This window comes from Xyrauchen texanus, chromosome 42, assembly GCF_025860055.1.
Source record: "Xyrauchen texanus isolate HMW12.3.18 chromosome 42, RBS_HiC_50CHRs, whole genome shotgun sequence".
Lineage (NCBI taxonomy): Eukaryota > Metazoa > Chordata > Actinopteri > Cypriniformes > Catostomidae > Xyrauchen > Xyrauchen texanus.
The window spans coordinates 22251462-22395640 of record NC_068317.1 but is presented as its reverse complement, the minus strand read 5'-3'; the positions used below and the strand labels follow the sequence as shown (position 1 = coordinate 22395640).

General features: G+C 38.1%; 5 protein-coding genes, 1 non-coding gene and 3 pseudogenes across 9 annotated transcripts; 3 read left to right on the top strand and 6 right to left on the bottom strand.

The window, feature by feature from the left end:
* The window catches only part of LOC127635019 (DNA polymerase alpha catalytic subunit-like), a 63963-nt pseudogene extending 34830 nt beyond the window's left edge, over nt 1–29133 (bottom strand).
* Nucleotides 29134–35714: 6581 nt separating this feature from the next.
* Nucleotides 35715–35804, bottom strand: trnar-ucu (transfer RNA arginine (anticodon UCU)). Its single transcript is given in 2 exon segments — nt 35715–35750; nt 35768–35804. It is a non-coding gene; the product is annotated as a tRNA-Arg (tRNA).
* A 253-nt stretch (nt 35805–36057) lies between these two features.
* On the top strand, nt 36058–37406 carry LOC127635295 (ribosome biogenesis regulatory protein homolog; annotated as a pseudogene).
* Nucleotides 37407–49410: 12004 nt separating this feature from the next.
* mybl1 (v-myb avian myeloblastosis viral oncogene homolog-like 1) lies at nt 49411–65884 on the bottom strand. The gene is made up of 15 exons (XM_052114928.1): nt 65751–65884; nt 62964–63063; nt 62714–62785; nt 62272–62364; nt 60476–60696; nt 60158–60344; nt 59984–60061; nt 57604–57834; nt 56333–56707; nt 56092–56231; nt 55890–56004; nt 55422–55532; nt 55176–55289; nt 54840–55019; nt 49411–51547 (listed from the first exon to the last, which is right to left on the bottom strand). Exons 1-15 carry the CDS (start codon nt 65771–65773, stop codon nt 51422–51424), a joined length of 2166 nt encoding a protein of 721 aa, XP_051970888.1. The 5' UTR covers nt 65774–65884; the 3' UTR covers nt 49411–51421.
* Nucleotides 65885–67773: 1889 nt separating this feature from the next.
* LOC127634924 (serine/threonine-protein kinase Sgk3-like) lies at nt 67774–86576 on the top strand. 3 transcript variants are annotated; one of them, XM_052114684.1, is made up of 18 exons: nt 67774–68000; nt 70275–70471; nt 70557–70640; nt 70943–71015; nt 71740–71815; nt 72177–72252; nt 72471–72520; nt 72801–72858; nt 73143–73226; nt 73378–73509; nt 73999–74111; nt 74984–75020; nt 75412–75498; nt 75761–75856; nt 75967–76122; nt 76352–76441; nt 76920–80559; nt 81201–85532. In XM_052114684.1, exons 2-17 carry the CDS (start codon nt 70394–70396, stop codon nt 77088–77090), a joined length of 1461 nt encoding a protein of 486 aa, XP_051970644.1. In that variant the 5' UTR covers nt 67774–68000; nt 70275–70393; the 3' UTR covers nt 77091–80559; nt 81201–85532. The 3 variants fall into 3 exon arrangements, with proteins under 3 accessions (XP_051970644.1, XP_051970646.1, XP_051970645.1); XM_052114686.1 differs by lacking the exon at nt 67774–68000 and having other exon boundaries at nt 70382–70471; nt 81201–85534; XM_052114685.1 differs by lacking the exons at nt 67774–68000; nt 70275–70471 and having other exon boundaries at nt 70566–70640; nt 72471–72524; nt 81201–86576.
* Nucleotides 86577–93548: 6972 nt separating this feature from the next.
* Nucleotides 93549–97297, bottom strand: LOC127635018 (transcription factor 24-like). Its single transcript, XM_052114819.1, has 3 exons — nt 97216–97297; nt 94401–94834; nt 93549–94074 (listed from the first exon to the last, which is right to left on the bottom strand). Exons 1-3 carry the CDS (start codon nt 97295–97297, stop codon nt 93973–93975), a joined length of 618 nt encoding a protein of 205 aa, XP_051970779.1. The 3' UTR covers nt 93549–93972.
* Nucleotides 97132–104839, bottom strand: LOC127635344 (protein phosphatase 1 regulatory subunit 42-like). Of its 2 annotated transcripts, XM_052115306.1 has the most exons (10): nt 104705–104839; nt 104379–104429; nt 101950–102124; nt 101654–101820; nt 101349–101487; nt 100714–100830; nt 99053–99170; nt 98666–98788; nt 98183–98312; nt 97132–97410 (listed from the first exon to the last, which is right to left on the bottom strand). In XM_052115306.1, the coding sequence occupies exons 3-10, from the start codon at nt 102079–102081 to the stop codon at nt 97368–97370; spliced, it is 969 nt and encodes a 322-aa protein (XP_051971266.1). In that variant the 5' UTR covers nt 102082–102124; nt 104379–104429; nt 104705–104839; the 3' UTR covers nt 97132–97367. The 2 variants fall into 2 exon arrangements, with proteins under 2 accessions (XP_051971266.1, XP_051971267.1); XM_052115307.1 differs by lacking the exon at nt 104379–104429 and having other exon boundaries at nt 104705–104743.
* Nucleotides 104840–107874: 3035 nt separating this feature from the next.
* Nucleotides 107875–112005, bottom strand: LOC127635119 (COP9 signalosome complex subunit 5-like). The gene is made up of 8 exons (XM_052114913.1): nt 111680–112005; nt 111328–111562; nt 110985–111113; nt 110544–110609; nt 110309–110394; nt 110023–110134; nt 109068–109216; nt 107875–108192 (listed from the first exon to the last, which is right to left on the bottom strand). Exons 1-8 carry the CDS (start codon nt 111814–111816, stop codon nt 108102–108104), a joined length of 1005 nt encoding a protein of 334 aa, XP_051970873.1. The 5' UTR covers nt 111817–112005; the 3' UTR covers nt 107875–108101.
* A 1195-nt stretch (nt 112006–113200) lies between these two features.
* Nucleotides 113201–143136, top strand: LOC127635017 (GPI ethanolamine phosphate transferase 1-like; annotated as a pseudogene).
* Nucleotides 143137–144179: the final 1043 nt, after the last annotated feature.

Sequence of the window (144179 nt, the reverse complement as noted above, 5' to 3'; positions counted from 1 at the left end):
ATTTTCAGAACCGTATAGGCTAGAATAAAATTCTAAAGCTATTACGAATCAATTAGTACCTCTAAATCATAAAGGTTACTAGAATTTCCATTTCAACAACAAACATTTTCTACCACTTCAATTTATTTGAAAAACATCCTTTTTCAAACTCGTCCTTAGGCCATTTGTCCGATTCGCATAAAACTTGGTATACATCATCTACAGACCCTCCTGACAAAAAGTTGTTAAAAGAATGTCAAATCATTCAGAAGATATAATCAAATGTTTTGGGGCATGGCCTAAAATGACTAATATCTTGTGAGAGCAATTTTCAAACTTAAATCTTTTACACTTGGACACGAGAACACTGAGTAATATGTCAAGTTTCATTAGTTTTTTTTTTTATGCTAGGGAGTGCTATAACTTAGGAAAATCCTACTCTTGCAAATGTGCTCACAGCAGTTGAAATGTCACACCAAAAAAGCAGTGTCCACAGCATCCGCAGGATCTTTGTCAAATTTGATTATTTTAATAATAAACACCAGGACAGTCTGATGACACATGCTAAATAAAAAAAACATTTGTCAGCAACACATCAAAATGATTAGTTTATTCAACTATGTGAATTACAGATGCGGGATGTTGTACCAGTTTTGTCCACCAGAGAATTCCCTGCTTTAACATGCAGTCCGTCTACATTTGCGCATGCAAAAGGTTTGGATTGCTAACGTCTCCTAGCCTTGTTTATTTGTTAAGGAAATGTCTGTTTTTCTTTATCTGGTGCAGCAGTGCGTGAGTAATATTCATCACTATTTTAAATGCATTTTAGAGAATGTTAATGTTTAACTTAATTGATTTTATCTCAGAAATTATTAAATGGATATAAGTATGTAATACTTGTAATGCTTATAGACTTGACTGATTTCTCAGTTATTTATCATCAAAGGTGTTTATTCATCTTCACAAGTTTATTATTTGTTATCTGTAAACAAAAAGCTTAGTTAGCGCTTCAGTATTATGACAGGCGCACCTGCAGTTCTCCGTGCAGAGCGCAGGTCTGTAATCGTCACCACATGTCAGCGAGAGACTTGCTTTAATGTGACTGCATTTTGAGCTTATATAATGTAATGTTTATAAGTGTTAGCCTGTATGTGATGACACTTGACCATAACTTACTCATGCTCAAAATAAAAACATCACAGTTAAAACATTTGTCAAATTCACAACAACACAGCATAATGCAGCATTTGCTAACAATAATAAAATGTGCTATAAATGTTCCTTGTCGATCCATTCAGCTGTAAGCAGGGGTTGCATTAACCGAAAATTCTCTGTCATTTACCGATTTTTTGAAAGACTGAAAGAAAATTTCAAGGGAAGTCAAAAATATAATTAAGCCTATCCACTGTCATGTATATGCCATTTTTAATGGATGCTACCACCCTGAATGTAGAACTTAAAAAATGAAAACAAGTATGATGGATAAAAATAGACCATGGCGGAAATTTTACAACTCAGTCAGTCAAAGTGACAGATAAATATTTTTCAAGAGCAACCTCTGGCCGTAACTACACAAACATCATCTCAGCATTTACTGTATCAGCAGCATGGACTGGAATCATGCTGATCTAGTGTCAAATGGCCTGCACCAGAGAACAAATAGTTGCTTATTTTCCAAAGTTTCGAGACTGGGCCACAGGGCAGTATTCCAGCATGTTAACGACCCCAAACACACCTCCAAGTCGACCACTGCCTTGATAAAGAAGCTGAGGGTGAAGGTGATGGACTGGCCAAACATGTCTCCAGACCTAAACCCTATTGAGCATCTGTGGGGCATCCTCAAACGGAAGGTAGAGGAGCACAAGGTCTCTAACATCCACCAGCTCCGTGATGTCGTCATGGAGGAGTGGAAGAGGACTCCAGTGGCAATCTATGAAGCTCTGGTGAACTCCATGACCAACAGGGTTAAAGCAGTGCTGGAAAATAATGGTGGCCACACAAAATATTGACACTTTGGGCCCAATTTGGACATTTTCACTTAGGGAGTGTACTCACTTTTGTTGCCAGTGGTTTAGACTTTAATGGCTGTGTGCTGAGTTATTTTTGAGGGGACAGCAAATTTACACTGTTATACAAGCTGTACACTCACTATACATTGTAGCAAAGTGTCATTTCTTCACTGTTGTCACATGAAAAGATATAATCAAATATTTACAAAAATGTGAGGGGTGTACTCACTTTTGTGAGATACTGTATGTACATCTAAACATTACATATGCAGAACATTGCAAGCGGTCACACACTACCGCCACAATTTCAATTTCAAAATAAAAGCCCCAGGTGAAGGTGAGGTAAAAAAAAAAAAATAAGAAAATACATTACTATATAAAACAAATCTAATCCTCAAATCAATGTTGATAATTCAGTATTAAATTATAAAAAATAAACTTGACTGGGTCCCACAGTAATATTTTAGTATTATGCAATGTTCTACTGAGTTCCATAAATTCATTTTACACACCTTGTTCATTCCCAAAAATGTTTAACTAAAAATATATGAAGTTAAATAATGCTTTTTATCAGGCTACCAAGTATCACTAACTGTTTCCATCCAAGGGTTTTTTTGTGACAAAAGGTATATGGCATCAAAAAGCTCACCGATATAGCTGATGGAAATACAAGGAAACTTTGAAAACTTTTAAATATTTAAAAACTAACCCTCTTTACCTTGGACCATTTGCTGAGCTTCTTCAGAAAATTTTAATAGCATTGTGATAATGTGGGATATCTGTGGGATATCCCACATTAATGTGGGAGGCGAAAGGTACACAATTAGTGATACACACATTTTTGTATGGAAATGGCTTAACGGCAAATTTCTTTTGCGATAAACCAAAATTATGAGAAAGTGGTTTATAAGGCATGACGTAATCACGCACACCCTTTTTATTGATAAAAGGCCATTTGAACAGAAACAAGCAGAAGATGGAAAATTTTGCTAATTTCTTTTAAGCATTTTACGATAACAAAACAGCACGAGAAGTGGATGGAAACTAGGACACTGTATATAAAATTTAAATATAAAAGTCCATATCAATTAAAGTGATTAGATCTCATTCTCCCTTGTGTTCATTTAGTGAAAAACTGGGGAAACATGCCTTCATTATTATTTTGCCATTTCAAAGGAAATGCATAATTTCCAAGATTGAATGTGGTCAATAGCCTGAAAAATGTAGATAATTTTTAAAGCCATTGTGCCAACACTAGTTTACGGCACTTCTTTAAAATCTATTTTGTTCAAGTAATTTAACAACATTTATTCTTTACAGTATTATTGCTTTGCTGGATTGTCATATTAGTTTTGTACTGTACTACTATTTATTATGCTGATTTCTGATGTTCTCACAGAAACAACACACAAACCAAACATGCACAGTCTTTACTTCACAATATACTTTTGGAATATACTCTGGAGTAGCTGCCATTCTTTCTAATAGAAGAATTGGACAAATTGGTTTACAAGCAGTCCATTTTTGTAAAAAAAAAAAAAAAAACAACAAAAAAACATCAGTATAATACAGTGTATACACACACACACACACACACACACACACACACACACACACACACACACACACACACACAGGTATAAAATACCAATTTGGCCATAATGACCATCGTTATGTTTGGAGAAAAAAATAGTGAGGCTTGCAAGCCAAAGAGCACCATCCCAACTGTGAAGCATGGGGGTGGCAGCATCATGTTGTTGGGGTGCTTTGCTGCAGGCGGGACTGGTGCGCTTCACAAAATAGATGGCATCATGAGGAAGGAAATCTATGTGTATATATTGAAGCAACATCTCAAGACTTCAGCCAGGAAGTTAAAGCTCATCACAAATGGGTCTTCCAAATCGACAATGACCCCAAGTATACCTCCAAAGTTGTGGCAAAATGGTTTAAAGACAACAAAGTCAAGGTATAGGAGTGGCCTATAATGGACTATGGTTCGAAAGAGTGTAAGCTTGACTTGCTTAAGAACGCTTTTCATTTTATTTACTTTTGTTGACCTTGCTTAACCCAGAATGCTCTTCTTGATGTGCTGAATTGGGAACCTGCGAAATAAGCAATAGGCCTGTGGGAGTTAAAAAATTGTTTATAGAGAAGTTGCAAACCTTATAGTCAACATACATTTTTTATTTGTAGTAAAGTATAAATTAAAGTGACGAACGAGGAAATCGAAAGGGAGTGTGAAGAGACCGTGAGAATTAGCAAATATTCCTATTGGAATGGGTCACATCCCCAGAAAGCACCAGGATGTGCTACGCAAACATGGTAGTGCAGCAAATGGTGAGCTAGTAGGCTACACTACCATTCAATATTAAATATATTGACAAGTAGATAGTGAGAAGTTAGGTATCCTGTTGTTTTGCAATCACGTCAGTGCATCTGCCAGCTAGATGCAGGCCCGGTTCTGCAGGGTTGTGAACGTTAGAGTAACCTCCATTGAAGATATAAGCTTGAAAATAACCCTAACCCTATCTATCTAAGCCGTTGTAAACCCTTACAAAATAAACAGCAAGATTTTATATACTAAAACACAATGCAATCACATAATTTCAGATGTGTACGTTATTAAGCTATATTTCACCCAGAGGTCCACCTCAGCCCATGTGGGCAAAGGGGCAGTTCCTCGGGCCAATGTAGCCACCCCCCTGTATGTGCCCGGAAACAAGTTTACTACAGAAACATTTCATGTCAGAGTGGGATTTGAGCAAACTTTTTTTTACCAGTGAGTGGTAATTGAGCGGAGCGTTCGCTTGTGCCGTGAGCAGAGGCACAGGTAAGGAGCGGGTTATTGAGCGAAGTGTCACAGCGCTTCGCTCACATGCTCTGGATCAAACCCATTCTTTGGTGACTTCAAATATCCTGGGGTTTATCCCCCTGTAATTTGCACTGTGTGAATAGTGTTTATATGACAGGATTCTGATTAATACAGGTACATGGCATCTAATTCTGAATTTTAGAAACTTTAATTTTGGCTTACTGCAATCGTTTACATGACACATTCATATCAGTAATAAGAATATGCCCAAATTCAGATTTATATAGGAATGTTTTTGTGCATGTAATGTGGTCACTGTCCTATTCGCCCCTGTTCATTTAATCATAATTTTCTCAATAAAATGCCAAAAAGCCTACAAAAAATTATAAAAAAAAAGGTTGTGACTTGTAAGTGGGTTTGTGGGATAGGCACTGACATGTAGACAGAGAGAGACACTGTCCATAACTGAAGTGTCAGAATAACAGTGACTGTTTACTCAGGGTGTCCTGCCTTATGCATATACGCCATGCCGCTGTGCAGGCATGCAGGGTGACCTCTATGGGAGAGCGACTCAGACAGGTGGGGGGGTCTGCAGAGGAATAAGGGGTGCTAATCTGAGGCCTCAAAGAGACAGGGACACACTGCAGACTGTCAACAGCAATCGAGCAAGACACCAGGATTCATGCCCCCGCACACATTCGAGCCAAGCCCAAGTCCCAAGAGGGACAAGGCTATTTCAGAGCGCGGGAAGCTCCACTCCTTGAAACTGGAGCAGGACTTAAGCATGCTTTATGAGGTGTAACATGCCTCCCTGAGGGAAGCAGGAGGTCAGATCGGAGTAATAACAGAATAGCTGTCGCCATTAACCAGCAACGCCAAGGTCAACCCAAAATGCACAGAAAGACACACCTAATTACACAGGATTAAAGACTTTATTTGTGGTTTGATGAGTTTTGTCTCATATTCAAAGAAGATTTTCACATTTTCCAAAAATGAGTCTACAATGCTGAAGTGTTTGAGTTTCTTTGCCAGGGCAGTGCTATTGTTGGGGTGTTCTGAGTGGTTTTAGCGAAACGCTATGCATTTGCAAGGGTTGTTGATTATAGGCCAAAGTCAAAAGAGCCAGTTTCTAAAGGCCCCTGCATACTTCATATGAACTCAAAGAACAAACTGGTGTGATGTCATTTAGAACAAAATCTGGCCAAAAGGGTGTTTGAGATCGTTTGGTGGTTTGTAACAGCTTGCTGGGTGAACTATTAGGAAAATTTCATACAGACTGCAAAACACCTTCTTAATGCCATTGGTCCATATCATTCGTAGATGTAACCTGGAGCTCCACCTACATTGAGGCTGACAGCTAATTCAGTTTAAGTTGTTCAGCCAGTCAAGATTATTTAGCATGAACACACCAGCGTGCAGAGTTATTAGCAAGCTGGTGCAAACTTGCCTACATCTGTACGATCGTTATCATCAGTTTCATCATAAATTACAATAACATAGGATAACTGGCACTTATTATGGTCGCGTATAGCACTAGTGCTTAAGCACATGAATGCACAAAGTAAACATTACAAATTATACATTATCCACTGAATATATACTACTTTAAATCATCATCTTGTAGTTAAACAACTTATTTTACTGATCTCGTGTGAATTCTACTCAGAATTACGCATGGAGTCATTGATAACACATTTTAATGTCATTAGTTTTCTTTTACATGTAGTCTTGAGTGTGCTCATATTTAAATGTACCTCTGAACACCTCCCACAGCAGCGTGGCCGGTGTCTGAATGTTAATCCCAAAGTATACGTCGCTTTTGATGCGAAAACTCAGTGTCTGCATACAGCCGAATGCAAGTCTGTCAAACTATACTCCATATGATTGTGCGCACGTACAGAATTTTCAAGAATATAAGCCTATAAGTTTTTTTGCATCATCTGAAAGGTGCTGCGACTTCTAATCTGAAGCGACATATTCATAATTTATTAGGTTGGCTTGGAAAAGTGTAAATATATATATATATATATATATATATATATATATATATATATATACACACACACACACACACACACACACACACACACACACACAAAGCAGCCCAGCAAAGGATGAACGCCCTGTGTTATAAACAGTGACATGTAAGACTAGTCTTGCATATTTAGTTCACCCCAAAATGGGCCAATAGTATTTGCAAACTGTCACTTAACTTCTGCTGCTTAACTTCACAGAGTAAGGATCATTATGAAATTAATATTAGCCACAGAAGAGATGCAGATTTTGCAATCAATACTGGCCCAAAGACTACCTAATTATGAATTTTGCGTGAACTTTGAAAATTGTGTCAACTATTCTCTAACCTTGCAGGTAGTCTACGGCAGTCTTTACTGGGTGTTTTTAGGGTATATTTGCATTAATTCACATACGATTGCAGTGTTTCCTATGAGATTTTGTGAGACTATGGGGGATGGACCCTCTAGGGCAGTGGTTCTCACCCAGGGGGCGCGAGTAGGCTACGATGGAAGGGAAAAAAAAACTGGGAAAAAATTTTTTTTGGGCACATTTTTTTTATCACTAAACTACTGTCATAAAAAGTTATAGTTTTGTATATACATAACTCCTGAATAAAAATTAAAATGTGTTTGGACTGATTTAAAAAAAAAAGTTTTGAACAAATTTGATTGGTTTGTCGATAGTGAGCGCAAATGCAGGTGATAAGCGGTTTCATTAAGCGAGTCAATGAGTCGTTCATTCAAACGGCCGATTCACCAAGAATGAGACAGATGTTTGTGAATGGGTCATTGAATCTTTGACTCAACCGATTCGTTCACAACACTGAATCATTCAAAACACGATTGAGTATTGCTGTGAGATGCGCTATGGCTATGCTGTGATCTTTGTTTGGATTCATCGGATCTATTTTCGCTGCTAAAATAGACCAAAACAGTCATTATTTCATCTAAAATGTAAGTGACTTAATATTATTAACTTGTTTGTTGAACTGTCATGTGAAATCAGTGTCACATTTTCAATCGTGAGGTGATGGTAAATTAAGTGATGGTCAAGTGTCAGCTCTCTTGGTCGTCAGGTCGTGTGATGTATGTTGCTGAACGGTATTCAAATGTTATAAATATAAAAACACCACATTTTGAAATTTAACTGCAGAATGTCAATTTAGTTTATTTGTGTGTGCTGCGCTCATAGACTTTAGAAAACTGCGCTCATTTGTTTGATTTCAACCTGTCTTTGCAAAGCCGTGAAACTCATATTTTCCTCCTTGGAGACAAAGTGCACGCCTTCACACAAAAACTAGACCTCTGGCATGGCCGCATCAGTCGAGGGAACTGCGCCATGTTCCCCAGCCTTGCAGACTTTATCACTGATGCAGGCACGTCACACGATTTCTCCTCCCTATTTCAATCAGCGTCTGAGCACCTGTCAGCAATGAGAAAACAATTTGCGACGTACTTTAAAGAGGATTATCGCTCTTTTGCGTGGGTTCGAGATCCGTTTGTGTGCACAGCAAACGAGCTATCAATTGATATGCAGGAACAGCTTATTGAGCTGAAGAGTGACAGTAGACTGAAGGAACTCTTTAGCTCCTGCCCTCTTTCGTCATTCTGGGCAGCATTGATGCAGGAATAGCCTGAACTCTGTGACGTTGCCTTGAAGATTCTCCTTCCTTTCGCATCGACATATTTGTGTGAGGCAGGATTCTCAAAAATGACTGCACTCAAAACGAAATACCGCAATCGTGCACAAATCGAGGATGATTTGAGGCTATGTTTATCAAACATTGAGCCAAGAATTGAGGATCTTTGCAAGGCAAAGCAGCCTCAGGTCTCATATTAACATCACCTACCAGCAAGCTTCTGTAAAAATGCAGATGATGCCAACTATTAGGCTTAGTAATAATAAAACTAATAAAGCATAAATTAATATCAGAGGTCTGGTGCCAATTCCCAATTATAGCAACAGCCTAGTAATGATAATAGGCCTACTGATGATGATAATAATAATAATAATAATAATAACAATAATAACAATAATAACAATAATAACGCATGTAACCTCAAATAATTATATAGCAATAGCCTAGTAATGATAATAGGCCTACTGATGATGATAATAATAACAACAATAAAGCATGTAACCTCATATACACTCACCTAAAGGATTATTAGGAACACCTGTTCAATTTCTCATTAATGCAATTATCTAATCAACCAATCACATGGCAGTTGCTTCAATGCATTTAGGGGTGTGGTCCTGTTCAAGACAATCTCCTGAACTCCAAACTGAATGTCAGAATGGGAAAGAAAGGTGATTTAAGCAATTTTGAGCGTGGAATGGTTGTTGGTGCCAGACGGGCCGGTCTGAGTATTTCACAATCTGCTCAGTTACTGGGATTTTCACGCACAACCATTTCTAGGGTTTACAAAGAATGGTGTGAAAAGGGAAAAACATCCAGTATGCGGCAGTCCTGTGGGCGAAAATGCCTTGTTGATGCTAGAGGTCAGAGGAGAATGGGCCGACTGATTCAAGCTGATAGAAGAGCACCTTTGCCTGAAAATAACCACTCGTTACAACCGAGGTATGCAGCAAAGCATTTGTGAAGCCACAACACGCACAACCTTGAGGCGGATGGGCTACAACAGCAGAAGACCCCACCGGGTACCACTCATCTCCACTACAAATAGGAAAAAGAGGCTACAATTTGCAAGAGCTCACCAAAATTGGACAGTTGAAGACTGGAAATATGTTGCCTGGTCTGATGAGTCTCGATTTCTGTTGAGACATTCAGATGGTAGAGTCAGAATTTGGCGTAAACAGAATGAGAACATGGATCCATCATGCCTTGTTACCACCTTGCAGGCTGGTGGTGGTGGTGTAATGGTGTGGGGGATGTTTTCTTGGCACACTTTAGGCCCCTTAGTGCCAATTGGGCATTGTTTAAATGCCACGGCCTACCTGAGCATTGTTTCTGACCATGTCCATCCCTTTATGGCCACCATGTACCCATCCTCTGATGGCTATGAGAAAACAATTTGCGACGTACTTGCGATGGCTTCCAGCAGGATAATGCACCATGTCACAAAGCTCGAATAATTTCAAATTGGTTTCTTGAACATGACAATGAGTTCAGTGTACTAAAATGGCCCCCACAGTCACCAGCTCTCAACCCAATAGAGCATCTTTGGGATGTGGTGGAACGGGAGCTTCGTGCCCTGGATGTGCATCCCACAAATCTCCATCAACTGCAAGATGCTATCCTATCAATATGGGCCAACATTTCTAAAGAATGCTTTCAGCACCTTGCTGAATCAATGCCACGTAGAATTAAGGCAGTTCTGAAGGCGAAAGGGGGCCAAACACAGTATTAGTATGGTGTTCCTAATAATCCTTTAGGTGAGTGTATATATATATATATATTTTTTTTTTTTTTTTTCACACAATATAGTATATTGTCATTTTTATTTGATTTTGCTTTATAATTTTAAATCACATTTTAGATTTTTTAAAATGTACAAATTTCACATTCTATACATTTTTATGTCATGAAATTGCATTTTTACTAATGAGACATGCTGTTGTCACTGTTTAAAAATGTAATACATATTATTAACAAAACAATTCACAAGGTGGAAACCTAATAATGAAAATTAATTGTCAAACAAATAATTGCGATTATGAGGATTAATTGCCTGTTTTAGGTGTTTCACGAATATGACTATTAATTAGCATACAAACTCACTATTATATTAGATTGTATTGTGCAATAGTAAAATATTTATGCCTTAAATTCTTCACTTTCACACATTATTTAAGGCTCTCTGATTAACTCACAAGCCCTTATTTCTAAAGGAAGACTTTGAGATTGTGTTTCTTGCATTTGATCATCTCCACAGAAATAGAGCAGGACACCTCCTCTGTCTCACTGCTGCACTGCGTGAATAAACCCCATTTACATTACATGGCCATTAATTGAAACTGGAGTTTTTGCGTTAACAAAATTAATACGTTTATACCTTGTTTATTTTTCACGGGAGTTCAGCGAAAGTCTCTGTAGATGACGTGCGCATAAGAACGCTTGAGAAGTGATTCATCTTCACAACTGAATGACAAGTGCTTTTTCATCAGTATGCAGGGAAAGACGAGGCTGAATCCAGCTTCAACTGTTTGTATTCAGTAAAAGGGACTCAGTGTTTGAAATTACACAACTCTATCACTGTCGAGTGAAATGTTCATTTCATTATTGAAAGTGCGGTATCATATTTATTACATTACTTGTTGCCAGTGGCTAATAACAGACGTTTTTTGGTCGCACAGTGAGTAATTTACCCACATATGTGAATGATTTATTTGCAATGTAGAGGGCTGAGTTAACGTTACATACCTCAAAGATTTGTCATCATCCTCGACCAAATAACGGACGGAATACCCCAGTGTATTTATCTGCGAGTGCGTGAGTTTACAGTAACGGGTGAGGAACTGACTGCCGTGCAAGAGAGAGCGCAAAACACAGCCTTTTATTTTATGTCATTATGAGACTGAGAAGAAAATATTTTCGGTTCATTATGAGACCTTGGCAGGGCAAATTAGACTAGTAAATTAATGGGAAAATTGCGATTGGATTATGTGCTGGACTGTCATGTTTTTTTGGCTAATGAAGGACACTACTGAATAATGCACATCAGAGGGGATTTAGAAGTGGGTATACGCAATGCAGACTTATAAAGAAGTGGGTATACGGCATATACCTGCGTATACTCTGCACTACATCCCTGTATATACACACACTGTACAGTGCAGAATTTCATTAATTTTGTGTTTATTCCATGGTCACAAGAACACCAAGAGTATGTGATTTTGCTGGTGTGTTTTTTGTAGTTATGGCCTGTTCACATTTCCAATTTTTTGGTGCATTTATTTGTTCCATGTGATCTTTCGAATGGTAACAATGCATGTGTAATGCAGAGTTTAGGCCTGATTTTCACTCCCCGACAATTTTCTGGAGATCGCCGACAAAAGCCAGAAATCAAAGACAAATCACAGCTCGCTCCCATGAGCGACGAAAGAAATGTATGAATTATTAAAGACGCGATCTGAGAGAAGTGCCGACACGATGTCATCGAGATATCTAGCATATTAAATATCTGGACTAAATATGTGTTTTGACTGAATACAACTGCAGCGTTGACCTACAGCCAATGACAGAGCAAGAAAAGGGGCATGGAGTCCTGATATACCTGCAAAAGAACATCAACTAGCATGGTTGCGATATCAAGAAAGTCTCATTGGACTGAAGAAATGGAGGAAAAATTTGTGGAACATTGGCAGGAACTGATGATGTTTCATCTGAACTGTACCAAACTGGGTGGAGAAAGAGAAGAGTTGGAGAGAAATTGCCAATTCTCTTGGACAGTCAGGTAAGCAAATAGGTAGATTTGTCAGTAAGAGGTACTTTTTAATAATGTAACCAATAAAATATATGATGCCTTTACACATTATTTTAAGGCGATTAAAACCCATACGCATCATATTCTGAAATTCATAACATATGATCATGCATTTGTTTTCGTCTCACGCATCACTTCTCACGTGTACTATGCCTGGACTCCAAATTACATTTCACAACTGAGTCATCGGGGACTCATCAATAGTGAAATGTTTTGTAATGTGTTCACCCCTGTCGCCGATTCCTCGTGTCATTTGAAAACCCTACGCTTTCCATGACAAGACGGACAGTTGTGTAATATGAACAGTACCACAAACCGACTTTGAAAGTTGTGTAGGAGGCAAGAGGTGCTATTCACATTGGGTCTGACAAATCGCCCAACGACAATCCTAAGAACTATTTTATGGAGTGCGGTCAAATTCTTTTTTTTTCGGACTGTGATGAAAACGGACTGTTGTAGTTCAAACAGAAGTCTGCTTATAATGTTTTGTCTCAATGTACATTATTTAATATGTAACCATAACACTGTGCCCGTTACATTCTCATGGCATTATAAATAGCAGCTTGGTTTGGCAATTTTTTTGCACTAAGCTCCTAGCAAAATCCCATAAAAATACTCTTTACATGCAATATTTTACTGTAGTAGACAAACAAATTGCAGAACTACACCGCTGATTTTATTGCAAGGATAATGTAACAAAGTATTGCAATAATTTAATAAAGAAAAGACCGTGAGCCAGTGTTTTCTTATAAAACATGATGCATAATATAAAAAATAATATACCTGTTATTCTTAAATGTACATTATTCCACATGCATTTATTTCACTGTACCTTGCGTTACATTATCCAGGCACTATAAAAAGAGAAGTTGGGTTCGGGAGTCTGTTTGGAATATACTCGTAGCAAAATACAAGTGCAAATAAATATCCAACAGCACTCTTTACTCATCTCACTCGTATAAAAAAAAAAAAAAACACAGATAAGGCCTATATACGCCTCAAAATCCATTAACACCATGGGAGAGCATAATGAAACCATTTGCTTGAAAAAAATGGTCTCAGACGCGGAGGCAGCTGGGATTTGTCCTCTGCCACCCAGATTGAGGCGAGTCACTACGCCATCACGAGGACTTAGTGTGTACATTGTTAATTGGCTGTCAATATCTAACAGCTGAAGGTGCACAGGAGACTGGAATTAATGTTTGTAGAACAGCAACAGCGTCACCACTGTACAGGGGTGAAATAGTTTTTCACTTAATTTTTAAATGGACTGAATAGGCCTTCCGGATTTGGCAAGAAAAAACCTTTAGTCCTAAATTTTTCCAAAATTAAGAATAAATTAGTGCTTTTTGTGTGAAAACGTTTGTACACAGATTTCACGCACAAATGCGTTCCAATGCACATTGAGTAAATGAGACCCAGTATACATTTTAACATTATTTTGTAATGACAAAACAGCATACTAACCATATCTGTGATTATATCTGAATCTATAAACTTTGGGATCATGACAACCTTGCTAAGACCTGTGATCCCAGTAAGTGATTTTAAATCACACTAAAATCATTTTAACCAGTGTTTAATGTTTACATCTTCTGGGTACACAGAACTGTGTATTTTAACATTTATGGACTGGCCCAATTCATTTACATTGTAAGTGCCTTTCTGTGATCGTTATTTTGTATTTTGTTGTAAAAAGGTGCTGTCTGTAATTTTTTCCCCATTAAAAACGTTTTACTTAAGAAATGTGATGAGATGAGGCTGCCATTTTAGAATCACATGACCAGCTGAATACTACTCGCTTAATCTCTGTAACCATCTTGTTATTACACTTTCACTCTTGGATTAAATTAATCATGGCTGATTGTAAATAGTGTATTTCTTCATTGGCATCTGTAACTGAAATATATTTATTTTGAATGATGCTACATCCACACCACTAAATGTCACCAAGTCCAAGATGACACGAGCAAAAATTTACTGAGTGCACCTTTAAATCAATGAGGAACAAATAAAAAATATTTTTTGTGGAAAATAACATTTAAACGAATACATTATTCCACAAATGAGGTTGATTGAGCTTAACTTTTACTGAACCGGAACATTACTTTAATGACGAATTGTGGCACAGCGACTTTGCAAAAGTCTGGGATATCTGTACTCATCTGGCTCTCCAGTACAGTACCCTTAGGGCTCACACTTAAGTTGCACCACCATCTGTGTGTTTGATCTTGAGCAGGTGTGAGTTTATTTTAAAAGGCAGCCATAACGTTACAGCCACTTAGTAACGCAACTGTACACTATTACACAGTTCATTTAACTCCAAGTTAACGCTGACAAAGTCAGATATTAACTGAGAGCAGGAGAAAGGGAGGGAGAAGAAAAGAAGCTTTAAAGTGATGAGTTAAATTGCACTTATATAGTTTTCCATAGCCCATGTATGTCCACGTGTTATGACAACAAAGACAGGTTGAGGGTGGGGTGTTGAAAGCAGCTGAATGACAAGTCATTTGACCATGGCACATAAATGATTGGGGTGGGGGGGGCTCGTTTTAAATGCATGCCAACAAACACATCTGAGAGTAAACATACAGAGGGCACAGAGCCCCTGATGTCTGGTGACTGTTTCAGTCACATCCTGTAAGCAAATCTACACCATCAAACAAAAACTACACTTCCAAATGTATCAACACAACTACTGAAATCCAGAACACCCAACACATGAAAATAGAGCCTGCCCGGCCTGAACAGTATGTACTTCAAATAATAATAATAAATAATACACATGCATAGGTAGCATTTATCATTGACGACGTCAATGGACTGCCCACAGTTCGCTCTCAATGACAATCTGATGTCACATGGCATATACAGTGAAAGTGATCAGCTCATAATCAATGTTCCCAAAAAGCGCATCAGTCTGCTTCTGGAAGTTAAAAATCACATAATTTTTTTAAATTATTTTTATGAAAAATTTTAAAGACAGAGCTACCATGAGCTCAGAGATTTTTAATATCATTGGTATATGCTGTTGATGAAGCCATCAGTCGTCCCATTATCCCAAAACTTTGACAGCAATGCAGGAAAAACCCTGGCTTTATAAGTCGGTCATTCAGACCCTTCCTGTCAAAGTGGAAAGTTCCTCACTAGAATAAGATGAGAAATGTATAAAACTGATAATCAGATGTCTGGCAATATGAAAGACAGCACTATCTCTACAGTTCTGTAAAAGTTTTAAACCTTCAATACATTTGGCCAGCAGGCCAACAATGCCCTGTTTAACCTTTTCCAAGCTCATTGTCTGGCTGCGGGGAGAAGCGACAGAAGTGGACTGTAATTACGATGCTCAGTGAATTGGCAGCTTTGTTGGTGTCCAAGTGAAAGAGGGGAAAGGGGACTGGACCCGCTCCATCACATGGCCCGGACACATGTGGAGCGTGACATGATAAAGAGTCAGGAGAGGTCATTATGGAGCCTAAGATCAGAACACTAATGTCACAAACACAGAGCAAACTGGCATAAGACACCTGACTAATTGTTCTTCCTTAATCCGATGATCGGTTAACAAGCTTTAAATTTTCACTTAGTTGCTTCTCGACTGTCATTCAAAAACTGCACTGGTTCACAAAACCACAGTAAATCTCAATTTAAGGGCCATATGATGCAGTCAGTGTGTGACAATGACAACATAAAAATTATTTACTTATTAAATGTCCCTGGCCAATAATAATCAAATCAAAATAATAACTTGCTCCACCTGTGAAATTACTTTACTGCTGATAAAACCAAGGCCACAAAGCCACAAAATAACATGAACCAATAAGGTCACATCCTACTTTTCACCCTCCAATCAAATCCCAATATATGAAAAAAAACAAGCCCTGTCCAGCTTAATTTTGTGCGGTTTCATTTTCAGTTGCAATTGGATTGCGTTTCGAATGGCTAAGTGGAAATATCTCCCAAAAATATCTCCCATATTTCACACACACACACAAAAATTTAAATAAACCACTTATTTTAGGGCAATTAGGATCTTTGGATATTTTGACAAATTGTTGGTAAATATTACAATAAATTGTGATTTATTTATCTTGGTATTATTTGAAGTACTACCTTTGTGCTGATTAAATTAAAAAGCAGCTAATTGTAAAATGTTATGTTCAAATGCACAAAATCTGTATCTCTCTTATTCTATTCTTATTTGATTTCTGCACATTATAATTACTTATTTTTTATTGTGATAATAAATTCATAATTTAATCCAATAACCACTTGCAAACAGAGGATGATGCTAAATGGTGAGTCCTAAAGGTAAAACAGTGTTAAAATTACCCCCCATGAAGCAGCTGGCTCAGATCAGTGTGATTGACAGGAACGACAGGAGCGTTTGGCACTGATCCCAAAACTACATATACTGTCCTCCATCTTTTTACCCCAATTGACAGAGCTGTCATTAACACATTAATTTATCTCTTCCCAACCATTTCAGGCAGCTTATGGAATCGTTATGGAGAAAAACCAAAGTCTACGGCTGCTCTCGTAGAGAGTTCATGCTTTCTGCCCGATGGTGCCATTTGTTCACCCCGAGGGCATCTGGCTTCAGTTGGTTTCGGTGCACATCATAGAAGGCATTTTAAGCCCCGGAGCGGCAAAGAAACCTTGTAAAAGAAAGTATCTGGTGACAATTGTTTTGAAAAGCATCCTGCTGAAAAGCATTTTGAGGATGACAGTCCTCTGCCTGAAATAGCAAGAGCCACACAGCACTGCAAGGGTGATATATGTCCGCTGTCATCTCTCTATCCTCTGCCCAGAGGATCTAAAACACACACACAGGCAGATTTAAGCAGTAGAGGGACAGGCAAATGAATTGCCCACATAGCATGCAAACACATTTTTAGGTACATGCCCACATACACTGAGCAGAGATAAACATCTCTCTGATAATGTCCACATTATGATCTTGAGGAAGTAAACAAACCACGATACAATGAGTCATTTATTAAGACTTTTACAAAGCACAGGTGTACACACAGTCAGCATAGATCATGTGGAGGCAAATGGAGCAAATTCCACTGTTAATCATATGGAGTCTCAGCACTAAGGGGTAAAATTTCCCTGCAAATCCTGTCTGCTTTAATATGCCTGCCTCAAATCACTTCAGCGGGCAGCCTGGCATCTAAATCTGGAGGTTAAAATATCCCACTGAAGAGTACCGCAACATAATGCCTCTGATCAATATTTCCCAACAAAATGTATAAGAGCTTGTTCCTAACAGATGGGCTTGAGTAAAGCTGCTGCATATTTCGCTCCAAATGGTCAATTTCCCTGTACTGTTAATATAACCTGTGCATAAGCCTCTAATTAAACAACATCAGAATCTACAAGCTGCAAGTTTTTCTGCATCATTACCAAAGGAAGCTGCAGTGTAACAACCCTGGTTGTAGAGTTTACAGGACTAAATAATTGGAACACTGAGTGACACCTCAACACATGCATCCAGGGTGACGTGATTCTTTCCACATATTCATTAACATGACAGTTGAACTGAAATCAGCCCTCTGTTGTTTTCTTTTCTCAGTAAGCAATAATGGTTAGTGGAATGTTGAGTTGCAATTAAGCTTTTGAGGAGTTTCAAATAGTGATGCACTGAAATGTAAACCCTTGTCCGAAACCAAAAATTGGTCTGAAGATCAAAACCAACCATTTCAATTTAGCCTGTTTGAAATAAATTCATTTAACAACAATTCTAAGTGAATTAACTTGTTCTTCCTTCTGTTAGCATTAGTACAATGACACCTAAGCAACAACAACAAAAACATTTTTACAAATATTTGTACAATTACATAAATGTAAAAACAGCCTAAATACGCATACTTTTTTTTTTATAGCAATATAGCCTATTTTCTCTTTTGGTCGAAAACCAAAAATGGGGTTTGAGGGTGAAATTTGTGGTGGCAGAAATACAAAAAAATACAACTTGGGACGCCAAACACAAAAGTGTGCCATTAAATCATGAACAAAATTAAAGGAGTTTGAACCAAAACTGAGATTGAATTAGTTAAGAAAAACACCTTACTCACAAAGCTGGCCTAAATCAAAAGGTGCAAAGCTCATGAGGCAACTTGTGTGGGAAATGTGAAGCTACACAAGGCTGACTGCATCATGCCCTCAATTCCAAAAATATTCTTTGGTTGCTGTGAGTGACTATTTGTTAAGTCCAGTGATATCAGGAGCAAATCCCAGACCAAAGACCACAGGGTCAAACGGTGCATGCAACAATACCTACAGTGGAGGGGGGCACTTATCTCTTATTCTGGGAAGGTTAAAGATGACTCTGTTCCGATTCTGACAACTGTAAGTGTTGTCTGAGAGAGCAGCAAGGGAACAATGTTTACTCAGATGACACCTAATTAAAACCTGCCCCCCCCAATCAACACAACGGTCCATCTCATGTAACCAACAGCCGCAGTAGATCTGACGGATTCATAGCGCAAGGACATGAGGTCCATGACAGCATAATAGATTTTGTTTTACCTTTTTCAACTGCCCTAAACTAGGTAAAAAGAAGTTTGAAGCCGGCGGCAAGGCAAGGTGATAGGTCATGTTAACTTACGTTCCAGTGCCATCAGCAGTCTGTTGTGACAAAAGTTGTAAACATCACCCGATTAACCCTATACCACCCCCCCAACCGCTTTTCACACTGGCTGGTGCACAAAGAGCTGAAAATAAAATGTAGGCACATCAATCAGGACAGACCCCCTCAGCATGAAACTCTAAACGCCTATTCCATGGCATGTATCTCATACCAGGGGAGTAAAGGGTTCGCACCAGAACAAATGTTTCCCTGGAAAGGTCAAGGGCCACAGAACATCACCTCACAAGCGCTCGTAAAGGCTAAATGCAAGCAGCTCTTGCTAACTGGTCTAGAGGGGGATTTCCCTATGTCGTTATAAAACAAAATGAGCCAAATTACAAGGGCTTAAACTAGCGACATTAAATTCCACTCTTCATTTAAAAAGGAATCAGTCTGCACAGCCAAGTTTTAAAACTGAAATCTGAACCATTTCTGTTAAGGAACTGTGCTTATGAGTGACAGATGAAATTATCATCCAGGTTGAGAAATATTTGTTAATTTTGAGATAAAATTTTATATTATAATAGACATTTTTAATATTTTTGTGTTTGGAACAAAGTACTAAACTACTGTGGGGTAAATGTGTTATAATGAATAAGAGACCACAGCAAATATTAAGCCCCGTACACACACGCACTTTATTGCTTGATGTCGCTAGCCTCTGTACTGTTAAGTCACTAGGTGGCTTTTCTACTGCTGTCGCGCTTACGATATTGGTCTGCACGTCTGGCCATGTCTTATAAAAATCTGATCACTGATGAGGCTTTTTGCCAGTAAAACAGAGATATTAAGGCAGCATGATTATAGCAAAAATCATAATTGGTGATTATTGCCCTTGACATTATAATCACGATTATTAATGTCGATTAAAATATGAAATTACCGTGACGTCACAAAGCAAGCAACCACGGTCCTTCAGAGAAGCAGATTTCAATGGTGGATATGAGCTGCACTCCAGTTTCTTTTAAGCATATTTTAAGCACTAAATATTGTAATAATATGTTACATTTTAGGCAAAATAACAATTATTTTAAATGGATATCTATGGTATGGAATAAATTAAATTATTGCTTAAATTATTAGTCCATGTACAGTAAATAATATGACATTCAATATTCAAATGTATTAGCTGATTTAAATTGACCAAGTTACTGCATTCAGTAAGCCTTTTGGTTGCGAGACAGGGGACCATTCATCCCGTTAGATCTTCAATGGTGATTTTGTTCATGTAAGACCATTGTTAGATAATTTTTGGCCTCAGTAGTTGCACTTAGGAAATTAAACAGACATTTGAGATCGGCATTTGTGCGATTCGTGACGGTGATTCCTACAATATCCTATTTATGCCATATTCTTAGTTTGCTACACCTCCAAAACAAAACTTAGAACAGTTAAGATTAATTACTTTATTGCTATTTTTTTACAAATCAAATTCACATTGGCCTACTTATCAACATGACAATACAAAACTGTTATTACATTTTTAATCAATTGTACACAGAAATCGAGCAATGCGATAAACTCTCCAATTACAATGACTGCGGTCACTCACTGCAGGTTTACACTGTTTGAGACCTGCATTTCAATGCAAGCTCAATGACGCTCCGCACAAAGTTCTGCATTCTCGTAAATGCGTTTTTTTTATTTACAAAGCGTCTGTGCATTGATTAGAATGGGAGCATTTTAGTTTTGTCGTGTTGCTTTTGCAGTGTATTTAATATCTACATTCAAAGTGAGTTGTGCAATATGCAATGAATCCAAAATAATTCCAAAGTGCTTTTCGTTCTTGTTCTACAGCTTCTTTTCAAGTGTCAGGTGATGTTTCTTCAGTATTAATTTTAGTGTGCCAACGCGAACAGAGGTGGAACATAACGCAAGCATCTGGGCATTCAGATGGTTTAAAACTTGCGCATTAGTATCAGTTGTCATTATTGATAAGATGGAGGACTCATTTAAGCAGCTCTGATTGGCCATTGCCTTTCATTGCTCAACAGACATGTTAGTTATTGGTTATAATACTCAACCGTTGCAAAAACACATTGCAAAAACAAAACTATAGACACAACAGGAGCAGACTTAAATTGAACACTGTAATCGTCAGTAATTGTAGTATTCAGCTGGTCATGTTATTCTAAAATGACAGTGCCCATGAGGCCGTCCCAACCCCATGTAGAATAAAACAGCTTTTATATGTTTTATATGTTATGAGTCCTCATCTCTTATGAGCGGTTTTGAACATGTTAAAAATAACAATTAATTTCTTTAGGAGAATATATTTTTAATGGGGAAAACATAACTGAGTGCACTTTTAACAGAAGTAGTTAGGAGTAGGCGATATGACCAATATTCAACAACATGGTATGAGGTATGAGTAAATCACTATATAGTTTTTGTCTTGTTTTTGTAGAATTAAATCTATTTACTCCATGTGATTGCTTCTCTCTGTGTTTGTGGAAGTACAGATGCCTGTAGGAAAGCTTGATGGTATCAGCAACAGAAAGCAGGCAGCAGGGCATATAGTTGAGGGTAGATTTAACTCCACAGACAACAAAGGATTTCATTAAAGTATCCCTCATTTTCTCTTGGAAATTAAAGTGATTAGAACCTAAGGCTCTCTCTCGCTACGTCAGAAAGGGTGGTCTCATCCAAGAATGGATTCCTCCACCTGCGTTTGACTTGTTTTGGAGTTATCCCACGTTCATCTTTCCCCATGTTTGTCGTCTCTCTCACCATCAGTCTCACATGATATCAGGTTGAGATATTCACTTACTCACTTACTCACACACACACACACACACACACACAAACACACACACACACACACACACACACACACACACACACACACACACACACACACACACACACACACCCCAAAAGTCTATTACTATACCGCCCAGTCCTAGAAGTGGTCATTCAACAAAGAGCAAGCTTCAAAATCGAACGATTGTTTAGTGTATTTTGAGTAAATATTGAGCAAAATGTATTAATTTAAATCAATTTTGTGTACTTCTAATTGGCTATCATTATAGTGTATTATATAAATTGGCATTGCATAATATATGTTGCTCTCTAAATATTGTATCAGTGATTTAAAAAAAACTATATCGTCAACCACTAGTGCTGACCTCAGATTGCCTTTAAGTTTATCTATATCTAGCAATCCGAACAATAAAACTTCAGTCACAAAAGTTCTGCAGTTACAGAACTTCAAAAGTATACATTCAACAAAAACAACATTTATTAAAGGAAAAGTGAGCAACAATAGCATAACCTAAAACAAGATTAGTGTTTTTGCTAACTCAAGTGTGACAAGGTGCTCAGCAGGTAATGCATGAAGAAATCATCTATATTCCTTTTCTCTAAACGACCGGCAAATAAATCTCATTTTCAATTTCTCCCTTGCGGCACCACTAGACTTTAACCCACTTTACAGCACCTGCTGACTGAATTTACACCCCATGGCAGGTTAGCACTAAGCTAGCTTCTCAGAAAGCATTATTTAACTCTATTAAAAGCAGAGTGCCTGTAATTCTTGTCCAAAAACAATGATGGTGCAGACAGCAGGCCATTCGTCAGAAGATACAGCCAACCCACCCTCTGACTGACAGGATTTAGTGTTTGGCGATCGTAAAACTCAATTGTCAAATTAGACAACAATACGATCAACATTCTGTGTCTCTGGCTGCTTGTCCTCCTAAAGTTTGAAATGTTCTATGACACATTGTTCACTGACCCCCAATGCCTTCTGAAGCCGTTACCAAACAGCCGTCACCCCCACCATGGCTCTAGGAACCTGCATATTTCAACAAGCTGAGAATCACTGGGGGCTTGTCTGGATCTGCATCCTTTGGGCCAATCAGGCCGAAGCAGAAAGACGAGAAGATTAGAGGGCATCCACATGGGGGCCAAATCAAGCATCTTTATTGGCATGGAAAATCTGCTACACCAAAGTCCATCACTAACATGGCTCTTAACAGCACTAATGCAATACAATTAAGCTACTCAATCAAAATATAAATGGCAACTGAATACATATATGTATTTAATTTACACCATGAATGTCAGGGTCAACGTAAAGCAACAAGCTGTGAGTGCTTAAGCTGAGTATTTGTTGCTACTGTTGCCGTTACACTTTGTATTGATTGCCACTGAAACAATTTGGTGTACAGTGCATGACCATGCTGGCTGAAAGTGGAGAATATGTATCATAAGACTTAGAGTAACTAGGGCTATTAAGTCAAGCTGGGCTTTCCGACATGAAGAAATGCATATAATTCACAGACTTCAGTGTAGTGGTTTAGAACTGTGCAGCTGAAGCTTATATGCAGAACCCACATCTAGTTTTCCTACAAAAAATCTAGTCGATTCAGCATTCCTTCCTTGTTCGGGTGTGAGCTTTGGATTTGTTTAGCTTGCAAACCCATTTTTGTAACTCTATGGCCCATACAAAACAAATGAAGAACATCGAGGCAGTGGAAATCTGCAAGTTGAATGATGGGGCTAATGCAAATAGATTGTACTTACTGGTTCCCCCCACCCAGTGGCAATGTGGGAGAAGAGAGAGGCATGAACATGAATGTATCGCCATTTGTGTTGCTACACCCCAGTGGGCATTCAGAGTCTGGTCTCATTAAAGTCAAGAGCAGGTAGCTGGCAATCATGCCAAGGAGATGACATAAAAGGAACAAGAGATCAATTCAAACTGGTTAAAGCACAAAAGAGAACAGAAGCTCATGAGGAGACGAATGAGATTGGAGCCAGAGGCCTGATGAGTACACTGAGTTTAGACTGCCCTCTAGTGGCAGAACTCAAGAACTTAGGATGAAGGCAATCAGTCCAAGAGGAATTTAGAAGATGATCTTTAATTTCTTTATGCAAGACAGCCATGGTCAACTTATGGCAAGAGTACAGTTCTGAATAGGTGCCTGGTAACATAAAATAACTTATGGCTGAAAACACGGCTCTAATGGATGGTCATCCAGCCTGTTCAATAGGTTACACTGTTACGTACCTTGGTGTTGATCATTTAGCCAACTAAACATTGAAAATGTCTTCTCAAACAATTGAAAGCCGACAAAACCCAACACTTGTGATTTTAAGACAGTTCAGACTGACCGACTATCAATCACAGCAGGAAATATGGCATCTAACTTAAATAAAAGTTCCAAGAACAAGTTTCAATATAAACAGTGATTTTGTTTAGTGTAGTTTAAATTATAATATTTAGAGTGATGGATCAGTGTCTAAATTAAACAGTGTAGCATGTTACATACCTCTCTTCCTTTATGAGTGACCACTGCAGCCAAAGGCTTGGCATAAAAGCAACTGAAGGAAAACCCCATGCATTCATATATGCCATTAGCTGTCAGCTTCAGGGCCTTCTGTCTTATGTCATACTTGAGGAAGAGATTTGTCGTCAAGGCTTGCATGCATAAAAACCCTTACAGTACTAGCTCTGACCTAGAACCTTATGTAGTTAAGTTGTAGAAAAATATAATACTGGCACAGAGTGGCCAAACAAAAACACTTTTAATATGAAAGGGGTTATTAAACACAGTGCAATGATTGTGACCTACATCTTATCCATTTTTCGTTACAGTGCTAATTCGAAGTGCAATTTCATGCCAGTGCAAAGCGCAAGTGGGCGTGGGTGTGACTGTGTGCGCTATCTGTGGGTGAATGCACACAAACGGTGGGTGTATTTTATTTAAATGAAGTGAGCAAACCACAACTTGCTATTTTCTTGAGAAATAGGTAATTGTTCAAAGACGTTTCAGAACCATGTAATTTTTCAGCGCAGTCCAAATTCAGTTCCTACATTTGCAGTTTGGAGATTCCACCAGAAGGTGGTAATAAAGTTAATGTACAAAGTCTGAAAATATAGTGGAACATCAAGCTATGTTCCTGACAATCACAGTTTATGAAACAACATTTTATGAGATTTGTGGATTTATGAGGTCATGGTTTATTTTTCAATTATAATTATTATTGTTTATATTTAAAATTGTATTTATATTCTAATTTGTGTTGAGTGATTTTTAAGTCACTGCAAAAGGTACCGGTGAAAGAAATTGAAGAGAGTAAAATGTTGGATTTTGTATGATTTTTTTGGACCACTTCGTTATTTCGATGATATTTTTTCTGAAGTGCAATTTGAATTTAGAACTACTTTAGCTTTAATTTTTTTGTGGTTAAATAAATGAATAACATTTTTCGAAAATCAAAATCGACCAGGGCCCATATTCACAAAGATTTGTATCTCCAAAGAGTTCCTAGCTAAGAGTTTTGCCTAAATGCTATTCAAAAAACTACTAAGAGCAAGTTTTCTTAAGGAAATCTTAATGTAAGAGCAATTGAGGAGTTGACCTCATTGCTATGGATGATGTCACATGCTATGAGCACAATCTTTTAAATCACCCAAAGTGATTAGCAGAGAGGGAATTGCCATTTATCAGCAAATTCTGGATGGATGAATTTCCTGTTGATGAATATTTTTTCATCCTGTGATGGTGCAATAAAACAAGCAAGTGTGTATGGCCGTGATTGTCACCTTTTTTCTTAGTAGCGAGCAAGCATCTGTGAGAAAACATACACTATGCATTTTTGGACGATGTGCTGTGATACCTTTTTAAAAGGTTTATGTCATAATATTCTAAATATTAAGCAGGCATGCTTCGGATCATTTGTGAGTCACTCTTAGTGATTTAGAAGTCCTCAGGAGAACTTCTTAGTTGTCGTGGGTTCAGGAGCTACTTTTAGAGTTAAATGCTTCATGAATTACTCTTAGATTCAAATTTATATATATATATATATATATATATATATATATATATATATATATATATATATATATATATATATATATAAAACCAATGTTAAAAAAATTACTTTCTCTTTAAGAACAGTGGCTGTTCAGCAAACCTGTTTCGGTTGAGCCGTTTCTTTACCACATCAAGTTTATGTCTGAGTTAATCTGACTCTAAATAACACAACGGGTATTAAAAGAGACTTAAATCAATGAAAATCAATTGCATGGATCTCAACATTGAAAAATAATTGGAAATGGGGGGGCCCTAAAAGAAAATTGGCCCCGGGGCCCTTGGTAGTCTTAGTCTACCCTCGTTTCCAACATCAGGGCAATAATGAACAATTCCAATCAACTGGAGATCTTAACAATCAACCAGGAAAAGGATGTGTGTCTCTATAGTCTCCAAACACAGTTAGGAGGATGGTTCAAGTGGCCAAAGAATCTCCAGGGATCACAGCTGGAGAATTGCAGAAATGAGTTGTATCTTGGGGTCAGAAAGTCAAAAAAAAAATATCAGATATTACCACAAGTTGTTTGGGAGGGTTTTAAGAAAAAAAGCCTCTGCTCTCATCCAACAACAAATGTCTTCAGTTTGCCAGACACTACTGGACTTCAAATGCAACTGGGTTCTATGGTCAGAGGAAAAAAGAGCTCTGATTTTTTATGTTGTGGGCCAGAGGCCCTGGAAATCTTGTTTGGATATGTGGCATCACAGACTCTAACAAATACCAACAGATAAAAAATAAAAACCTGTCTGCCTCTGCCAGAAAGATTAGAATAGGCCCTGGTTGGACCTTCCAGTAGAACAATGACCCAAATCAACACAAATATGGTTCACTGACAACAAATCAAGGTTATTCCATGGCCACCCAAGTCACCTGACCTGAACCATGAATAAAAGGGTGCCAATAAGTAGGGCCAATGCGTTTGAGAAAAATATTTATTTAATAAATTAGATATTTCCCCTGTTTCATTTGTTTAACTTAAAAAAAAATGCACAAAAATCTAACCTTTAATTGATGAAAGATCAAAAGGATAAACAAAGCAGATTTTCAGAAGGGTGCCAATATTTTTGGCCACAACTGTACATGCAGATAAAATCACTGTTAATACTAGCCATGATTTGTGTGTCAGTAGATGAAGATTACATGGATATTACGTGTTCTAATATAATGGAGCTTACATCCAAATTCTGACAAGAACCACATTTTCCATGTGTATAAAAAGAGTGTTTTACTGTCATATACATATGCCTGACATTCAACAAGTATGCAGCTAATGCACAAAAGAAATCAAGTCCATATTTTTATTCTAATAATTCATTGCATACTGTCCACTTACACTACCAACTTCTTATGAATGTACTGCCTTTGTTTATATTGCTGTTGCTTGACAGGGAATATACAATAATAGGATGCAGATGGCGATAGACCCAGAGAAAAACCTAAGAATTAAATTGCACTTGACCCAGCCCATTAGTGCTTTGCACAACATTTCGGCAAACACACTTGCGCCAAGACTTGTACAAAAAGTACCAAAACTTCATGGCTTTGCATAGCACTGTGCTTAGTGCTCTTAAAATAAGGCCCAATGTGTTATTAACACAAAAATGTGCTTTGGTCATGCCTAAGATAGCACTTACCTGCAGGTACAGGTCAGGGTTGAGGTCCTGTTGCTTCATTAGCTGTTTGACCAGTCGTCGACGCTCCAACAGTTTTCAAATTTCTTTGGGAAGAATGCTCATCTCCAGACTCCGGCAGCTCAGGTATCTCATCTTCATCTGCCTATCATCATGGAAGCATTTGACAGGAAACTAATTAAATCTTACAACAGCAAGTTAAGCTCACTTACACAAAAAGAGTATGCTCTTACCCACCCCCCCAACACACCTCGGTTTTCTTGCTTGAGGTGGTTGCTCCTCTCTCAACAGTAGTAAAACAGATGTTGAACTCTTGGATGATGGAGGGGTACAGACTGTTAAAGTCCTAAAGCAGTACACATTTATCATAGAAACCTGCAGGCAGAAGTTGGAACAGATGATTTAGCAAACATATACATACACACAACCAATGAGACCTACAAAGACTTGTATGAGACCTACAAAAAAAACACTCACTGACTTTTGGGTCCAGCACCAGAACTCCAGCATATGCTGCCTTCTTCCTTGCTTTGTAACAAGATAAATTAAGGACATAAAGGGATGTAAGAATGTAATAATACAAAAAGGCTTCAAACCACATCTTGTTGTGGTTTCTAGAAGAACTGCTTGTCTGGAACAATGAAGTTCTTCTCCAAGAAAGCGTGGAGCAACAGATACTCATTCCTCTCTGACCGCCCACCCATAAGAGTGCAAGTCTGCAGGAGAACAAGAGATAAAAATTCTGAAACATGAATATGTACTACTTATCTGTTTATCTGCTGATACCTTCATCAGCATTCAAGAACCAGCTGAAAGCACATCTGTTACATCTGGGGGGTCCTTGTCTGTCTCTTTCTTCTGTGCAAGCATCATTACTACTCAAGCCACTGTGAGAACTTGGCAGTCCTATACAACAGATGTTGTTACACTTTGTATAACAAATTGCTTGCTATGTGTCTCATTTGTAAGTTGCATTATATAAAAGCATCTGCTAAATAACTAAATGTAAATTAAACTGAGCCTATATATATATATATATATATATATATATATATATATATATATATATATATATATATCTCCTCACAGCACATATTACATTATCAATACAAGAGGAAACACTAAGCTTGAATGTGGTAACCATGGATAAAATAAGCAATGGGATTTTTCGGAATGACAACTTACCATAACATTACCGGCAATGTTGGTGATCTGCATTGCCAGTGAAAGAACGTTTAGCTCACACATGATTTGCATGATCAGCTTAGCATCCATCCTGGTGAGCTTCAGGAGGCACAGGAAGCAAGGGGAATCACTATTGATAAAAATAAAGATACAGAGATGAAAAATTGGAATGTTACATCAACAGTATGGAACCATTTTTAGGTGGCACCTAACCTGTAGAAGACTCTGATTTTTTTCCGGCAGCACCACCACCTCTCGGTCTTCAGGATCTGGGCAGCCAGCTCAGTCAGATGATAACTTTTAGATCGGATCAGCTCTTTGGCAGAGATCTCAACATCGCACACCAGACATCCACAAGTGGCAATTTTTTCTGCAAAGCCGCCTCAACCCTGAGATAAAAAAAGATGTCCATTAGCACAGACTGAAACACTGTTTGCATAATAAAATAATCTTATAGGACTTCATGCATCAGAGGTTTTCTCACCCCCAATTTAGGCATGTTGGCTCTTCTTAGATGGCCAGTCTTGGACCAGTGCGGTACTTTGCACACATTGATCCTTTGCAAGAGCACTTCAAGGTAATTTAGTTTTTTTATGATCATTTTCCACCATCTCTCTATGACTGTTTTGCTACTGTAACTTTAAGACATTTACTATATGTAAATTACCTCTGTTTTAATTGACTAACCAGTGCAGATCACATTGTTATTTATTAGGACATTAAAACAAAAGTATGCATGTGTGAATGTTTACTTTTATATTTTTTATTGGCCTTTGTGTAAATTAATGTTTGACTCTTTATTATAACAGTTTTACTTTATTTTAATGCAGTAATTTTCTTTGAGATTTCATTTTTTATATGTGAAAAAATGTAAGTTGCACTTGATGTATGAAAGGTGCTTTACAAATAAACATTTTATTATTATAATAAAATAAAAATAATAATAATACTTCTGTTCAGCTGAAAAATTAATAATTATGATAGCTGATTACATAATTTTGCTTTCATTAATATTGTAATTTTTTAATAGAATTGTCACTAATTACATGTTTCTAAACTATTATTTTCAAAAATAAATTTTAACGGTAGTGTATGCTTATTCAGAAAAATAATATTTGCCATAGTATAAATTTACTGGTGAAATCAGATATTACATTTGCCGTTATCAACACCATCTTCAGCTTTATATAGTACAATATTCAATATTGCAAATTCACTATCGCACTGAAAAGTCTCATCCCGGCAGTGCTCAGTGTAATTACATGTGCTTACATGAGGGGAGAATCTAAAACACATAAAAAAAATTGACACATTTTGACTTTGATATCCATGAGAGCTGCACAATTGATTACATTGAAACTGAAGTCGAGGTATGATGTTGCACGATTACTAACCTCAACGCACAGTTTAATTAAATTGATTGCGCTCCCTTTCTCCATTGCTATCGGTTTGACTGACGCAGGTGAAGTTTTACAGAGACTCACTTGTAATAAAAACAAACAGTTTTGCGAAATACACATTAATACGCGCTTGATTTTTAATCAAGCTGACTACCACCCCTGGAGTTGCGAGTTCGAATTCAGGGTGTGTCGAGTGACTCCAGCCAGGTATCCTAAGCAACCAGAGTGCTAGGGAGGGTAGTGTCACATGCGGTAACCTCATTGTGGTCGCGATTAGTGGTTCTCACTCTCAGTGGAGCCTCCATGGCATAGCGCACGACGAGCCACGTGATAAGGTGCGTGGATTGACTGTCTCAGAAGCGGAGGCAACTGAGACTTGTCCTCTGCCACCCGGATTGAGGTAACCACGCCACCATGAGGACCTACTAAATAGTGGGAATTGGGCATTCCAAATTGGGAGAAAAAAAAATTTTTAAACACACAATCACTGTCAACACACCTGACGAGGTAAACACTCCAAAATTAAGTGTATGCTTATAAAGTGCTATCACGCACTGGACAACTTGTCGTGTTTTTTCCAATTCAACTCATCTCCATTTTTTTTAAAAGTGCCATCATGCAACACATTTTCACTGGGCTGTAATGTGACATCACTGACAGAGCTTCTCCATGCTCGCCTTATATAGCAACTGATCAATAATAAAATTGTTGATGATTTTTATTTTTGTTACTTATCAATTTTACCGATTAATTGTTGCAGCTCTAAACAGATGCATCCATTGATGCAACACAACAGCTTGAGGCTGTCTACATTGGATGCGTCAAAGCAACCGTTCTGTTTGTCTTGTTGGCAGGAGCATAGCCAGTGCGTGCAAAATGCTAAATGGAATAGGACTTAGTGCTATGGCCTCTACCTTACACCAACTCACAGGTTGACTGCTCAACTCTAGAGGTGAAGATGATAGCAAATACAGTAAACCTTTTCAGCATTTTGACATTTATCTGAAGTGTTATCAATGAGGAAGTCACATGCCATAGTCATACAGGCTAAATACAAAGCAAGGTTATGATTGTGTTTTCTGTAAGAGCGTTTAATCTTGTATAACATATGCAGATTACGTATGAGGAGTCTTGACATCAAGCCAGGAAGGTCCACGGATCTTCCTGTTAAGAAGGACATTTTCCAAGCTGGAGGTGTTGGTGCCAAATATATGAGAAAATGTTTTGCCACCTTCAGCTCAGGTGGCAAAAGTTCAGCCTACAACATCACCATACAACACACAGATTAACAATAATTGTTGTTCATTACACTAATTTAAGGGAATTATTATAAAATGACTATGGAGGTCTGACTAGGGACATCTACTCATAGAATATCTGACTTCAAGGTACTCGCTCTGTGAGGGAATGTCTGGAATATCAAAGCCATAGTTCTTGGTCACCGGCTGTTGAAAGAGGTAGAACACATTATATTAATACAATACATTTATACTTGGCATTTCAATAAGGCAGAGCAGAAAGGAAAGGTGGGAGCAATTGCCATGGACTTCATAATTATAAATTATTCCAGAGAGACTTGAACTCCTGATACACGTCATCATTACAACCGGGCTTTCCCGGAGAGCATTACAAGAGAACAGATTTAACATAGGTGGAAACTGATAGCTTGGTCCATAATAATTGTGAAAATGTGTCATAGTTTTTACATAGTTTTAACAATGATATTTTTAATAAGACCATGGTAGAAATAAAGCATGGCTCCTCACTACCATGGTTAGTAACTATGGTTTCTATATTAAGAACTATGGAACATTTGTAATGAAAAACAGCAGTCTAAATACATTTAGAAGCCTTATCTGCCACAAATACCATAGTTAGAGTAAGTATTACTACTTTAAGTTCATGGCTAATTTAAGCATTGTGATCTGAAAATTGAAAAGCCTTCTAATTAGGGATGCACCGATACCACTTTTTCTCTTCCAATCCGATTCCGATATTGTATATCTCAGGATCCCGATCCGATACCAGTGTTGTTTTTTGCATAATCAGTTTATCTTTACATTATTGTGAGGAACTAATTGAGTGTGCTCTTTAATTTGTAAAGAAACACAAACCACACATTATTTAAATATAAAAGTATAGCTTATTAAGAAAAGAAATATTATTAACTAGTATACTGGATAATGAAGCAGAAAATTAACAGTAATTCCAGTAGAAAAGACGTTTGTTTGCAAAAAAAACATTTTTTGTGTTTTTTTGTTTTTCAACTAGTATCTGGACTTTAAATGATTCAGCTCTCTTTTTTATTCAATTTAGTTGTAAGACATCAGTCAACTTTTCATTCACAAAGTTATTTTTTGGAACCCATTCAACAAATGATAATAATAATAATAATAATAATAATAATATATTATAATAGTAATACATCTCAGTCGTGCACCTTTTGTCACAGATCCACCGGTCTCTCTCTCTTTCTTCCTCAATGCCATCAGCGCTCACTCCCCCCTGAGTTCTGATTACACGCACCTGCACATCATTAGTGGCTAATCAAGGACTACATATATATATATATATATATATATATATATACCCCTCTTTCACACTCTTTGTCTTTTCTCATCAATAGTATCTGAGACTCTACACCTTTCTACTATGTCAAACATATCTGCATCATTATTGCCTGCAAGTATCATAAGACTGTTGCGAGTTATCTGTTCATCGTGCCTATACCCTGTCTGGATATTACTCACCTGCTGTTTGCCGCTCAACTGGATATAAGTGAACCGAACTATTGAGCATCTACATCTGAGATGTTTTTCGTGATATATTGCGCACGGCGTGAAGACTAAAAATAGCCGTGGGTGTGTAAACAGAGCAGCACCATTCAATAACGCTTTGAATAAAATGCACACGTCATATGAAATACTTCTGGTTCTTTTATGTAATTTTTTGAGCTTGCCAGTAACGAACATGACTAACACAAAGCATCGGATTTGGATCAGGCTAGACAGACCAATAACCGATCCATTTAAAAATATCAGTATTGGAGCCGATAACGATCCAGGTATCGGATCGGTGCATCCCTACTTCTAATGGACCTGTTTCAAAGACTATTATGATGTGATTCCACCTTATTTAGTGGTGTAAATCTGGCACAATTTTTATGATAATTTTTATAAATATTGAGTGTAAGTTTATAACATTATGCATTGTGTTATATTACCCTGGAATTCGTTTTTTTTTTTTAATTACAGCTGCAGAGAGAATGGCCGAAATAGAACGCAACTGCTCAGCTACAGCAACCGACACATATCAGTTTGCTAGTAGGAGTTGAAGTTGGAGTTTGACTCAAGGATATCATGGGAGTACAAGAGTTTTTCAACTTCATTGAGAACCCCTTTCATGTGCCAGTGTCATCTCTTACCCCAGTCATCACAGCTCTCTGTCCTGACCATGCTGGAATAGAGAGTGAGATAGTAGAGCTGAAGACAAATTACACATTGCAAAGTGAACTAAGATCAGGTGTTACCCATTTCTATAGCCATCTGTCAGACACGGAGTATCCACTTCTGAAGCAGTGCGTGCAAAAGGTGACATAATTTTTTGTCAGCACTTATTCATGTGAAGCATCTTTTTCAACATAGAGAAACAAAAACAGAGAAGCAGACAGACCAATGCACACCTGGATTGCCTCACATGGCTAGCAACAACAGACCATGAATTTAGAATGAATTCAGACAAGGGCAGAAGGGAAATTTTCACTCATCCAACCACTGAGTTAACCCTTAATATGGGTCTTATACATTTGATGTGTGTATGTCTAAATGTGTCATGTGCTGTACATGAAATCAATAGCATGTGCTCTATTGCTCTGAATTTGCTCTCAATTAATAATATTGGAAGAAAAAGTACAACATGCATCGTGTTATTATATTGAATAAGTTTCGGGTCAAAGGCCTAGTCCTTGTTTAGGCGGCCATGCGTATCATCACTTATTTTAGGTGGGCATATGCAAAATCCTAAGAAAGATAGGTGGCCATATGGCATATGCCCTGGACTACACTACTGGTTCGGCCCTCTATGATGATTGTCTCAACCCAAAGTGGCCAACTCACAAAAAATAGTGAGTAACACTGGTATATATGGACAGCAAAGCAAAACTTGGCGAAATTTGAATAGCTTTTTTACTTTTCAAATAATTATTGCCGAACGAATACTCGAGTATTCGACTATTCGTGCGCATCCCTACTGGCAAGCGTTACATTGTGTCAAAAATATTAAATGAACGATGTGCAATTTAATAGCGGCGCTGTATCAGAATGCATATAGGGTAGAAACTTTAGAGAATGTACAAACAACTCGCCTCATATTTCACCTTCTCTCCCTTATTGGCTAGTTTAAGCTTCTCCAAAGCTGACTCTCTCTTTCTTCTCCTGTCTGGACTGTGAGGTGGAAATGCCACAGGTGTCAGATGCATCTACAGGATCAACGTGACATTGGTTTTCACACAAAATAAAAACAAGGTTTATGTAAATGGTGACACCTGATAACACACTAAACGGTTTAGCAAACATTACAATAACAGGTCTTGAATGAAACTTATAAAGAAGGCCTGTCTTCTTTCAAATATGAGATGAAATCATAACAATGCCTTTAAAAACAGACCAGAAAGCACATTTATGATGCTGAAATTGAATTGTCTTCTGAATAGTAATTTAAAGGTGCCGTGCTATAAAATATCCTGCATTTTACGTCTAAATACATCATTATAATAAGAGGGTGTTTGTGTAGAGAAATGTAACGTTTATAACGTGAGATGAACACACATTTCTGTTAATTTCTTGGTTGACAAATTCGGGTTAAAACAAGTCAAAGAGGTAATCCGTAGCTACTCGACATTAACACAACAATATATTGTATAAACACCGAAATTAGTGCACATTAAGAGTTTATGGCAAATATATATTTTTTGTGACAGGAATCCTATGTTGTCAATGTTAGTCCAGTCGTACAATAAAAGTAGTTTGTCTAAACTGCACTATGATTCAGCGAGCTAATGACATTCAGCATTGTATACACTCTCACCATAATCTCCGCCGTCCATATCTTTATCGAGATTTAAGACGGGAGCCATTCATTTAAATTAAGACTTGGTGTGAGGAGGCATTTTACTCTTCTTAGAAGCGCGAGGCAAAAACAACAGAGCCGCGGGGAAACTCAAGCAGCAGAAAAAACGTACTCAGCCACCGGCCAATCTGAAACAGTTCAGTGATCCGAACGTGTTCGCGGTCGCGTCTAGATGGTAACCGCTCAGCCTCGCGAGAGTCGCAAGCGAAGTTCACACACTGCGTTTATTGTATTCACTTTGAGTCCCACAAAAAAAACATAGCTGCCCCATACCCCGAAACCTAACCCTAGCATTAAATGTAACACTAAACTTAACTAAACCTAACATTAGGAACAGCGAATTATATTCTCGCGAGACTTGGCTGTCGGGGTGTTACCTTCACATAGAACTGATAAATGTCAAAATGCTGACTTTTCACACAAGAAATCTAAACTCTATATTTTGTATGATTGAGTGTAAGACATTTGTTTACATATATTTATTGTAACAATCCATAGCTTTATACAGATATGTTCGAGTCAACCCTGTCGGCTGTTTTTGTAAGATTCACATTTTCTTTGATCGAACCTTTGAATCATATATCTCCTGAATAAGTGTAAATCCAGTGACTTATTGGCAAGTGGGTCATTCATTCGATTCCGAATCTAAAAGCTTCGACTCTAGTGGGACTCGAACCCACAACCTTTGAATGGCCTCACATTATAACCTAGAAGTCCAATGCGCTATCCATTGCGCCATAGAGCCGATGATTCACTTGCTGGAAGTAACGATACTCATTGGGGAATTACGTGATTACGTTAAATATTTTTTTTCCGGATATCGAGATATGTAAAAATCACACAATCATATTGTACTCAATATGTCTTTTCAATACGTTTTTTCAGTGTGAGCTACACGACTAGAAGTTAGTTTTTATTAGGCTTTTATTTTGAAATGAGTACTTCCGGCTTGGAGCAGCACATGTGAGAAAAACACGTTGCGTGTGTTTACACGCAAAATGGCTTAGTGCAGTGTCGAAGATGTGCTTGCTAAGGCTTTAAAAGTATTACAGTTAACAAAGAGTTATATCTCGAGTTTGACCGCGGTAACTTGCTCGCATTTGATAAGAACCTGATACATACTCGGGATTTTAAAGAAAAGAAACGGGAAGACCTATTGCGCTCTTTAGCGAGAGATAAAACGCAACTTCTTATCAATGAGCTATAGAAACTTCTATCAGAGAGAGTTCAAGAGGTAATCGCCACTAAGCTCCCAGATCCAGTCATTTTATTGCCCGGAGGAACGTCTGAACAAAACCAAAGCCTCCCACAAAATGGGAAATGTTTGCCCAGCTGAAGGGCATTTCGAAGAAAAAGAAGGCCAACTTGGTGTGGGATGAAGATCACAAGGAATGGGGGTACAAACGTGCCAATGATGACACCAAGAAGTGGTTGATAGAGGTCCCAGAGCATGCAGATCCCAATGAAGACCAGTTTGCAAAAAGGGATAAAGCTAAGATAGAACGGGTGGCAAAGGATGAGTTTAACAGGCCCAAGAACATTGCCAGATCACAGAGGATAAAGGTCCCAGGCATGGGGCTCATGCCCACCCCTCAGTCAAAAGCAGAGTTGGCACAAGCTGTCAGTGTTGCAAAGAAATCCACTGCTTCTGTTGGCAAATTTCAGGAGAATCTTCCCAATGAGAAAACAACAGCTGGATTTACTGAAAGTAATGGACAGCAAAAAGCCTCGTCTTGATGAGGGAAGAAGACATGGAATCGGCTAAAAAGAGTAAGAAAGGCTTTGGAAAGAAGGGACGGAGAGGAAGTATGTCTGGTAAAGGAAAAGGCAAGGCTGATGGAAAAGGAATGGGAACCAATGGCAAAGGATGAAAACCTTATGTGAAACAAGGAAAGCGATAATACCTACAGCATAGTTGGCTTAAACCCTATTTTAGGTTTTTATTAGAATAATAATAATAGCATTGAACAGGTTGGCATCTGTTCAGTTCTATGGTGCTGGAGTTCATGCACAATACATTGAAACCAGTTTGTATTCTGGTTGTTACTGTTGTGTGGTTTCATGTGATGTTCAGTGTTCCTGTGCTGGTCACCTCTATGAACTCTTACATACAGGATTTTATGCTGAATGCATACTGAAATCTCTGGTCATTACTAAGGCAGGCAACATTTAATTATATACCATATAAAATAAAATATTGACGTTCATTCCTGATGTCTTCTAGCACAATGGGAAATAAATTATTTTTTCTTAACTATATCAATGTCCTCATTTCATAAGAAAAAATTAACCTTAAATCCCTCAAGCCAAGACCCCATATGGTCAAAATATCGATGTGTCTGCAGAGTCGGTGGGTCTTTCTGAACAAATTAATAACATGATCTTCACTCAGTTGATGGATGATGTTTGACCACTGATACCAGCTCAGATTAGCTGGAGGGCTTTGGGAGGGGAGTTACCCATCTGTTGACTGCTGTCAGGTTTGTTAAGCACCATTAGTCAAGCCAGTGAGCAGATATGTAGGGCACACTTGATGCCAAAATCAATTAGCACTGCTGAGCTTAGAATTCATAGTATTACAATGCATGCATAATGTGTATAGATAAACCATGTAAAATGATAAAATCATAAAGGAATAGCATTCTCCATGAATAATTTACATTTTATATTTTACAGACAGTACTACCAAAATAAAGTGTTTCAGTGCATACCATGTGCAAATTCGGACTGATCTGAGTCTGTTTGGATAGGTTATCAAGCAGCTCTGTATAATGACAGCCCTGGATTAGAGAGAAACATTTATTTAGATGATAGAGGGATCACTGTCATTGTGTCTCACAAACAGAGGGTTAAGGATGCAACAGCACATTTTCATGCAGAACAATGGACATTTTGTTTTTTTGTTTTCTCTCAAAAGTGTGCTATGCAATGAAACTGATTTAATATCTGATCAGATTAAGCGGTTTATATCTTTATTTACTGGATAGATGTACTGGTGTAGGTTTGCAATCGTTAAACACTGCCGATGCATTATAAATTATTTTGTTCATAAGTCAAAAATACAAGCAAACACATGAAAGGTCAAAAAGTCGAAGGGTTGTTTTAATAATGTTTTTAATTGTTTCATTATTGACAGATCTGGCAATGTAGCATGCTTAATAGCTCTCCAAAAAACATTTTTCCTTTTTATTGTATTCACTTTTTAATATCACACATTGATGTGCCATAAGAATTTGATGTATTCAAATTTTTCTATAATTAATTATAAGCTCTTTAACTATAATAATTATAGACATTTAAATGTAATTATATTGTGGGATCATTTATTTATTATTTAAAGTAATAATTTTTATTTATATAATTTATTACACATGAAAATTAAATATATATATATATATAAACTAGTGTAATAGAGAAAATAAACGTATGATGAGTGAAGTATTTCGACGTAAGCATCGCCTCCGTGAGAGAGAAAATGTATCTATGTAATTCTCAATCTATCCACTAGATGGTAGTAACACATAGCAACATGATTATCTGGCCTTTTATTCATTTATTTTTGTCACAACATAAGAACATAACAGGTCAGTTTTCTCTTCAAACACCTCAGTCCAAAATTAGTCCCTCAAACAAAGAGACTGGTCTTATTGCTTTCAGGTTTTTTGAAAGTACAATAGATTTAAAATACATTTCATTTCTAGTTTTAACCTAAAAAAGAGTGTGTTTATGGACATGGTATTTTGCTTAAAGAAAAATAAGAGCTGAAACTCAGTGAGGATGATGTCACTGAAGTTCTCTCAAAGCATGGCTACTACTCCATCCCCAGTGTTTCAGAGCTGAGTCTTGACAATCAAGTAAATATAAGCACATAAACACTTACACGCCTTTTAAACAAGATTATATATATAACATTTATACAGTAGGCAATTATTGATAAACAGGGAGCACATGTCCTCAAAATGTGTAAATAATTTTGTAATTACAAAATTATTATGGCTAACATATGTATTAGCCTACATAAAAGAAAAGTGGTGCATTTTAGGACAGTTTAAGAATGGAGTTAATCTGTGTCGTAAAGCCTTTGCTAATGGAGAGGGATGAGCTCCCTAAGAATGACGGAGGCCTACGAAAGAGCAGTTCAGTCCAGGCCGGGACTCTAGTGATCTTGGGGGAGGGCACGGGGTGAGTAGGCCACCATACATAATGAGTTTGCAAATTACAGATCTTTACACCGCCTTCCCCCAACAACACACTCATGGGCAGCTGCTCCCCCACCAAACATTGCACTCCCCAAACAGGTGGCTCATCTCATAGCTCATTAGCTCACAATGCACACATATAGGGCATCACTGATCAATTCTTGCTCTACACGCACAATGAAACATCCCCATGGACCTGTAGATGTAAATTGCATTCTGTATTATATTTGATTTTCAGTATAATGTGAGCAATTTAAACGAGTAAATGTTCCTTCTGAACTGGTATGGAATAACATTGGATTATAATTTAAAAACAACACAGATTACATATTATCAGAAAGTTTCCCATTTAATCTGTATTCCCTGCAAATATGGTTTAATCACAACAGAGCTTAATAAATTAAACAGTATATGCCATGAAAAGAGTTTGCACACCTTTCCATTGCCAGCACAATTTTACACTTTCACCTTTTTAATGCCAGTATGAATTCCAGAATGGTGACTGTTGGCGATTGTAAGGTTACTGTGGTCTTGCAATGGCCTTGTTTTGTGTAGTCAAGGTGTGGCAGATTAAACGTAGCTGTGGTCCTTTTTATTGGTGACAGTCTCATCCACTCAGATCTGGACCAATGCTGAACAGCCTGTTGCTTGTCTCCTCTCGTCAAGGCACTGGAATCTGGGTCAGCGGGAATAAACAGGGCCTTTGTGTTTGTTGTTTCCTCTTTGTGTCCCCCAGAAGAGGCAGCTACAAGTCCCCCCGTGGGGAAGGTAGGGAGGAGGCTGCTTTCCTGGCACTCAGACGTGAGGCTCAGGACCCGGCTGCAGCTCACAGTTCTCCCAACATGCTCCAAAGGATCTTGTCTGAGTAATGTAGGAAAAACCAATGCCAAGGGGCCACCAATGGGGCTTTTGAGGCTGATTGAATGACTCTTACCTCCAGAGCTGTACAGAGAGCATAAAAGAAGTACTGTAGCTATTTTTGAATGCACATAATTCTTAATTGTTACAGTGACTCATAAGCCTGATAATAATGAATTGGTGTGCTGGATTACTACTTGCGCTGCAGTGGAGGAAACAAAATTAATTCTGCCCATTATTTGGGCACAGAATGGAATGAATAAGACATAAGGAATGCACATGTTTGAGAATGAGGAGTTCAATTAAGCAAAAATGTCATTGTTTTTACTAACAATTCTTCCTCAGACTGTTGTTTTTATGCTCTCATCTGTAGTTTATTTTTTCTAAAGTTGTGAAATTAGATGCTTATGTTTTTCTACTGCCAGAGGTGTTGTATTTGGATGAATTCTTTGCATTCACAGATAATGTTAGTATTTTTTTTTCTCTCAAAATTAGAATTGTTTTTACCTTGCACTTTGTTTGCTGAAAAGCAATAACGTGCAACTTCATTCTTATAAACATGCATGCACATACATTTTTGAAACTGTTTCCTGGTTAAATATTGAAATGTAATATATTTTGTTTTGTACATTGTTATATAGTGTACAGTATGTATATATATATATATATATATATATATATATATATATATATATATATCGATACATTTTTTAAACTAATTAATCACAGTTTTCTTACAGTTCACAATTAAATTATAGTGATTCATTACAACAAACATTAAAAAATCATCATAAATATATTACTTTATACTTTGTCTGCAAGAAATTGGTTAGTCATTATTCATTTTCATTATTTACAAATGCCATTACTTGTTAAAATGTTCTGTTTCTGGTTAGACTTAATTTAAAACATTTTTTACAGGTATTGTTAGAAATAAAATTCTTCTAAACCACAGCAGTGCCTTTTCTCTCTCTTTTATTGAGTCGTGAATGAATCAATACAAAGCATTGAATCCAACGTTGGGGAGCGAACAAAAATGCAGCTCACTCTTCTCCTGTGTGGCATGCAAAGATATACTGCAATAGTGAAGGGGAGTTCACAGCTCTAACCAGATGTTTGATAATGCACACACAGCATTTCTTTCTTGGACATAGCTGAGGTAGAAATAACATTTCTTACAGGTATTATTAATCTTTGATGCAAGTTGTAATTACAATTTGGGCAAAACGTTTTCATATAATTCATATAAAACCACTTTCTGTGGTTTTTTTCAGTGTTATAACTAATGCTAGTATCTGTTTGCGAGTACCATTATCAATGTAAAGCTATGTGGCAGCAGGGTCGTGGTCAAGTGTACGTCTGGAGAGAGAGAAAGCGGTAAGGGTGCTTGCTCCTGAGCTAAATTATGTCTAACACCTGTCTCTAATTACAGTGAGCATGGGGAGAGTGGCATAAAGAGCCACACTGCCAGCAGACGAGAGAGAGAGAGAGAGAGAGAGAGTGTGAGTGAGTTGGGGTCTTAAAGCTCTTCTGAAGCTACAGAGTGTTGTGAAGCTAAAGAGTATTGTGAAGCTAAAAGAGTATCGTGAAGCTAAAGAGCATTGTGAAGCTAAAAGAGTATTGTGAAGCTAAAGAGTGTTGTGAAAGTGTGAAGCTGACATGTTGTGACGACCCTGTAAAAGAAACCCAAGTTACTCTATAAACCTGGTTCCCTGTGTCCTCCCTGGGATAGTCTTTACAAGCTACTTGTAAAAAATGACTTGCAGATCTTCATTATCAATCAAATGATGAATGTTTGAAAAACAAATATTATAAACTGCTAAAAGATGTTTTTTGTGATTTTGGCACACCTGATTCAGGTGAAAAGAGATGCTTCTTTTCTTTTCAAGGCTGAAATGAAAAGGAGTCAAGTGCAGGCTCAACGTTCATAGGTTGCCAGGTGCATTCCCATACAGTTCTACTTTTTATGCGATTGTATGAGTAAATCCAATGCAGAGAAGACTTCTCCAGTGTTTTGTCATTTTGATAATAGACCATTGAATACAGTACTGCCGCTCCCTACACCCATACTACGCAGTCTGCGTAGGGCACCAACTCCCTAGGGGGGCACCATCTGACCCTAGGAGGCACCAGAAAGTCCACCGTCTGCCCTTACTCACACGTTATACATTATTCATGGATCCGAAAGCAGTTGCGGACACAGACGATCGCTCCACGCTCATATAACATGAACCCTGAAGACTCAGGAGAGACTGACCAGAGAGCATTATTTGCTGATGACTGTGCTCTCATGGCCCACCAAAAGAACCACTTACAGACCATGGTCAATAAGTTCTCTGAAGCTTCCAACTATTTGTTATGACAGTCACCAATGGTAAAACTGAAGTCCTCTTCCAGCCCTCACTGAACAATTCCTCCCCACAGCTCGGCATCAATGTAGATGGCATGTAGGTGAAGATTGTGGACTGTTTCAAGTGTCTGGGCAGTGCTATATACTGCGATGGATCCCTAGACCAAGAAATCACCATGAGGATTAAAACATCCAGCCAGGCACTTGGGAGGATGCGTACCAAGGTCCTGAGTCACAGGAGTACATGCCTAGCCACAAAAATCAAGGTGTATAATGCAGTCGTCATCACCTCCTTGTTATATGGATGTGAAACCTATACACTATATCGTAGACATCTCAAATAACAGGAACAACTCCACACCCGCTCCTTGAGGTTGATCATGTCCATTCGCTGGCAAGACTGCATCACAAATCAAGAGGTCCTAGATAGGGCCAATACAATAAGTATTGAAGCCAAGATTCTTAAACCTCAGCTTTGATGGTGTGGCAATGTCATCCACATGGATAAGACCAGAATTCCATGCTAGCTGTTCTACGGCGAACTCAGACAAGACAGCCGCTGCCTGGATCAGCCTAGAAAGAGATATAAGGACACCCTTAAGACCAGCCTCAAGTGGGCAGAGCAACAGCCCCACCATTTTGAGACAGCCGCATTGGACAGAACAAACTGGCGTGCACTGACAGAACAGGCAGCAACCTACTTTAAAGACCAATGTCATCAGTATGCAGCTGCTGCAAGAGAGAGAGATGCCAAAGAGCTGCAACAAAGCCTGGTCAAGTATTGTCATCATGTATTCCATGTCCAACCTGTGGTCAGCGATATGCCTCTGAGTTTGGATTTCAGAGTCACATGAGAGCCCACAAAAACAGATTAATGTGCAACAAAACTGTCATTCTCGGCACCAAGAGACTAATAAGACACTAAGATATATACGTATAAGCTAGTGGCACGAGCCTGTTCTCTGGGGCCAACCATGAATCTCTTTTTATTCTGAAAGTTCTCCTTAAATGTGTCACTCTTCTTAACAGATAATTTCATGAGTGAATTTTATATAGATACAGCCATATACACATAAACAAGAATTATCTTTGCGTGGACCAGTCTGGCTTTTCTAAGAACAGATGGCTAACACAATCTCTGTACTTCAGTCTAAAATGAAGTGCTCATTATCCACTGTACTGCGTATTAAAAGATTAACTTTTTGCTTCTGTTTTCTTTGAATTAGTGTTACTTTTTAAAAGTAACTGACTTCTTCAGGTTTTAGGTCAATATGTTGCCTTGGCCATCTTCTGAGCATGGATTACTGGTCTCAATCACTTCACCTGGCCTTGAATGCACTCTTCTTCATTAACCCTAATCTAAAGATACAGTGGCTGTTGATATATCACATTGATGTGCTGTTTTTTTATTATGCTCAAAAGCACTATAGTGCAAAAAAAAAAAAAAAAGGAAGAGAGAGAGAGAGAGAGAAATCCATAGTGTGACTGAGTTTAAACAGTGTTCACCTTGCAGCATCTGTTGCCTGTAGCTCACCTGAGGAACAGCTGCTATCCTGGGGAAATACATGGAGATAGCATGAAAAAAGTGAGAAAGGCTTAGACCTGCCCCACCCATGAACATGATGTGCTCAAGCACTTTCCCCCATTCGCCAGGTGCCTCTTCCACTTGAAAGATTATTAAAAAGGAAAAAGAGCTGCTATGGTGGCACAACCTGTTTAATTAACAGTTTGGGGACTCTAAACTGCATGGACAGCAGTATCATTCATACTTACACTCTACGAGTCAGTTACACCTATTCTAATTGCTTTGCACTGGCTTCCTGTTAAGTACAGAATTGACTTCAAAGTTTTACTGTTTGTTTACAAAGCACTACATAATTTGGCCTCAAAATATCTGTCAAACTTGCTTCAGCCATATACTCCTTCTAGAACTCTAAGATCTTCAGATTTTGGTTTACTCTTTTTGCCTAGATCTAGACTAAAAAAAAACGTGGTGATCGAGCATTTGCAGTCACTGGACCGAAACTATGGAATAGTCTACCTCTACATATTAGATTAGCTCCCTCAATTTCAACCTTCAAGTCTACTCTAAAGAAATATTTTTTCTCTTTGGCTTTCAATACTCTTTAATTATTCTGACCTGTTTTATCTTACACTATAGCCCTCTGTTCAGTCCAGTAGCAAGGGCCCCTTATGCTCTCAAAACTGAATTGGAACACAAGTCACACACCTAACTGAGTTTATTTATAGTACAAACCTTCATGTTTAACACTACAGTATAGCTATGTGACTGGCCTGTGAAGTGTCCAAAGTCTCAGCAGTCAGCCAGTCATTGCCGGTTGAAGGACTGACCTATATTAATAAGCACCTAGTTGAGCATTATGCCTGAGATTCCCGCCTGAATTGTGGGTGCCTGCCAGATGACTTGGTCTGTCACTGCTGCGAGAGCCTACCATCTGCTGTCTACTGCACACAATGCCAGTCAATGTGCATATAGACCCAAGTGAGGGGCTTCACGGTGATGAGTTTTTACCACATGCTGCATTGGGACACATCTAACACACACACACACACACACACACACACACACACACACACACACACACATGCTTGCATGAAAAGTCTGCATGCATGTTATTATTCCCACTCACAAATGTATAAATTATAATCTCATTCTCACAATCATATAGAAACACAAATAAAGGCACATTCACAGATAGGGGTTTCATATTTTAACATCTGAGCACACAACAAATTTTAGCTAGATCTAGTAAGCTGCTTTCCAATGTAACTGGAATGATATGATTGACCACTGTTCATTATATGCACTCATTTAGGACCAGTGTTTGGATATGTAGACAATCTATCAATGCACATAGTCATATAAATAAAGTCTATAATTATACTGACCTCACTAAGCTTATATATATATATGCATTTTTAATATTGCTTTCAAGCATTACACATGACATACAAAAGATATTTTGAGTAAGACATAATAACCTGTGGTTTAATGAGCGAGTAATCCGAGCTGAAGTGAATCTCCAACCGATTCAGTTCATGTTTCAGATTGATGACTCCTGTGTTCAATTCAGGCTGATTTGCCAACTGGTTTGACTGATTTATTAAAAGGAAGCAGACCAATAGATCGATTCATTCAAATGCTCGTTTTGTGTGCCATCAGCATGGACAATTAAATAGAAAATTATTTGATCTATTTATAGTCAAAATTTATTTTAATTATTCTTTTCTCTACTGTAACATGCAATTCACAACTCACATTTCAGTTCAAACAAACTATTTAAATGGAATGTTTTTTTTAAATTATAAAGCCATCACAAATAATGCAGATAGCTATTTTGTAATGCTATGTAAGTAACAGTGTTGGGTGTAATCTGACAACAAAATAAATGGTTACTGTAATCTCATTATGTTTTTAATCGAAAGTAACACATTACAGGCTCTATTTTACGCACAACGATGACTTATCCTATTTTCATGAGAGCGCTAATTCTAAGCGCAGTTTTTGTGCCAATGCAAAGTGGGTATGGGTGAAAGTATTTGCGCTGTCTGTGGGTGTATGTGTGCAAACTGTGGGTGTAATGTATGTTAATGAAGTGGCACAAAGCACACTTTGCTATTTTCCTGGAAAATGTGTTATTACGCTAAGGTGTTTGAGAACAACATTTCATCTCGGCTCTAAATCTAAGATTTGGGGATTCCACCTGCGGATGATATAAAAGAACTATCAATCACTTTTAATACTAGCCCTGATTTGTGTGTTAGTAAATCAATAATAATAATAATAATAATACGTTTATTTTGCATGGCACCTTTCTAAATCTCAAGGACGTTGTACAGAAGAAAACAAAACATTAAACAGAGAAACATACAGTATAACAAATATATATTAATAATCAATAAACAATGGGAGAGAAGGAAAGCATATTTCAAGCAGGAGAGGCATGTGTGAGCAGGACAAGTGCCAACAGTCCCAGAGAGGCTGACAGAGATAATACAATACATACATTATAGCAGTGGTGGCAATAAAACAGTCTGAGTAGGGGAGCATTATATACAGCCCATTTACACTAGCAAATTCTTATGAATGGACTGTCTTAATTATATCAATGTTGATTGACAGGAAATTAAATATATAATAGGACATGGATGGTGCAAAAACTGGAGAAGAACCTCAGGATTTAATTGCACCCAGCCCATTAGCACTTTGCATGTGCAGTTTCACCAACCCACACAAACATTTCAAAACTTCATTGCCTTACCCACTGATTTTCTGAGTATGACATATTGCATAGCACTACGTTTATGGCATAGCACTCTTAAAATAAAGCCCTACATTTAAAATTTAAGTAATCAGATTACATTTCTTGACTTTCAATTAAGTTAATTAGCTATCGTTTTAAAGTACAGGTGAAACTCGAAAAATTAGAATATCGTGCAAAAGTTCATTAATTTCAGTAATTCAACTTAAAAGGTGAAACTAATATATTATATAGACTCATTACAAGCAAAGTAAGATATATATATTTATTTGATATAATTTTTATGATCATGGCTTACAGCTTATGAAAACCCCAAATTCAGAATCTCAGAAAATTAGAATATTGTGAAAAGGTTCAGTATTGTAGGCTCAAATGTCACACTCTAATCAGCTAATTAATCCAAAACACCTGCAAAGGGTTCCTGAGCCTTTAAATGGTCTCTCAGTCTGGTTCAGTTGAATTCACAATCATGGGGAAGACTGCTGACCTGACAGTTGTGCAGAAAGCCATCATTGACACCCTCCACAAGGAGGGAAAGCCTCAAAAGGTAATTGCAAAAGAAGTTGGATGTTCTCAAAGTGCTGTATCAAAGCACATTAATAGAAAGTTAAGTGGAAGGGAAAAGTGTGGAAGAAAAGGTGCACAAGCAGCAGGGATGACCGTAGCCTGGAGAGGATTGTCAGGAAAAGGCCATTCAAATGTGTGGGGGAGCTTCACAAGGAGTGGACTGAGGCTTCAAATGTCGTATTCCTCTTGTCAAGCCGCTCCTGAACAACAAACAACGTCAGAAGCGTCTTAAAGAAAAAAATAACTGGTCAGTTGCTCAGTGGTCCAAAGTCCTCTTTTCTGATGAGAGCAAATTTTGCATCTCATTTGGAAACCAAGGTCCCAGAGTCTGGAGGAAGAATGGAGAGTCACACAATCCAAGATGCTTGAAGTCCAGTGTGAAGTTTCCACAGTCTGTGTTGGTTTGGGGAGCCATGTCATCGGCTGGTGTTGGTCCACTGTGCTTTATTAAGTCCAGAGTCAACGCAGCCGTCTACCGGGACATTTTAGAGCACTTCATGCTTCCTTCAGCAGACAAGCTTTATGGAGATGCTGACTTCATTTTCCAGCAGCACCTGCCCACACTGCCAAAAGTACCAAAACCTGGTTCAATGACCATGGTATTACTGTGCTTGATTGGCCAGCAAACTCGCCTGACCTGAATCCCATAGAGAATCTATGGGGCATTGCCAAGAGAAAGATGAGAGACATGAGACCAAACAATGCAGAAGAGCTGAAGGCCGCTATTGAAGCATCTTGATCTTCCATAACACCTCAGCAGTGCCACAGGCTGATAGCATCCATGCCACGCCGCATTGAGACAGTAATTAATGCAAAAGGGGCCCAAACCAAGTACTGAGTACATATGCATGATTATACTTTTCAGAGGGCCGACATTTCTGTATTTAAAATCCTTTTTTTTTATTGATTTCATGTAATATTCTAATTTTCTGAGATTCTGAATTTGGGGTTTTCATAAGCTGTAAGCCATAATCATAAAAATTATATCAAATAAAGGCTTGAAATATCTTACTTTGCTTGTAATGAGTCTATATAATGTATTAGTTTCACCTTTTAAGTTGAATTACTGAAATTAATGAACTTTTGCACGATATTCTAATTTTTCGAGTTTCACCTGTAACTTAATTAGTAATAAGATTACCTTTTCCATTAAGTAATGAGTAGTGTAATCTGACTACAAATTTTAGATAAGTATTTAGTAATTTGTAGTGGAATAACTGGTTAAAAATTTTACAAGGTAACCGGTGAATACAGAGTACTTTCTGCTGCTTGTAGGTCAATATTCACATCAATCAAGGTCAAGGCTGGATTTCAACCTAAAGATTAAACTTCTTTCTAAATGTACACATCACTGTCAGAATACAACAGGTGTTTGTTTTAAGTGGAGCCAAAAATGACTTTAGTGTCTATCAAACACTGTGCCCTGTACAAAAGCCCTAACCAACCAACTAATTTAGCCCCAATGGGTATTTGACATCTCTCAAGCCTGCATTGACTACCTGAAAAATACAATAGCAAAGCGTGCTTTGAATTTGAAACATAAGAGCACATGTGTTATGGGCTTGTAATGGCAGTCAGCAGCAGAAGGCATGTCAGTGGGGCATTGCGCCCTCTATTCAGAGGAAACTGAGTGAATGGTTCTGCAAAACCAACAGACATGCAGAACAATAGAGCCAAAAGACATTATTTCATGGGCGAGTGGACCTCTTTAGAGGCAGCAGCTGACCTGTGGAGAGCCTTGTTGTTCAGGGAGGGTGTGGGTCCATAGAACCCAAGGACAGAGATTGCGGCACCCCCCGATCTGATGACAGTCAGCTCAAGAGACCTCAGCCTCCATTACTGCTGTAAACACCTGGCCTTCTGGGTGGGAGTGGACAGGACTCCCTATGAGGTTCAGATGGCATTTTGTCAGATGTCATGAACAAGGGCCTCATTAGCCTCAAAATCAGGTCTTGGGGAGGATGAACGAGCCATCAATCAAAAAGTTAAATCTGAACCAGTTTTGGGGTGCCATTCATGTAACTCAGTCTTCTCAGAAAAACAAAAAAGCGACACATTTCAAATAGCATTTGTTTATTTTTTAGGTATGTGAATGACAAAATGGTTATTAAACAGTTTGTTGTAATATCAGAGAAGCAGGTTATAATTGTTTTGCTGAAAATGACAAATACATATTCCATGAGAAATGAGTATGTCAGATGAAGTGTGCTGCTTGTTTTCATGCATTTAAATCTGCAACATGTACTTGCTTCCCTCAATATATATAAGTGTCCGTGTTATGTTACACACATTACCACGTCTACAGAAAAAACCCAATAATAAACAAGACAAAGACATGGGACAGTAAAATAAATAAAAAAATAAAAATAAAAAACACTTCAATTCTTCTCATATAGATGGTAAATGCATCAACAATCAGCAATCTACATAGTAGTGTATATTTTAACGCATATGGTCAGTCTTATTTTAATAGCTGGGTTAATGTAGAAAAACTCAAAAAGTATTAAAATTAAACTTTAATAAGACAATTATTTTAAGTGGGATGCCAATACATAGCTAATACTGCTGAATCCTTTAACATTGGGGTCTTTCCTTGCCCAGACTAAGGTATCAATGTGAATAACCTGGAACTATTAAACATGGGTTCTTGCTGATGCAAAAATCCCCAAAAACATTTCACTTAATAAAAAAGCACAGTCCTAACACATCTTCCAACAGACTATGCTCATGTCCACTCCTGCTGTGACTCTCAGTAGCAGTGAGCAACCTTACATACGTTCTCCAACAGAGAGAAAGTGAGAGACTTCAGATGTCATCCTGACATGTCAATGTTTTAATGTGTATATGTGTTTGGCCACCCAAAAAAAGAAAAGAAAAAAGATCCCCACATAAAACAAGAGACAAACCAACATTTATACAATATTTAAAAGTGCAATTTGCCTACTTCGAACATTTGGAGGCTGAATGCTGCTTGCTGCTACCTTTATGGTCAACCAATTGACTTCAAATCAACAGAAGACGGAATCTTTGAAAGGATGTTAAACCTTCTGTAAAGACCTGTCCAACCTAGATGCACGAAATTAGTGGCAGTGTTATTAAAATAAAAAAAATGTGATGGAAGGTAGTCAAATTCTTAATAGAACAGAAATCTAATTAGACATTCTCTTTATATCTTTGAAATAAATAAATTAGTAAAGATTAAATAAATAGATCCTACAGATATAAATGAATGACTCTCACCTATTGTTCTTGGAACGTGTTATTTAAAATGCAACGTGCGCATTGATATCAGTACCAAACATGATTTTAGCTAAACTGAGAACATTTTCATAGCAATGAAGATGTGGTATTTATCAGTCACAAACATGCCTGTCAGCGATATTAAGTCTGTCCAGATGTTCGACATACAATTCATTTCAACACCCTTCACTTTAGAGTAGAAAAATAATGGAACAAAAGCAACACTAGTGAGGTACCTTCCAGTAGACCTTAACTTAGCAGATTCATTCTATACAATACATTCAGTGAGTGTCCTACTTGGAAATAAAACAAAACAATAATCGGGGTGGAACCTTTGTTATGTTTGGAGCGGAAACGATTACATTGCAAGTGCTATCCAGTTACTCCTCAACACTGTCTCTGCTCCTCACCCTAACAAACAACCACAGTAGTGCAACACTGCCAGTGCTCCCCTATCCTTAACACAGTCTATAGAATTCTCTAAAAAGAGCTTTAAACTATCTAAAAATGTAATTTACAAGTTTCATTCCTTTCTTAAAATGTTTATTTAAAAGCAGCCCTTAAACATCAACGCACTGTCTATGGCTAAACCGGATAAAAAAAATCTCTAGGTTAAAATAACGTTAACTCAGTTATGCTAGTCTAGTGCTATTTGTATTTTAGCAGGAATACAACCAGCATTCACTCTGCTAAGAATACATCTCCAGCATATGAGTCTTTTTATACAAAGCAATACATTGTTATATTAGTAGGTGTTTAGCAAACATCAGTGAACGCTTGAGTTTCCTACACCAGATTGTCTAAGAGGTTAAATGTTGGTGTGATAAAGGGAAGAGGGAAGGTTGCTATAGTGCAGAATTAATGTTTAGAGGACGAGAGCTCTGGAAATGCAGGTGGTGGGATTGGTTTTTAAGTAATGCCTCGCCTGCTCGGTCATAATCAGCTGATCCTCCGTCTTCCCAAAGACCACCGATTCCCACTCGTTGGCCTGCTGGGGGGAGAAAATATGTATCTGAGATTTTGTTGTTTGTCTATGTATATGCAAAATCACATATGTCTTTGGCATTGACATATACAATGGATTAAGAGTATATAACTTTTCACTTATTGAGAGTAAAACAAATTAAAAGTTGATGAGTCCATAGAAGGACAAGGAAGGATGAAGACCAATTATTTCCTTTTATACTTAACTTCCTGCAACCCAGCGTCCACATGTGTGGATGTTGTATTTTGGCTTTGCTGTACACAATGCATAAATTAAATTTAAACTGACTGAATACGGTTCACAACACTATGCACTGTCATTTAAGGGTTAAACTTCTGGGGCACCATGTCACGTGACAACAGTATGATGTTGATTTCCATGAAGCGATCCTACGGTCATTAAATAGTTTACAGTTTACTGTTCCCAGATCAAGATAAAAATTGAAGGGTGACCGAGACATTTCAGTTGTAGCACCAAGGCTTTGGAATACGTTGCCTTTACATATTAAGGGTACGTTTACTGGACCACGATGTACTAAAAACTGAAAGGTTTTTCCTTTGCGTTTTTGAAAAGTTTAGCGTACAGATGACAACGCAGTCAAAACGATCCCCGTTCACACAGATCTGCAAAAATGACTAATAACGTTGTATTATGCATGCCAGGCCAGTAGTGCGATGTCATTTAGTAAAGAAACACTACACACCTGCACATATAAGCATTCTTCCACAGAGCGGTGAATACAAACAATGAAGATGGTGAAAGCATCGAGTAATTTTGTCTGGACGGACGATGAGGTTGCTTTATTACTACAAGTGACACTGGACTATAAATCACGCCACCATTTTAATGACTCCAACTAGTGATCTCATTTTGGTCTGTTTGCCCTGGAGGTAAGGATGAAGTTCATGCCTATAGACTGAACACGTAATACATGTGCGCATGACGTCATCGTTTTCACAAATTTGCATTTTTGTATGTTTACACGGAGACGATAACGGCATAGTTTTCAAAAACGTGCATTTTGAAACCGTTTTTAGTTGAAAATGTTGTGTAAATGTCCCTAAGTCTGCTCCAACTCTTGATGATTTTAAATCACTTCTTAAAACACACTTGTTGCAAGTGCAACATTATTAGGGGTTCATGCACGAAGCGCATGAAACCCTAATGTTTTTGCTCAGATTTATTCTATTAGTATTATTTTTCTGCCTTAATACTGATCGTGGAGCCCAAACCGTAAGGCGTAGAGACATGAAACTTGGTCAGAAGGTAGTACTCACTGTCGCTACTCAGGCACAAAGTCTCGCCCCGATCGGCCAGTTGGTGGCGCTATAGTGAATGAAACAAAAACTTTTAGAAAACTTTTGTTTGTCACAGACTCAAGTGTCTTAAATCAATGAAATCTGTGGCTCAAGACAAACAAAATGTTTGTCTCCAATTTCATGTCTGCCATGAAATCCATATTGGATTTTTTGCAAAACGTACTTTTGTGAACTAGTCCTAGGCCGTTCATCCGATCGGGACCAAACCAATGGCAAACGATTCTATGGAGTGTCAATATAAATAATTATAAAAAAGTTTAAACTTTCGATTCACATTTGCTACGATATGCGAAAAAACAGGAAGTAGGTGTTGCCAATTTTTCATAATGGCTATTACTCATGAACAAAATGAATATCTTCACTAAACTTGACATACTTATGTATGGGCTCTATCTGAGGACGCACAAACAAATCTGCAGTTTTGCCACTTGGTGGCGCTAAAACAGGGAAAAACAAGAAAATGGCTGTAACCGTGGAACCGCTGGTCTGATTGACTTCAAACTTTGCATGCAGTGTCTTTGTCTCAGGTGCCATCAATGTCTATGAGGGCATTTGCGTATGTTTAAAAACATGGCCGCCATCAGCCAATCAGCTTTCAGTAGCTATTAGACAAGTTTAACAAAGGTCGATCGGAATGAAAATCGGTGGACTTGACTCTTGGCCTAAGAGGTCTGTGCAAAGTTTTTATTTGTGTGTTAACGGTTGTATATAACAATGTTTAAAAAAATAAAAAATAAAAAATACAAGTCATTCATATCATATGATAGCTCTTTTTATTCTGAACAACTTTGCCTCAAGAACCAATGGTGTCCATCAAAGTTGACTTAGCCACTGCTACTTAAATAGCTATAACTCTTAAACAGAATGAGATATTGTCACGAAATTTGGCACACTTATAGAAGGGCTCATTCTGAGGAAAAACTTACAAAGAAATGGGGTTCTGCCACATGGTGGCGCTATAACAATGACAACATTTAAAGTGGATGCAACAACATTAATGCTTTTCTGATTGAGATTACATTTTGTATGCAATTTGTGCATTGTCTTTGTAGCATCATGTTTGAGAAATGCCTAATTTAGTCAAGAACATGGTCTTAAAGGCCCTACTGTTCTTGAACCCCGATAATTGCTGCTTGCAGCAATATTTACTTTACTTTTTTGTCTATTGTTTTATCTCTTTTTGTTAATGTTTTGTTCTAGTATTCTTGTAATGCATACCCTACTTTTTAACTAGTTTAATTGTACAGCACTTTGGCTAACACTTTCTGTTTTTAAATGTGCTATATAATAAATGTTACTGACTGACTAAAAAAATGACTTATGGTACAATACAGTTCTATTCATTAACATTAGTAAATGGATTCCTAAATATTTACTATACATTTTCATATTGAGAATCAATGTATTAATACAAAAGCAGAGAAATTGCTTTTAGAGGCTTTATATAGAGTTAGGATGAAAATAAGGTGCATTTCAAACTGTTCTGAGACCAGTGCAGACAGACAGCACACTAAAAGTTAAGTCATTCTCTAAATAGGGATCAAGGGATCATCCTATAGCTTTCTATGCATGTAAGTGCATTCACACCAAAAATCTGACCAAAAGTTCAGTTTCAGGCTGGAGATGATGTTTGGACCACTCAACATGTTTGACAGACATGGGACAATGGTAGTCAGTACATATATTCATATGTTTTAACATGGTTGGCAGTGAATGGATGATGCTGGCCATTACTATGAATAAGAACTGTTTATTCAGCTTTATAGAAAATCAGCAATAATGTCTATAATGTCTCAAAAACATGAATAACCAACACTCATGGAAACAAAATAAACAATTTGAATTTTTAGGAAAACCATTTGCTCTGTTTGCTTGTTTATTAGGTGCTACAAGTTAAAAATTAAAAAGGGAAATGAAAAATGCACACAGCATTCATGCTCGGACCTCAGGTGTTAAGAGAGAAGAAGTGAGTAAATTACCTGTGGAGGGGTTTTGTGAGGTGAGCTCCTCTGGATCACGGCTTCTCTTTTGCCCAGTGGGCTAAGGGAACAGACCATGGAAAGTGAACCCTTCAATGAATCAGGAGAGCAAGATTTCTCCCCTCTCTCTGCAAATGGCATCATGAGCATAGATCTGGTCAGTAGACCATCTTTAAAAGACTGTGTGAGAAAGTGGGGACGATGTTGGGGAGGAGAGAAAGATAATCCCATTAAATACGGGTAGTACCAGACAACATAATATTACTGCCATTTTTGAGAGGGGAAAAAAATCAATGTAAGCCTTAAAAAATTGTCAATAGAGAATAAGGGTCTTACTGGTCCATTGTTGTTAATCGTCTGTTGGGGAAACAGTTGTACATTCAGACAGTCTTTTTCCCAGCTGTCCAACATCAAAGATTTTCTCACCTTCCTAGCAGGAGCGTCCATTTGCTGTGAATACCAAATGACAGTTTTGAAACAAAACCAGAGTTCACTTTAAGTTACAACATCAGAAAAAAGATTGTTAAATTTAATTAAAATAGAACCCATTTACTTGATTAAGTGGGCACCTATAAGGGTTACCTCATAAGATCTGTACTGAAGCTGGATCTGCTCTTGTGTGAATATGTCAGACCCTGTTTCCTCTTTGAGAACCTCTCTAATGTCCTCCTCAAGAAGCGCCAGAGGCTGGGGCTAAACACAATAAATGAATTGATCAAAAGGCAAATCAGCAGCAGAATCAGGGAATATACATACTCAAAGTGCCTTTGTACAATTCTTGCAGTAAATTCTTATTTATGGTGATGGTTTACCCAAAAATCTAAATTCCATCATTCACCTTCATGTTGTTTCAAACCCGTGCGATTTTCTTTCTTCTACAGAACACTTCAGGAGATTTTAGGCCTCAATCTCAATTGAGTCTCCTTTTGTGTGCCACAGAAAAAAGAATGTCATATGGGTTTGGAACAACATGAGGGTGAGTAAATTATTACAGAATTGTCAGGTTTGGGCAAATAATAGTGACATATCAGCGGCCACATTAAGACTTACCACAACACTTAATGGCCCATGCATCTTCTCCTGGGCAGCCAGGGCATTTTTGAAAGGGGTGGGTGTCCTTGGGGTGTGGGCCATAATGTTCTTATGGATTTTGGGGGTCCTGAAACTGTGAAGACAAGAAATGTTATTTGTGCTTGATTTTGAGATGCAGTTGATGAGGTTGCCAGATGTTGTCATATAACAAGGGTCTCACCCTGCATTTTCTTTCTGGTGTTTTGGTGTGGTTTCTCTCTGGTGGGGTGTGTTGTGAAGACATTTCTGACCACACACTGGGGTGGACGTAAGAGCAGGATTGTCCAGGGTCAGGGGATCACCACCAGATACGTTGAAAAACTAAATCAAAGAACCACAATTTGAGCTCAAATTTGAATGGGACAGAAGAAAAAATCTGTGGTCTAAACAGTCGCTAGAGTTTTTGTTTTTACCCATTTTACCTGAGATGGGGAAAAGGGTAGGCCTTTGACAGGAGTGTTTTTGGGTGAGTTTCTACTGCTGTCTATAAAAGGGCTGCAGTTTCTTTCATCTGGAGGGGACTGATCCCCTCTGTCTCTTCTCTTCTTTCTCATAATGGAAAGTGGTGGAGTACTGAACCTGTTCATGCAGGTGTTGGAGAGAGTAACAGACTTGCCCTGGATCACGGTGGCACACTGTATGCTCATCTCTGGAACAGTGGGAGAATTTATTGGGTAACGAAGGCCTTCTGTGCTTCTATTCACTGCTGGACAAGCCCCAGTGGGGTTAGTGGGCTTCGGAGAGGGGCCTCCCTCAGAGAGATCAAAGCTGGTCACATCACTCCAGGCCAGAGGATCCTGCAGTATCAAAAACACACATATATTATATTTCAGAGATCTCTTCCCTTTGTCATTATGTGTCTAGTTAAATATGCATCTGTGTTATCCTTTTTCCTATACTAAATTAATACTATTATTAACTTAGTATAGAAAACTATACTAAGTTTATTAATTAAAGGAATCAAATTCTCTCATTATTTACTCACCCTCTGCAGAACTCAAAGATTTTAAGAAGAGTATCTCAGCTCCGTACAATGCAAGGGAATGGTGACCAAAACTTTGAAGCTCCAAAATAGCACATAAATGCAGCATAAAATTAATCCTTAAGACTCCAGATGTTTAATCAACATCTTATGAAGCGATCTAATCGGTTTGGGGTAAGAACAGACCAAAAGGTTACTCCTTTTTCATTGTACATCTTGGCATTACAGTCTCTAGGCATGATCATGATTTCAAGCTCGATAATGATGATACCACAAGCGCCTTAAGGATTACTTTTATGCTGCCTTTATGTGCTTTTTGAAGCTTCACATTTTTGGTCATCATTCACTTGCATAGTATGGACATAGAGATATTCTTTTAAAAATCTTTGCATTCTGCAAGTCAGATATCTGGGATGGCATGAGGGTGAGGTAATTGTCAGTTTTGGGTGAACTATCCCTTTAAACATTTGGCAAACTTGATAATGCTTTAAGATGCTAATAAGAATGTAGTACTCTCGGTTAATTTCCCCACACCCAGAAAATGTGTGTCAAATCTGTGTATGCCTATCAGTAAACTGTCTCGAAAACAGCATAATTTACAGTAATCAGGATGAAATAACAGTGCGAATACTTGCTTTTAGTATTTTTATGCTTCTGATAGACTTAGCATAACAAACTACTATACACAGAACAGTGCTTTTCTCTGCTCACCGAGTCTATGAGCTCCATGGTCTCTGCAAACTCTGGTATGGTCTCTAGAGTGGACAACACAGCGCTGGCCTCAGCAGCCAGGAATTTGCTGGGAGAGACTGGCAGAGGCACAGCAGCAGCCTGGCCCTCCTGTAATTGACACAGCTCGCCACCTCTATCGTCCAAACTTTCTGTGGTGGTCACAGTATCATCAGGGAGGCTGTCTGACCAGCTGGAGTAGCTCTCTGGATTCTGCACAGGACCAAACCATTACAGTCAGCATGAGGAGTTCATAATTAAAGCGATGGAGGTAAAACAGTGAGATGCAGTGATGTTGGGGGGAGAGTTAGACAGGGATAAAATTAAAGCCATAATAGTTCGAAACAAACACAATATTAGCCAATTAAACTGATATCACTTATCAGTCGTAATATCTGAAATTCCCTTGTTAAAATTTCTGACAGTGTCATAAAGAAGAGAAGATATTCTCCATGGTAACATTACAGCGTACACTTGCTAAACATTTTCAGTGAAACTGTGAACAGTTAAAGACATTAAATATCACCTTAACAAACCTTTACCTTAAAAAAAACTGTATTTAGAACAACCTGAATGAACTTGCAAGGTAAATCACGGAGTAATCAGCAATTTAAAGGAATATTCCGGGTTCAATACAAGTTAACCTCAATTGACAGCATCTGTGGCATAATGTTGATTAACACAAAAATACATTTGACACTTCCCTTCTTTTCTTAAAAAATAAAATAAAATTTAAAAAAAAGCAAAAATAGTGGTTAAAGTGAGGCATTTACAATGGAAGTGAATGGGACCAATTGTTGTAGGGTTTAAAGGCAGAAATATGAAGCAGATCATTTATAAAAGCACTTACATTCATTCTTCTGTCAAAACCAATGTATTATTTGAGCCAGTTGTTTAAATTGTACATTTTTCAGTCATTTTAGGGTTTGTTGGTATTACATTGTCATAGCAATGAAGTTGTAAAATTGGCTATAACTTTACACAGGAAAGGTTAGTACGTGATTTTATCACACCACAAAAATTATGTTTACACATATTGTTTATGTTTATACTTGTGGCTATACTTTTGAAAAAGTTAATATTTTAATGTTCAGAAATTGGCCCCCCATTCACTTTCATTCTAAGTGTCCCACTGTAACCCAGATTTAAAGTTTTTTAAAGAAAAGGAGGGGCAATACAAATTAATTGTTGTGGAAATCAATATTATGCCACAAATGCTGTCGACTGAGCTTAACTTGTATTGAATCCGGAATACTCCTTTAACTGACAACGTATCCTCCTAACCAGACATTTAGCAATATAATTATTAATAATGCTTATTTATAGTAATAATAGCATTTGATAATAAAATATATTTATATTACTTTATTCAAATATATATAATACATTTCAAAATGATATAACATGTTTTTTATATTACAAAGTATTATATGTATTTATATAGATTATATTTAAATGTGTTATATATATATATATACATACATATACATACATACACACACAGCGTATAAATATATTACATTTATTTTAATTTATAATTAATTTATGAGACATATTGTAATAATAAGAACATTATTATAGTGAATATAATAACGCAAATAATAAAAGTAAAAATTAAATAATGAAACAATAAAAGTACCAGGGTAAAATATCTTTTAACAAAAGCTAAACTTCTACCAGGTAACTTTCATGCTGAAGTCTACAGGAGGGTGTGAGGCAGGGAGGGAGTGAAGATGGGCAAGGTTTACTAAGCATAGCTGGAAATTAGGGTATGAGGGAGTAAGATGGGAATGGAGGGAGCTGATGGGACCTATAGAGCACTTTACTACGCGCACACACAGTGTCTCTTACACGAGGGCCAGACTGTCTTCTGACTTCACTCTCAGCTGACATTAGCAACAGCTCTAGCTCCTTAATTCTTTTCTCTTTCTCTGGGTCGTCATGGCACGGCTGTGAGGAAGAAGAACGGGAAAGTAGAGGCGGAAAGAAAGACGGAGACACAACAGTTTACTGACAATTTCACGAGACTTCATGAGGTCCTGAATTTCGCCAAGCCAAACTACACTGGATTCAGATGCTGATGCACTTAGGATACATTACATAAAATTTACTACATTCAACTTTTTGCAGAATGTATTTTTCAACCTGTGAAAATGTTTAAAATGGCATTGGTGAAATTCAGATGTGGACCAGTTTAACACACCACAAACATGCAGATTACTGAACAGTTACTGTATATAAACACAAACAGTGATATGAGTTGATTCTTTAATTTACAGAGACAGACAGACTTCTGAAGCGGAAAGTTCATAGATACAAAGGAGATTGGAACATGCTGTGAGAACTACACAATGGGACTTACCGACATGAAGCTAAAGACCTCAACTGTAATGTTGTCCATACAGTGGCCCCTTTGTGAACCATACGGGTATCTGTGCTGCTGCCAATCAAAAACAACAAGAAAGGCTGAAATATAGTACGTTTATAAGTTTTATAAGAACTAATAATAATAGAGCATCACTTAGTAGGTTATCACCTGTGATTGGTTGCTCAGGATCACTTGATTCTGTTCGTGTGGATATTCCACCGCTGGGTTGGCTTTGGTCCGTTTCTTCTGGCCAGGGTCACTGCTATAGCACTTGCTACCCTCCTGTAAGTAGCCCTCATGTTCTACCTTCCTGCGCATGGTGGAGTTCCAATGATTCTTAATGGAGTTGTCTGTCCTATAAGGGTCAAGTAAAATAAAGGTCCATCTCTTAATTAGACAAGCAGACTTTAATTCTATATTTCTTATGACCTAATTATACATAGGTTTAGTCAAATCTTGGTGCTGGTACCAAACAGCTCACTGTACCTTCCAGGCAGCAGCTTTGAGATCTCAGCCCAGCGGTTGCCCAGGCGTTTATGAGCATCATAGATGATGCGATCTTCTTCCTGAGTCCAGGAGGATTTCTTCACTTCTGGGTTGAGGTGATTGTGCCAGCGCTCTCTGCACTGTTTGCCTATGCGGCCCTGTAAGTGCTTGGCAATCACTGACCACCGTTTGGGTCCGTACTTATGAACTAGCTCGATCACCTGTGGAGATGCACGGCAGTCAGATGATCAAAATCAAGGTATTCTCCCCATCTTACTCCTTATGTTATCTAATATGAAAAGTAAAAAAGTATTCCAAAATCTGTAAGCTAGAAATTCAGTATGAATAAAAGTCAATCCTTTTGTCTTTGATGGCCTAAAACTATTAAGATTGGATAGGTTAAAGTATTTCAACATCAATGCTTTATTTTAACACTTCAGCTTTAAATAAAACTAAAATCAACTCTCAAAAGATTGTACATTTCCATAACTGAATATGTATCTATAAGTGCTGAACAAAATAACATAAACACCAAACAGCATATTATTATCAAGGAGAAAGGCAACCCACTGCATTAAAGGAATATTCCAGGTTCATTACAAGTAAAGATCAATCGACAGCATTTGTGGCATAATGTTGATTACCACAAAATTTATTTAAACTCATCTCTCATTTTCTTTAAAAGAAGCAAAAATCAAGGTAACAGTGATCGGCACTAACAATGAAAGTGAATGGGGCTAATTTTTGAAATGTTTATAATTAATGTAAGAGCTTTTATAAAATTGTAAGCTTCATAGAAATTTGAAGCTTACAATTAATCTTACATTAATTATTCTGTCAAAACTCATGTTATATTTGAGCTGTAAAGTTGTTTCAATCATAATTTTTACACATTTTCACAATTTGGAATGGCCAGTTCCCAATGCGCTCTAAATTGTCGTGGTGGTGTAGTAACTAGCCTCAATCTGGGTGGCGGAGGACGAATCTGTTGCCTCTGCGTCTGAGACCGTCAATCTGCACATCTTATCACGTGGCTTGTTGAGTGCATTACCACGGAGACATAGCGAGTGTTCAGGCTTCAAGCTATTCTCCGTGGCATCCACGCACAACTCACCACGTGCCCCACCGAGAGCGAACCACATTATAGCGACCATGAGGAGGTTAACCCATGTGACTCTATCCTCACTAGTAACCAAGCCAATTTGGTTGCTTAGGAGACCTGACTGGAGTCAATCAGCACACCCTGGATTCAAACTCACAACTCACTGAGCTACCCAGGCCCCCCATTTTAGGGTTTGTTGACATTACATCGTCATGGCAGCGAAGTTGTAAAATTGGCTATAACATTACACAAAAAGGTTAGTAAGTGATTTTATAACTCTAAAATATTATTTACATGCATGTTGTTTATGTCTTGTGGCTATACTTTTGAAAAAATATTTTTCAAAGAAAAGGAGGGGCAAGTCAAAATGTATATGTGTGGTAATCAATATAATGCCACAAATGCTGTCGATTGAGCTTAACTTGTACTGATCCTGGAATATTCCTTTAAGAATAGTTCTTTCTGAATGCTTTAATACAACTGGACAGCATGTCGATGGATACAGCACAATGCTTCTTTAACAAAAGCCTTACGTTCTTTGGATGTGCTCTAAACTGTGCTCTAAAATTACAAGAAAGGTTTAAGTCATCCGATGACATCATCCCACAATATCACCCCTCGCAATTCTTTATTTCCCCCCCATCTAACCATCTCTGTCTTCCTCTGAGAACATAGAACACCCGGCTCATCTTACCCTCAGATCCTCCTCTTTTGTCCAGGGTCCTTTCACCAGCTCTGGGTTGAGCACCTTTTGCCAACGGTGCTGACATTGACCATCTGTTCTTGTCTGTCAAAGTGCAACAAAATCCCACATCAACACCTGCAGCTAGTACACACACCTATAACAACATCTTTACAAACACACAGGCCTGTCACTATTAATGCAACATACATTTACCTCCAACCACAGTAGTTCTGGTGAAATTCAATCCATTGAAATCTCTTCGTTTTTTGTTTTTGCTTTTTGTTTTTATAGTACATAAAACAAATACTGGTACATTTGAAGCTAATTTTAAAAACCTTCAATATGTGGCTTTATGGCTAAACCAGGTTTATGATTTACACGGCAAGGACACTAATTTAAAAGCACTTTGAAAAACACTTTCCCATTTAGTATGACTGAGCAAGTTACTTACTGGAAAATAATTAGCGATTAATTTCCAAGCATCAGTTCCATGTTGCTCAACAAGTTTCTTTAGCTTATCATCCTGTGTAAAAACAGAGGTCATGAGCATTTTTTCTTATGGCACTTTAGTAATACTTTAGTAAACACTTTACTTTAGTATTTCCCCATATGGGACCAAACATAGCACATGATGTATTCTTTTCTAAGTGAGACTTGCATGTATGTGAACACTTAAAGACTAGCACACAAAAATAAATTACCTCGTCCCGGGACCATTTAATTTTGCAAAGGGTCTTTTTTGAATTTTTGGGGTCTCTGATGTCAGGGTCTGTAGAATGACGTTCATCATCCTCATCTTCACTGCAGGAATAAAACACAAAAATAAGAGAATTTAGAAAACGAAGAGTAAAACAGACGATTAAGCAGAAAAGCAATGCCACATTTTTGGTCTAATCAGACAAACATTTTGTCTAACAGAAGCCATTATGCACATACTGTCTGGCACAACCCGTTTAACAGACAAGCATGATCGCCCATCTGTAAATACTAAATCCAAACAGTTTAGAAAAGCTGCCAACTTGTTAAACAGGACATGCCTGAGGGTAATTAGTCTATAAGCACCACAAGCAATACAAGCGTATAAAGAGAATTCAAAGCATGAGGTTTTAGTATAAAGACATCATTTATTTTAAAAGTTTTTTGTTTATGTTAATTTAGCTTTTCTTTTCATTATCATAAAGTCCTTCACTTAAAACACCACACGTTTCTTATGTTCAATAATTTTATGTCCACAAGCAGTCCAAAGTGGCAATGGCTTTGCCTAGGACTTCAGTCTACAGGAATGCCTTGTTGCTTGGAAACATTTTACCAATGCAGTGAGGCAGACAGTATTTAATCAACACCATGCATGGGGTAGAGAAGTCTCTATGTGATACCAGGGTACAAACTTAATGGAAAACCATTTATCCAACGTTGAAGGTGAATGTCAACACATTAGCCTAAACCAAGCCCTTGTTATGTTATGTTATTTTACTGTGGAGCTAAAAGATTTTTTAGTAAGTAGGTTAAATCAAAAACATTTTGTTTCTGCGCTGAACAATTTGGCACTTTTTGGCCTCCTAATAAATATCCTGGAAGATTTTTTCCTATGGACATTATGTTCAGGTTAAATATTAAAGAAAAATGCACAGCATACAGAGTCTACACAGAAGCCTTGCTTCAGTTTTAAACTGTAAACTCCAAAGTTGTGAGGCAATGTGTTTAGGTGTCTTCTTAGGCCAAAGTCCAACTCTGACTGATGTGGTACAAATATGGAAGTACAAAATCCTTCTAGCTGCGTGTTTGAAACACAGAGGCATCTTTCACATTGGCTCTCAATATTACCATCCAATGAAATAAGTGTTTCATTCAAGAAACATGCAAACTGGATTTGTATGATCTCCACCCTCCAGGAAGGGGTGAGGTAATGAACAAAACTGTTTTACTTCAGAGATGCCTAGCTTGCATCATTCGGGCACGAGGCAGGCCAAAGTAAAGCTCAGCCAGTGGAAGCGCGTGAACAGGATCTGTACGAATCTACTCAGTCAGATTAAGGCCTGCAGCTGGTCTCTTTTTGAAAATTACATTCAGGCTTGAACTTCATAAATATGAGGCACAGACATTTACCAACAGCCAAAGAGAAAGGGGCAAGGGAGGAAAGACACACACACACACACACACACACTAAAATGTTTACTCGTCCATAAATAACATCATGGTCATGTTTGAATCATTTGGGCACAAGAAGCAGCAATTGGAAAATCTGACTCGCATTGTTTTATAAACCAAACTGGATGTGAATCACAAGTGTTCACGTGCCTAGCATAACATGCAAAATGAAAATCCATACTTTCTTTAACCATTAACTTTAAATAGTATTACAAATAATACACATATTTATTATTAAATAAATTTTTTAACAGTACAAAATAATAGTACAAATTATTACTATTCTATTACAAAATAACGGAGTATATTTCTTGTGTAGCTCTGCTCTTCTTATGTGTAAACATAACTGATGTTGCAACTGAAACTTTCATTTTTTTTTTTTCAGTTTTCAATAGCTGTCTCATACACTGTAACAAATGCTTTGCCTCATAAATTCCTCAAAATGAGGGAGAATTCTCTTTTTTTCAGCAGTTTTATGTAAGTGTAAGAATCATGGACAACCCCATACATAGTCTAACAAAGAGTAACTGACAAATGAGAGAATCTTAAATATGCGATTTAATAATCTACTTCATAAATGTGGCCTGTCGTTATTCTGTAATGACCATACAGGCTGCAGATTGTCTCTCTCTCTCTCTCTCTCTCTCTATATAAAATACTCTTCTAAATAAGCAACACTTACCAGCTGCTGCTTCCACAATTCCCTTATTTTGTTATCACTCTCACACTCAATGAATTTGAACTTTGCAGTTCATTTATGACCAGTTTTGTTTTCATTTTCCCCTAGATGTACTTCAGTCTATTTATTAGCATGCTAGTTAACTCTTGCTGCACTGATCAATACAGAATGAGCATGCTAACGATTAGCATTTAGAATAACCCATAACATTTATGTGAATATTTGCTTCTGTGAGTGAAGACTTTGATAATGGAAGGAAATTAAAGTTTGTAACAGTTTTTTCCCCTAAATGTGAATCAGTCTTTGGATCATGATCAAATTTGGGGTTCAGCAGGTGCGACTGATGTGATGTGTCAAAAGGATCTCTGTGTGTCTTATATTAAATATCATAGTTTATTGATGTTTCAGATGATCTTTCGCAAAGGAATTCTCAATTATTGTTTTGTGGAAAAACGTTGTCATGGCAATTCGTGTTCTGAAATAAAACACTGATTTTTAGCTAAATTCGTCATGAACTCAATGTACGATCTCCCGATGTTGTGTGAGAAAAATAATCAACATACGATCTGTACAGTTATGAACGACCTATAAGGTAATATTCATTTAAATCTCTTTAGATTTATCTTACAAGCCACTGAATAAGAATGATCCATCATCTCACCTGCGAGACTTCATGTTGGCCATGTCAACTGTGGTCAAGCCCAGTTCTGTGTTAAAAATATTCACTGTTGCAAATCTCCTTGTGGTCGAAACACAGCAATCAAGCACCCTGACATTTATCCACACATGCCACTGTCACACGTGTCCGACTATTTACCCTGTGAAGCTTCAGTTCAAATCCGGGAAAGCGGCACAAAAATCACATCCCAATAATATAATAAACAGAAAAATATCCTTCCAAATCACCTATTATTAAATAATATAAGTTTAAATAGAATATAAGTGTTACTTCCAGTGCAATATCAAAATGGTAAAGGAAGAAAATCCACAAACATATCTCTGAGTTAGTCTAGCCCGCCTTGAACATGCACACCCCTCTGTCACACTGAGCTCTCAGCGCGTGTGTTTTTTCCACTCATTCTTGTTTCATTTTTTGTCCATCCCGCCGATTCTCGCGCGCAGCCTCCTTCCGGAAACGGGTTTGAATCTGCGCACGCGGCCTCGACGCTGATTGGTCTAAAAAGGAGGGCGGAGCAGCACCCTCTGGTTCTTGAACAGCAACTGGTCTGTCTCGCTCTTTGTAGAGATGTTTTATTTGCATGCAAGGTTATTTTGAAATGACTTATTACGTGCAGGGTGTAGCTACTGTTAAGAACATTTTAATGCTGCAGTTGAATGTGTACTAGAGTAAATACATGTTTAATCTCAAGGTTTTTAATATAATAAATTACCCCAAAATAACTAAAGGTTACAAGTCATCGTATCACAGTGCTTTCTTGTTTATAAAGCCAATGCTGCCCTCTTGCGGATTTATTTATTTATTTAATCATTTGAGGAAATGTAATGAAATTTAGCTTATTGAAATATCGAAACACTTTTAAATTGCTCTCCACCATGACACATACACTAACATGAATTTAATATGCTGTTCCTGTCAAAACTATATATGCATCGATGTGCACTTTGGTTGAGAAAAATGCACTAAAGTGAATTGTGTGGTCATGCCAGTCAAATTAATATGATATAAAATTATATAATATAATATGTCAAAATACTTAGAATTATACATAACAAAAATAACGTCAGGAAAATACTAAATGTAAAGATTAAACAGTTTGGTGGGTTGCATATGTTTCAAAAGAAAATTAAACATGGTTGAAAAAGATCTTCACTAATATGTTGGGGCAAATTTCTCCAAATTAAATAATGACTTAAATACTAAAACAAATCATTAAATGCATAATGAAATTGTTAAAAAAACTATAAAATAATCAAATTAATAAATAAATCAATAAATGACCCTTTACTGCTAGTTTGCATCCATTTTCATTTAAGCAACAGTGATGCAAACTCATGACAGGTGAAAAAGGTGAGAAAGTCATAACAGGAGTTTGTTGGATTTAAAAAGTTTGTTGTTGTTGTTGTTGTTGTTGTATTTAAAGTGTTGTTTAGTGTTTAAGTTTAAAGTAACCCTTTCAATTAATTTTAATAAGTCAAATGTAGAAAATAACCCCGAAAATGAAAAATCAACCCAAAGATATTGCTACAATGATAAGGGATGCAAACTAGTGCTAAAATGAAATGAAGGAACATATATTGATTTATTAAGTGATTTAATGAATTACGATAAATATTGTATTTACTATATATATATATATATATATATATATATATATATATATATATATATATATATATAAAATTAAGTATTTAATTTTGAGTAGTTTGGGCCTCCATACTAAAAGAGGCTCCAAACATCAATTAAATGCGGTTCTGTCGCTGAATGAATTACGATAAATATTGTATTTACTATATATATATATATATATATATATATATATATATATATATATATATATATATATATATATATATATATATAATTAAGTATTTAATTTTGAGTAGTTTGGGCCTCCATACTAAAAGAGGCTCCAAACATCAATTAAATGCGGTTCTGTCGCTGTTCTGCCTCGAGAGGGTGGTGTTGTCCATTCATCTTTACCATATTATTATTTTTCGTCCCTCGTTTGGTCGCGTGACTGATTGTTTCGGAACTTCGGAACAAACGTCAATGTGCGTTTTTCTTTCTTGGGCGGCTCATTGATATTACGATGAATGTTGGACAGTGAGGCTTCTTTCTGTTAACCTGGGTCAATATTTATTTACAAGGCACGCCGAGGTTTTTGAATCGTTAACTTCCCGACACGTCATTGGAGCCATTTGGATGGAAAGAGTGAGAAAATAAATAAAGGCAAGTTATGTTCTTATTCTCTTTGAAAAATGTTTAGCTAAGTGCTCTGAAAGTAAGTCTGTAACGATTGTAATTACGTTTTGGGTTGTAACCGTTCCATTCACAGCAATAGTACACAATGTACATTACGTAATAACGTTTATTTATTTATTTTAAACAGAGGTGATTCAAACGCTAAAACACAATGGCTTGTGTCAGTCTCTGTCAAAATGGATTTGTCTGTTTAGACGCTTTAGCTGGCTTCATTTCTTCATGAAAACCCATGCTTGCTTATAGCTGTCTGACAATGACATGAAATATGAAGTTAGTAAAACTTCCTCATTTACATCAGGATTTAGAACAGTTTGTGTAATTTTAAAGACATTGTCATTTGAGTGTGTTTTGTAACAGCCGAACCAGCATTTTTAGACATTTTATTATATATATTTTCATGATAATTCTAATGTATCTTTTTGATACTACATTATCTTACATGTAACCTGTTTGCATATGTGTTCCTGTAATACAAAGTTCCACAAGAAAACATGTGGAGGAATCATTATTACATCAATGACATTACTGTATATCTTTTGTCATGGAGAACAAGCTCATTGGAAAATGAAACCAGAAACCCCTGATGTGGGCTTGTCTTGTCTGTGTCACTTAGTATCCTTGGGCAGTAACCTTGGTTACCTACATAGTGTTAACCATTGGAATGAAATGAACATGATTTGACCAGGTGAAATATTCACCAAGTACTTCCATTTAAATTTTTATTGAAAGTTAAACTTTCCTGAGTTTTATCACAGAGATACTAACATTTCGGGTTTGTTTCCTTCCTTGTTTCCACAAATCCTACTCCTGGATTCCACTGCATTGTTACTCTTGATTTTCATTTACAAATTTTAATAATGTAGGATTACACTTAATCTGTGTTGAAAGCATAGGGTGGCAAAGACAACCCTGTAATGATGTAATTTAAGTATGGTATGCGTCTAGATTTTCAAGATTAATGTGTGGCATGTCAGTGCATGTTTGTATCTGAACATTGTGGATTTTCACTGCTTGAACCTGTTTGAGTTTGTTGGTAAAACATTAGGTCAAATTTAATACTAATAACGTTTTTGCACCCTCCATGTTAACAATGATTTTAAGAGACTATGACATTTAAGATTGATGCACAATAAAGAGCTGAAGCTGTGAATGTTTTGTCCTGATTTTATTTCTCACTTCGAGTATGACTTTCAAAGGGATCTTTCATTTCTTCTGTCATTTGTAGAAGAACCCTGTTTGTGTTTCCAGTTTCAAGGTGTCTCTGTTAGGTTTCTTGGTTCTGACATGGCTGCGCCATGCATGTGGATGTGTCCAGTAGATGAAAATATGAGACATTTTGTCTGCAGGTAAATCATTTGGAAACCGAGTGGAACGGTGTATTTATTTAGAACTGATATATTTCAAAATTCCTACACATTTGAATCTGTGTGTGTGTTTTTGGAATAGTCCATTAAGTCATTAAAACACCCTAAATCCTTGAATGGTTTACCACGTAGGCAAATAAACCTGTGACAAGTTCATGGGAATGTAGAAAAATACAGATCATGGCGATAGAGTAAACTATGTCTGCAAGATTTGGAGTCTGATATCTAACAAAGTACACATTTCTTTCTTTTATGTCATGCAATAACGGTAAAGAAAATTACAGTAGGGTTTAGGATAATCTCTCTGCTTGCTTAAAAACATTTAATATTTTATTCTGTGCAAAGATTTTAGGAACCTGTCTGTTTGGCTCGCTTCATTGGTTTGGTGTGTTTAAAGCAAGAATATGTCTTTGCAATCCTAATGGTGATGGATTTATTTGTCAGATTTGTGTAATATTATAATGCGTTGTCAGAATTAGTGTGCATCTTATGTTCTGCATTGCGTTATATAAAAATACAAGAGAATGGTGGCCACCCATTTAGCAAGCGTGTTTTTCACTTGACAGAGGGAGTGAGTGGAATTGGCATATGAAAGGAGAATGTCCTGTGTGCTCCCTCCCTGTTGGAGAGAAGCAGAGGGGAGGATGAATGAGAGAGGAAAAGAGAGGTGGAGACTATCGCTTGGCCGCCCAGACTGAGACTCCTCTCTGTGCTCATGCCACACTTGATTAGTGACTCTGAGGGGCCTTTCTCCTCTTATGCAAGGCCCAAAGAGCCCTCTGGAGCTAAAGTGGATATACCTTAATACTTCTAAAATGAGCGGTCAGCAGTGGTAGAACCTCTTTCTTATGCTCTGGTATGTTTATGTTCTGCGTAGGACCGGAATGGAGAGTTTCCATCAGAATCAGCTGTGCCGCAGTGGCACTGAAGTGTTCTGAGGACCTGTTGCATCAATGAACCGTTCCTTGTGAGGCCCAGATCAGGAGAGAACTTAGGATGGAAGACCACCCCAGCTGCACCAATGTCAGCATTCCCTGCTACAATGAGAAAAGAGATAAGAAGAAACGCTATACTGTGAGTCACAAGACCTTGGGTTTCTGTGTTTTAATATGATGTTCTGGGGTCTGATTTTTGATCTTTTTAATCCTTGTCTTGTTAGGTTTACAAAGTAATGGTCAGTGTTGGAAGTCATGAGTGGTTTGTATTCCGGAGATACGCAGAATTTGACAAACTGTACAATACAGTGAGTGAATTGCTTGTTCTAAATGTGTTTTAGACACACATTCGTCCATGTCAATGTCTATGAACATGTTAAACGTAGGATTTAGAGTTGAATGTACACTTTTGCTAGTAAGCTTCACTGTGTGGTAACTAGGATTTGTATACAGCTATTTAGAGTTAGTTTTCTTATAAAATATAAAAAATGTAATCTATTAAACTGTTAATCTTTTTGGAATGTATCTGTAGAAGGAATATTTTAGAGTATCAATTTGTAAAATATCCAAATCAGACTTTATTAAAAATGTATAATGTATTCTTCCACAGTTGAAAAAACAGTTTCCTGCTCTGAATATGAAGATTCCTTCTAAGAGAATATTTGGGGACAACTTTGACCCAGGTACTTCAGATAACAGAAACTGTTCTCAAAATATTTGACTGTTCCTTGATGTCCCATGAAATAAAGCTAATATTGTGTAGACCCCATTGTAACCCTTTGTCTTCTCATGGATGTACGTTAGCGACTTTGCTTCATTAAGTTGAACAGACATCATGTGTATTCGCCAAATTAGATTATTCAACAGAGTGCCACACAGAAAATCAACCATGCTAAATCCACCCTGACCCAGGCCTATAAAATACTTGTCCCTATTTAATCTTGTGTTATATGCTCTCAGACCACAACAAAGTACCTTATAATATTCATTAGAATCTTAACCATGTACAATTGTGTTTGGCCTATATGCAACCAATTATGTGGCCAGTTTGTGGTTAAGGTTTTGTTTAATGCAGAAATCATGGGTTGTCATTGAAAGCACATGCAGATATTCTAAACATATTTTTAAAGAAACATGTTCTACTCTAATTTTTCTTCTCACTCACTCTCTCTGCCCTTCTCTTTCTCTCTCCCAATCCCTCTTTCTCACCGACTAATTGCTGTCTTGCGATTATTCAGGGCACATTTTACAGTAGCACAACATGCACCACTGAGAAACTGTGAAAGGTCACTATGTAATAAAAGTAGCTGTCACAATGGACAGCATAGATCCTCATAGAGATGATGCTATACACATTTCAATGTAAATTCTGATTGTTTCTGATTATATATTTTGTTTGATGCACAGAGTTTATTAAACAGAGAAGAGCAGGGTTACATGAGTTCATTCAGAAGATTGTCTCTCATCAACAGTTCAGCCACCAGTGAGTACATCAGACAGTTATTTAGTGTTGCTTCACTTACTTTGTTGCTATTAGCACTCATGGTATCAGTGCATCTCGATTTAGGGTGAATTTCAATGTGTTCGAGTGGGCCAAAACCATCCAAAGCCAGATATCTCTCTGAACTCTTGAGCACAAATCCAGATTGATTTTATCTTATGATTCCTTGCCAAATAAAAGATGCTTTTTTATTCTTTGTAATATTTGCTATGGTTACGGTTCTTCTTACAGAGGAACTCTTAGTGTTGATGTTAGCTCACATTTCTGCTCACAGCTGTGGCTTTGTGTTGTCTCAGTCTGACTTCTTCTAACATGTGAATGTTCACCCATTTCAAATGTGCAGTCCTGATGTCAAAGACTTTCTATGCATGGACAATTCAAAAAACTTCTCTGATGCATCAGAGGATGAAGATGACAAGGTTGGTATTTCTTCTGATCTCACATTTTAAAATATACATTACGATTTACTGAGTAACTGGGTTATTAGTGTCCATTTTCGTGTTATCTCATGGGAAATTGAGATTTTGGCTGTGTTAATATTGACAAAAATTGAATGTTAGTTATGTGAAGTACATGTTTTGAACCGAGTCATACCTAGCCGTAACTAATCTTGGTATTTTTGTCATATCCTATACAGAGCAACTCTACCTCTAGAAACATTAACCTGGGGCCATCTGCAAATCCACAGTAGGTACTGTTTCTGTACTACGCTAGCTTACTCCTGAAACTTGGCATTGCAATATTGCAAATATTGTTGGCATTTGTATGATAAATTGCTTACTTAATTGTTAGTCGCTTTGGATTAAAGCATCTGCCAAATGATTACGGTACATGTAAATAAAGGATTTAATTTATTGACTGAGTTTATGAATTGGGAGATACAGAACATCTGTCCAAATGTTAGGATAATAATGGCACATGTGGCTTATGGCATTTCAGCATTAATCACCAGATGTTTTTCCAACAGTGCAAAGCCCACTGACTTTGACTTTCTTAAAGTCATAGGAAAGGGGAGCTTTGGAAAGGTATGTTGTCTTTTTTAAATATACTGCCTAATGGTGTAAATTGTCAGAAGCTTTGCATCTTGTGTATTCAGTGCACAGTATGTATCAGTCACTAATAGATCTGAATGTTATGCAACATTTAGGAATTCTGTTTTGTTTGCTGTATGGTTATACCCATAATGTTTTGGTTCCAAGTTGTGGACTCTCCATTCAGGAAGTGAGATTTCTCAGTTTTGAAGTTACTCATGCACTGCCATAGTGGAAGTTGAAACTATTGCTAACCCACCATCCTCTCTCACACAAAGGTTCTTCTTGCAAAGAGGAAACGGGATGGGAAGTGTTACGCCATCAAAGTCTTGCAAAAAAAGGTCATTTTAAACAAGAGAGAGGTAATTAAATGAAATGGAGAAAAACAGCAGGGAACTATTTTGAGATACATTAGGATATACTCTTGTTTTAAAACCAAAACTTTATTTGTACTTGCTGTCTTATGTATTTGACATTTGATTAATCGATGCCCCTGATTTCCGTTTCAACCAGCAAAAGCACATTATGGCTGAGCGTAATGTGTTGCTGAAGAATGTTAAACACCCCTTCCTAGTTGGACTGCACTATTCCTTTCAGACAACAGACAAGTTGTATTTCGTCCTGGATTTTGTCAATGGTGGAGAAGTGAGTATTTTTTGTAGCTGATACACTCAAACCGAGTTTCAAACTTCTTTCCAAGGCTGACATCTGTACTCACATAGTAGTCATCATAACACAAAGATTAAACCAATATGTTTTAAAAATGTCTATCACTGACAATGACATTTGTTAAAATAACGTCTTGAAAAGGAAGTGTTCGGGATTGTGACATGTAAATGAGAGGGTGAAGCCAATTCATTACTTTGCAATTATTGGCCATTGTGTTGGCATTTATATGTTCCTATCCACATGTTCATTTAAATATACTCACTTCCTCTTTTCAGCTAAATGTGTGTTGACCACATTTTAAATGTCAGCTAATTACAAACCACAAAAATAATCATTAGAGTTGTGAGACGGCATGACATTCAAACCCATGATGTAATAGTTAGCCTAACTATTTGGCCTTTGAAATGTCCAGTTCTGCATTTTTCTTTTCAAGTTAACATTTTTTTTTTACTATTCTCATTACAGCTTTTCTTTCACCTCCAAAAAGAGCGAACCTTCCCTGAACCCAGAGCTAAGTTCTACATTGCTGAGATGGCGAGTGCTCTGGGTTACCTGCACTCTCTTAACATAGTTTACAGGTAAACACAGCTTTTCTGAAGAATCCTTTATGCTATAATTGTAAGGTTGGATCTTTATTGAGACGGTAGTGAACTGTTAAAGTGTGTGAGAGTTTCAAGAGGCACAGTAATGTTTAACAGACACATTCAGGACCATCTCTCTTGACCTCTTTTAGATTTTACTGTAACCTCGACTGCAATTTTGATGTAATCCTCTCCCCTTTTGTTAGCTGTTATTTTGTTGTTGTTGCTTGGATCATCCCACATTAAAGGTGCTATCAATACGTTATGCTAACACAAACTAGTGCAGATGCAGCATCACACAAGATCAAAATCTCTTGATACCGAAGCCATTGTAGAAATGTTCTATTTGCAGTCAGCCATGACTAATTTATTTTGCCTGATAAAAAGTACAATTACAAGGGATTATCAAGATAAAGTAATATTCAGCTGAATGTGCACCTAACACTATATGGAATTAAGCAGCTTTTCTCTAAGACTGCTTTGACATGAATCTCATGTGAATGTACATCACTTAAAACATTTTTGAAAAATACTGTTAATTTCTTTGTTTAGCAATTAGCAGAAAATTACTGAGTGCACCTTTAAATGCATTCAAAGGAGTTTGATTGGTGAATTGGAAAAACACACTATGCTCGCAAATGAACTGGTCATCGTATAAGTATAGTCTGCTTTCATAGCTTTTATGCTCTTGATGTGAAGTAAATGCATTATCAGTTGCCTGTGTTCATATCTGTCCCATCATATTAAATGGCCCATAATTCATTGTTTGCTTTTTCTTTGTAATGTGCTTTTCAATTCAATTGTTCCTGACTAAAAACACATGACACTGTTTTCTCATGCTAACAAGTTAAATGTTCTTGTGTTCCCAGGGATTTGAAACCAGAAAATATCCTGCTGGACTGTCAAGTAAGTATTTTTTCCCACTTTTATAATTTAAAGAGTGTATCTGAACAAAGTTGTCACAGTTCCAGAGGAAACCGAGTAATCTGCCCTAGCTGTGAAAGTATAACAAACTTTTCTGAAATCCAGAGATGAGGCGTTCATTTGAGCACAACTGTAGCTTTGGCCAGCCAAATGAAATATTACAATGGAACTGTTGACTTGTTTTAATTTGAAAGAATGTGTCATACTGGGTTAAGTTTTATTTGTGCGCTTCCTATAGACTTTTGTGAAATTGTGAGAGGTTTACAGGACTCTGGCAAATATTTCAGTCAGACAAAAGATTCTTTGGCTCTGAGAATAATAGGCCTCTTGTGTGGTGACTTCCTGAAAATGTTGCCATCTGTTGTCTGTTAAGGGACATATAGTCTTGACTGACTTTGGACTGTGTAAGGAGGGCATTTCCCAAGCAGATACAACCACCACATTTTGTGGGACACCTGAGGTATTATTTTCTGAATGCAGAGATGATAAATGTCAGTTACGTGAATTGCATGTATGTAATTTTTACTTTATAGTTGAATGTATATAATATAATTAATGATTAGTTTGCTTTGTTTAACCAGGTCAGACTTGTAGTCCTCAGATTGACACTGGTATTTTCTTAAAGGCTTTAGTACATGAACTGTCTTACATCAAGGAAACCCTTGACTAGTGCAGTAATATATTTTTAAAGCTAAAATTGCAATCTTTTGCATTCTTGATAGTATCTAGCTCCAGAAGTACTCCGGAAACAACCCTATGATAACACAGTGGACTGGTGGTGCCTGGGTTCTGTGCTCTATGAAATGCTGCATGGGCTGGTAAGAGAGCAATTGACTTTAAAGAAAATAAAAATTCAAAGTCTCAAGAAATGAATCAAATATAAAGGGAAGGATGTTTAAATCTTGTTTTACCTTTATACCCTTAAAAGCCACCATTCTACAGCAGGGACACACATGAGATGTATGACAATATTCTTCATAAGGAGCTGATAATGCGCCCTGGGGCTTCCACCGCTGCCTGGTCCATCCTTCAGGCCCTACTGGAGAAAGACCACACCGAGAGGCTTGGCTACAAAAATGACTTTGTGAGCTATTTAGTACTGCTTCATAGCCACCTTCTGGATGATTTTGTAAAACATTTAAGAAGCATTTCATAAAATAGAGAAAGTATCAGTTCTCTATTTATCTGTACAGTTCAGTTCCCTAAGAATTTATATGCTATTGGATACAATCTAACAATCTTGTAATGGGAATGTATTGGCATTTGGTATGCAAAATATTTGGTATGTTATAATCATGTCCTAATATTTCCAGAATGAAGTCAAAGAGCATGAATTTTTCTCTTCAATCAACTGGGATGATCTTGAACTGAAAAAGCTCCAACCCCCATTCAACCCTAGTGTGGTAAGTCTTTACAGCAGAACTCTTTTATCAAGTTTCAAGAAGTGATATAAAACAGTCTATGTACACTTGTGCTGCTGTTACATGCTAATATACACGTGCATGTTTTATAAAATAGTTCAGAATTGTTCCAAAATAATCTTATTGATTCGGGACCGTATTTCAGATTTCACGATGCATCATAATTGTTAGGTAAAGAATTGTAATCAAATTGAATTGTTGTGAAAGCAAATATTTACACCCCTAAAAATCTGTAATAATGCACAAGTCATGCACTTGATTGGTAATCAAGAATGTAATCATGTCCAAATCCAAAATTAACTCTACACACATTACAAAATTGAATGAAAGCCAATTACAAATACTTTTTTGTGTAACATAGATTACATGTAATCTGTTACCACCCAGTACTGTTTATACTTTAATTATTTTTTCATTACAAGGGTATAAAAAATGTCACCTCTCTGATGTTGTTTTACAGGAATCCCAGTATGACATCTCAAACTTTGATCCAGAGTTTACAGGGGAAACTGTGACAAACTCTGTGTGCTTCTCTTCAGGGCAGTCAATAGTTAATGCTAGTGTCATGGAGGCTGATGATGCCTTCCTGGGATTTTCCTATGCTCCCCCATCAGAAGATTCTTTCCTCTAAGGGTGGCTGTAAAGAATAATGGCAATCCATAGAAAGCCTCAAGAAATGGCTTTGCTGTGATCAGTCTCTGTGATGAAAGGGAAGAACTGAGTGTGATGTCCCGTTCAGTGGGGCGGACCCTTATGTTTATTAACAGAAGCAGTGCATGAACCTTTTGGGAAGCAGGGTGTTTCAAACTTTATTTTTATGCTTGAATAACAAAGTTCTATTTTGTATAACATTGATTGCCTTACCATGAGAGCTCAGGAGCTGAAGTGTAATGTTTTCCTCAGAATTGTTTCCTCTGGATAAAGTTATTTGTATCAAGGAAAAGGGGATCATATTTGTAAACAGAGCATCCACTTTATGACACATTTGTAGTTTTCACCTGGACCTATACTTGATTATAATAATGTGCAGTATTTGACCAGTTGTGCTCTTGTAGTTTAGTTTATTATAAGGAAAAACACATTTATATTGTGTCATGTACATCATGTATTCCCGTTTATATTTAATATATATTATATTATGTATGTGATGAAATTATAAAATAGGCAGAACTGTAGGTGTGTGCTGCAATCAAAAAGAACCGCATGAGTCCTTTGGTAATCAAATAGCTATAGTACAGTGTAAATTGAACATTTGTAGCGATTGCATCTTAGTTTGTAATGAGTTAGACTACTGACAATGACCCAGAAATTAACCACTACTTAATTTGCCTCGTAATGATATGAGGCACCAGTGCCTACTGACATGAACCTTAAACGATTACCTGTACAAGTAAATACGTTTTCTTGAGTCAATCCGCTTGTTTGATACGTCTCATTTGCATATATTTAAGACGTACACGGGCTTCCCGCGCAGCGCTACGTTGTGGAAATGGAGTCTACTTTCACTTAAAGAAGCGATAGTAATGAATTTAGATAGACATGGATGGTTACGTAAACTCATGGAAGACCGTAACGCCATGAAATTGTTGTTTATATAAGACTTAATATACATTAGTAGAGGGTTATTGATAATTTAGGCATATTAAAGCGATCAGTGTCCCCTTTTAAACTTAATTTTACACTACTTTTTATGACTAAAGTGTGAACCGATACACACTTCGAACCAGAGCAAATTAACACCATTGAACGTAACAAAAACGCAAATTTCCATGACAATTTTCACAACGAAAAGAAGCTATTTAAACCTGTCTTTCAGGTTCACAGAAGACTGAGGGCGTGTATTGATTCAGTCTTTATGTAAATCCTTCAGATGTGCTTGAATTGGACACCACTTTGGGAGACTGTACACTTTACACGATTTAGTAACTACTTAGTATATCAAACAATTGAGTCCAATTATTTAAGTATAGGCCTACATTTTTTCAGGTTTGTTTTCTGTCTATAAAAACACTATTTGACCACATAGAAACAGAAAGCCAGGTATAAGAAGACAAGATGTTAGACAAAAATTCACTTGGCAATCATATAGATGACATATTGAGACGTAAGTGTACAACAATATATATAAAAGCAAAAATATTTTAGGTTAATGTTGTTTTAAAGCCAACACACTTTTACCAACTATAGGTTGGATCTCTTGAGTTTCCCCGTGGATATGGTCCAATGAGACCTTTAGCTTTAGAGCCATAAGTCACCAAATACACACAAAGGGCCAGATTTTTCTGCTCAGAGAAGTGCCCTTGCTCAAGAGGTAGGTAACTTTTTTACCTTGCTTTTTCAAAATGCAGGTTTTATTTGTAACTGTTAACATAACCTTAAATGCTTTGGCAATTCTATACTTCAATTGGCATGCCAATAAAGCTGAATTGAATTGTTATCCCATCTGCCAATTAGTCCAAAGGATATCATCACATCAGTGTTCATGTACCAGGTGCCACAGAGACTGCTACAATTAGGAGTGATTTCTCTGCTCATCTCCACTGAAAGATGTGAAATCTTGTGTTTTAGGTGGTGAGACAAAATTAAACAAAATGTAATTGTACAGAGGAAACTACTTATCTGAATTTTGAATTGCAAAGTTAAGGAAAAAATACTTCAAATGTTTAAATGTGTAGAATGTTTCAATGTAAGATGTAGGCCTATACAGTTTTTTATTCACAGATAAACAGCTTGTTGAGCTCATTCATGTGAGAGCGGTGAATATTTTGGGAGTTCGTTAGGTTTCCTCAAGATATCAATGTCACCATTTTTTTTGCAATGTGGGCCTAAATACAATTTTGTTTCTCAAATTGTTCCCCCTTTTCCTTCTCATGGTATTTCCATCAGTCTTTACCTTTAAACCAGCCATTAAGAAATAGTGAGTTTTCATGCCTGATTAATCTGGCTTTCATAGTCTTGATAGAGAGCAAAAAGTAAATAAACTGTTGAAACACATCCAGTCAGTGTTAGATTGGGTGTTCCTGTCTCCTGCAATAAAATTCCACGATTCACCAACTTGAGAGGCTGTAGACTCTCTGGCCTATATTAGCATATTCTGTTGACCTAGTATTAGTCTGGAATTCAATACACCAGTCTCCAGTTACTGAACATACATTCTAATAAATGTAAGTTACACTCATTAGCTAGTACAAGCTATAGTGGAATCATTGTTTAAAAGAGTATGCAGTGTTTGTCTTGGCAGCCATGTAGGTGGTGAGCATGTTTCTTAAAAAATAAGACCAACCCCCCAACTGTCATTGTTTTGTTTTTCTTAACATAACTAGATTAACTGTGTAACTCCATGAGATCTGGCCATCTATAGAGTTGTGGGAATTCCAGCTGTGCAACAGTGGCCCAACATAACCTGGAGTGTAGAGGCTGGCAGTATCCAGCCATGGACTCCAAATTTAAGGCCTTGTTTTGACTTTGAAGTTACAAAAAAAAAAAAAACAGCCACATTCACAGCATGTTAAAGTCATTCCCTCTTAACTGCTGCTCACAGGCCTCTGTCTGGTTAGCAACACATTTCAGAACCTGCTGACAGCTTCAGCCTGTTCCCCATTGAGGTTCACTGCCATTGTAGCCAACTCATTTGGTACCCTTGTGATCCCACCTGGACTCCACAACACACTGAAATAAGGACTTCTACTTATTTTGGTGAAGACTGATGAAAATCCAGATACCCCCAACCACCTGGATATGCTTGCTCTCACCAGTGACACTAATCATTGGTCACATGTACATACCACGATAAGGTCATCCAGGATTTGTCTACTAAGAGTAAAGTATTTTCCGTTTTACTGTACAAGTCATGCCACCTCACTAAAGTATCATTTATATTGAGTGTTTATTCATTTACAGGTTGATAAGATATAGCTTGGGATTGGCCCAACGTGGAATTCATCACACTGACAGAAGAGCTTTTGGCATATCTGTCTCAAGATGAGTATAGGTACCACCAACATCCATTCCGGTTCAGCTCTGTTGGCAACTGGAGGATTCTGTCTGCTGGGAGACCTCACATGCCACAAGAGACAAGATGGACATGCTTCAATCCAGTGGTAATTAATGATTATTAAGTAATTATTTCAAGGAAATCTCAATGCAAAAGATAAGACAGACTGTGCTTACATTTCAACCAATAAAGCGAACCTAAAAAAAAACACATTTCCTTCAGCTCTAAGCTCTAAAGCAGGACTCTGTCTGTAAAAAAGTTTGGTGATGATATGGAACAGCAGCTCTCCTTCCTCATCCACTGTAAATTCTGGGCCCTAGCTAATGCTGCCTCCCCCTCCAAGAATACAGCCAGATGTGATAATATGGTGCTGGGCTCTGTGGTGGGTTTACATCCTAGCTTATAATAATTTGGCCTTTCTGTTGAAACCAGATGGGAACTTTATTGTGAGAGTTTTTAAAGTATACATGCCAGAAGACTGTGATTACATGTGTAAGGAATGCTTAGGAGATGGCCCCACCCCTTTCTGTATTTGGAAACAGGAACCAGAGACCATGCATTTTTTAGGGGTGCTTCTCATGCCAATTTGTGCCAGTAGCCAAATCATACCCCAGTGGTCTAGACAATGACTTTCATTTCCCCAGTGTTATTTTATAGTACTCCATTAGCACATATTTTTAAAAGTAATTGATATAAATCATCTGCTCATCTTTTAGTGGATATAATTGTTCACATATATTATTATAGGAAATCCTCTTCAGCTCGCAGAGGCGTTTGGACTAGTGATCCAGTGTTGCGAATCAGATGATCACCCACTCCTGTCCAAGACAGTGCACACCTTAAGACATCTACCCAGGAGTGCCCCTTTATCCAGACTACAATGTGGTGCATCAACCTATGAAAAAATGCTTGGGCTGCTGTTTCTTTAGTAACAGTTGTTGTTTAAATAGATCTGAGATTTAACGTGCTGTACAGTACATAATATGGTTAGACTATATTACAAACATTACAAAATATTTTATATTACACAACAGGCTGTGCTTGACGTCAAAGCCATGTTTTTTTCCATGATTGCCCATATTTTCCTTTGCTCTGGGCTCATGCAAGGGACTTGAAGGTGGCCATGAGTCCTGAGGCTGAAAGAATGATCCTGACACAAATCTGACATCTAAAATGTGTTAACTCTTTTCAGAGTGTTATCTGACTGAACCACTAGATGGCACAGTTATATAATGGAAGCCAACAGTTAAGCACCTTCCAACTTTTCCAAAGAATATTCAACTAACCTTTTTAGTTTCTAGGTTTTTTCTATACAACAGATGTTTTGTCAGAGTATATTTAGAGATAATCATCAGGCTGTATTGTTGAAAAACTAGCAAGCTTTAACACATAGGTTGCCTGTTCTCATCTAAATAAACGCAGTATGTATCTGGGATTGAAGTAGAAAAATCTGAAAACTAAAGAGTAATTTGTTGCATCACTTCATAAAAGGAAAGCATAACCTGATTCTGATTATTGTGATGGGTTACACCCAACACTTATAGCAGCTCTATATGTGCTTTGCCGTGCCACTTAGGGTGCTTTCACACTTTGTTTGATTGCTTGGACCGAACCAGAGTTAGTTTCCTTCCCCTGCCAAATTTTACTTTCATATTTTCTGGGTCCAAACTGCAGTCCGATTACATCAGCAACGTGAGTACAAGCGCAGCTGTTTACTACTGTAACTAGGCAACAACTCAAGAAGACATCAGCTTTGCTGTGTTACTGAAGCATTCATCTCTTTGGATTTACCACCAAAACTTTACATGCACAAAATGACAATTATTTTTGTCCATGAATGCAATGAATGTTAGTTTTTGTCAAGCAGTTCTTCAATTCGAGGCATGGGGTATGCGTCGAATTTAGACACAGCGTAAACTTCTATAGTCCACACAAAACCGGACCGACCCGTCAATCTTAGTACCAAAACCAGGGGGCTGGCCCAATCACTGTGGGACTCCTCGTTTACCCCCATATCAAGCATGGCCTCGAGTTCTTCCCGGACCACTTTTTTCTTGTGTTCCAGTAACTAATAGGGGTGGGAATGTACCACAATGTGGTGTTCTATGATGTTGGTACAACTGGGAAGAGGTGAAAACACATTCGAAAAACTCCTTTTGCAACCTGGCAACCTCACTGACTTGGGACAGTGAGAGGTCATCTCCACAGGGCACCAGGGTGGTTTGATGAGCGTTTTTTGATTCCACCTCCGGTCCTAACTCAACTCTCTCTGGGATGACCTTCGCTAAAGCCACGAGTACCACCTCTCTCCCCAGTTTTAAGAGATTCAGATGGTTAATGTGCTATGCTCCACCTCTATCAGCTTGTCTTGCCTCATAGTTGACTTCCCCAACTCTCCATGTGACCTCATAGGGCCCTTGCCACTTGGATAATAATTTAGAGCTTGATGTGGGTAAATTGCCCCAATGTGTGGAGTTTTGCTCTCAGGTAAAAATGTATTGCATTTCATTCTTACTCTCTGAAGGTCCCTCCCAATTTTCCCCCAGAACATTGTGGCCATGAAGTAATTATATGGGGGAAAACCTAGTGGAGGCTTGTGAGACCTCTCATACTGCAAATAACAGGGGTTCTAGCAACCTATACCAATTTCTCCCGTCTTCCATGTACAAACTTTCAAACCATATTTTTAAGGGTCTGATTAAATCATTCGACCAGGCCATCCATCAGAGGAGGATAAATGCTGGTGTGGATCAACTTAATCACCAATAGTTAATGACGTTTGCGATAAAGCACATAACTGGTAATCTGGTAATCTGGTTATCAGAAGGACGTTGGTTCGAGCCCCACAGCCACCACCATTGTGTCCTTGAGCAAGGCACTTAACTCCAGGTTGCTCCGGGGGGATTGTCCCTGTAATAAGGGCTCTGTAAGTCGCTTTGGATAAAAGCGTCTGCCAAATGCATAAATGTAAATGTAAATGTAAATGTAAATGTATTCCAGCAATGCCGGAAGGTGGCACTGGACCCATTCGGCTGTTCCCTTCAGCGCGGTTGACTAACTGCTCCAGCACCACCAAGTAGACAATTTCACTGGTGCCATGGTCCTCAGCCATCAACCACCTCCGACATGTGTTACAGAGCTGTTGGGCAAAGGAAAATGGGCTGCAGAACTCACTGAATATCAGTGCCCGGAAGCGCTGATGGTGATGTTTGGGGCCCGTTGCAGGATGGCTCTTTTCAGGTCCGAGTGCTCCAGCAGACACACGACAGGTAGCCGTTGTGTCACAAGCTGAGCTTCCCCCGACAAAAACGGCAACAGATGGACCGCACTGTGCTCAGGACCACCCTGACCCTTCCGCGGCATGCTTGAAAAGCTCTTTGAAGGTCCTGTGGTCCCATTTTCGCCAGCGTGATATGAGGCACAGCAGGCGGGGTCGGGGTCCCTGCTGGAGTACCCCCCTGTGTCAGCAAGCTCTGGATAATCTGCCGGTCCTCCACCAGTACTTGTAACATGGCCTGAAACTGTTGAAATGCAAACACAGTCTTGCTGCTCCGACCTGATGTTGCATCTGGTGGATGTCGGCGAGGGTTCGGACGATCTTGGCCAGCAGCGCTGATTCCATGATGGTGATCTCCCTCCTTCCTGGCTTTCGGCACCACTGTAACAAAGCCCATGGTTCCAGGGAAAGAGTAAACAGGAGACTGTGTACTTGATTCAAATAATATTTCTTAATTGTTCTTTTTATTTGCTTTTCAGCGGAACACCACTTTAAACAAACACTGCTCTGAAGCTCAGCTCTCTATCTCGTCTGCCGCAGTCTCCTCCACTTTTATCTCCAACTCAGAGCTCATTGGGAATAAAAAACAGGTGTTGGCACAGGTGTAAATCCTTAACCACTCAGCTTTCCCGGACCTCACTCTCCACAGATCAGCTCATGATCACACCTCTGCCTCCACATTTCCGTGTGCCGTTTAATGGATTAAGAGAAAGTGGTTTAATACACCTAGGTTTCTATGAGAACGTGGCTTAATGTGGTCATGTAAATGAATAAGCGGCCTTCTGATGAGTGTTTGTAGAGTGCACATTTGTGACAGACCAGGATAACGAATGTCATAGGATGGAGCCAAACAACATGTCAACACAGCGGAAAGAAATCAACATTTCTGGGATTATAGAGAGAAAAAAACTGCACTATAAATTATACTCATTTATACACGCAAATGTAAATATCAACTGTCCTAATGTCGGCATATATGTGCTGGCACATTGTTTTATGTAAGAGGAAAACCACACTACTGCGCTGCAATTCATCAGTAAGTTAAGAAAACAAACACAGAAACAACTCTGGAATATCGGAAATAAAGCAAATCAATGGAGAGTAAAATAGTCTTCCTCATGCCATGCATATAAGATAGTCTTCCTCATACACATCCATCGCAGGAAAATTACATTGCTGTGGAGAATGCTGCCTACTGATGGAGCCACATGTATACAAGTGGAAACAGGCATGTGATCGGCTAAGCACAAAAAAGCAGGAAAATGTACAGAGTAGAGCCCGACCGATATACGATTTTTGAGACCGATGCAGATACGATTTTAGAGGAGGGAAATTCACAGATTATTGATATGGTGACCGATACAGCTCATTTTTAATCTGGAATGAAAACAGACAATTCTGGCACCAATATGACTATGCAAAGGTACTCAGAAGGCTGCTTTCTTTAATAAATATTTTTATCAAAAAATATCGGACATTATTATTATACATTGTCAACCAATTCTAGAAATGAACACTGAGAAAATAAATAATAAATAATAATACAATAAATAGCTAAAACATCAGTACTGTATGTTTTGTATCTGTCAATGGCTGACCATTCAAATAAAGAATAAATTAAAATTATAGCTAAATAAAAATCTGTACTGTATGTTTAGTATCAGTCAGTTGCTGACCATTAAAATAAAGGATCAATAAAAATAAATTTTATTTATTTAAAAATAAATTAAAGACCCACTTATTTTTAAATGCTTTTTCTTAAAACATATCCTGTTTTGTTGTCACCAATTGTTCTTAATTTTGTTATTAAGTGTTTTAATCTATTTTTATTGTTTGTTTTTTACCTGTGCACCTGTAGCACTTTGAGATATGTTCCTTCATGTGTAAAGTACATTACAAATAAAATTTATTATTATTATTATTATTATTATTAATAAATAGTTAAGCATCAGTAGTACTGTTTTGTTATCAATCAAATGCTGACTATTTTAATACTGCCAGTCAATTAGGGGCTGGTTGTAAAACAAGAAGCATTTACACCTGCCGAGTCAAGATATAAACAGCGGCAGCGGTGTTACACCATATTCTGCAATACAAGTTCAGGGGAAACTTTCAATGGTGGAAAACCAGACTTTTAAATATTACATTTTGTAAATGCAATGACTGGAATCGTTCGGTTGAAGGGGGTACCAAACTGCGAATCCTGAACATAAACAGTTTGATGAATAAATGTTTACACTAGCTTTCAGTCAGCTGACTTACCTATAAGCTCGTTGTCACGGAGAGTAAAAGATGGACCAGCATCGCATCTCACCAACTAGGTAACAATGTAGCATGAAATAAACACTCAACAGACACAACCCACGACCGCACCATTGTCTGCTGAGCTGCAAAAAGATGCTGTGATGTTTACCTTTCAATCTGCTGCATTAATGTGGCAGGGCGGAGGGCAGGGCCGGGTCGTGATAGTACACACCCGGTCCCGTATTAGGCTAATCAAGCCTCCCGAGAGGAATAAAGGTCGACTGCAGAGGATCGTGCGGGAGAGAGAGATAGTTTACAGACATGTCCGTCGTGTGTGTGTGTTTGTCTTTTGTTTAAGTTTTATATTAAACTATTATTTATATTAACAAGCCGGTTCTCGCCTCCTCCTTTCCATTGATCTCTTTACAATTACTTACAGCACTGACAAACTATAGCTGGCTAAACATGGGTGACATAGTTGTCAGGGACAGGGTTAACATTATATTAGTTATATTGAAAAGGGAAAATGATAGGATCATAATTTATTATGTATTTCACAAACTAGTAAGCAACTTATCAAGAAGACACCACTTAACACTGCACCACTTAACACTGCCCAGTCTGCCGAGCCACCATCAGCTCAGCTCTGTAAACAATGGAGTCGGAGCACGCTCTGCTGGACAAACTACGCTATGACACCAATTCAAGCATTGATTTTGGTATTATATGTTCTGAAAAAGGTTTTCATATCGGCTCATATCGGTAAACATATACGTCGATACCGTTATCTGTGAAAGGCTAATATTGGTCGGGCACTAGTACAGAGCAAAGTGGGGGGCAGCGAACAGTTCCCCCCAACCAGTTATCAACATTAGTTAACATGAACTAACAATTAAAACTACTTCTACAGCATTTATTAATCTTGGGTTATGTTAATTTCAACATATTGTATGACTGCCTCAAACTGCTTCGTCCCATTTACAGTTGGTCCAGAATGCGTCTGCTAGGGTCAATTACAGGGTCTAGAAAGTTTTACCACATTACTCTAGCATTAGCATCCATACACTGGCTCCCCATAAAATGGAAGATAGATTTAAAAATTCTGCTCTATGTATACAAAGCTCTATCTGGTCTCGCACCTCAATATCTCTGTGACCTTGTCCCTTATTCTCCTACTAGAGCACTTAGGTCAGCTGACCAACTTCTGCTGAAAGTTCCTTGTTGTCGCTACAAAATGAAGGGCAATCGTGCATTTGCTATTGTAGGCCCCAAATTCTGGAACAAGCTTCCACTTCATATCAGGACAGCTCCGACGCTCTGCCTTTTTAAAACATTAAAATGCTTTAAAAACAAATTTTTACTCATTTGTTTTTGAATAAATTTAAATTATGGATATAGATTTTAGGCTCAGGTATTAATTACTATTTTAATAAGGGTATATTACGCATATTATGTTGTGACTGAAATGTGTACTGTAAATCACTTTGGGGCAACTCCTGTTGTTATAAATCTGTCCTATAAATAAAGGTTGAGTTGAGAACATATATATATATATATATATATATATATATATATATATATATATATATATATATATATATATATATATATATATATATATATATATATATATAACTTTTAAATCAAATGTTGTATATGTTAACATTAGTTAATGCACTAGCAACTAACGTGAACACTGAAAAATATATTTAACCAACATTAACAAAGATTAATAAATACTGTAAAAAAAAAAAATTGTTAATTGTTAGTCATGATACCTAATGTTAACAAATAGAATAGTTGATCAGCACAAACCCACCCAAACAGAGCGTAGAAGTTTGAGAAGGCCAACATTTGAGAAGGGATCATCTGCGATTTGGATTGTAATATGATAAACAGTGGATTATCTCATAATAATGTGGTCATCTCAGTGTTTTTCCACACATTTTGGGCCAATTAGCTTGTGCAGTACTTAATGAAGCTGTCAATGCAGGCTGTTTTTAACGCCGATATGGCATGCAATGCTACATCACGATTTCAGTGTTAATCAATTCCATAAGGGTGCATTAACGGATATCATACCATTGTTTCAGAGGTCAACGTTTGCCGTTTTAAAAGAGTTTTGGATGGGTTTCCTCTCAACATGAGCTTACATGTAAGTGCTGGTTTTTACACATTAATGTGAAAATGACAATTACCGTAATAAAAATGGAATATTACATGTTCTGTGTCGACCCCTCTTCATTGTGTGGCTAGTATAATGTTTGCATTGTGCATTTAATAAACAGTTTTTATGGAGAGTGGTCTGCCAAAAAGTCATGTCCATTTTTATTACATCCGTAACTCAAGTTAATTTCCCTAAAAATGTGTCTAAACTGAACATTTTCTAATGTCTGCACTGTATCTGCAGGTTTTATGATTATACATACAAGCGGTTTAATATACTTGCATTGAGAACTTAAGATGAATGTTATGATTTCACTGCAAATATCACGTCAGTAGCACGTTAATTGCAGCTTAACAATAGCTATTTTTAACGTGTCAGCAAATGTGAAAATGATTCAAAGCCGTTAAATATCCGACCATTTTATTTCTCTTGATGAATTAAAATAATCCTGACTTACTTGAATGAAGTCCTGACGGTGAAAACCAGGAGCCTCCATCTTGTGCCTTCTCAACAAAGGGTGTGCATGAAGCAGTAGCAGCTGTGAAGTTTGAGTGAGAAAAGTTGTTCCGAGGGAAAGTTGAATGACACTTGTTTAATCATAATAATAATAATAATAATAATAATAATAAAATTACCAGTCTCCATCAAGATGCAGTTCTCGTGTCATTTCCAGTGGGAAATGTTCTTGGTCAAATTGAGTGCTGGGCATTCAGCAACTCTGCTCTTGCTTCACAGTGTCAACAACCCAATCTGGGGTAAATGGCAAAAACATGAAAATCATCATTGCTTTAGGCAGAACTGGTGGCACCCAACAGCCCACAAAACAGTTTTGCCTCCAAGTAACCTTTTTCAAAGTTTCACAATGCCAGTCACAAAAATATTAAATTTATCATGGCCTCAAGCATTTTCTTACAATAATATTTATGTTACCTATTCTGTGAAAAAGCTCCAGTGTTTTAATGTAAAATTAAAGTGCAACATTGACTGGTCAGATGGATAAACTGCAAAAAACATGAAACTCATATTTAAAGCAACAGTAACATGTAAAACATAAATAAATAATATTACAAATCTTAATTAAGCTGCAACTCATGTCATCCTATTCCAGTGGCAATCCTTTGATCTGGAGGGTCGAGCAGGCTAGGATCAATTCCATACATTAGCTTTGGTTTAATATTTTTACTCCAAGTAAGGTACTGGTAGTCAGCAACTCTGCTCTTGCTTCAGATAGTTACAGTGTCAGCAACTCATTCTGGTCTGATGGGTAAATGGCAAAAATGTGATCATCATCATTGCTTTAGGTAGAACTGTTGGCACCTAACAACCCTCAAGACAATTAGCCTCCTAGAAATCTTATTCAGTTTCAAAACTCCAATCTGTAGGGTACATGACACAAATATGAAATATATCACAGTACAAGCATTTTGTACCAAAAATCCATAATTTGCTTACATATTCTAGTGTTAAGACTTTCAAGGTAACTACAGGTGCAGCATTAACAGCCCAGTCTGATTAGATGGATAAACTGCATGAAACGCATTTACAGCAAAAGAGATAATGTGTAAGTGTTAAATAATTACCAATCTTCATTAAGCTGCAAGACTCATCATCCTTTTCCAGGTGCAATCCTTTGATCCGGTGGGGCAAGAAGGCTAGGATCAATTCAGTATATTAGTATTGGTTTAATATTTTTACTTTAAGTGGGGTACTGGAAAATCAGCAACTCTGCTCTTGTTTCAGATAGTCACGGTGTCAAAAATACATTCTGGTCTGATGGGTAAACGACAAAAATGTGATCATCATCATTGCTTCAGGCAGAACTGCTGGTACAGTTCTATTACTCAATCCAATATAAATATGTCATGAGTTGAGAGAAAAAAAGCGACACACATCTAGGCCTAATCAGTTTAGCTTCTTACCTTTACAATGTTCCTCTCATTGGCAGCAGCAATCATTCTCATTTGGTTCAACACTGGTTCAACAAAAAAGGATATAAAGTAAATTAAAAGAGCTATCATAATAACAAAGGAATGGACAGATCTCCCCAAAAATTATCACTAATTGCCCATCATACGTTAAGGCCATTGATTTTGTGCTACCTCAAAAGAGCAGCACTGAGGGAAGAGCCAATAAGTGAAAAACTCAATTCAACCTCAAAAAGATGACTGATGAACTAGAGGTCAAAAGGCGCATGTAACACAGCATGAGTAGATCCTCCCACACAGGCACAACGGCCTGGGCAACACTAGTTCAACTCAAGGTCAGGACCTTTACCAAGACCGCAGCACCTCCAAGTGAGTCTAAGCCCTGATTACCCAATCCAGGCCATGTAAAGACCATTCCCAAAACAGTATGGCCACACAAGGGACAGCAGACCTATGCCGGACAGAGCACAGTCCTGCTGACAGCAGAGCAAATGGCATAGGGGCTATTTATCACTGGATCTGGGACATGCGCCTGCCAAAATGATTTATAACATTCCTCCTGGGATGCTTAAAACATTTTCTTGGTATTACAGCATGATCATTCGTGTAGAAAGGCTCACCTTGACAATACACACAATTGATCATACATACACATCAGTTTGTCAGGAACAGGAAGATACACATATTCGCAAAATATTAACTTCGACATCCACTATTAGTGTTCAAAAGACTTCAAACAGGTCAGGGACTACAACAAAGTGATTTGATAACATCTCCCAATCTGTCCAAATGCTGAGTTTCACTAAATCTATACACAAAATGAATTAGAAACAAGAACGAACTTTATATCTTTTCTCCAAATCTTTTCAAATTCTTTCATAAGTCTATACACCCAGCTGAAACAGTATAGACTGTTTAAAGCTAGTGTAAACCCTGCATAATGTTCTGTGAGCACTTGTTTCTCCTGTCACCAACAAAATTCCTTGTGTACGTGTGAACACTTGGCAATAAAGCTCATTCTGATTCTGATATTAACTCTCAAGTCAAGTCAAGTCAAGTTTATAGCGCCTTTCACAACACACATTGTTTCAAAGCAGCTTTACAGAATATCAGCATTAACACAACTCTGAAAATGATTATCTTGATAGCAAAAGCACAGATTTCAGCTGATCTGACTTGTAACAGGACAGACTAGCTCTTAAAAAACACTTGGTGTTAGGATTTGATGCCCAGTTATGTAGCTTAAAGGAATGATGCCACACAAAAAGGGGACAGTTAATACTAATTCAGTTCGAATGTATTAATCTGTGAATAAAAAAAATGCCTCAGACTCATCATGAAAGAAACTTTCCTTCAAATTTTCTTCATGAAGACAACTGATCCTGCTACAGAAATGTGAAACACTCAGACTTCAACAAATTCAAGTCATTTTGTTCAATTAAGCGATCGATTGTTATGTATGGAACAAGCTTTTTGACCAACCACATGAACAAACCAAGATGCATAAATCTCCAACGAGCTTCTAACCTTTTGCAGATCAAAGCCACATATCACTGCTGTACTGTTTAAACGCATGTTAAGAAATACATCTAAATGATTTCGGTACCAGTAAGTAAATATAATTTACATCAGTTACACAGGTGCAATGTGCAGCACTCCTGGAAAGAAAACGCTGTTCTAATTATTTTAAGGGCGCGCTCACCGGGTGTTAAGTTTATTTGTCGTTTACTTGTTGAGCACCGTTGGAGTGAAGTGTTTTATTCCCACGGGATCGTCATAGGACTGCTTTAAACAATAGCCTAGTAGACCTGTGTTGATTTCGAATGATCATCGTACATCAATTAATCTCTTTTTAGTAGTCAAGCCTAAGATTATGTATTTATTTTTCTTTCTTTTATTCCCCACAAATTTGCACGCTTGCTATCGCAAACACACCTCCTCACCCAGTGTAAAGATAAATAATTAAGACAAAAATAACTAAAAGAAAATAATAAAGAACAATTAATGAAAACATGGACAGACATTTGGATAAATACACTGTAAAGAATGTCTGTAAAAGACTGTAAAATTGCTACAGGAAAAAACTTTAATTGATTAATGAGTATTAACTGTAAAATATACAGTAAAAAATTAAATATACTGTAATACATAGGCCTATAATATATTAGTTTTTACGATAACATGTTGTAAAAATGACATTTTTTAGATGTAAAAAGTATGCTTTTCCTGTATAATTAATGGTAAAAATGTACATTATGTTTAACAAGACACATGTACTTTTTACAGTAAAGAATTGTTAAAATTACAGTAAAAAACAATAATAGGGCATTCCCACAATTCATCATTTCATTATAATTTATGGGAATAGTTAGTTTCTTCTTATTTAAATATCAGTAATGTACATTGGGGTGTTCTGTTTTATATTTAATGTAATTTAATGTTTACTGCATTATTTTAATTTCACATGCAACCCTGATGGTGTTTAACGTTTGTGTGCGTGACACTGAGCACTGTCTCTGCGTGTGTATTGGTCATTGCTCCTGGAATAACTACTTTTGATGAACATTTTTTACGGTGATTAACAATATTTTATAAAGTAAAAAACATACTTTTTTGTCTCAGAAGGTTCATATTAAGTTAATGACTTTTATTTATTTATTTTTACTGTAAATTTAACAGATTTCTTTTTTCTTTCTTTCACAATGCCGGCGTGGTCATGTAAATTATAACAGTTTTAAACTGTAAAATGTGGTTGTTCTGTAAAGTTGTTTAAATTTGACATATTGTTTATTTACAGCTGCCAGTTTTTTTTTTTTTTTTTGTGTGTGTGTGTTTGAAAACTTCAGGATTTTTTTTTAGGCTACAAACAAATACATATCCATCCAGCCAGCCGACCAGATAAATTCCTTCAAACAGGTTTTAAAGGGCAAAGCAACATTCAAATGACAAGAAGAATTGATAGTGTCAACTTTATTGTTTCAGTGACATTTTAAAGAGTTAAATGTTTCTATGAGCAATTTTACAGCATGATGCCATTGTAATAGTTACATTAGTAGTACATAAAAATGTTTTAGATAAAAGCATAGATCATATCAAACTTTTAGTCGATGTCAAATATTTTGACCCAGTTTTTGTAATTCCTAAATTGCTTGCGATGAGAACACACCCGGCATTATGGTCTTCGTTATATTGTGAAGGGTTTAGTTCAGTAAAACATCCTGTATGTGAATAAAAAGCTTGAGATCAGTGTAATTTCAGTTTAAGAATCCTTTTATTTACCATTCCACATGTACACTTGCAAACAATTCACGAGAAAAAAGGAAGAAGAGTGAAAAGGGGACCGTGATGCTATTGTTGCGACTTTGACAGACCACTTCACATGACGAATGTTTAGTTATTCACACATGCATTTAGTGCAAATGTTGTAACAGAAAGTGCATAGCCAACAGCTTAAGCATGACAGCTCATTAACCCAACACAAGGAGGACAATTTTACCAACAAGTACAGAACTGCAGGGTACGGAAGTCTGAAGAGATCCACAGCTTTTTCCGCCTTTTAAAAACACACAATTTGTCTAATTTTTTTAATCTTATTTACATGTTTGAAATAATAGGGATATATTAATATGGACATCCAAGTATATGGCACAATTCACTGCTAACTGATCCTCATTTCAATATGAAAAACATAAACTGAATTGTTGTTTAGCTGCTGCGTAAAACAACCTTCTTAAGTTTAAGGCTGTCACTAAACCATTTATGCAACAAAAATACTGTCATGGAGTTCTCCACCACCCAAAAAAAAAAAAAAAAAAATTAAAAATGCAATTAAATAAAAAAATCCAGCTATAATTTTATCTTAATTTTTTTTCATTGTTATCTCAAAAAGTCTCACGTGCAAATGATCTATATTTGTGATGACGACGAAGACGCCCCTTGATTTTCATTTGAGTTTCCCAGGAACTGGCCAGAGGCACCGATATATAACCTTGAACGCATTGGCCATTTCTGAAAGACAAAATAAAAACGATAAATAGAGACAATTATTCACCATCTTAAATGTATCATAGCATAAATTATTCGTGCATAAAAGTGGGATTTTTCAACCTTGAACAAAAATTATGTAAGTCAATTTTGAAAAGCATTTAAAATATTTTGTCGTTTTATAGGCTACATTTATAGCCAATATATATATATATATATATATATATATATATATATATATATATATATATATATATATATATATATATATATATATATATATATCATGTTGTTTGCACACATTAGACAACGTGATTTACTATGCAATTTACCAGAGGATTAAGACTTACTTTCACGGGATGTAAGTAACCGTCTCCTTTGAGTGAGTTTAAAGCTTCAGTTTGTTTTGTGTTTTCCCCCTCTTCCATTCCCTCCTCTTGCAAGGTTCTCGTTAAATGCGCTATGTATGTGGTTGCCAATATCAAAACGTCAAGTTTGGATAGTTTGGTGTCCGGTGGCACCGATGGTAATGTTCTCTGTAGCTCGAGGAACGCGTGTCTGAGGGTCTGCACGCGACTTCTCTCGCGCGCCGCGTTGGCTGCTGCCGGTCGCCCTCTGCCACCAAGGCCACTGGACGGGACCACCCTGGAGCGAGACAAGGAGCTGTCCGCTGAGAGCGTGTCAGGACTGGGGCTTGAGTTGGGGCTGGATGCGGGACTGTCATCCATAACTGTCACAGAACCATTGCCATCCATATGGATTGTCTGTCTTCCGACTTCTTTATCTAGATAATTATATAGTAACACACGTGTTAACACGTGCAAACAGATTTAAACATTCTCAGGCATATACACTTTTATATAGCCTATAGTATGCAAAAAAAAAAAAAAAAAAAGGTTGGTTAAGCATCATATGATATATAATCTACCCGTTATTTTTATTGTTAGCTTGTTAGTAAAAAATAAATACAAATAAAAACTTTTTTTTATATTCAATTTTTTTTACTGTGAGTTGCCCATATTTTCATAAAATAATTGTAGCCAGACAAGATTAATAGATCTTATGCAATCTCTACCACAGACATGTTAAGTAGACTTGATAGTTATTGTAATGTTGGTTATTTAGAAGTTACTCAAATCAACAGAAAAGCATACCTGTATTGTCGTTTGTGTGCTGTCCTAAAAACCAAACGTCATTAAAACTTGTTCTCATGCATAAAGTTTGGTTCCGCTGCTCGGCAAAAGCTCGGTAGTGAAAGAAACAGTCACTTTCCCTTTGCAAAAATATACAAATATCCAGTCACAGCAGAAAGTAGAGATATATGTCCGTGCACACGCAGAGTCCTCACCTGAATGAGTGCGTAAAGTCTCAGGAGTCTCTAATTTATTGGAAAACACAAAGAGCTGACAAGTGTTTCACTCCGGTGTAATTAATCAAAAGCCTTTAAACTCTGGCAACTGGAGCGCCGCTGTTTTCCCTTCGCATCAGTAGGAGGGCACAGAACATTTTCCGACGCCAGAGGCAGCATTTTTCGTCCACACAGTTTTTAACTCACATTGCTGTTCAAACCACAACTTCAGAAAATTATGTGAAATATTGTTTAAGCAAGAAAGAAATAGGCTATTCTTGTCCTCTCGATTTTGCTTTGTTCAGTGAAAAAATATGTGGTCGTCGTGATTAAACATTTAATAATGTTCAAGCTGCCAAAGAGATCATTATAATTATGAACTATCAGATTCATGCTCTAACTGCACAGTCCTGTCAACAATATGAGACTCTTCGTTAACATCTAAAAAAATAGAATATTGGTGGTATATTTAGAACCGCAGACAATGTTTGTGCAACTTCATTTTCTGGGACAAAGCCAATAAATAAACCCTAAACACTGCAATCAACTGGCAAGCATGAGGAAATTCTTGTGAGACTCCTAAATTAATCATTCTGTTTTCCAAAGTCCGCAAACGGAGATGTGGGAGAATTAATGAATGGAATTATTCATAACATGTACATCTCAGACTGTTCTTAATAAACATTGTTTTTGTTAGGATGAAGTAACAGTATTGCCCCCTGGCCAATAATTATAAAGCAGAGCAAATGAGGTTAAGTAAGCTTCTCTGCCTAATTACTCTACATCTTTCAGAGGTTATACCCTGGTGTAGTTATTACACTCAAATATGCAGGTATTACGTTCATACGCTCACCTTACAGTGCGTATACCCTGCTAACACACACACACACACACACACACACACACACACACACACACACACACACACACACACACACACACACACACACACACAATCATGTTTTTTATTGCTTTGACTAGACCAATGCTTGAAGTTGATTAGCCTATTGCATATTAAATAAGTTGACATAATTTGAAAAAAAAAAACCCCAAAAAAAACAGTTCTGTCAGAATCTGTCTGTTATGATTCTATGGGTTTGAATCTAAATTACTGCATTGTATAATGCATTATAATATGCATTAATATATGCATTATTTGTTAAAATACCAAGTTTCACAATCGGTCAGTTATTAATGCTGTGGTGCTGCAAATATCCACAACAGAAAAATGTTTGATTGTTTGATGAAAAAAATTATAAGTAACTAAAATCAAAGCTTAAAATTGTTTTTATTATGAGAGACTAGATGTACCATAATCTGTGATTTAATCTTGAGATTTGGTTATTTAATTTCCTTTTTTCCCCTCGACGATCTAACTATCAAAATTAAATTAAATTTAGGCTGTGAAATTTTATAATATATTTTATGAATTAAATATTTTACTATATCTAAAAGTCTTGCATAATAACACTGAATAACGTATCCTTGAATCCTAAACAATGTACAAAACGTAATTATGCCTTTTTGTGAATGTAATTTTTGAATTATTGGTTTAAAATTTTAGTCGTAATTTGCTGGTATATATATATATATATATATATATATATATATATATATATATAAAAACTTCAACATTTTAAAAATTATATTTATTACTGACAAGTACACAGACAAAATATTTGAAACAGAATTTCAGAAATAGTATCTTCAAATAGAATTTGACAATGCACACCTTCAAACAAGACAGTGTAACAGACATTTCAAGAGAGTGTTTTGTTACAAAAGGGTAAAACTGCTAAAACATTTATATTTCATACAAGTGACTATAAGACAGTGGACAGAGTTGAAAAACTCATTCACATTCTTGAGAGCGTTCAGGAAAATCCCTGAAATAAGCATTCCTTAGTCTAATTCAATAGAGCCATTTAAGGACACTAAACAATTTTTTTTACTTATTTGTCTTAGATTTTCAGGGTCTGCTACTCCTCACCAGAATATTCTGCCGCTTTGACCTGTGAACAATTGCAGTCATGAATTGACAAATAAAAATACATAAAAAAAGACATAAATATGCTCATCACTTCATCACTTGTTAATTTCTTCTAGACAATAATTCAAATAATTTAAGATTGTTGTGTGATTCATTAATAGGAATGTAAAAAAGCCAAGAATATTGTAAATTCACTATGCATATGTAAAATGCATGTAAAGTGCATACACTCTAAAATACGCTTCTGTAAATGATCTCTACACAACCTTCTATTACTGGACCATCTGATTAGGGCTTTACACTCTGCAATTCAGCATTCTCATCATTCATATTCCTCATACAGTAATACTGATGCTGATTACAGTTTCTCTCACTAGATATAGAGATATCCTGCTCATATTTATGATAGATACGTCAATGGACCATTTCTGCATTTCAAATGCCACACGCTGATAAAGAAACTAAAGTGATAACCTAATGTATATTTGAATTAACATGTCTAGGAAATGAGACATCAAAGGGATATGATTTCTGCAGTAGAACTAGCTGATGTTAATTTACACAGAGTAGCGTAGAACTATGGTTAACCTCAGGCCAGTTCTAAAGGAAAAAGCTGTTTATTTGCATTGGTGGGAAAATCAGACTTATGAGTCATATAACTTGACAAATAGCAGGCATTTATACAGCATGTCTGAAGGAAGCAAATGAGCAGTTACATTAAGAACATTTTCTCTCCCTGTACATGTGAGTTTTAGGTATTTTTTTTTATATAAGCAAATGTAAATTGTTCATACCTTCCTCCTCTGCTGACTGCTCGAATTTGGTCTTGCCGAAATTTTACACCAGGCCTCCTATAATCTGACGGGTTAAGAGAGCTGGTGTGGTCACAGGCAAAGGGATGTTGGGGGCCCATGTGAAAATCAGCTGAAGCAAAACATGGAGTGAGCCACATATCTTTTCATGGAATGGAGAAATCATGACACATGGGACATGCATGGCAAATGTAACCACAAGCTGATGATATAAAATGCTGCAATGCCATAAATAGCGCTTTGACTAATACGAGAAATGCAGCAACAATAACAAGAAAAAGCTCCTTGTAAAAGTAAATGATTGTAAATATTAACAAGAACAATTTATCAATTTGACTGTAATGTACTCAACACAGAAATGTAATTCATAATATAAATGCTGCAGTAAGTCATTTATATTATACTTTTATTTTTTTGTTAATAAATAATATGATTAAACAATGAAACAGCAATGCTCATACATACTTGTAACTGGAGTTGTGATTTGTCCTTTCCTATCCCCTAGTTTCTTCTTTGCACCTTTAGAGGCTTTCCAGTTGATGAGAAACTGTCTAGACAACTCATTTATTTGTTTTCCATCAAGGTCCTCTAAACATAAAAAAAATACAAAAAGAAAAGTTTTTTGTGCATTGTTTAAACGCAACAGAGTTATTAGTAACAATTATCAATCATAAGGACAACACTAATAAAAAATACATCATTAAATTATTTTAGTATATTAATACATAAACATTTAATGATAGGACTAACAATAATGTGTGATTAGTCAAATCATTCAGAAGGCCAACGATTCATATAATCAATAAATTATTTTTTTAATTAAAAGCACACAAGTACGCTTATTTTTCTCACCTAAAACTTTGCAGACAGTTATTAATCTGTCCCTGTATTTAGGTTTGTGACTCACAGGATTTCTACTCAGATCCAGTAGATGTAGTTGACACCACTGGCTGAACACAGTCTCTAACTCCTGAAAGCAAAAAGGCATAGTCGATAAAGGCATTCAATTTCATTTTACACTTTAAATTACCTAACCCTAACCTAACCTACATTATTTTTATAGGGATAAAAAATTTATCTCAAATTTCCCAATTGCATGCTTGCAAAATATTGTAACACTGAGCAGATTTAGCAGCTCAATATAAAACATATTTAGCCCAAGATGTGCAGGCTAAAATATTGTAATGGCATCATATTTAAGACAAATAGGCCACAAGGACAAAAAACAATTCAGAGGATGGAAGTGTAAACAAGACATCAGCTTGCTTTAATAAATACTGTCACTTGGACTGCGTGACTAACAAGTTCCCCTGGGCAATAGTCCTCAAGCATGTTGCCTGCAGTGTATGTTTATCTAAGGACACATTAATCCAGGCTGGAAATATGAATACTCTCTGGACACGCTCTGATTGTTCATTGCCTTCCTGTCTCAACTAAAGTGCTTCCACTTTTCAGTCCGCGTGCAATCAGCTCTAGCGGGACCCCAGCGAGCCACACGCTCTCAAGCTTTGATAAATGATCGTGTCAGGTCTGTCACTCTGAGGGCTTGGCTGGGAACTGCCCAGCGCCAAATTGCCCTCCAATGCGCAGGAGTGCTCAATGCACTCCTGACTGGGCTCTTTCCAGCCCCATACTGGACTAATGATGGCCAGTTATGAACCTGTATTTGACCAGAGCTTCGATCCCTATCTGCACTGTCTGGCCATGCGCCACTAACAGCCTCTGCAGTACCCATTTGTCACTCGGCTGACTGCCTGTCATAATCTTTTTTAAAAATCCATAATGTTTCCTCTGGAATTGGACCAAGATGCGTAAAGGAGGAATTGATCCTTTGGGTGCTGTCGTCACTAAATCAATAATGGCAAAGGGGTTGTATAAATTAAAGGAGATATCTGCTAAACATGAAAGCTTCCTCTGACACATGGATCACTATTATCGGTGGCAGTTGCTGATAGGATTGTCTTTTGTGCTGTTGGCCAAAGTTACTGCTAAGCTACTTGTAGTGTTACTTCTTACACTTACGTTAGTGTTTGGAAAGCATTCCTTGTCCACTGTCAAATCAATAGGCTGGAAAGGGCCAGAAAATCACTTTTCCAGAATAAGTTATATTTCAGCTTTTTTTTTCCCAAAAAGGAAGCTATATTTGAGTCAAAATATTTTTGTAATACAAGGCTGAAGTTATAAGGGGCATTGAGCTTATTTCAGAGGAAAGTCAGTTCACTAAAGAAGGAGGAAAACTTGTGCTTGTTTAAATTGTCAGCAGAAATTGTCCCTGGAGACCAGCCTGCTGATTTGCTGAATAATTTTGACCCTGTGTAAGTCTGCAGACTGCTGGCAGGATTTGTAGGATTATGTTTTAGCACTGCTCTCCTTCTATAATTTCACTCTTCATATTTTTCTACAGGAATTAATTTATAATTCCTATAGGAGCATGCTACTTAAATAAAATTATAATTTTTATAAAATGGCTATTCTTTGGATTTTTGGAAATGTAGAAGAGAGGATATTTTTACCTGTATGTCCTGTAGCTGGTTATCAGCAGCAAAAAGATGGGTCAATTTTTTGAGAGGAGCCATGTCCCATATCTCATCAATGTTATTTTTGCTGATATTTAGAATGCACAGAGATTCCTGGAAGGATGAAATTTGATATTGTTGTCATTAGACATTTAAAAGTTTAAACCAGTCCCACTTCTGAGGAATCAATGAAGATTTCACTGAGTTAGTCAAAGGGGTGCATTAAGGGATGTTTTTTTGGGGGGGGGGGAAATTGGGTGCACTTACACTTGCAATTTCATTAATTATCAAAATAAACAAAATTCCCAACTTTGCAGTTTGTTTATCTATAACCTAGGCGGTAAACATTCCCTGTTGATTTGTCAAACCAGTAGCAGACACAGAGACCTCTTTTAACCTCATCGAATTTTGCACAGAACTTCTTTGATACAAATCTTGGTACATTGGTGTTTTAGCTTCATCTATCTAAGCTATGCCTCTCATCTGACAGCAAACTCACAAGATGCTTCAGGACAATGTGCTATTTGAATCTAAATCATAAAACACCCTCTGCAAGGTTCTGTAGACTTCAAGGCTTGCAGTTAATGTGCACTGCGGTGTATGAATATGAAATGCTGCAATGAGTTACTCACAGAGAGGCTGGAAATAGAACGGGGGTCAAAAACCAGCTTTTCTCCACGGGGCAGTTTCTGGCCTTCAATATGCAGCTCCTTCAGACTTTTCAACTCCTCTAAACCCTCAACCACAATGATGCTATTTCCTCCCAGGAACCTCAAAAATAGAAATATTAGCAGCTAACACCTAAGGCCCTTTCCTTAATTACAAGTCCACTACATTTCAATAGAAAATATTAACATCAATGCACGCAGGAATGCTACTGTGAAATAGTAAATACATCCAGCCCAAATATGTTGCTAGAATATTTTTAGATACTTACAGTTTGGAGAGCTTGTGTAGAGATGAGAGGTTCTCAATGTGAGAGATATTGTTATTCTGCATGTATAAGTGTGTAAGGTTTGAGGCAAATCCCAAATTGCAGATTTCTGATATTTGGTTATCATATAGGTAAAGGACAGTAAGGTTTTTGCACATTGATAGATCATCCTATATGTTTGAGATGGGAAAACAAAATAATAAATAAACAACAACAATATAATATTAATTTGATGTCAATTAGAATTTATATTAGAATTTAAATATTACATTTATTTTCAAAGGTAAAAAAAAACTTACAATGTCCTCTATATTTTTGTTTGAGAAGTTGAGATGGGTCAGTTTCTTAAGGTATTGCTGGAGAGATTCACTTCTGCTGATTTTAAAATTATTGCTTGATTTAGCAATCAGTTGCACTGTCAGACGAACCATAATGACTTTGTCTGCAAAATATGTCCAGATTTCTCTTTGGCAACTGTATGGTAAGAAGACGATGATGCCAGCATGTCAAGGAAATAAGGTGATTAATGAGAACCACAAATCTGAATCACTATACAAGAAAATATGATTGACTAGTTTTTAGAGGATTGACCTCTTAATATGTGGCTGTATGGATTTTAAATGTCTTCGAATGGGTTTTGATTTTAAATGTCTTTAAATGGGTTTTAAATGTATAATTGATGGAGTCAATTATTTGCTGTGAGAAGATCATTATTTCTACGATGTTACATACTTGAGAGACAGAAACAGTCAATTGACCCTCAAACCTTTATCAAGCTACATATTATCTTTGAATAGTAAGAATGAGGCCAAAGGTGAAAGAGCCATGGGACCTAACCTAAGATTATTGTCAAGGTAGATCAGTTTCCCATGAAAAAAAGAGCCCGATCCCCTTGAGGTTAACAATGTCTAAGCTTGACCCTGCAAATCTGCATGCTGTATTTTTGCAGAATATTCCGAGCCCTGTGAAACACCTATCACAGAAAAAAGCATTTATGTTGCTTGTTCAATTTACTTAATTAAAATAAACTAAAGCAATACAATTCTAGAACATTTTGTCACAACTTGATTTAATTGTGTTCTATCCATTTACATTTTTAAAATGGAAGTTAACTTAATCCATTTGAGTTGGGACTGCATGAACACTTTTTGTGGTGTTAATTTTGATGAAACTGGGCAAGGGATTTCCATCTTCCCAGCATGCTTTTAAATTAAGTTGGACCAACATGAGAACATTTATTAAATCAACTTAAGTAATTTGAGTTTGATGAACCTAATGAAGTTGAGTTTAAACTACTTTAGTATATTAATTTGATGTAATCCAAATAAATAATGTAGGTTCAATGAAAATAACAATCTGAATGAAAGACACTAAATTACTTGTTAAAACTTTCTACAATTAAATTAAGTATATATAATGACTTAATTTTTTAGTTTTCTGCATTATGTCATCACGGCAACAACGTTGTAAAATTGGACATAAATTTATACCGAAAAGGTTCGTAAGAGATTGTTTTGTTTACGTCTTAAATACTTTTGAAAGAGTGAGTATTGTAATGTTCAGAGATTGGCTCTATTCACTTCCATTTTATTTAAGTGCCTCACTGTAACCCAGATTTTGTTCTTTTTAAATAGAGGGAGAAGTCAAAATAAATGTTTGTGGTAATAAACATTATGCCAAAAATGCTGTGGTTTGAGGTAAACTTGTATTGAACCTGCAATATTCCTTTAAAGGGATAGTCAAGCCCCCCCCCCCAAAAAAAAAAAACAATTATCTCATTATTTACTCACCCTCATTATATCTTAAGTATGACTTTCTTTCTTCACCAGAACACATTTGGAAAAAAGAAAAAAAAGAAGAAAAATCTTAACTCAGTAGGTCCTTAAGATGCAAGTGAATGGAGATTTCTCTTTTGAAGCTCCAAAAATCACAGACATTCAGCATAAAAATCATCCATACGACAGCAGCTGTTAAATTAATGTCTTCTAAAGCGACATGATTGCTTTTGGTGAGAAAAAGATAAATAATAAGTGATGTAATCACATTGGCATTGAAACACGTGAGAACTAATGCAAGTGCGTCACAGCAGGTCTGTTTACAAGTGAGAAGGAGGAACCCTGTCCTGTAGCTTAGTTGATTTAGGCTTAGATCTGTATTTATCTATTTCTTTACTCACAATGGTATGTCTCAACTGAGTGCAGAATGTGAGATTACCTCTGTATTATGGCAATGCGAATATGCCTCATGAGAGACTAACTCCACTCTCTCATGAAGCTTACCGGAAGCGATGATTTAGAATTAAAAGTACTTAAATATTAATATTTTCTCACCAAAAGAGATCATGTCACTTTAGAAGACATTAATTTAACCGCTGGAGTTGTATCGATGACATTTATGCTGACTGTATGTGATTTTTGGAGGTTCAAAAGCGAAATCTCCATTCACTTGCATTTTAAGGACCTGATTTTAAGCTGATATATTTTTCTATTTTTTTTTCTTCAAATGTGTTCTGGTGAAGAATGAAAGTCATACACAACTTGGATATCACGAATGTAAGTAAATAATGAGAGAATTTTACTTTTATGTGAACTATCCCTTTAAGTTTACCTGAAAGACCTCCTTAGCAAGACTTTGGATGATATTTTATTCCCTGTGCTTAGGTTCTCTCTACACTGTCTTGACAACCATTGACAATGCACACTAGGACAAAAATAAAGGGAATACATACATCAACACATGACAGCAGGTCGGTTTTTACACTTGATCTTAAAGCAGCAGGCTGCAGGAAGATGACATAGGGAGCCTATTAAAATCAATACCTTTCTGTGGTAAAACTCTAGGGAGCTGCAGAGACAGCCGTCAATCATTATAATATATTGCAGTATGTTTAACATAACTCCCTTATAATAAATAAAGAAAAGCAAGTTAGGCGTGTAAAGAATATAAATGCAAACTAAAAGGCATACTGGCATTTTTGTTTCGGTACAGATATAACAATGAAGCGTCTGATTCAGTAGCAAAAGTTATTACTCTGGATCTCCTGGCATTACATACCTTAATGCAGCCAGCAGTCCGTCATAGCTAATGTTGTATATTAACTGTCATCACCTATGAACGCCAGCTGTTTTGCTCGCTGTAAACGTTTTTTCATTTCCTATCCTCTTGTCTCGACTTTGTTTAGGAAACGAGAGTCGCTGTTGCTATGGCAACAGGACGCACGAGCGCGAGGTCAGTTTGCACGCGCCAAAATTGATTGGGAGGGCCATTCAAATCTGAAGTAGAAAGGAGTTTACAGGAGTGTCGACAGAGAAGGATTTCTTTGCTATGTTTTACTTGGTAAATTCTACACTAAATTGATTAAAAGTTTTTGATTGCAGCAGTGTTGGGTGTTATGCATTATTAAGTATTGCCTTACTATAAGTAAATTGGGAAAATTTTCCTTGTAAAAAAAGTAAAGTAAGGGATTACTATTCATTTTTAGTCATTTAATTACAGTTACTTCTGATGTAATTGCATTAAATACTGTACAGACTATAGAACAATTCAATTTAAAACAATAGTGAATTTAAAATCAGAATTTAAGGTCAAATGATAAAATAGATGTTTTCTAATTTAACGCTGCCCCCTTAATTCTTTGACCAGTTCAAATATAAATTATTTGATTTTAAATTATTTATTTAAAAGAATTAATAGACCAATACAAGAACATACATCAACAGTTCATCTGGTTGAGGCTGATTTGGGTTTTAGAATGTAATTAGTAATACGTAATGTAATTACTTTTCTGACAGAGTAATTAGTACAGTAATCTAATTACACTGTAGAAGATGTCATTAGTAGTTAGTAATTAATTACTTTTTTGAGTAACTTATCCAACACTGATGATGAGTAATGTAGAACAAACTTTTAACAAAGGAATTACAACGAACACATGGTTCAGAATCTACTGTACTCAGGCAGAAATGAACTGAACATGTGCACTGTGCATTATATTATTTCAAGAGTAAGTAACACAGGCAAGAAAACAATGTTGTGAGATAATTTGGCAATTTTTCTCAAAAATAATAATAATTTAATTTAAGTTATTGGTATGCAACCAGTGCACCCTTTTACCTTTTTAGCATTCATTACAAGTATTTGAAAACAGGATTTAAGCCACATTTGTTTCAGTCAAAAAAACATTTACTTGCTTGGCTGATACTAATATTATGAAATTATTGAGAGAGATTTTATCTTTATATCGATATGTTCATGTAAATGCACAGAAAAAGAAACATTCTTGTCTAGAATTAGATGGGATACTGTTACAGGTTCCAGAATTGCTGAGTATATTTATTTTGACAACATTAGTTTCACTCAAGCTCAAGACTGCAGTTGCATTTTTGCCCTTTGTGTTTTGCAGGAGAGAGAGAGAGAGAGAGAGAGAGAGAGAGAGAGAGAGAGAGAGAGAGAGAGAGAGAGAGAGAGAGAGAGAGAGAGAGAGAGAGACATTTTGGGGAAGAAAAACTAAGAGTTAAACCAAACCAGGGCCACCCTTGTGGTTTAAAGGAGACAAGAAGACCCTCAAGCATTTACTTCCTGAAATCAGAAACCATGTTTATCAGCTTCAGCTGATGGAACTGAACCTTTTACCTCACTCATTCCAAGCTCAAATTGCTGCCCCTAAAAATGCATATCAGTTGTGGTGAAGTGGGTTTAATCACGGTGTTGAACCATGTATTGTTATATACTGTGGAGGAATGTGCTTCCTGAGACTGCGCGACTTGCCTCCATTTATGCATGCAGAGCACTTGGCAGAAAGGAAATGTTGCTTTGGCTGGTTTAGGGATGTAGGAGGGGAGTTCTCCCCCTTCAGACTCTCCTCTGGGGCACTGAGCATGTTTCAGCTCCTTATTGCCATGTTTGTTGAAATTATTATATGGTCCAAAGAAAACATCAGTGCTACCAAATTTCTGAGGATGTATACGGGGTCATTGGTCCCATAGGCTGTAGTCTAACAGGAGCCTTGTGATAAATGGCCACTCCTGATTATATGTGCTCATCATCACTCTGAAATATTCCCTTAATCACATCTTTTTTGGTATACCTATGTTGTTATTATTTTAAAACATTTTCTTTGAATTCTGCAAATGAAGTGGAATTCCATGGTAATTTAAGAAGGCCTTTGCTAATAGAAAACATACATTACATTTAGTTAATGGATTTGGCTGATGTTAGCTCACTCATGTTAAACATAATATGCTTAGGTTAATTCTCATTTGTACTCATCTGCCTTTTTCCCCTTTTCCTTAAGCATAAAAAATGGTCATCTGGTGATGATTATAAGCCTCATTTGTGATTCCAATGGGTGAAACACAGAACTTTCGCATTTAAATTTTTGACAACTGTGATTTCAATCAATTTCATCCTCAGTGGGCTGAAATATTGGATTCAGTATTTTGGCTCAATGGTTATTACAAGAACAAAAACACTCACTACAGCTTCAGTCCAAAATCCACAAACTGCATAGGGCATAATTGAATAAGTTGCTGCTTTCTGTAACAAAGCATTACAAGCTTATATGTAACATTATGAGGGGTAAATCTCATGAGCATGATGTCAGCACTGTTGTCTGCAAGAACATGCAGATGCACATTTGCACAAGAAACCACGTGGAAGTTGTTGAGTGTCTGCAGCGATAAAGAGCAGACACACAGTGCTGAATAGACTGCAGTGTACCGAGCTCCTGTTTCTGTGATGCATCAGTGACAGGCCACAGCGTAAAGCTCAGAATCCTGAAGGATTGTGTACAATACAGAGACAACCTGCACAGGTTCGTCCTGACAGATGCGCTTTGGCCATGCCAGGCTGTGTTTACCTTTGGGCCAGCGTAGCCTTTGAGTTTGTTATTCCATTATGTAATGCTATGACTGGCAAATATGAAAATTTCCTCGAGGAGTTTTGTGGTTAGTGAGTGCAATGTGGTTTTTGTTAACATGTTAAATGTTATGTTGTTAGGGTGTGTGAATAGAATACTGCTGCCACAAGATGTGGGAATGGTATGGTTCTGTGTTATATTGAACACGGAGGAGAATACATTTAAAAAGCGTGGTAACATGCAGCTCTAAGGAAAACTAATTAGTCTTGCTCTAAATGATAGCTTTGTCAAGGAGATGCATGAGTAACAAAGTGACTTAGTGGCAAATGTAATGCAATACTTTTTAAGACTTTTAATTTTGCTTGCATATAAAAACAAAAACAAGCTTAAAAGAACCCAGATGCTAAGACAGCCAACTATTGAACCTGAACAGCATTTATTTATTTGTTTGAACAAATTTCAAGTGAAACGAACATGGACAAGATTCCTACAGAACAATTACTTTGAATCTTTCAAAGTGCAGTCATAACGATGTGAACACATCACCAAGCATACACAGCATGTAAGGTCATATCACTTCAGTTCATTCCAAGTTTAGCTGGTAGATGTGTTCACTTGATTGAAGAGTTTATCTTTGATAACCTGAGACATCAAACCATGAATTGCTTCAATGGTTGTTTTGCAGCTGAAAGGCAAAGAAAAGGGCTAATTATGTTTCTTTCAAAATGGCTTGAAAATTTTCTTTTGTTTAAAAGAAACTAAGATTACTTGTGGCATTAGTGGTAGTAAAAGTAAAAAAAAGGGGAAGTTGAACCCAAAAAGAGACAAAAGTTAACAAGCATCCATTAACTTTTTTAAAAGAAATACATTTACATTCAAATATTTATTAATAATATTAATAATAATAACTTCTGATCTCAAACTATTTGATAATTATCTCATATTTAATTCGATTGTTATTTTAGAATTACTGTGCATAAAATGTACTATATAAATAAACTTGCCCTGGCTTATTCTCTAATAATTTTCTCACCCTTGTGCCATCCCTTTAATCTGATTTTTAGAAACATTTCTCAGATCTGTAGGTCCATACAATGCAAGTGAATGGGTGTCAACATTTTGAAGTTCCAAAAATCACTTAAGTAAGCATAAAAGTAACCCTTAAGACTACAGTTGTTAAATCAATGTCTTCAGAAGCAATATGAAAGGTGTGGGTAAAAAACAGATCACTTTCACATTCTTCTTCTTGTGTTTTTGGTGATTCACATTCTTAATGCATATCGCCCCCTACTAGGCAGGGATGGATTACTTTTATGATGCCTTCATGTGTTTTTGGAGAGCCAAATTTTGGCACTTGCATTGTATGGACCTACAGAGCTGAAATAGTCTTCTAAAAATCATAATATGTGTTCTGCAGAAGAAAGTCATACACATCTGGGATGGCATGTGGGTGAGTAAATGATGAGAGAATTTTTATTTTTGGGTGAACTATCCCTTTAATTGGCACAGTCTACATAATGAAAGTAATCCTTAATATTGGAATAATAAGGATCATATTACCTGTCACGTGTTGCCTTTGCTAGTTTGTCCTCAGATTTCCTATCATGTGTGTCTAAACCCAGCATGAAACTGCCTCTTCCCAGCTGAGCTTCTGCCTGTTCGAGCTTCTCTGACAGGTCAAACACCTGTCCAGTGGTGTAATCTGCATTCTAAAAGAAAGACACATTAACAAAACCATTTTGCTCAGTCTAGGTTAATGCAGAATTTCACAACAATACGTAAACCCTCACAACATGCCTTTACACTGATGAGAAATTCAGAAGTTTGTTACACAACATATCCAAGATATTTGAACCTTGGATTGTTTGCTGAAGCCCCCTGTATGAGGTCCCAAACGTTTGCGGAAGGTGAGGCTGTACACTCCCCAGACAATGATTCACAATAATAACAGACTCAATGACTTAAGGTCTTGGTCTGTGGTGATAATATAATTACTGACAACACTTCTTCCTTGGAGAAACAAGTCGCTCTTGACAAATCTCTCACTCACAGCTTTGAGACTGCTGTTTAGATAGTATACAGTCCATTGAAAGTGTTAAACAAGACTCATGACATAATGTCGGAGCAAACAACAGTATTCAACTTTTGCTTACAGGCAAACAATTCCTGTGAACAAAAGCGGAATCTACAAATATTAATCATGCGCACAGGTTGTCATTAGACTTGTGTCATATTATCAGCCTCATAGAACACTTCTACCCTTTAACATCCAAAATATCTTCAGGATGATGAAGGTAATTCACAAATTGACATTAGCTACATAACAATGTTGTAATATATTCATACATAAATCAATTTGAGAGAATTCAAATCTTGAGACAAGCAGAAGAACATTATTATAATACTCTTAGTAAAATACAATCTTTAAGACTTCTGCATATATTGAGATATGAAAGAAAAAAAAAATAGAGCTGGATATTTTCTTTATTTTGCACAAATAAAAGAGAGCGCTCACTGTCAGTAGGCTGGAGGAGCTCAAAGTGTTGACCCAATACTTATTCCAGAGCAGCTCTAGCAGTTTGCGGTCCAGGGAAGATTTAAAATAGGTCACTTCTAAAGCATAATACCTAAATAACAGAAGATCACATACAACATAATGCATTACAGTTAAATCATTATGTTGTCATCTGATTACATTTTGAATCTAAGTTAACATAATTAAAACAATTAGAATGATGCACCATAGTGTGCAGAAAATGTATTTTTCAGAGAAATGTTTTCTTTACGACAGAAATGCTTACTGTTTGCAATGCACTCCAAAATCCTCAATCTTGTTAAGTGGAATCGTCTGGTATTCAGACGGACCCTCATCTGGAGGCTTGTAACCCTACCATTCAATTTTAAAAATTTTAATATGTGATGAAAAAAAAACAAAAAGATGAAAAATAAATAAAAAGAGAAATAAAACATGTAATATTTCATGTATATACATGATGACACAACAAAAACACTATTCACCAAGAAAAATATTCTTACCTTTGGATATGTTCTGAAAGCTCCAAGATTGACCTTTCCTGCGGATATAGTCCTTGTGGGATCAATCTGAGAGGGGTGAAAAATTACAATGACTATAATAAGCAAAACAATTCAATCAAATATAACAAATATAAACACAGAGCTGCCAGTTTAGCAAATGAAAGTTATAAGCACCAGCTTGGTATTTGCCATCGGCACAAAATAAGCAATAGCAATGAAGCATAAACTGTAAAATGTATTCAGTTACAAAGCCAACAGCCATTAATCAGACACCACAACAAATGTCACCAAACTCATTTGTATCTTGGGTTCAATTATGGATCACTAATATTGTTGGGGTATTTTTCCTCTGTCTTTAGAGTGTAACAGAGTTTAGAGAGACTCTAGAATTAGCTCTAATGCAAAATAAGCAACCAGTTCAGCATTTGCAACAACACTTACCACTACTGCGACAAAGGGCTCTTGAAACTGCTGGTTAAGCATCTGAGTGCTAACATCGATGCCTGAAAGCCAGCAGCCATATCCAGGATGACTGTGATACCATCCAATGGCATTCTCCAACCGTCCCACCTAAATGTATTTATTGTTGACAAAGACATTTTGACAATTATACATTCCAGTACCAGTGTTTTTCAGTTATCATTGCATTCAAAAGACATTGGACATTATCACATTTGGAAAAAAAACGACAGCTATGTAGTGGGTTTACTATTTATTATTTGCCTAATATGAATACTATCATATATTTGACAAAATGTGGGTCATAGCAACATGTCTAAAGTACCTGTTTTGCATTCTCTATATAAGCAGCCATGTATTCATATGCTGCAGCCTGAGCATTCACTCGAGTTTCAGTGCCCTCCACAGGTAAAGCAAAACTGTCCATAATGTTCATGGTCTCTCCGTCCACTTTCCCCAGCATAAGTCCCATCACTTCCAGATTTCCACCAGATCGGGCATGCATCACCATCTTCAACAGTGCCAAAGCTGATATCTGGCAGTATTTAAAGTAATGATGGCTGTAAACAAAAAACAAAACAACAAGGAAAACAGCTATTCACGATTCAAAAACAAATTAGGCCTCTATGGAAGTAAAAGGCTGCTTGGTTTGTCTTATTATGGTGTGCCATACTTACTCTTTAGTCCAGGGTTTGGCCGCCAGGATCTCTTGTTGTTGTTTTTTATCATATTTATATATTTCATCAATACTCTGAACTTCCTGCATGCTGTTTGACAGCTCCCAGGTCTTCATCGCTATGCTACTGCCAGCCATAGAGTCGGGGTTTAGGTCCAGATTGTAATACAACGAAATATATTTGTAAATACCACTAGTATTTTACGAACATTAAAGTGCCAAATAACGGCACATGGGTCTGGTTAATCTAAAGATTTGAGTGCAACATTTAACAATTCCTAATAAAGAACCTCTCCTATTCTTTGACAGACCAACTCTCTAATCTGAGTGAAGTTAGCAACAAAAAGCGTAAACAAACGTACGACAAACGTAAAATAAGCATATCAAAATAAAAGTCTCTAATATAACTCGGCGGTACCAAATAAATATCTGGTGGCACAAACTGTTTTAAATAATACTTAATATTTTGCAATATTTTTTATTCTCACGGATTATTATTTTAATTTAAACTAAAATAAGAGAACTTGCATTTCTTTTAACTGGCATATTTCGATTTGATCTGCCATCATTATCTCGCCTTGTGAGACTTAAAATACTAAGAAATAAATCAACGAGAAACCTTTAAACAATCCTATTATTATTTTAGCTTTTCTATGTATATATAAAAGGACACTCTTACATTAGAACATCGTATTGCAGCGTTAAGGACTTTTAGGTGTGATATGTAAATTTTAACCATTCACAACAAATTATAATATAAACGTTATTTATGAAAACATTTTATTTTTATTTTTATGTATTTTTCATTTTTTATTTAGGAGCAAAAACACGACTGGAAAGTCTAACATCTACCACTATGGGGCAAACCAATTTGCAAATTTAAGGGGACATTATTAAGCGGATGCCAGTGCGACACATCAAAATAAAAGTGCAATACTTTTGAATCTTTTAAGACATATTGACATATTCATATAATTTTCATTACCTTGTAAAAATTTAGGAGGAATTATACATTTTTATATGATTTTCACCAAAAAGTATCACCCAAATTAAAGGCATTTAAATTCCTTGTATTGTTCAAAAATGTCATGAATTTTAAAATAATGAATTTCACATTTTCTATTATTTAAAATTACATTTATTATTTCAAGAGGTACGTCAATTGTTAGACACATTGTTAGAAACCCCACGCGTTTTCGCAACAAAACATTTTATTTTTAGCCGCACTCCCCGCTGTAAACTATATTTCCCAGAAATCTTTGAGTATATTTTTAGTTCAAAGGTTACAACACAAAGAAGGAAAGCAAAGTAATCAGTTTAATCTGCTCACAATCTGTTTGGTTTAGCAGATCAAAAGCCACGTTATCTGGTATATATAGCTATATATATATATATATATATATATATATATATATATAGGACTACACACACATACATAACACCACCTTAATACAGATAAACGAAAATGTCTGTGCATATGAAACGTTATGTCTAAACTCAGATAACAGCTCTATGATCACTCATGCTTGCCAGGTGCCTTCATTGCAGTAATGCTATACTGAAAGATTTACATTCTCCACTTTCGATGAAGCGCATTTATGACGCAAACCTCTCCTAACAAAGAGACCCCTTTGAATTTTAGTAGAAATTAAGATATCAGCCTAACCACCAGGTGGGGCTACATCTCGGTACAAAGCATGAGGTTTGATATTTTCACTGTTTTGTTATAGAAAGTATTTGGAGAACATTGGCCTGGTTGATGCTGGTGTAGCTGAAATTGTCAACGCCATTTAGGACTTGTATGGCATAGTGGAAAAACAGCTTATATTTTTACATCTGACAATGGCATGAGGAATTGGGGTAATTCCATTGACGCTGTTTTCTAAACTTTTGAGAAAATGCCAAAGAGAGGCGACTACACCAAATAACATTTTTACTCATTATTATGACTGAAGTAGGCTTTCTTTTGAATAAAATAACTAGTTATTAATGCCATTCATCAAGTTATATTATTAGAATTCTAGTCAGCTGTCCCATAATGTTGTGTGTAACAGTCCATTTATCATTGGTAAGCATCAGTTATATCTCATGGTGCAGGACACCCATCAGAGATGCTGACTACGCTTGTGGCGTGGGGCGCTGGGGTCCAGACATCACAGCGGTCCATTCCTGAGGTGACTATTTTTCAGATATCCTTTCATTCAGTTTTCATTTAACAGAACTGAAATAATTTTATCAATATTTATTATTACCCCTCTTGCATTGCAGAATGGGGGTTAGAAAAGTACAGGAGAGTCGATGTCAGTCAGGTGATATATTTGGCCATTTATTCATTAAAAGTTTGTGTATGACAAGTGAACAGTGGAGTGTTACTTATATGCTTTTATTTGTTTGTTTAACTTTTCAGGCTGATATTGCTCCACTTATGTAATCTCTTATTGGAGTTCCCTTTTCTTTGAACTCTGTGGTAAGCATGATTTTCAGAAAACATACAGTATTTCTGATCACCATTTTATATCGCCGAGTCACACAGTGGAGTGGCAATCCTTATGAGGATTCTCCAGAGACATAGGTCCTAATGATTTTTATACTTTACGAACTGTAGATTATATCCCCTAAAGCTAACCCAACCCCTAAACCTAACCCTCACAACAAAACATAATTTAGTATGTTTTTTTAAGTGATTTCAATTATGGGGACACAAGAAATGTCTTGCCACTGAATTATCTCAATAACAGCCAGCACTTCAAAGCTGAGAGCATGTATGCAAATTCCATTCAGTTCTCTTGAGCATTTCAGGGTGCAGTACTGTAAACATTAGTCCTTTACGAACCACTCTGTCATTGTGTTTTGAATTTAATTTTAATTTAATCAGCACGCCTGTATTTATTACCTCCACCAGTAAAAATGACACAGAAGAAAGAAACAATAATATACTTTCTGTTTACAACCTACCATTGAGTACATGTCAATGTAATTATAACAAAGTAAATAAATTAAAGAATTCAAAATACTATGTATACACACCTAATGTTCACATGAAGCTCATTCCGAAGTCCACCCAGAACATTTATGGGGGATTGGAAATATGCAAAAATGTGTCATTCAGAAACCATCACATTATAAAGCTGTTCAGTCATGACCTCAGTTTGTAGGCCAACCCGGAAAACTAATGGGTTCCATCGTAAACATAAATTACATAGAGTCATTCTTCATTACATTAGCGTACTTTAAAGGAATAGTTCACTTGTAAATGAAAATGTTCTCATCATTTACCCACCCCCATGCCATCCCAGATGAGTATGACTTTCTTCTGCAGAACACAAATTAAGATTTTTAGAAGAATATTTCAGCTCTGTAGGTTCATACAATGATGTGAATGGTGGCCAGAACTTTGAAGCTCCAAAAGGACATAAATGCAGCATAAAAGTAATTGGTAACACTTAAAAATAAGGTTCAATTTGTTAGCATTAGTTATTGCATTAGATATCATGAACAAACAATTAACTATATACTGTATTTTTTCAGAGATTAATTAATCTTTGTTTATGTTAGTTAATTGTGCATTCACTAATGTTAACAAATCCAACTTTGAATCAATAAAATATTTTTGTATATGTTAAAATTAGTATTAAATAAGATTCATAAATGCTGTAAAAATATTGTTCATGGTTAATTAATGTTAACTAATGTTGTTAAATAATGATAACAAATGGAACCTTATCATAAAGTGTTACCAAGTAATCCATATGCCTCCAGTGGTTAAATCCATGTCTTCTGAAGAGATATGATAGATTTGGGTGAGAAACAGATAAATAAACAAGTCCTTTTGTTTCACTAAAAATCTCCACCTTCGACCAGCCCAGACCAATAGGTGGCTGAATGTGGAAGTGAAAATGTCGATTTACAGTAAAAAGGACAAAAATATTGATCTGTTTCTCACCCACACTTATATCAGTTCAGAAGATATTAATTTAATCACTGGAGTCTGATGGATTACTTTTATGCTGGCTTTGTATGCTTTTTGGGCCTTTAAAGTTCTAGCTACTATTCACTTGTATTGTATGGACCTACAGAGTTGAGATATTCTTCTAAACATTTTCATTTGTGTTGTGCAGAAGATAGAAAGTCATACCCACACGTCTGGGAATGGGTGAGTGTGTAAATGATGAGGGAATTTTCCTTTTTTTGTGAACTATCCCTTTAAGGGTTTGAGATTAATTGTAGACCTAACCTTTTTGGGGTTGCACTGTTTCCTTCTAGGCCTCTGAAGCAGATGGATTTTGAGTGACACGCAAGAAAATTGATCCAGAGAGGACAGTTTGTTGAAGCAGCGGTGTTAATTGGTTGAAAATTCAACTAAAATTAATATTCTGTCATCATTTACTCACTTTCATGTTGGGGACTGATGGCTTCAGTCACCCTTGAATTGCATTGCATCTGTTTTCCATAAAATGAAAGTGAATGGTGACTGTGGCTGTCCCTTTAGTCCCTCACATCCCATATTGTGTTCCACAGAATAAAGAAATTACAAGTTTTCATTTTTGGATAAAATATCCCTTTAACTGATAAAGATGATCTGTCTCATCTCAATCCTCTCCATTTCTATGCCAATCTCTCCATGCCTCTTCTTCCAGATCCATTATTGTGAGGGTCTGATAGCCCAGACTATGGAGGGCTTGTCATAATATCACACATATGAATGACTTTTCCTGGGCTGCAGTGTTGTTATGGGTTTTATTGGCTGGATATCTTATGTGGTTCTATTCATCCTGAAGACACACACTAGCTTATGCAAACCTTCAACTAGCACGCACATGGTAAGCGATAAATTTTGCTTAACAAGTTGACGTCAGTGCACAATGAGTCAACAGACCACAATCATTGTCACTTAGATTTGTTTTATTTTGTGTTTGAAATGGTGTTAAAAAATGTGAGAACTTTAACAAGTTTCACATCCTGTATGTGTTGTTGTGTGAACATGTGTCTATCTATGGATGTGTGTGTGTCTTCACATATTCAAGATAGCAGAAAGGAGTCTGGGCCGGATATTTCTGTTTGTAGGTCTGCTTATGACTCTGTTCCTTGTGGTCCAGTCCTTGAACCTATTACATCTACTGCTTGCTCCCTGTGCCTGTGTGGTACTCTTTTGGAAAGGAGTAAGTTACTCATCCCTGTTTTGCTAGAACTTTGAATTCCCTTTATATAAGCTGCTATTGGGAAACTGTTAAAACATCTTAAAATAGGTCAAATTAAAGTCAAGTTTTGTTGGCTTTTAGTCCATTGCTGTGCTGTCATAGCTGTGAGGTCAAGTGATTTCATGGGGTCTTTAAAACCTATTCAAATGTATCTAAAAAAAATCATCCCAATCTTCTTATTTCTTGTCTAATTTGATCTTTTTTTCTCTCTCCCCTTTTCTCCCCGAATTTGGAATGCCCAATCTGCTCTAAGTCCTCATGGTGGCTTAGAGACTCGCCTCAATCCAGGTGGTGGAGGACGAATCTCAGTTGCCTCCTTGTATCTTATCACATGGCTTGTTGAGCACGTTACCGTGGAGACATAGCGCGTGTGGAGGCTTCGCACTATTCTCCACGGCATCCACACACAACTCACCATGCACCCTACTGAGAGAACCACATTATAGTGACCACAAGAAGGTTACCCCATGTGACTCTACCCTGCCTAGCAACCGGCCCAATTTGTTGCTTAAGAGACCTGGCTGGAGTCACTCAGCATGCCCGAACTCGCGACTCCAGGTGTGGTAGTCAGCGTCAATACTCACTGAGTTACCCAGGCCCTCTCTAATTTGATCTTTAATGTTTTCTCTGTATTACAGATTTGAAACTCTTGCTGATCTGATTAGATCGATCCCTTCACTACCACTCAGCAAGTGCTTTGGATACTTTTTGATGGTCACATTCAGAATTGAATTACTAGTAAGTGCATCCTTAATTATGTGCTAGACATGATGAAGCCTTTTGTTTGTATGTTTGTTGGTTGTTAAGGCTGTATAGCACAATTAATTATAGATGTGTTTATTTCCTGTCTGCTGTTTTTTTTTAAGGTTGTGAGTTTAAGGCAGTAAGGCATGGTGCCAATGTGTTTGCATTCAAATGACAAAACTCCCCAGGGAGGCAAAGAGTAAATGTATGATCTTTGAAAAAAATCAACATATTAACTTTCTCACTATTAACATCTCTTCCTGAGGCACCACACCCCACTGAGCAAAGATTGCAAATTCATACCTCATTGTTTCCCTTGCACATCTGTCCCATTCTCTCCCCTCTCCCCCTACTTCGTTCCCCTTCAGCTCAGAATCACCTCAAACTCACCTAAGATCTGTATGTAAGAAAATATTATATCTGATGATCATTTAAAATGTTTCAGTGTGACTGGTATAATGGTCTCTTTCCCAAGTTGGTAAAACTAATGGTGACAAAGTTATAAGATCTTTGCCAAATACTGTATAATTCTGGAGGTCTATCCCCCTCCTTGCCTGTATGATAATAAGGTTAAACCCCAGGAAGCCAAGAACCAATTTACCCCCAAATTCTCATTGTTTAAAGGATAATACCATTTGGTACACAATGTTTATTCTGTCTGGATATTTAAGGAAATCTGGCCCAGAGCTCGAGCAGTCTGTATTCAGATCTCCCATACTGTCGCTGTATGTACTTCTAATTGCCAAGTATATTCCTCTGACTTATATCATATTTTTAGGAATGTTTGTTTATTCTGATCATATGTGAAATTGGGTTTGATTGAATTCTTGTAACAATGTTTTATATCCTACCTGGCAAATAAATTGTTATTATTTTATTTATTCTGAATTCTTCTAAAATCATTTGTGACTGGTAGATTGTGTTCATATACGGTTTGTTACCGCATGTATGAGACCAGGATAAGGCCATTACTGAATCTTAATGATAGGAGTATCCATGTAAGACTTCAGTCACTGCTTATCGTCTGTCATAGCAAGTTGTGTGTACGTGTATAAGTGATGGTATCGTCTGATTATGAGAGAAGCCAAATCAGACGATATTTAGATTACCCTACAACCTCTGACTATGATCTGAGCTGGCTATCTTATGATGTGAGAACCATGTAATTGAATAACGGCCGGCATGAGACTCTAAGCGACATTCAAGTATTGACTGAAAGGACAAATGAAAATTAAGATGATTCAAAGTAATCAATAACTTAAAAAGATCAAATTAGAAGAATGATCATAAGTTAATTAGAGCTGTAATCTAAATTAGAGGTCAACTTAAACTGGAGGAAGATTAATATAAAATTGGTGTCAGATACGTTTAATAACGGAGTCACTTTGTATTAAATTAACAATAATTGCTTTACTTCAGCGCTCAGAAAAGACAGAACAACGCGGATACCTTCAAAGGGCAATTTATTGAAGTTCCACTCTTGACCGATAGGTGTTTATGCCCCTTTTACAAGGCCATGTTGACCTTGGTGCTGGTTGTGCTTGCACTGTGGCCCATGTTTTCTGGCCTTTACACCAAAGCAAAGGTAAGGTTTTCTTGTCAAGTTCCATTCTGATATGAGGTGTAATATCCGTGTCTTGTTTTGATGACAAATATTTTTGTCCTTTGTACCGCTGTAGTTCAGGTCACTGAGCTGGATGTTGAGTGGCTGTGTTCCCACAGTGGCTGTGTGTTTCAGGAACCCAATGTTATCTATAAGTAAGCAATTTTTTTACCCTTGTTCAGTTACTGAATAGGATATCCCATATCCTGTCATAACGGTATTCTATTTCTTAGAATTTACTCAAGAAGTAATATTATTATTCTTCTTTTAAAATGCTATGAAACACTTTCACACTCTGATTTGTGGTATTGAATGACATCAGGAAGGCCAAAATTCTAAATTGAGTGTTAGAATGTTGTTTATTTGTTTTTTCGCTTTAGAATTTGTGCTGGAGTGCTGACCCTCTCCAGCTCTTCCTCATACCTCTGGTCATCATGGAGGTGCACTCCTCTGATCAGAGGAGATTGTCAGCTGTTCATCTTACAGGTCATTTTTGCCCTACAATGATCCACACAGTCTCTGGTTCTCTTTCTGTAATGAGTGACAAAGTTGGTACTCAAGCTTGAAGTTTCGCCTACATTAAAACCAAAAGGTGTTTACACTGATATCAGCAGTTCCAGTTTAAACATTGATGTAAATATATAAACTATATGTCAAAAGTTTATTTGAGCATTTGAATTGATCAGAAAGCACAATTGCAACCTACATTTTTATTAGTTAAATATTTCTTAATAATGTTAAATATTTTACATAAACAAAAGTCTATCCAATGTACTATTGGTATTTCAATAAGTGAAATATTTCAATTTCCCACACACTCAATTTAATGTCACTAAAATTAATGGGGCCCAGGATAAAATCTTTAATCTTTCAGTCTTTCTAAGGATGTTTTCACAATAGAGCTTGTGGTGCAATGTATGTGGGCATTTGAGTTTGGTACATTTAGCGTATTTTAAAATTGTTAAGCAACCGTATCCTCGAAAAATGGGAGGCTTGGCATTGTTCATATGGACATACGTAAGTACAGTTTGCAAGTGGTATGACTGGTATTCTGACCTGATTTGTGGGTGTGAACTGCTATTGATGATGTATAATTTGTCTATTATAGTGTAAGATGTTTCTCATTGCTGATTGTCTCTGCAGAATGTGGCAAGCAGCCTGCATTCTTTGCATCTCTTGCTCTGCCTTTGCAGCAAGTGTCCATATTAAATTTCAGTTGTGAAACCAAAGGGACAAACATAAGAGTGATAAAGTGAAGCAAACAACGCTTTCTGTATTTGTTCCTCTGCTTGTGCTTTTGAGTTACCATATCTACAGCAGTAAACAGCTGCCACTAGAACCCATTGTGCTATAGTGCATGTTAGATAATTTTGTCATCCAATGTATTTAATTTATTTTGTTGATCTGCGATCCCCGTCTCGATACGGCTCAGCTGAGGGAAGAAAGAAATGACACAGACACTCAATGGTATCAAATCCCTCTTCAACGTTTATTTGTTCAGCATTCTGTTATATGGTCCAGAAAACCACATTCCACTGGACCCTCACCAATGAAATAGGTCTTTACCTTATATGGGGGTGACATACATGTTTGAGCTACGTGTGAAACGTGAGAGTAGAGACAAAAAACAGATTCCTAAGAACATCTTTAGAACAGGGAGCAGCTGCAGCTACCCCAACAAAAAAAGTTTAAAAGAGACCTTCATTATTCCACTTTACATCACCAGAGAAGTTGTTGAGAAGCATTAATTATTTCACAGTGCAGAATCCAACTCAAGTTTGGACAAAGCAATCGAAGTGTGAAGCCAGCCTTAAGCTGCGTACGCACTGCCAGCGACATCGCGTGAGACAGTGACACATCCCATTCACTTTCAATAAGAGCACAGTGACTTCCGGCGACACGAGCTGTCGCGACCGTTGGTGACCAGATGTGGGCGAGTCCAGCGACGCGACAAAGTTGAGACAAGTTTAACTTTATTCAAATGAAGAGCAACTTACGGGAGCGACAGCCAATAGGAGAGAAGATGGTAGAGCTCACAAGATCCTTCTCTCTCTCTCTCAGCTCCTGCTGTAATGGAAAGATCAGGGGACCCACCCTCTGCAGCAGCTCATCAAACTGGGTCATGTCAAACCTGAAGTACTGCTGGAACCGCACTTCATCCAGCCGCAGCTCCTGCACCAGCCGGTGGTACTCACTGTGCTGACTCCGAGATTGAATGGTTTTGTGGACCCAGACAGACAAGCGCTATGATAAACAGGCGCTATGGCAAAGAGCACACCTTGTTTCTCGTTCATCTTTGATATATAGCATTTTATGTACTGATTCCATTTATATTTAGTCTTTTCCCTCCAAAATGTTTGTTTTTAGCGGCAAGAAAACTGATTTGCTGTCAACAGCAAGGGAATGGCATCCGTGAATGTCATTTAGAAACGTTACTAGGCAACCAGTAGTGGGAACGCCCACTAGCGACCTAACCGCCAGCCACTGGTGACCTGCAGCGACAAAGTCGCTGGCAGTGTGTACGCAGCTTTATACACTACAAGAAACTGTTTTTGAATGTGTAGTGATGTTTATACTCATGCAGAACACATTCAAGAAGCTTTTGTGTTTATGTGTTTGCAGATGTTGCAGGTAGTGTTGTGTGGCTACACCCTGACCAGTACCCACTCCAGTCTGCAGCTAAAGGAGGGCCTGCCACTCTTTAACCAGCTTGTTAGCTGGATCACACTAGGTATGCCATCTCCATCCATGCTGCACTGTTACGATCAGTTATTACACATAAGGGCTTTGCACGCTGAACTTAGTAACGTTTCAAACATGTAATTTTGAAATTACTTTTGCAAAGTTTTTTTGTTTAGGCTGTATATTTAATCGTTAATTTAGTGCACTGAATTATATAAAAGATTAAGCGTTTAAAAATACTTGTGTTCCAGGGCCGTAAAATGGAATATTCCTAATATCTGAGCAATTCATTTTTGAAATACCAGCTGTTTTTAGCTGGGGGCAGTAAGCAAAACTCCAGCTGTATAGACAACAAACCACACCCAGGCTTGCTTGACACCAGCTATGGCACACAATGAGTACGCTGTGCATTGATCATGCACTATACAGATGCCTTTAACGGTTGCACACGTCATGTCAACAACTGTGTCTACTGCTGAAAGCATTTGCGCTCCTCCCGCAAACATGGATAAGGAAAAATGGAATGGCGGACACCACATGCTGGGCCCCATGGGAGTTTTGTGCCCCTGGGCTTCAGCCTGTGTATTGATGCGCCCCTGCACAGTGAACTAACTGCTTTCCAGTTTCCAGATTTTTTTAGTTTATGATGTGACACAACCAAAGTGGGATGCTCCAAAAGCATTAAAACATTAAGCATTGAAGCATTAAGCATTAAACTAATTATTTAATTATTATATATAGACAAATTGGGGAGACAAAGGGGATAATTTAAAATAAATATTTCATATTGAATAATTTTTTATTTGAGGGTGGACTTTCTCAGCAAACATTTAAATATTCGGTTAATTAATCAGCAATCCTGTAATTAATTTGATAACAAATTGTAATTGATTGATAACCCTAGTTTTTTGTAGTTTGTTTCAGAAGACAAACAGAGCGGATCTACGTGGTGAAATGTCCTCAGAAAAGCAATTTTATGGAAAAGGAATTTACTCGCCCTGAGCTGTATTTGTCCAGTCAATGATATTGACCTAATGAATATGCAAATAACAATGCAAATCCATGACTTACATATGTGCATTCAGAAACATCAATACCTGAATACCATAATTACTAATCCAGGCTGAAGACCAGTATAAACTGTGTGAAACATGAAACAAGATAACTCACCAAACCAGGTTTACTCAGGGTTAAGAATGACACTGGGTTAAAGATTGCACGTGCTAAAAGGCCTAGCGACTCCTTGACTTCAATGTTTGACTGTAACATGGTGTGATACTTTGCTATTACAGTTGATCTAATCTCTTAAAGCTTTCCTCTCTTGTTTGCTTTTTAAGCAATGATGCAACTGATGAATTTAATTTCTGCTTTTCTTTCATCCTTTATCTTGATCCCCTACTCTCTGACTCTCTCAGTTTCCTAATTTTTTTGTGCCATTATTGAGTTCCACCAGACTCTTTCACAGACTGTTGAGCATTCTAATGTCCCTAGTGTGTCTCTACCTTCTCCTGAGCACAGGGTAAGTGCCACAGACCCTCACACAGAATTTGTTTTGTCTGCTGTAACTTTCACTGAAAGTCAGTGCTACATAGGATGAGTGCTCTATTTTTAGGTCTCCATCTGAGGTAGTGGCATACAAAAAGAAACCAGAAAGTGTTTGTAGTGCAGCAAGTGCATTGTTCATAGAGGTTATGTTGGCACATAAGAACGTATCGGTTACCTAACGTAACCTCGGTTCTCTCTAGATGAGGGAACGAGCTTACGCTACGGGAAAGATTCATCTTTTCTGAGATATTGAAGCCAAAAAATTATCCTTAATTTTTGTATCCATTGTCAACGCAGTGCGGCAGCTGCAGACCTTGAGCGGGCTAGCTAGCGAGCTCATAGGTTGCTCTGTGGCAACTGCTGCAGCCTATAGACGAGCTTGGGCGAACTCGCATCCAATGAGAGGCGTCCGCGCGCTCACTGCATCAAAGCCCGCAAAATGGGCGTGACTAGAGTGCATATAAGCGTAGTTCAGTAGGCTGGAACCCTGGTTTTCATTGACTGAAGCGAAAAGTCGCTCGTGGCGCGAAGCACGGCCGGCTACGCAATACTCGTTCCCTCATCTAGAGAGAACCGAGGTTACGTTAGGTAACCGATACGTTCTCTTACGAGAGGTTCTCTCGTATTGCGTAAGCTAGCTTACGCTCACGGGAACCCATTGTCAAAGCCGTCGCGTCAAGCATCCACTGTATGAGCCCCAGGGAATTAAGGGGGACCCGGGGAGCCCTTATGAGTGGGGAAATAATATTTGGCCGGCAAGAATGCGGGTCATTGATTGTGTAATACATAAGCACATAGTGGGAAGGGAGCGACAGAGCGGCGGTGCCGGTCTGTGTGGAATGTGTCCCATCAGTGCAGCTCACCAGGGAGCTGTAGCATATTAAACCGCTAGTAGTTTTGCCTGCAGAGCGGGCACTTCCATATTGTAAAATCTGACAAAGGTGGAGGGAAGTCCATCCCGCTGCCACACATATGTCGTGAATGGAAATCCCGCTGGACCATGCCCACGAGGATGCCATGCCTCTAGTGGAGTGAGCCCTAATGCCCAACGGGCATGGCAGATCTTTGACACGTATGCAGCAGCAATAGCGTCCACTATCCATCTAGATAGTGTCTGTTTCGAGCGGCGAGACCTTTGGTGCGCCCTCGAGCGAAACGAAAAGCTGCTCGGAGCGTCTGAAAGCAGCGGAGCGCGCAGTATACAATCTCAGTGCTCTGACCGGGCAAAGGAGATTGGCGTCGCGTTCGCTATCGGTGCTGGCAGCGCCGATAGGGAAATGACCTGTGCTCTGAAAGGAGTACCGATCACCTTGGGAACATAGCCGTGTCTAGGCTTTAAAATGACCTTGGAGTCACTTGGTCCAAACTCAAGACACGCAGCGCTGACAGACAGCGCGTGAAGGTCTCCCACACGTTTGACTGATGACAGGGCAGTCAGAAAAACGGTTTTGAGTGAAAGGTATTTCAAATCCACGGATTGAAGTGGTTCGAAAGGGGGCTTTCATAGTTTCGAGAACTATAGAAAGATCCCAGATAGGAACCGATGGGAGGCGCGGGGGTTCATCCTTCTAGCTCCCCTGAGGAAGCGGATGACCAGCTCGTTTTTACCCCATGACTGGCCGTGCAGGGGTTCAGCGAACGCCGCAACGGCCGCCACATACACTTTGAGCGTGGATGGGGATCTGCCCTTATCCAGCAGCTCTTGTAGAAATACGAGCAGCGACGACACCCCACATGTCCGCGGGTCCAGGTCTCTGTCGGTGCACCATTTTGAGAACGCAGACCATTTTGACGCATAGAGTCTTCTCGTGGAAGGGGCTCTAGGGTGTATGATGGTGTTTATTACTCCTTCTGGCAGAGCGACGGGTAGTCGTTGATCACCCACGCATGCAGCGCCCAGCGCTCTGGGTGGGGATGCCAGATTGTGCCGCGAGCTTGAGAGAGGAGATCTGCTTTCACTGGGATGGGCCACGGCGCTGTCAGTGACAGCTGCGTAAGCTCCGGGAACCATGTCTGATTCTCCCAACGCGGGGCTATGAGGAGCACCGAGTGACGCGTTTCCCTGATCCTCTGCATTACCTGTGGCAATAGCGAGATGGGAGGGAAGGCGTAAAGCGGGCGTCTGGGCCAGTCCTGGGCCAGCGCGTCCTCACTTTTCGAGAAAAATATTGGGCAGTGAGAGTTCTCTTTGGACGCAAAGAGGTCTATCTCTGCTCTGCCGAATAGGTGCCATAACGTCTGGACTGTTTGAGCGTGCAGGGACCATTCCCCTGGGGGAATATTGTCTCTGGACAGTCTGTCCGGGCCGTCGTTCAGGTGGCCTGGCACGTGCGTCGCCCTCAGCGAGCACAGGTGGCACTGGGACCAACTCAGTATGCGTTTTGTCAGATGGAAGAGGTTCCTGGATCTGACACTGTCCTGACGGTTTAGGTAGGATACCACAGATCTGTTGTCCGAACGGACCAGGACGTGGTGACCCTGAATGACTGGGAGAAAGCGCACGAGCGCGTACTCGACCGCTATCATTTCCAGACAATTTATGTGAAGGAGCTTTTCCTGAACTGACCATAGGCCGAAAACCGGAGAGCCCTCGCAGACCGCGCCCCAACCCGTGTTGGACGCGTCTGTCGAGATGACTTTTCGGCGAGATACAGCTCCCATTGTCACTCCCCACTGATACCATTCGGCCACTGTCCAGGGCTGCAGAGCTGATATACAGGTCTGAGTCACCTTGATGGGCTGGCGGCCTGTGGCCCAAGCCCGGCGAGACGCGCGGGTGTTTAGCCAATGCTGAAGCGGGCGCATGTGCAGTAAACCCAGCTGAAGTACTGCTGCGGCTGAGGCCATTTAACCTAGCACTCTCTGGAATTTCTTCAGAGGCGTGAGGCTGTTCATCTGAAAAGATGCGGCTAGTCGCTGAACACGGTGTGTGCGCTGTGTAGATAAGCGAGCCGTCATTGCCACGGAGTCTAGTTCTATTCCCAGGAAGGAAATGGTCTGACTGGGCTGTATTGAGCTCTTGGCCCAATTGACTGCATGACCCAAACTGTTCAGATGGCTGAGGAGAACTGCTCTGTGAGACAGAAGCTCCATATGTGACTGAGCCATAATCAGCCAGTCGTCCAAATAGTTCAGAATTCGCAAACCCTGACTCCGCAGGGGTGCGAGCGCCGCATCCATGCACTTCGTGAAAGTACGGGGTGCTAAGGACAGGCCGAACGGAAGGACGGTGTATTGATAAACCTGGCCGTCGAAGGCGAATCTCAAGAATGGCCTGTGACGGGGATTTATCTGAATCTGAAAGTATGCATCTTTCAGATCGAGAGAAATAAACCAGTCCCCTGGCGCACATGCGCGAGGAGTTTCCTGATTGTAAGCATTTTGAACGGTCTTTTGCAAGCACCTTGTTCAAAACCCTGAGATCTAATATGGGTCTGAGGCCGCCGTCTTTCTTGGGAACAAGAAAATAACGGCTGTAAAGCCCCGACTTCAGCTCAGAGAGGGTGGCACTTTTTCTATGGCCCTTTTGCACAGAAGGCTTGCTATTTCTGAACGAAGCATGCACGCTGCTTCCGTGTTCACAGTGGTTTCGAGCCGGCTCTGAAGCGAGGGGCGGCGATCGAACTGTAGCAAATAGCCCTGTTGTATTGTGCTTAACACCCACTTGGATATCCCTGGAATAGCTTCCCACGCTTTGAAGCGTAACGCTAGAGGGTGAATGGCCAATTCGCTCTGATTGCCGCACACAGAGCGCTGAACAAAATGTGTGAGCGCGTTTAGTGTGTTCATGCATGATTGCTCGCAGACAGCATGAACAGGCTGTTTTGTGAGTGACTTCCGATTGGAATGAATGGGGAAAGAGTCACATCTGTTACGTGATGCGCAAGCATAGTCATGGGCACGGGACTTACACACAGAGGAATGGTTGCTGGCCGTGTAACAGAGCGGACAGAGAATGGGCGCGCGCACGCATTTGTGGGCGCATTTATTGACTCTAGCGCTCGAGCGGTTCAGTAACCGCTTTATGTGAGCGTGCTCTGGTGGGGACACGAGACATGCAGTGCTTGTGTGCAGAAGTGAACACTGGATTGTGGGCACATTTTCTACACATAGGGCTGGTCGTGTGACAGAGCGGGCAGAGAATGGGCGCTACGACGCATTTGTGGGCGCCTTCATTGACTCTGACGCTCGAGCGGTTCGTAACCGCTTTATGAGAGCGTGCTCTGATAGGGGCACGGGATGTGTTATGCTTGTTTGTAGGGGTGAACACTGGGTTGTGGGCACTTTTTCTACACATAAGACATGTTTGCTCTTTAAAAGATTTATTTGGGTCGCCGTGAAAACGGCGTTTGAATGCAGGCAAGCGGGCAGTGTCACCGGCTTGTTGGCTGCTAAATTCACCACTGTAGTAGCCTGAGAGAAGGGGACTGACAGGGGGCAAAGCTTTGACGGTGGTCCAGCCGCGGCGGGACTGAGCCGTCGTTTGTTCAACAAAGTTAGGAAGACTTCGGTTGCTCTGGTTTCAGCGTTACCTTAAATCGAGGCCCGCGGGGGGGGGGGGCGGCGGTCTGCGGCGGCTGTCTGAGCGCGATCGAGGGTGGCCGCCCTGTCGACGCTGAGAAGTCTGAGTTTGTTGAACTGGGCGCTGTGAAGAGGCTCGTGCAGGAGGCTGATCACGTGAGTGGCCTGCAGAGGAGCTAGCGCAACGCGGCAGGAAGAGGTTCATGGCTTGGGTGGCTTTCTGGACTTCTGAGAAGCGGTCAACAATGCCACTCACCGCGGAGCCGAAGAGACCGGTCGGAGAGAGCGGTGCGTTGAGGAACGTGGAGCGCTCTGCTTCTCCCATGTCGGCTAGTGTTAGCCATAAGTGTCTCTCGGTCACAGTCAGCGAGGCCATGCACTTCCCTAGAGCTTGGGCTGCAGCTTTGGTAGCCGAAGGGCGAGGTCTGTCGCGCCAGTAGATCAGTAACAGCCTCTGGGTGCCTGCCTTTCTCATCCCACTCCTGAAGAAGGTCTGCTTGTAGGATCTGTAAAACGGCCATTGAGTGCAGAGCAGATGCGGCTTGGCCGGCGGCGGAATAGGCGCGGCCAACATAGGCAGAAGTCGCTCTGCAGGCCTTAGACGGGAGCACAGGCTTGGAACGCCATCTCGCGGAGGGTGGACAAAGGTGTGCTGCTACCGAGTCCTCGACCGGGGGGATGGAGGAGTAGCCTCTCTCAGTGGCGCCGTCCACCGACACGAGAGAGGTGGAGACGTGGGAACGGGTCCTGGCTGAAAAAGGAGCGTTCCACGACTTTGCAAGCTCCGTATGTAATTCCGGCAGGAAGGGAGCGGCCCGGGCCACGGGTGTAGAGCGGCGATGGCTTTAAAGAAAGCAGCCGTCGAGTCTGTTGGGTGCATGCTCAGGGGGCGGTGACCACTCGAGCTCGAGGCGGTCGACGGCCTGTGTGAGGAGGCGTGTTAACTCCCCTTCGACTCCGGCGCGGGTCCTGCTGGATTCCTGTGCCGAGGAGGAGGCTTGGGAGCCTGTCCACTCCTCGCTGTCCGAAGCCATGATGGAACAGCGGCCCTTATCCTCCGCCTCGTCATCCGAGATGGCAGCAGTGCGGCCGCTCGGCGGCAACTGCGCGTCCCGGGGCGGGGAGGGTGAAGCGATGCTCGAGGGAGAGGCTCCGGCGAGGCAGTCGCTTCAACCACAGTTTCCGGCAGCCTTTGTGAGCGGCGCTTCTTCCTGCGCGTGCTGAAGGTAAGGCGGCGCGGCGGTTTCTGCTTTGACCGCCGAGTCGAGCCCGCAGGGTCGACATCGGTAGCTCCTCGCAGAAATCGCATCCGCCCTCAGTGAGGGCGAGCTCTGCGTGCCCCAGTCCCAGGCAGAGAGCGCAGATGATGTGGCGGTCTCCTGTGCTGAGAAGGGCGCGACATGAGGCGCAAGTGGAGCGAGGCATCTTGAAAAAGACGCTCGTACTCTTTTGTGAATAGTTCATGAGAACTAGCTTGCTGAATAAAAGGATACGTCGTCGGATGGCGTAGCTCGCAGGATGGCTGAAGGTGGCTGAGACGGCCGGCTTCTTCTAGCGCTGTCCACGCTTGCTAGATGCCCCTCGAACGGCGACGCGGCTTCCAGGTCAGCGATGCGAAGAGCTTCGCTGCAGAGATGAAAATCAGGGTTCCAGCCTACAAACTACGCTTATATGCACTCTAGTCACGCCCATTTTGGCGGGCTTTGATGCAGTGAGCGCGCGGACGCCTCTCATTGGATGCGAGTTCGCCCAAGCTCGTCTATAGGCTGCAGCAGTTGCCACAGAGCAACCTATGAGCTCGCTAGCTAGCCCGCTCAAGGTCTGCAGCTGCCGCACTGCGTTGACAATGGATACAAAAATTAAGGATAATTTTTTGGCTTCAATATCTCAGAAAAGATGAATCTTTCCCGTAGCGTAAGCTAGCTTACGCAATACGAGAGAACCTCTCGTAAGAGAACTCATTGTTCAATAATTGACATCTTGAATTACTCAATCAAATAAAATAAAATGATTTGAACAGTACATACTTGATTTGTTCCGAAACGGGGGCAAACATAATTGCAATTTTGAGTTTCCTTCATTTAGAAGATTTACTGTAGCTCATGCATTGATATACAGGTTAAATTTATATACTTGTAAAAATGTGTCAACGTGTACAAATATTCCCCATATATTTAAGTATTGTTTATGTGACGGTTTTTGCCAAATGTCACCGCATCTTCTAGTCAGAAGTTGCAATGCAAATAAACATTACTTGCAACTTGCATGAGTTGCAAAATTTCTGTTGTAGTTATTTTTTATCCATCATTAGTTGCTTTTGCATTATTTCTGCATTGAAAAGTACCTTCATGGTCAAGAAGTCCTCCCTTTCTTCCTCTCTCACACACTCACACTCACACTTGCACATACACACAGAAAGAGTGATGCCATGTTTATTTCTGTCATGAGAAATGTTCCGTGTCTGTTCTGCCGCTATCCACGAGAGAAGTGATTGTGCTAAAATTACCTCAGGAATTATTATAACTCTTATTTTAAATGTGCAACTTCATCTGATATACTGTATATGCCAACCGTTATACCTGCGTTTTGATTATGAATTACAATGACGAGCTGACCTACAGATTTCTTTACTGCTGATACATCAGGTATGTTCATTGTTTTTATAGGGATGATGTTTGTCTCACTACAAGTGAACCACTCCAGAGTTAGTTTGTAATTGTAAGGATGTCATAAAAGTTAAATAACTCTGCGAGAACCAACATCATAAAACTCTTACACAGATGAGCATCTCCACCTGAGACAATGCACCCTACTGATTAAGGACCCTAAAACAAAAATCTCACATCTGACCTCTATCTCACCTCAGGCCAATTTAGACCTGTTCTTGTAAAACTCACTAACATCTGCTCTCTCTCTCTCACACCCCCTCATAAATAAAGTTATGACTTAACCTGTTCTGTAATGTGATGTAAATGTTTTCTGATCATACATGTTTGAAATCATTCAAAAAGTCTCAGTGCAACTGGTATGATGGTATCTTTCCCATGTTGATAAAACTAATGGTAACAAAGTTATAAGGTCTTTGCCAAATGCTGTATAATTCTGTAGGTCTGTCCCCCTCCTTGCCTGTATGTTAATGAGGTATCAGAATCAGAATCAGCTTTATTGCCATGTATGCTTACACATACAAGGAATTTGTCTTGGTGACAAGTCTTCCAGTCTACAACAATACAAATAATACCAAAAACAGCAGCAAGACATAGGTAATTAAAAACAAAAAAGAACACAAAATAAATAATTATACATATACGTACATACACTCACCTTCATACATACCCACATACACACACGTAGTGCAAATCTAATACAATCTGTTATATAAAGAACAAAAATACAGTATATTATGTACAGAGCAATGTAAGTAATGGGAGAAGTGGATATGTTGGATAATATAAATTAAAATTAAAATTAAACTGTGTATTGCACATAATTATTGCTCAATGGGGCAATTGAATTGTTCATTAGATGCCTGAGGGAAAAAACTGTTCCTGTGTCTGACGGTTCTGGTGTTCAGAGCTCTGAAACGCCGGCCAGAAGGCAACAGTTCAAAAAGGTAGTGGGCAAGGGTGAGTGGTGTCCAGAGTGATTTTACCAGCCTTTTTCCTCACTCTGGAAGTGTATAGTTCTTGAAGGGGGGGGCAGGGGGCAACCAATAATCCTCTCAGCAGACCGAACTGTCCTTTGTAATCTTCTGATGGCTGATTTCGTAGCTGCACCAAACCAGACAGTTATTGAAGTGCAGAGGACAGACTCAATGACTGCTGAATAGAACTGTTTCAGCAACACTGGTGGCAGGTTGAACTTCCTCAGCTGGCTAAGGAAGTACAACCTCTGCTGGGCCTTTTTCACAATGGAGTCGATGTGTATCTCCCACTTCAGGTCTTGTGAGATGGTAGTGCCCAGGAACCTGAATGACTCCACTGCTGCCACAGTGCTGTTTAGAATGGTGAGGGGGACAATGATGGGGTGTTCCTCCTAAAGTCCACAATCAACTCCACAGTTTTGAGCGTGTTCAGCTCCAGATTGTTTTGACTGCACCAGAAAGCCAGCCGTTCAACCTCCTTTCTATATGCAGACTCATCATCATCTCGGATAAGGCCGATGACAGTGGTGTCATCTGCAAACTTCAGGAGCTTGACAGAGGGGTCCTTGGTGGTGCAGTCAATGGTGTACAGGGAGAAGAGTAGTGGGGAGAGCACACATCCCTGGGGGGCACCAGTGCTGATGGTACAGGTGGTGGAAGTTAATTTTCCCTGCCTCACAAGCTGTTGCCTGTCTGTCAGAAAGCTGGTAATCCACTGACATGTAGAGGTGGGAACAGGGAGTTGGTTTAACTTAGTCCGGAGTATATCTGGTATGATTGTGTTGAAAGCCGAGCTGAAGTCCACAAAAAGGATCCTTACGTATGTCCTCGGTCTGTCCAGATGTTGCAGGATGTGATGCAAACCCATGTTGACTGCATCATCCACAGACCTGTTTGCTCGATAAGCAAATTGAAGGGGGTCCAGTGATGTCCTTCAGGTAGGCCAACACCAGTCTCTCAAATGACTTCATGACCACAGATGTCAGGGCAACAGGTCTGCAGTCATTAGGCAAGGCAAGGCAAGGCAAGTTTATTTATATAGCACATTTCATACACAATGGTAATTCAAAGTGCTTTACATAGAAGAGATTAAAATAAGAATAAAAAAATAAGAATAATTGAAAAAGTTTAAAATAAAATAAAATACAGTACAAACAGTCGGACACACAGTGGCACAGTGCTCATTCAGTAAATGCACAGCTAAACAGATGTGTTTTGAGTCTGGATTTGAATGTGACTAATGTAGGAGCACATCTGATCTCTTCTGAAAGCTAGTTCCAGCTGCAGCTGGCATAATAGCTAAAAGCAGACTCTCCTTGCTTAGAGTGAACCCGGACATTAAGTCCTGTGATTTTAGGTTTCTTAGGGACGGGGATAATAACGGCGCGTTTGAAGCAGCATGGGACTTCACACTGCTCCAGTGATCTATTGAAGATCTGAGTGAAGATGGGGGCCAGTTGGTTAGCACAGGAACGAAGGCACACTGGTGAGATGCCATCTGGGCCTGGAGCCTTCCTTGACCTTTGCTTCCGAAAGACGCGGCACACATCGTCCTCACAGATCTTGAGTGCAGGTAGTGTAGCAGGAGGGGGTAGGAGGGGGGTTGCAGGAGGTGTTAATGGTTGTGTGAAATGAAGGTTCGAGTGCATGTGGGGTGTGAAATTGGGCCTTTCAAATCTGCAATAAAACACATTCAGGTCGTCAGCCAGTCGTTGGTCCGCCACAGGGTTGGGGGTAGGAGTCCTGTAATTAGTAAGTTGTTTCAGGCCACTCCACACTGATGCAGGTTCGTTAGCTGAAAACTTGTTTTTCAGCTTCTCAGAGTAGCTTCTTTTAGTCACTCTGATTTCCCTATTCAGTGTGTTCCTGGCCTGATTATACAAGACTCTATCCCCACCCCTGTAAGCCTCCTCTTTGGCATGATGAAGCTGTCTGAGTTTCCCTGTGAACCATGGTTTATCATTGTTGAATGATAAAAATGTCCTAGTAGGGATGCACATATCCTCACAGAAACTGATGTATGATGTAACAGTATCTGTGAGCTCGTCCAGGTTTGTAGCTGCAGCTTCAAAAACACTCCAATCAATGCAGTCAAAGCAGGCTTGTAGTTCCAGCTCTGCTTCATTAGTCCATCTCCTTACAGTCCTTACAACTGGCTTTGTTGATTTTAATTTCTGCCTGTAGGACGGGAGAAGATGAACCAGACAGTGATCAGAGAGTCCCAAAGCTGCACGTGGGACAGAGCAATATGCATCCTTTAATGTTGTATAGCAGTGATCCAATATATTCCTGTCTCTGGTGGGGCATGTAATGTGCTGTCTGTATTTGGGCAGTTCGCGTGTGAGATTTGTTTTGTTAAAGTCCCCAAGAATAATAATAACTGAGTCCGGGTATTGTTGTTCTGTGTCTGTGATTTGATCAGCCAGTTGTTGCAGCGCTAAGTTCCCAGACGCGTTTGGAGGAATGTAAACACTCACCAGAATAAACGAGGAAAACTCCCGCGGCGAGTAGAACGGCTTACAGTTAATAAAGAGCGCTTCCAGATTAGGACAGCACATCCCCTTTAATGTTGTTACATCTGTACAAGTTGATGTAAAAAGCATGTTCCACCGCCTCTTGTTTTCCCTGTTAACTCCGCTATGCGATCCGCTCTGAACAGCTGAAAGCCCGGCAGATGTAATGCGCTGTCCGGAATGGCTTCACTCAGCCAGATTTCAGTGAAGCACAGTGCAGCAGAGTTTGAAAAGTCCTTATTATTATGTGTGAGGAGATGTAGATCGTCAGTTTTGTTGGGAAGAGAGCGGAGATTCGCGAGATGAATGCTCGGCAGCGCTGTTCGAACGCCGTGCTGACGGAGTTTAACCAGCGCGCCAGCTCGTCTCCCTCGCCTGTGTCTCATAGCGCGTCTAAACAACACAGCAGCGCCTCCAACTAAAATGTCCAGCAAAACGTCTGAATATTCCAAAACCGGGAAAAGATTATCTGGTATATGCTGCCGAATGTTCAGCAGTTCATCCATGGTAAACCTGACTGGTAAAAGATTGCTAAACACAGGACATACACAAAAACAACAAAAGAATTGGAGAGCTCCACACCGAGGCGGCCATCTGCGGTGCCATCATGATCCCGGTAATGTATGACTCCAGGAATTCCAAACCTAACTACTCCAAAATGTCCCTTTGTTTATGGTTTGGGTATAGAAGGAAGTGTGACACATTGTTCATGGAGTCTGTAGCCAGATCTCCCATGCTTTGCCATTGCATGAAGTTTTACATTACCGGGAGTCTGCAGTCAGGTATCCCACACAATTGATGTATGTGGTTTTAATATAGGTAATCTGGAAGCCAGATCTCCCATGCTTTGCAGTTGCATGTAGTATTTCCATTGTCAGGTATGTCTCTTGATTCTTATCTTATTTTTAGTATTGCTTGTTTATTCTTATCATGTGTGAAATTATATCCTACCTGAAAAATAAATTATTATTTGATTTATTCTGAATTTCTCTGGAATCATTGTGAGAATAGGATAGAAACCACGTAGGACAACTGGGTAGGATTTGAATTTCATTAGACCAGGGTGTAGACTATACTGGAGCTTTAATATAGGGTAAACCACTCAGGACCACCAGGTAGGACAAACACCTTGGACAACCGGGTAGGAAGAAAAGCCATATAAAGACTCTCAGTCACTGCTCACTGCCCTTCTTAGCAAGTTGTATGTACATGACTAAATGGCAAATACCCATCCATTATTTTTGCCTATTATAAGTGTTGAGGGAAAGCACAGACACACCCCATATAGACACATTTTGTAGAGCGGGACGGAATACCCACCGTTAGAAAAAAAACCTGGTAGGGATAAAGATATTAGATAAAATCACATGTATATCAGGGAAGCAATAGCGGCAGGATGCGAGAAACAAAATCTCTTGCTCTGCAAATTAATTATCTCTTTTTTTCGCCCAAGAGATGAGAGATCAAACTTAAACTGTAGGTAAAATCATCCAAAATTGTATTCTGGTATTCAAGGAAAGATTGCAACTGGAACTTTCATTCTAAAATCAATGAACACTGTCGCTATTGTTTATTTACGTTGCTTCAACGAACTCGCAACAAAAGAAAGAGTGGGTAGCAATTGTAAACAAATAAAAAGTAGCGATTGAGATATAAACATTGCGAGTCGATGTGTTTACATATGAAAAGCAAGGCTGGGCAAAACAGGGTGATGTGATAAAAAAATAGTAACAACAGAGATGTTACTAGTTTATAAATCAGTAAAGAATACTGTGCCAACCTATTTTTAAATTTGAAACTATACTAAACACTGTTGTTATCATAGAACACATGTAATGATTGTTGTTTGTAAATACTGCATGTACGCATAGGCTAATGCAGTTTATTTCTGAAAACACTTGACTGTATCTGCTGTAAGTGTTACAAGAAACACTTAGGTTAGAGGTCGTAAATGCTTAGGGCATTCTAGACTTTTAGTCTTGTGTAAATTTGAAATAACTGTAATCATGTTTCTCTTGAAATGATTCATCAGTTTCAAGCTGAATTTGTTACTATGTCAGATATGTTTGTCTCTGATAGGGCACACTGTGCTAATTAGCTGCAGTTAAACCATACTGAGTACAAAATTCCAAGTGACTAGCAGTAATTTTACACAATTACGAAACTCTCAATAGTTTTACACAATTAGCATTAACCTTCATTAGGCCTTTAAAATGTAAGAACACACTTTGCACTTGCATCACCTCTAACTCTACCCAGCCCCCTTTTCATATTCAAATAGATTCACATGAGAATACACCTAGTGACATCTTAACTCAAGAGAATTATAAAATTGCATTCAATTTTATATTGTAATCGCAAAACAACTCTGCAGCTTGAGCAGAAATTTGACACATGTAAAATCTGATACAGGGCCAAATCAAAGACATGTATGCTCAAAAGAGCAGTGAGATGACAAATATATAATTCCAAAAAATCTCCAGAGACCAGTAATAAAATTATTTTAATTTATACTATATTTAATATAATAACTGTTTTATAATCACATTATAATATGCATTATATTATAATGGCCAAGCATGGCCACAGATGGGGAAAGGTTATGCATGGCATTGCAGATGTATATTACACATGTATATTTGTAATGACACTGCCAACCGAACAACCTTTCAGGCCCTGAATAAATTATTGCGATTGAATTTCATTGGTTCAGTGTCAAGAGGGAGGGTATATGGTCGTTTTTTGCTGTGCGTCAATGCTGTAAAGACAGTGGCATGTGATAATGAACCAAATCATCTCTTGCTGAGAAGCACCAATTTAAAATAAATCAGAAAATAAAAAATAAAACAGGGGAACCATTCTACTGTGTAGACAATGAAAGATGTGTGTGTAATAGTGTTGTCAAAAATACCAGTACTCCGGTACCAAGTCGGTACTCAAACAAAACATTATTTACGATACCAGAATTTCTGGAGGTACCGGGGTACAGAGTCATGCAGAGTCGGGAACTTTCGAACGCTCACAACAAGAAAAAAGATGACGACAAGCAAATCTGCTGCTGCGGAGTCTCAACTGAATCTTGTCGAAAAGAAAAGTGGAAAAAGGCAGGTTTGGAAATTCATAGGTTAGGGAAACATCATAGATCAGCAAAAACCTATTTGTAAACGCAGCTTTCGCAATTTTCTGACGAAAGGAGGAAACACATCAAACGTAATAAAGCACCTGAAAAACAAGACACCTGATTTATTCAAGCAACTAAAGCAGGTGTATCATTATCATTTGCATTAGGGCTGAAACGTTTAGTCAACATTATCGACATCGTCAAATACAAAATTGACGAGAAAAATATTCGTTGTTGAATAGTCGTTTGATCTCATTTAACGTAACATGAAATCACAATAAACTGTAACGATGATGCGTGAGAGCAGCAGTTCACGCCTGATGGAGGAAGAATTACACAGATCAGTCCAGATGCACTCTAAACTTTCACAGTTTATTTTATGTAGATCCCAAAGTATTAGGGAATTATAAAAAAAAAGTAGATTCAGAAGCATGTACCATTGTGGAATAAGCGGAGGCGGAGCTCTTTAAAGGAAATATCCCGTCGTTACATCTTAAAAGCTTTATTAAAGTTCAAATAATACAGAAAAAGATCAGGTTAATAACTATAAACTCAGAAACTGGCATTTCTCTGTGTGGTCGGGGCCTCTTCAATGAGTTGCGCGAATGTTCCAATCTAAGGGGGAGAGATTGAAACTGCACCCGGCTGAGCAAGACTCTGCCTAGGGGACACTCATCCCTCGAGCGCACACGCTTAATGCAGCTCGATTAGAACGCGATTGCTCGCGACTTATTTAATCATAATATATGTCACTGTGCATTTCTTATCATGAAGAAAATTGGCAATACGCAGCTTTATTAATTTGAGAGCACTTTGCACATTAGTTTGGAAATTGTTTTTTTTTTATTCATTCTATTGTATGCTTGTTTATTTAGTTTTTGTTTTTTAGTACTTGGTAAAAATTTAAATTAAAAGTTGCAAAAGTTGAAGCAAATCTTATATAAGTGTTCAAACATACTTTAAGCATACATTGTTCAGTTTTGTTATAATTCAAAATTAATATATTTAAAATAAAGTGTTGCTCAATCGCATATTTTTGTTCTTAGTTCTGCTGCTAATGTTTTGTAGACTTTGATATTAAAAGAGTGTTGTTCAGTAACCTGTTTTTTTATTTTGCATTGGTACCGAAAATGGTATCGAGTACCGTGATATTTCACTGGTATTGGAACCGACTACTGAAATTTTGGTACCATGACAACACTAGTGTGTAAAATGCTAAACATCAGGCAAAAATGTCATAACCCTGACAGACCACAGAGATCATAGATCACAGATTAACAAAAGTGTGAATAGCACCCTTAAAAAATGCTAAGCAGACAACACATTACCAAAAGAAGTGAACTGATTCTTTGACCACAGAGCTGTGTTTAGAGCAATAAAAATTTAAAATAAAATAAAGCTCAGAAAGCACCCCAGCAGAACCTGAGCCTATATTGCTCACAACAGCAGACTCTGCAAACTGAACTGCAAAAGTAGCTTAACCCTCTGGGGTCTGAGGGTGTTTAAACCCTCAAAGTTTTACATTTACATTTATTCATTTGGCAGATGCTTTTATCCAAAGCGACTTACAAAAGAGGGGAAACATAAGCGAATAATCTTAAGAAGACAGTGGTACGAAAAGTGCCATACTACAAAGTTTCACTAGCATCAGAATAGTATTCAAAACAGATTAAAGTGCAACAAGAATTTTTTTTTTTTAGTGACCAGTTAAGTGCTCTAGGAAAATATGTGTTTTAAGTCATTTTTTGAAGACGGAGTGAGTCAGCTTCACGGATGGAGTTGGAAATGTCATTCCACCAATGTGGTATGATGAAACTGAAAGTCCGGGAAAGTGTTTTGGTGCCTCTTTGTGTTGGTACAACAATGTGACGTTCCTTAGCCGACCGCAGGCTTCAGGTGGGTGTGTAGTTCTACAGAAATTATGCTGAAGCAGACCCAGTGACTGTTTTGTATGCCAGCATCAGAGCCTTGAATTTAATATGTGCATCAACCGGCAGCCAGTGGAGAGAGGCAAAGAGTGTGTAACATGTGCTCTCTTTGGTTCATTAAAGACCAGACGTGCTGCTGCATTCTGGATCATTTGCAGAGGTCTAATTGCACATGCAGGGAGGCCTGCAATGAGAGACTTACAGTAGTCCAGTCTAGTTATGACAAGTGACTGAACAAGCAGTTGTGTGGCATGTTCAGAGAGGAAGGGTCTTATCTTCCTTAGATTGTAGAGTGCACATCTACATGATCTTGCAGTCTTTGAGATGTGGTCTGTGAAATTTAGCTTGTTATTGATGGTTACCCCTAGATTTCTGACAGTTGTGGAAGGCGATACTGTAGTTGTATCGAGCTGAACAGTGAAGTTGTCTTTCCAGCCAACCCTGCTGTTGAACACAAGGAGTTCAGTCTTGGCTGGGTTGAGTTGCAGGCGGTGTTCCTTCATCCAGGCCGATATGTCTGCCAGCCAGGCAGTGATTCAAGCAGTCACTGTGGTGTCGTTGGGCTGGAAAGACAAGTTTTGAATGCCTTCACATTTGTGCTTTTTTCAGTTGCTTAAAACCATATTATTGGCTAAAATCTGATAACACTGCATTCAGCACAAACTGGACAACAATAATATGTGAGCAACATGTATGTACATGTTTGTATTTTTGAGAAAATAATGTTTATGCATGGTTTTTGAAAAAACAAAACATTTTAAGTCACTGAAATAAGGCCATATAACACATACTGAAAATTTGTTCACAAGACTTTTGAGAACTTGATCTTGTAACCCAGAGTTTTTGCTACAAAATGATGTGAAAACCATCCTGATCACTCATTCATACAATATAATTTAGTCATTAAATTTTGTAAGACACATTTAGTGTTAGAAAGGCCATATGCGAGGAGGCGTGAATTATCATGAAAATGTATGTGATTCACACCTGAGGAGACAAAGACCCCCTCCCTTGGGAACAGCATAAAATGTCATATCTGATATAGAGTATTTACACAATATATCATTTGATGAATAGAAAGTTCAAAATAACGGCATTTATCTGAAATAGAAAGCTTTTGTAACATTATAAATGTCTTTACTGTCACTTTTGATCAATATAATGCATCCTTGCTGAATAAAAGTTTTAATTTCTTTCCCCAAAAAAAAAAAAATATTACTGACCTCAAACTTTTGAAAGGTAGTGTATAATGTTACACTGGTTTCAACATTGATAATAATAAATGTTTCTTGAGCAGCAAATCAGCATATTAGAATGATTTCTGAAGGATCATGTGACACTGAAGACTGGAGTAATGATGCTGAATATTCAACTTTACATCACAGGAATAAATTGCATTTTATTTTATATATATATATATATATATATATATATATATATATATATATATATATATATATATATATATATATATATATTTAACTTGCCTCTGGGAATTTACCATTTGCATTGATCGCCTTAGCACATTACCGTATGAATAGCGTCCGTTGACCCCTGAGGGTTAAGGTGCTACACACTTCAAACTGCACTAAAATATCAGTAGTAATTCAGATCTCACCAAAGACACACAGTCTAATTTGATCTCTGAAACTAAATTTGCATTAGACATTGTAATGGTACATGTTTTTTTTTTAAAGCAAAATGCATCTTCTCCCTGATGGAACGAACCATAAAGTATGAGACTAATTTGTCTGTAACAGTTTGGTGTTGGGTGCGAAGGCAATCTAAAAAGGGCCAAACACCAATTGTTCTAAAACAGGTTCTGCCCATCTCCCAGACATGAAAACTACAGAGCCTGTTCTCGTAAAAGTCACTGACATCTCCCCTCTCTCTCTCTCTCTCTCTCTCTCTCTCTCTCTCTCTCTCTCTCTCTCTCTCTCTCTCTCACCCCTTCACTTTAAAGACATAAATATATGACTTATCCTGTCTGATCATACATGTTTGGTATCATTCAAAAAGTCTCAGTGCAACTGGTATAATTGTCTCTTTCCCATGTTGATAAAGCTAATGGTAACAAAGTTATAAGGTCTTTGCCAAATGCTGTATAATTATGTAGGTCTGTCCCCCTCCTTGCCTGTATGTCAATGAGGTATGACCCCAGGAATTCCAAACCTAACCACTCCCAAAATTCCCTTTGTTTATGGTTTGGGTATTTAGGGAAGTGTGAAACATTGTTCATGGAGTCTGTAGCCAGATCTCCCATGCTTTGCTATTGCATGTAGTTTTACATTACCGGGAGTCTGTAGTCAGACTGTCCCACACAATTGATGTGTGGTTTTAATATAGGGAATCTGTAAGCCAGATCTCCCATGCTTTGCCATTGCATGTAGTTTTTCCTTTGTCAGGTATGTCTCTTGATTCTTATCTTATTTTTAGTAATGCTTGTTTATTCTGATCATGTATGAAATTGGCTTTGATTTGAATTTTTGTAACAATGTTTTATTGCCTACTTGACAAATATATTGTTATTATTTGATTTATTCTGAATATAGGAGAAAACCACCCAGGACAACCAAGTAGGAGAAAGCGAACTTGGAGTAATCAATAACTTAAAAATGCTATATTAAAAGAATGATCAGAAAGGCTTTAATCTAAATTAGAGGTCAGATTAATATAAAATTGAAGTCAGATAAAATTAATAACTGAATCAATTTGCAAAGTGTAAATTAATAATAATTGCTTCAGTGCTCAGAAAAGACAGAACAACGCAGAGACCTTCAAAGGGCAATCTATTGAAGTTCCACTCCGAACCGATAGGTGTTTGTCTCCTTTTTACATAATCGAGTGGTCTCGGATCGATTGTTTTGGTACGGATCAGAGTGCGACTGCTGTGTTCATATATGCCTATACGAACCGGACCAAGGGAGAAAATGCACGAAGTTTCGAAACAAATGGGACCGCTGCGAGGGAGGCGGTCCCTGTGATGTTGGCTACGGTAGTTCCGGAGAGGGTGGCGCTCGGGCCTGAGGTGGTTTTAAAACATAATCAGTTCACCCTAGTCACTTGCGGAGGCCACCTCTCACTGTACCAACTCACAGAGGTTGCCAGGTTGCAACAGGAGTTTTCAGATGTGTTCTCCCCTCTACCGGGTCGTACAAACCTCATTCAACACATATTGAGACCGAGCTGGGGGTTGTGGTTCATAGCCGCCCCTACCGATTGCCCGAGCATAAAAAGAAAATTGTTCAGGGAGAATTAGATGCAATGCTCGATATGGGGGGTAATAGAGGAATCCCACAGTGATTGGTTCAGCATGGTTGTTCTAGTGCCTAAGAGCGACGGGTCGGTGCGGTTCTATGTGGATTATAGGAAAGTCAACGCGGTGTCGAAATTTGACGCATACCGAATGCCTCGCGTTGATGAGTTGCTCGATCGGTTAGGCACTGCTTGATTTTATTCAACATTGGATTTGACGAAGGATTATTGGCAGATCCCCTTGTCACCAATTTCCCGTGAAAAAAAGGCCTTTTCCACACCGTTTGGATTACACCAATTTGTAACACTTCCATTCGGTTTGTTTGGTGCTCCGGCTTCATTTCAGCGTCTCATGGACCGAATCCTCAGACTGCATACAATTTACGCCGCTGACGAAGACCAAAAAGGGGATGAGACAGTTCCTGGGGCTGGCTTCGTACCCAATTATTTGGACGTCACAAGCCCGCTGACTGATCTCACTAAAAAGGGAGCTCCAGACCCGGTCCAGTGGACGGAGCAGTGTCAGCAGGCATTCAGGCAAGTTAAAGCCACACTTTGCGCGGGGCCACTTTTACTTTCACCCGATTTCTCTCTCCCTTTTGTTTTACAGACGGACGCTTCAGACAGGGGGCAGGGGCTTTACTCTCGCAGGTGGTGGAGGGGGAGGAACGGCATAAGCTCAGCACAGAGAACATGGCAAATTAATAATGGCAAATATTGAATCTTTGATTATAGTTCCAGATTTATTTAATTTTTTTTTAATAATGAAAAACAAAAAGGAAATTGTATTTAACTTTTTCTATTGCTTTTTCTCCAGCACTTCATTTTCTTAGTAAAAGATTTTGGAAGCTGACTTGACATAGGTACTAGGTGGGTTAACCAATGAATTATACTTCTATTCTGTTCACTAGGATATACATTTGTACTGGTGTTTGATATTTGTACTTGTTTAATGGTGTTTGATAATCATTTAAAAAATAGATGCTCAGTTTTTGTTTGCACATGTGTGGGACCATTCCAATGATGTCATCATAATGTCCATGACCATCTTTTCAATGTTGCTGAGTGTCATGACCCATATCTTAACCTCCAAGAGGATCCTCATTGGATGGAAAAGAATGGCTTACCTGGGGGCATCCCCCACCCAAACACTGTCCTTCTAAAGTTTACAAGGTAACATTTTAAAGCACAAAGATATGACTGATGCTCAGTGTGTGGCCAAGACATCTTCCTGTTTCTTAATATCAATATTAGTCAAGACTACTGACTTTGTATTTAATGGGAAGGAGATTGCATCTGCTGTGTGAAAAAAATATAATAATTTTTTTTAGTTTTACAGACAGACACCGGTAAAGGGAAAATACTTTATGACTCCGTGTATGTTCTGTATTGCTGTTTTATGACAAAGGTGTGGATTGTTACTACTCTGACATGTCAGCTGCTGATTTCAACTTGGATTAATTTTACAGATGGTGTTATGGTAAACATGCTGTTTTATAAAATGTATTTAATTTTTCTTTGACAGTTATTTATTTACAATAAACATTTACATTATACAGAGTGTTATGAACTTTTATTAAAATCGGTTTAAGGTTCATATTTTGTTCTGCACAAAATCTAGTTTCTATTATTATCGAAAACAATGACCTAAATCCTGATCACTGTAAGCACCATAAATTCTGCACCATGACAGTTAGTTCTAAAACATGTACAATTCAGGGTCATGAATTAACCAGGGCTTAGGGAAA

Bases quoted from the DNA above. Each gene is read 5' to 3' on its own strand.
- mybl1 (XM_052114928.1), bottom strand. From the start codon at position 65,773: ATGGCCAACATGAAGTCTCGCAG. The intron at 56,232-56,332 runs GTAAAATGGGTA...TCTTTGATTTAG, and splicing joins TACCCTTTTCCCCATCTCAG to TTTTTCAACGTATCTGGTGG. The intron at 55,020-55,175 runs GTAAGACCCTTA...TTTCTCACACAG, and splicing joins CGATTAACAACAATGGACCA to TCTTTTAAAGATGGTCTACT.
- LOC127634924 (XM_052114686.1), top strand. From the start codon at position 70,394: ATGGAAGACCACCCCAGCTGCACCAATGTCAGCATTCCCTGCTACAAT. The intron at 70,641-70,942 runs GTGAGTGAATTG...ATTCTTCCACAG, and splicing joins TTGACAAACTGTACAATACA to TTGAAAAAACAGTTTCCTGC. The intron at 75,021-75,411 runs GTAAGTATTTTT...TTGTCTGTTAAG, and splicing joins ATATCCTGCTGGACTGTCAA to GGACATATAGTCTTGACTGA.
- LOC127635018 (XM_052114819.1), bottom strand. From the start codon at position 97,297: ATGCTTATTTCAGGGATTTTCCTGAACGCTCTCAAGAATGTGAATGAG. The intron at 94,835-97,215 runs GTATGAAATATA...ATAATTATCTAG, and splicing joins CCACTGTCTTATAGTCACTT to ATAAAGAAGTCGGAAGACAG. The intron at 94,075-94,400 runs GTAAGTCTTAAT...TTTGTCTTTCAG, and splicing joins GTTACTTACATCCCGTGAAA to AAATGGCCAATGCGTTCAAG.
- LOC127635344 (XM_052115306.1), bottom strand. From the start codon at position 102,081: ATGGTTCGTCTGACAGTGCAACTGATTGCTAAATCAAGCAATAATTTT. The intron at 101,488-101,653 runs GTAAGTATCTAA...TCTATTTTTGAG, and splicing joins CTACACAAGCTCTCCAAACT to GTTCCTGGGAGGAAATAGCA. The intron at 100,831-101,348 runs GTGAGTAACTCA...TCATCCTTCCAG, and splicing joins GTTCTATTTCCAGCCTCTCT to GAATCTCTGTGCATTCTAAA.
- LOC127635119 (XM_052114913.1), bottom strand. From the start codon at position 111,816: ATGGCTGGCAGTAGCATAGCGATGAAGACCTGGGAGCTGTCAAACAGC. The intron at 111,563-111,679 runs GTAAGTATGGCA...TTTTGTTTACAG, and splicing joins GCCAAACCCTGGACTAAAGA to CCATCATTACTTTAAATACT. The intron at 108,193-109,067 runs GTAATATGATCC...TTTGCCTTTCAG, and splicing joins GCAAAGGCAACACGTGACAG to CTGCAAAACAACCATTGAAG.